The sequence below is a fragment of the Chrysemys picta genome, chromosome 7, assembly GCF_011386835.1.
Source record: "Chrysemys picta bellii isolate R12L10 chromosome 7, ASM1138683v2, whole genome shotgun sequence".
NCBI classification, from domain to species: Eukaryota; Metazoa; Chordata; order Testudines; family Emydidae; genus Chrysemys; species Chrysemys picta.
The window spans coordinates 51,096,908-51,238,278 of record NC_088797.1 but is presented as its reverse complement, the minus strand read 5'-3'; the positions used below and the strand labels follow the sequence as shown (position 1 = coordinate 51,238,278).

The 141,371-nt window shown below is 55.0% G+C and overlaps 3 protein-coding genes across 22 annotated transcripts in view; all 3 read right to left on the bottom strand.

Annotated features, from left to right (window-relative positions):
• Positions 1–39,025: 39,025 nt before the first annotated feature.
• MST1R (macrophage stimulating 1 receptor) lies at positions 39,026–111,800 on the bottom strand. Of its 18 annotated transcripts, none has more exons than XM_065551418.1 (22): positions 110,951–111,017; positions 109,305–109,362; positions 106,949–108,279; positions 92,767–92,955; positions 92,066–92,191; positions 91,476–91,646; positions 87,299–87,477; positions 86,320–86,497; positions 85,103–85,248; positions 73,402–73,557; positions 70,485–70,578; positions 69,219–69,443; positions 68,416–68,562; positions 67,050–67,206; positions 66,514–66,606; positions 65,819–66,022; positions 64,513–64,593; positions 63,843–64,024; positions 61,360–61,469; positions 59,788–59,953; positions 58,703–58,839; positions 57,840–58,318 (listed from the first exon to the last, which is right to left on the bottom strand). In XM_065551418.1, the coding sequence occupies exons 3-22, from the start codon at positions 108,167–108,169 to the stop codon at positions 58,087–58,089; spliced, it is 4,194 nt and encodes a 1,397-aa protein (XP_065407490.1). In that variant the 5' UTR covers positions 108,170–108,279; positions 109,305–109,362; positions 110,951–111,017; the 3' UTR covers positions 57,840–58,086. The 18 variants fall into 18 exon arrangements, with proteins under 18 accessions (XP_065407495.1, XP_065407496.1, XP_065407490.1 ...); XM_042850033.2 differs by having other exon boundaries at positions 110,877–110,967; XM_024111171.3 differs by having other exon boundaries at positions 109,301–109,362; positions 110,877–110,960.
• On the bottom strand, positions 48,226–130,688 carry LOC135972670 (myb/SANT-like DNA-binding domain-containing protein 2). Its single transcript, XM_065551431.1, has 3 exons — positions 128,207–130,688; positions 114,788–127,610; positions 48,226–51,087 (listed from the first exon to the last, which is right to left on the bottom strand). Exons 1-2 carry the CDS (start codon positions 128,742–128,744, stop codon positions 127,291–127,293), a joined length of 858 nt encoding a protein of 285 aa, XP_065407503.1. The 5' UTR covers positions 128,745–130,688; the 3' UTR covers positions 48,226–51,087; positions 114,788–127,290.
• Positions 130,689–135,339: 4,651 nt separating this feature from the next.
• The window catches only part of MON1A (MON1 homolog A, secretory trafficking associated), a 24,340-nt gene continuing 18,308 nt past the window's right edge, over positions 135,340–141,371 (bottom strand). For all 3 annotated transcript variants that reach the window (XM_042850032.2, XM_005289337.5, XM_008174662.4), the window contains 3 exons: positions 140,425–141,190; positions 138,789–138,936; positions 135,340–136,984 (listed from right to left, as the gene is read on the bottom strand). In XM_042850032.2, the coding sequence (XP_042705966.1) occupies positions 136,844–136,984; positions 138,789–138,936; positions 140,425–141,190 (1,055 nt within the window). In that variant the 3' untranslated portion in view covers positions 135,340–136,843. The remainder of the gene's footprint in view (positions 136,985–138,788; positions 138,937–140,424; positions 141,191–141,371) is intronic.

The window sequence follows — 141,371 nt, the reverse complement described above, 5'->3', positions numbered from 1 at the left end:
TGAGCTTCCCCCCGCCGAGGGCCCAGAGGGAGCGACAGACCTACCTAGTGCTTGGGGCCCGGAGGAGCCTATGATCTGCGACCCGGCAGACGGAACTCAGGAGGAGCAGGTACCCATGGAGGAGGAGATGGGAAGTGGCCCGGGGATAGCAGACCCCGAACCCATGTCAGTGTGTTGCGGTCAGGATCCCCACTGACTGCGCGGCAGACGGACTGCTGCGGATAGGGCCCCGGGCTGGAACACAGTGGAGTGGGTGGGCCTGTGATCCCCCTCCTGCCACCCCACGCCGGGTGGCAGTCTCTCCTCCTCCTCCTTGTCCAAGGGGCCTGGGCCCCTGACAGACTATCTGTTGGCTGCCCCGCCCTGACCTAGGGCCTGGACTAACCCAAACTGACCCAGCCCCTGCTACAAGGCCTGGGCCACTGACTGACTATTGGTGTGCTGCCCTGCCCTGACCCAGGGCCGGAGCTGTTAATTGTGTGCTCAGTCCCTGCACAGGGGCCTGAGCTCTGAACTGCTAATTGTGTGCTCAGTCCCTGCACAGGGGCCTGAGCTCTGAACTGCTAATTGTGTGCTCAGTCCCTGCACAGGGGCCTGAGCTCTGAACTGCTAATTGTGTGCTCAGTCCCTGCACAGGGGCCTGAGCTCTGAACTGCTAATTGTGTGCTCAGTCCCTGCACAGGGGCCTGAGCTCTGAACTGCTAATTGTGTGCTTAGCCCCTACCCAAAGGTCGGGGCCCTAACTGTTGTTTGCTTTGTAGCAGGGGCGGCCCGACTTTCAGGCGCCCCAGGAAGGGACGAGCCCCACCCCGGAACTACTACACTGAGCATGTAAAGCCAAGCTGCAAAACAGGGTGGGACGTGGCCTCGCATACACCCCACCCCACCCCCGATGCGTTACCTCTGCCTGTGGGGAGCTAACCAGGATTAACTCTCTCCCTTTGCCCATCACTGGAGCAAGCAAAGAAAATAGAGGCTGGGTATAAGGGGTTGTTTCCTAGCACCAGCCAATCCCTGCATGCCTGAGCAAGGGGACTTTGCCCTGACTGAGGATAGGGCCCAAAATGATCTACCTGGCCCCAAAGGGGCTGGGAGCCCTGGAGGCTGGCCTGCTGGAATCTGAGAGAGCCTCCCAGTGGCCACTCCCAGGACCCTTCTGAACTGTGGGGATGCTATGCTGGCCCATAAACGACACTGCCCCTGCCCTGACACCTGCCCCCCAACTCCCCTGCATTGCAGACTAACATGCTGCCCCTTTGGGAGCTGTCCGGTAACAACTGTGCTGGAAAAACATTCCTGATGGGGGGGCCTCTGGGCCCCCAACACACCAACCACAGGCAGCACTCCTCTCTCAGCTGGCACAGGCTCCACTGTCCCACTACAGGACAGCGATAGACATACCCAAAGCCTTCCGAGCGCCCCCCCTGCAGTGTCCAGCCCTTGATCCACTGGATACATGCAGAGGTCACAGATCCGCTGCTCCCAAAGGATTCAGATACACTTACAGAGAAAGCAAGGAGACATTTATTTAACACAGAACCAAGAGTCAAGTGAGTGCAAGTAGGAGTGATGGAAAGCCAGGATTAACTATGAAATGAAAACATAGCACACAGTCTAGAGCAGGGGTAGGCAACCTATGGCACTCACACTGCCCGGGTCCTGGCCACCGGTCTGGGGGGCTCTGGATTTTAATTTAATTTTAATTTTAAATTAATTTTAAATGAAGCTTCTTAAACATTTTAAAAACCTTATTTACTTTACATACAACAATAGTTTAGTTATATATTATAGACTTATAGAAAGAGACCTTCTAAAAACGTTAAAATGTATTATTGGCATGCAAAACCTTAAATTAGAGTGAATAAATGAAGACTCGGCACACCACTTCTGAAAGGTTGCTGACCCCTGGTCTAGAGCCTCAGCATAACTAACAAGATCCCCCCTTGTCTAATAGGTCCTGCTCCCCCAAAGTCCTTCTCACAGAGTTCTTCCACCAGGAGAGCTGAGACCTTCCTTTCCTGAGACCAAGCCCCCTGATCACTTGGCCGCTCAGATGAAGGATGCCCAGGCAGCTTTCGGCACCTTATATATAGTAGACCAGTCCTTGGTTCTTTACCTATGAACAGGGTTGCTTCCCCCGTGTTCACCTCGTCCTGTTAATTTTTTCTCCTGAAGTTCCCACAATCTCTTCATTAGCATAAGAACATAAGAATGGTCACATTGGGTCAGACCAATGGTCAGTGTCCTGTCTTCTGCCAGTGGCCAGTGCCAGGTGCTTTTCAGGGGGAATGAACAGAACAGGGCAATTATCCAATGATGCACCCTGTCATCCTTTTGCGAATAGGGGCTGCTAACAGGGAGTTTCGCAAGGGAGTTTGGAAGGGAGCAGGAAGGGGGCGAGGGTCCCTTGCCGGTTCTATCTGTTTTCTCTTTATTCCCCTTTGAACCTATAACCAACTACATTCAAAACTTCTTGCTTAAACAACCCTTTCAGCGGACAGGGGGCTGCAGACGGGACTTTGACAGAGGGAGGCTTACGATGGTTAGGAAGACCCGCAACACCTGTGCCAGCACTGCTTCTGTCTCCTCCACCTGTGCCTGTAGCCAGACAGAGTGCCTGAGCATGGATGCTTCTACCCAGATCCTGGTGTGGTTTTGCAGAGACTGTAACTTGCAATTTCCACTTACTGATATCCAGGCTGGGGGAACCATCCAATGTGAGAGGTGCCTGCTGGTGGAATCTCTCAGGCAGCAGGTGGGAGAGCTACAGGAGGAGGTGGCTAGGTTGAGGAGCATCCGAATCCACGAGCAATTCCTTGACAGTGTCCATGTGGAGACAGCTGAGGTAGCTGTCCCAGTACACAGGACTGCTGATACACCACTGGTGGAGGAGGAGATGGCTTAGGGTGGACACTGGCAGCTGGTTACTTCTGGCAGCAGACAGTGCTCCACCCCTGCTCCGAACCCTCCTGCCGTGGTAATAGGTAACCGTTATGCTCTTCTTGATACAGGAAAGAAGGAATCACTCCCTACAGTAAAGGAGGAGAAGCCTCGTACCCCTAAGGCTGGGAGGTCTGCTGCCACCACTGCGAATAGGAAACGTAGGGTAGTGGTGGTCGGAGACTCTCTGCTGAGGGGGACGGAGGCGCTCATCTGTCGCCCTGACATTTCATCTCGGGAGGTATGCTGCCTGCCGGGAGCCCGTATCCGAGACGTTACGGAGGCATTGTCGAGGATTATCCAGCCCTCTGACTACTACCCCATGCTACTCATCCATGTGGGCACAAATGATACTGCGCGGTGTGACACTGAGCGGATCAAGAGTGACTACAGGGCTCTGGGAGTACGGGTGAAGGAGTTTGGAGCGCAGGTGGTATTCTCTTCGATTCTTCCTGTCAAAGGTAGGGGCCTGGGCAGAGACAGATGCATCATAGAGGTGAATGCCTGGCTGCGAAGATGGTGTCGCCAGGAGGGCTTTGCTTCCTAGACCACGGGATGCTATTCGAGGAAGGACTGCTAGGCAGAGATGGCGTTCACCTTTCAAGGAGAGGAAAGACCCTATTTGGACACAGACTGGCTAACCTAGTGAGGAGGGCTTTAAACTAGGTTCGACAGGGACAGGTGAGCAAAGCCCAGAGGTAAGTGGGGAACATGGAGACCGGGGAGATGGGTCGGAAACGAGAGGGAGTGTGGGCTATATTGGCAGAGAGAAAGGAGGGTCAGGACAAAACTGGGAGGAAAGATCAAACCAGTATCTTAGATGCCTATATACAAATGCGAGAAGTATGGGGAATAAGCAGGAAGAACTGGAAGTGCTAATAAATAAATACAACTATGACATTGTTGGCATCACTGAAACTTGGTGGGATAATACACATGATTGGAATGTTGGTGTGGATGGGTACAGCTTGCTCAGGAAGGATAGACAGGGGGAAAAGGGAGGAGGTGTTGCCTTATATATTAAAAATGTACACACTTGGACTGAGGTAGAGATGGACATAGGAGATGGAAGTGTTGAGAGTCTCTGGGTTAGGCTAAAAGGGGTAAAAAACAAGGGAGATGTCATGCTAGGAGTCTACTACAGGCCACCTAACCAGGTGGAAGAGGTGGATGAGGCTTTTTTTAAGCAACTAACAAAATCATCCAAAGCCCAAGATTTGGTGATGATGGGGGACTTCAACTATCCGGATATATGTTGGGAAAATAACACAGCGGGGCACAGACTATCCAACAAATTCTTGGACTGCATTGGAGACAACTTTTTATTTCAGAAGGTTGAAAAAGCTACTAGGGGGGAAGCTGTTCTAGACTTGATTTTAACAAATAGGGAGGAACTCGTTGAGAATTTGAAAGTCGAAGGCAGCCTGGGTGAAAGTGATCATGAAATCATAGAGTTTGCAATTCTAAGGAAGGGTAGAAGGGAGAACAGCAAAATAGAGACAATGGATTTCAGGAAGGCAGATTTTGGTAAGCTCAGAGAGCTGATAGGTAAGGTCCCATGGGAATCAAGACTGAGGGGAAAAACAACTGAGGAGAGTTGGCAGTTTTTCAAAGGGACACTATTAAGGGCCCAAAAGCAAGCTATTCCGCTGGTTAGGAAAGATAGAAAATGTGGCAAAAGACCACCTTGGCTTAACCACGAGATCTTGCATGATCTAAAAAATAAAAAGGAGTCCTATAAAAAATGGAAACTAGGACAGATTACAAAGGATGAATATAGGCAAACAACACAGGAATGCAGGGGCAAGATTAGAAAGGCAAAGGCACAAAATGAGCTCAAACTAGCTACGGGAATAAAGGGAAACAAGAAGACTTTTTATCAATACATTAGAAGCAAGAGGAAGACCAAAGACAGGGTAGGCCCACTGCTTAGTGAAGAAGGAGAAACAGTAACAGGAAACTTGGAAATGGCAGAGATGCTTAATGACTTCTTTGTTTCGGTCTTCACCGAGAAGTCTGAAGGAATGCCTAACATAGTGAACCCTAATGGGAAGGGGGTAGGTTTAGCAGATAAAATAAAAAAAGAACAAGTTAAAAATCACTTAGAAAAGTTAGATGCCTGCAAGTCACTAGGGCCTGATGAAATGCATCCTAGAATACTCAAGGAGCTAATAGAGGAGGTATCTGAGCCTCTAGCTATTATCTTTGGAAAATCATGGGAGACGGGAGAGATTCCAGAAGACTGGAAAAGGGCAAATATAGTGCCCATCTATAAAAAGGGAAATAAAAACAACTCAGGAAACTACAGACCAGTCAGTTTAACTTCTGTGCCAGGGAAGATAATGGAGCAAGTAATTAAGGAAATCATCTGCAAACACTTGGAAGGTGGTAAGGTAATAGGGAACAGCCAGCATGGATTTGTGAAGAACAAATCATGTCAAACCAATCTGATAGCTTTCTTTGATAGGATAACGAGCCTTGTGGATAAGGGTGAAGCTGTGGATGTGGTATACCTAGACTTTAGTAAGGCATTTGATACGGTCTCGCATGATATTCTTATCGCTAAACTAGGCAAATACAATTTAGATGGGGCTACTATAAGGTGGGTGCATAACTGGCTGGATAACCATACTCAGAGAGTTGTTATTAATGGTTCCCAATCCTGCTGGAAAGGCATAATGAGTGGGGTTCCTCAGGGGTCTGTTTTGGGACCGGCGCTGTTCAATATCTTCATCAACGACTTAGATATTGGCATAGAAAGTACGCTTATTAAGTTTGCGGATGATACCAAACTGGGAGGGATTGCAACTGCTTTGGAGGACAGGGTCATAATTCAAAATGATCTGGACAAATTGGAGAAATGGGCTGAGGTAAACAGGATGAAGTTTAACAAAGACAAATGCAAAGTGCTCCACCTAGGAAGGAAAAATCAGTTTCACACATACAGAATGGGAAGAGACTGTCTAGGAAGGAGTACGGCAGAAAGGGATCTAGGGGTTATAGTGGACCACAAGCTAAATATGAGTCAACAGTGTGATGCTGTTGCAAAAAAAGCAAACATGATTCTGGGATGTATTAACAGGTGTGTTGTAAGCAAGACACGAGAAGTCATTCTTCCGCTGTACTCTGCTCTGGTTAGGCCTCAGCTGGAGTATTGTGTCCAGTTCTGGGCACCGCATTTTAAAAAAGATGTGGAGAAATTGGAGCGGGTCCAGAGAAGAGCAACAAGAATGATTAAAGGTCTTGAGAACATGACCTATGAAGGAAGGCTGAAAGAATTGGGTTTGTTTAGTTTGTAAAAGAGAAGACTGAGAGGGGACATGATAGCAGTTTTCAGGTATTTAAAAGGGTGTCATAAGGAGGAGGGAGAAAACTTGTTCACCTTAGCCTCTAAGGATAGAACCAGAAGCAATGGGTTTAAACTGCAGCAAGGGAGGTCTAGGTTGGACATTAGGAAAAAGTTCCTAACTGTCAGGGTGGTTAAACACTGGAATAAATTGCCTAGGGAGGTTGTGGAATCTCCATCTCTGGAGATATTTAAGAGTAGGTTAGATAAATGTCTATCAGGGATGGTCTAGACGGTATTTGGTCCTGCCATGCGGGCAGGGGACTGGACTCGATGACCTCTCGAGGTCCCTTCCAGTCCTAGAATCTATGAATATGAATCTATGAATCCAGCCCCAGCTTCTGGCAGCCAGATTTAGGGACACCCAGAGCATGGGGTTGCTTCCCTGGCCATCTTGGCTAATAGCTACTGATAGACCTATTCTCCCTGAACTTATCTAATGTGTTTTTGAACTCAGTTATACTTTTGGCCTTCAAACTGTCCCATGGCAGTGAGTTCCATAGGTTGGCTGTGTGTTGTGTGAAGGTTTCTAAATTGACTTCCAGTGTAGGACACAAAATACACAATGGTCAGCTAGGGGCAGACGTGTCTCCTAGGTCCTGGCTGGTGGAGGCCAAGGCCTGCTGCCTCTGGATGACCAGGCTTTAACAGCAAGGCCTTAAGAATGTAATTTCCAGTAAAGATACATAACGCCTTCCACGCAAAGTTTGTGATGACCAGCTGAAACCTCACCTGAGACTCTTTGGTGAATTAGGATGTAAATGCCTATTCTGCAGCACAATGTTGAACTTTGTGTTGTTGGGGAAAATATCCCACTCTAGGGACACCCCACTGCAGAGTCCATCTAGTGCTGAGTGAGATGACAGGGGCAGTTCACACTTCCCAGAGCCATTGCTTCAGGCTCTTCGCAGACACAGACAGGCATTGTTAGAGGCTTTTCATGGGTTTGAGGTTCTCTTTCCCACCTTAAGGGCTGAAAAAATAATTTTGTTAAAAACTGAATGCTGAGATTGTGGAGCATGAGTCTTCAGTGTTGAATGAAATTCTGGGGCAAATTACACACCAGGGGCCCTGATTCTAATCAGCCCTCTTGTATTGCATGAGTTCCTGACAGCAGAATCTACCCACCTGCCGCAGAACTATTCTCCAAAAGCTAAACTTTCATCTTGCTGTTTTTGTTTGTTTTTTTTCTGTTAATTCTGTTTCTAACTTGCAAAGAAGCCCTTTCATTCAGGAGCTTAATCTAAAGTGATGATGCAGTGACATCTGTCGGCATCTGCCGCCAGCCTGAAACAACAGCTATGAGAGGCAGAAGCTGCTCCTGTTAACGCAATGAAATGATGACTCCGAAACCTAACAATGAACACTGAAATGTCCAGACTTCACTATTTCACCGCTGATCGTTTTAGTGGCAGGAGAGTGTGGTGTGTCCCAAGTGGGGTTGGGTTTAAGACCCACCCCTAAGTTTAAAGTCCCCTCTGACATGTCCCGGGAGGGGGTTCAAACATTTAAAGGGACAGGACACCACACCAATGCCAAAACCCTACGCTGCTGCCTCGATGCCTACTAGGTGCCAGATACCCCAAAGCCCTCTGCCCTGATAGCCCAAGCTGCCCCATCCCCCAAGACATTCTACAGCACATTGGAGCAAGATCAAACCCCTCAGCGTATGAATCCCACAGCAGCAGGATTCCCGTCTGCGGTTAATTCGAGAGAAGCTCCATTGGTGAGCTGTCCGAGCTCTGTCACAGAAGGTCCGTTTGCCAACCCAGACTGCAACAGAAACAGAGCATGGGGATTGGAACCTTGGTGGCTCTAACATTCCTGAAGCTACAAGTTCTGCCAGCAAAACGCAGGAGGATCCCCAAGGGCTCATAGCAGAAGCTGCGCAGAGCATTTGTTCAGGGCAGCAGTTGCCAGGCACTGAGCCCTGATTTCTATGAAAGGATCTCTCCGGGCTTTTCTACTCGGGGGAAATTGACCTGCATAGCAGGTTGGCTTCGTGAGCGGAGGAATGACTCGGAGATAAAATGTCCATGTGGGGAGTGTGGGCCGGATCCCCTCTCACCTGCAGGGCCAGCTCCAGGCACCAGTGGAGGAAGCACATGCCTGGGGCGGCACCATGCTAAGGGGTGGCATTCCGTCCATTCTGGCACAGTCCGGGCGGCTTTTTTTTTTTTTTTTTGCTTTGGCAGTCCTGGCAGCTTTTTTTTATTTTTATTTTTTTGCTTGGGGTGGCAAAAATGGTAGAGCCGGCCCTGCTCACCTGCCACCCTCACTAGCCAGACCTCCCCAGCCCAGGAGCCCCTCCCCCCACTCCCTTCCAGGAGCTTCAGCCTTCGAGGCAACCCCCCTAGAGTTCCCTGATCCTGATCCTGCCCTGTTGGCAAGCCTGAGGTCTTGCCTTCCCGCTCCCCAGTCCCCAGTGGTGAGGAGAACAGGAGCCTCAGAGTGGGCCCCAGGTGCTGTGCGGTGCCCAGCGGCCATGTGACTTGGCGCCCATCACTGCGTGGCTGCTGGGACCCCCACACCTGCGTGCAGCCTCAGTTGCGGGTTGCAATATGCCAGGGTTTGTTTGTTTCCTACTGTAACTTACAAATAACTTAGAAGTGTCATTTGCACTTTGCCGGGTCCTAAGAAGAGCTCTGGGGAGCTCCAAAATGTGTCTCTTTCACCAGCAGAGGTTGGTCCAGTAAAAGACCCACACACACACACACCTTGTCTCGTGTAACTTATAAATGGCTTGTAAGTTACAAGGGGTGGGGGCACATTGCAACTGATAACTGGCAAACCAGCAGAAAAACTGGCCAGGCCAATAAAAAACGACCAAGTGGCAACCCGATGCCTACACCTGGGACTGAAACTACAGGAGAACATTCTCCCTGCCCTCTCCTGGTCCCAGGCTCCCGCATGGATCCTGAGCCTTCATCTGCATGCCCTAGCTGCTCCTCATCAGACCAAGTTGCAGCATGACTCAGGCCCCCAAAACATGATAGTTGTAAGATTATATTGTGGTTTGGGTCTGTCTTTTGATTGTTGAACACCTCCCTCCTCCCCCAGGAATGGGGGTGACGATTAGTGTCACCGGCACTCCCAACTGTGTTGGGGAGGGGACTTTGGCCCCTGCTGCAGGAGCTCTCATCCCCACATCTGCCCAACAATAAATTCTAGTCCCCAGTCTCCAAATCCATCCTGTCCTCCCAGTCTCCGCATCTGGTCTGCCCCCACCCAGCTGCCCTTCAGTTCAGCCCCTATCAGTTCATCCCTACAGCCTCTCCTCAACTCCTCCTGGGGCTCTTCACTCTCCTTCCCAGGCCTGGGGGGGCTGCAGCAGGGGTCCCCCCCCTTTTCCAGGCTGAGGGGGTGGGGTGACTCCAGGGGCTCTTCACCCCCTCCCCCTTCCCAGGCAAGGTGTTACGGACACAAATTACATTGATCTCACTTACATGGGAAGTGTCATCTCCAGAGGCTGATGTATTTCCTGTAAGGTGTCTCTGAGTTACAAGTTCTTTGGCAAGCAGAGCCAGTCCCCTAAACGGAGCAAACTCACCAGGTGTACCATTCCTATTACTCTTGCAATATTTGGGGGGAGGGTTGGAAAGCCCCAGCTCCTGGAGTCTGGGGATTAATCTCAGCTTTTATTTTTTTTAAAGTGACTGTCTAGTCCTCACCTTGGGGAGAAAAGCTTGAAAACATGAACCCGGAGGCTACCATAGAAGAAGGCAAATAAAACAAGCTCGACATTAATTATTTTTAAAATCTCATGATTTTTATGCCAGTCTCACAATTTTGGGAGCCAGTCACATGATTTTTGAATGCTCAGGTTGGCTGTACCACATGACATTTAAAGAAAAATTCATGTGTGGGCTGGAGCTGCACATGAACCGTTACAGGCAAAGAGGAGCTCATTCAGCAAGCAAGAATGGATCAAACCCAGGTTCAGAGTAGGTTTGGTCACTCAGATGAAGCGACAATCATTCTCTTTTGCTTCTGTGAGGCTGCAGATTGAAGCTGCAACAGTCATATAGACTCTCGTGTACCTCCCAGGTGATCGGAAGCTTCAAGAGCTAAAGGCTTTTGTCTCCCTCCTCGGTAAAAATAGCCCTGTGTGCTAGTTCTCACTGGTAGCTGGTGACTAAAGCAAGTGTGATGCTCCACAGGCAGGCTGGGCTGCAACAATGAATAAGCAGAAGGATGTAAGGGCAATCTTCACAAATGCCAAGATTTTCATGTCTCAGAACTACAAAGCAGCTTGCCTGGATCAATTCAAATGGGGGCAAAAATAACCTCCGTGGAAAAAGATCTGTGCATGGAAAAACTTGGGCAAAAGGAGCTTATTTAAGGTCTAAATTGTGGTCTGGGCAGAAAAGGACCCTTTCCCAGGGATCTCAACACAACGCCACTGCCCAGTGCCCGTAGATCAACTCTGCCTCAAGAATTAACTTGGGCAGAGCAAACTTCCTCACTGCTCCTTCTCCCCAGAGCTTTGTATAGCCCAACTGACATCAAACGTGTCTTCCCAAGCCTGAACATTTGCTCACACACTACAAAAAAAAAAAAAAGAGCTTGGAAGACTCTGTAAGAGCACGACCACCTGGTAATGCCTGCCAAAACAATGCTGGGCTGAAATAAAGAGGTTTAGAAAACAAAGAGTAGGAATAAACAGCCAGGTCTCAACATGGCAAAAGGCTACAGCAGGTGTCTTGAGGAAGGTCCCATCCCAGGATCATTGCTATTTAATATTATCAAGGCTCTGGCGACGACTCCAGAGTTGGGGTTAAAGCAGAATTAAAATCCCTCCCATTCACACTTTAATTTGTGAATTTTGCTTCCAAATTTGGGTGATTAATTGCATTTTCTAGGTCATCTTCCAGATGAAATATGTTCTTACTTTAACAGAATAAACATTTTAAAAATCATCATTTTTTAAAACTTCAGCACTTAGTGCCTCACTTATTTTTTTTTGTCCTGTGTGATCTTAATAATAGAGTATCACAGACTCTGCAAACTCCCCAGAGTCACAACTCAGTGAAATAGCTTGCGTAGGCTACATCTGAAGCAATTAGATTGTAATTAAGTGACGTTATTAACGACTGCTGGGCTGGCCCCTCAAGTGCTATAAATCCCTAGTGAAATCAATGGCGCTCTGGTACTTGAGGACCCAACGTTGGCATGGTCAGAGCCAGGTCAGCAGCTTAAGTCATTGTAAAGTCTGGGGTTCACCCAGTCCAGTAAGGGGTTTGGTCACATCTACCTTGTAACCCTGGCTGTCTTGGAGCTGTGCAGCTTTGAGCCAGGGCTCTTTGTTCAAGATGGTTTCTCTCACTCCAGTCTCCTTTCTGGCCTTTTACCACCCGGCCTGGCCAGGGCCCATCGCAGAGATCAAAATGCTTGGTTTCTTTGTCTCTCAAGGTGAAGGACAGAGATGTGATCTCTCTGTTCCTTATACCCAAAAGGATGTCTTGGTCTTACAAGTCAAGAAGGACTCCTGGGGACTCAGCCTTCTGTGTCTCTCTGGGGTGCAGGAGCCCCATTAATTCTTTGTCTCTTGAGGTCAGGCTCAGGATAACCCAGGAGTCACTCAATAGCTTTGTTTACAGCTAATATAGAAATTGAGGCAAAGCCTCCTTCCTTTGTCTAAGCCAGACCCGTTGATCACCTTCCCCCAGGATAGGCTGTCTGATCTCCAGCATGGTCTGGTAACATCACACAGGGAATTCAGTCCCCCACTAACCCCTGCGTTTGTCAATGACATGATCAGCCAGCGGGTGCTTACCCCAAGTTTGTGTGCATGGTGTGAATACAGGGGCTCACAGTCTTCCTCAATGAGCATCATTGTGACAGGACTCAGCCAATCATCCCTCTTCCTCTCCAGCTAATTTACATACTGCAGTTTGGTTGATTGGAAAAAGGGTGTGGCAAGAGTTCTCATTGGTCCTGTGACCCTTCCCAGGAGTGCCTGGGGTTGTCACTTGCCCTTAGCATGACAGCTAAGGATCAGATCACTGACTCCAACAGCCCCTGGCAGTGCCAGCACGGGCTCCCAGGCCTCGTGTCCTCAGTGCAGGTTAGCAGTAAGCACATACCAACCCCTGAGTGTCCCCTGGAGAGCCCAGCCCCTGGTCCACTGAACAGCCCCAGATCGCTCAGATTCGCCACTCCCAAAGGCATAGCAAACCCCAGCTAGTGTTAACTCAGGGTCCCCACTCCACTCACCACCCTGCTATGTTTACAATGCAAACAAGATTACGTTTATTATCAAGACCAGAGTGGAGGATAGTGAGAAAGAAGACTGAAAACAAATGGCTCCCTATCAAACACAGTTGTAACATGCTTTCTAAAGCCTAAACTCATTCCCCTGCCTGCTACAGGACAGCTTCCATCAATTCCTTGTTCCAGCGTTTTCAACCCGGACGGCTGAGAACCCCCTTTCATAAGATCAATGTGGCTGGCGGCTTGGCCTAATAGACTGAAAAAGGCTAGGGTGTCTCTCCATACCCCCAAATATACCAGACCAGACCCTTGAACTTCATCAGAAAACAGGGTGCCCCCTCCCCGCCCGCTGCTGTTTACCTCTTCCTGTTACTTTCCTTCTGATGCCCCTACAAGCACCTTGTTAGCCTTTGACTCAGGATGCTAATAGACCTGTCTGTGCTGTGAGACACACAACACACAATGGACCACCAGGAGCAGTGTGTTGTATGGGTCCATGGGGACAAGGCTTCAGCAAATTCAGGGTCCGAGGGGCCCAGCCCCACCAACGTTCAGGGCCGCTGCCCCACATGCCTCCCCCGGAGGGTCCCATGGCCCCGCCTGCCAGGACCGGCTTTAGCAAGAGCGGGGCCCGATTCCTGGGGGCGGGGCTTGCCGCAAGCCCCGCCCCCAGGAATCGGGCCGCATTCCGTCCGGAGCTCCAGCCAGGGTCGCGGGGCTTGGGGGCCGGAGCCGAGCCGAGCTGTGGGGGCCGGAGCCGAGCCGCACCGCGGGGGCCGGGCCGGGCCAGAGCCGAGCCACGCCGCGGAGGCCGGACCGGAGCCGAGCCGCGCCATGGGGGCCGGGCCAGGCCAGAGCCGAGCCGGGTCAGAGCCGCTGAGGCCGGGGGTGCTCGGCCGGGGGGCCAGGCCTGGCCGCGGGGGCCGGGCCGAGCTGCGCTGCGCCGCGGGGGCCGGGCCGGAGCCGAGCTGTGGGGGCCGGGCCGGGCCGAGCCGCGCCGGACTGTCCGGAGCCGAGCCGCACCGCGGGGGCCTGGCCGGAGCCGAGCCGCGGTGGCTGGGCCGGAGCCAAGCCGGGTCAGAGCCGCTGAGGCCGGGGGTGCTCGGCCGGGGTCGGGCCAGCGCACTCCGACAGAACCGGGGCCAGAGTGAGCTGCTTGGCCGGGGCTGGACTTGGCCGCGCCGCGCCTCCCCAGAGCCCTTCTCGCGCCCCCCGCCACCCCAGCTTACCTGGTGCTGCCTGCCTGCCCCTGCTTCTTTTCAGACTTCCCCCGAACCTCTGATTCGCGGGAAGCAGGGGAAGGGGAGGAGCAGGGGGCAGAGTGTTCAGGAGAGGGGAGGAGGGAGAAGTAAGCTGGGGGCGGGGTGGAGAGCTGCGGCACGGGGCCCTCTTAGCGCGGGGCCCGATTCAGCCAATTCGGCTGAATCAGCCTAAAGCCAGCCCTGCCGCCTACCCGCCCCCCCTCCCCCCCCCGGCGCAACTCCCCCGAGCGTCCCTGCCTGCCCTGAGCAGTGGGTGGCTGCCCCCTGCAGCTCTGCGCTGCACTCCCTTGCTGGCTGCTGCTGCAGCCGGCTAGACCTCCTGAGCAGCAGCCTGGGGGGACTTGGGTGAATGTCGTGCTGGGGGGGGGGGGCAGAGAGGTACCCCCAGGGCCGGTGCAACCATTTAGGCAAACTAGGCGGCTGCCTAGGGCACCTAGTGGTTGGGGGCGCCTAAAAGGCCGCTCAGGCGAGGAGGTGGAGTGGAGGTGAGCTGGGGCGGGGAGGGTACGGGGAGGTCCGCCGGCAGCAACGGGGGGGGGGTGCAAAGGGGAACCGCTCCCCGCCCCAGATCACCTCCACTCTGCCTCCTCCGCTGAGCACACAGCCCCCGCTTTAAGTCTCCTCCAATCGGCGCCGCAAGCCTGCGGGGGGAGGAGAATTAGAGCGGCGCTGGCGTGCTCAACGGAGGAGGCAGAGCTGAGGTGAGCTGGGGCGGCTCCCTAGGCAGGGTCAGCTGCCGCGGGGGGCAGTCTCCCCAGGCGGGGTTAGCTGCCGCAGGGGGGGGGCTTCCCGGGCGGGGTTAGCTTCTGGGGGGGGGACAGTCTCCCCGGGCGGGGTTAGCTGCCATGAAGGTGGGCTCCCCGGGTGGGGTTAGCTTCTGTGGGGGAGGGTCTCCCTAGGCGGGGTTAGCTGCTACAGAGGGGGGTTAGCTGGGCGGGGGGGCACAAGGTGGAATGCTGAATGCGCCCTAGGCGAAACTTCCTTGCACCGGCCCTGGGTCCCCCCTCCCCCGGAGCTCACTGCTGCCAGCTGGGAGAGCGCTGGGGGGAGTCCTCCTCTCTGGCCCCCCACCCCAGCCCCGGGGCAGCCTTCCTGCTGCACCCCAAACTCCTTATCCCCAGCCCAGCCCCACGCCCCACACCTCCTCCCACACAGAAACCCTCTGTCCCAGCCCAGAGCCCGCACCCAGCACCCAAATCCCCTCCCGCACCCCAAAACCCCTCCTGCACCTCCTCCCCATCCCATCCCAGACCCTGCACCCAGCACCCAAACTCTCTCCCAGAGCCTGCATCCCAACCCCCTCCTGCATCCAAATTCCCTCCCAGAGCCTGCATCCCACACCTCTTCCTGCACCCCAACCCCTGTCCCAGGCCAGAGCCCGCACCCAGCACCCAAACTCCCTCCCAGAGCCCACACCCCTCCCACACCCAACCCCCCTCCCAGAGCCCGCACCCCCTCCAGCACCCCAAGCCCCTGACCCAGCCCAGAGTCCGCACCCCTCCCTCAACTAAACTTCTTCCCAGAACCTGCCCCCCAAACCTCCTTCCACACCCAAACTCACGCCCATAGCCTTAGGCAGGTGTGGGGGGGGGCGGGACTTGGACCCATTCTGGGCACCACCAAAAATTATACAAACCTGCCACCCCTGGATGTGTCTCTTCCAACTCCTGGCTGGAGGAGTTTGTTGCCCAGCCCACTGCCTGGGCATGACCTGCCTGTAACTACAGGGCCTGGAAAAGGTAATGGTCAGTGTCGAGCCATAACGCTGTGTGACAAAGTGAGAATTTTCCTTTGTTATGTTGTATGTGAGCCTATGTGAATCTTACTGTTTTGCATGAGTGCTGTGTGTGTCTCGGTTTCCCCTTGTATTGCACCAATATCTAGGTGGTGGGAGTAAGGGTGTGTGACTTTTGCAGGGATTGCTCCAGCTGCCTGCATAGATGCTATGACCACCCCTTCGTAACCTGAGACCCAGGAGTGGGATTCGACCAGGTGACTCTTGGCCCAGGAAGCGAGACAAAGGCTGGAGGAGGAGCAAGGGGCAGGGCAGGGGCCAGGCAGCTGGAAGCGAGTCAGTCTCGGCTGGCTTGGGGCGCAGGGGGAGGGTCAGAGCCCTGACTCTGGGCTCCCCTCCTCCCAAGATGGAATTGGCTGAAAGACACTGATTTCTGTGCTAACAAGCCCTGTTCTACTCTGTGTTCCTGTTGACTAATAAACCTTCTGTTTTACCGGCTGGTTGAGAGTCACGTCTGACTGTGGAGTTGGAGTGCAGGGCCCTCTAGCTTCCCCAGGAGCCCCGCCCGGGCAGACTTGCTACGGGAAGCGCATGGTGTGGGAGGGGATGCTGAATGCTCCAAGGTCAGATCCAGGAAGGTCAAAGCTGTGTAAGCTTCTTGCCCTGGAGACAGTATGCGCAGAGACAGGAGGCTCCCCCAGAGTCCTGGCTGGCTTCGTATGGAGTAGTTCCAGAGCATCGCCCCGGTGTCTCCATGACACGCTGCACATGTTTTCTACAAACACATCTTGCAATGATTACTCTGAGCGGTGGGATGTAGACTTTCATTAGAGACCTGCCCCAGGCCCCCCTATGCCATCTGCCAGTTGGCATAAGAGGTCTTTGGGGCCCAGGCCGATGACCTGATAGGCTGTGCACAGCCAGCACACCAGATTGACTCTAGTTTCCTGGGATGGAGGTTCCCAGGCCTCCACCTCCTCCCAGACCCAGCCTGGCTCAGTGGAGCCCCCTGCAGGGGCCCCTGATGCTGCTGCAACTCTCCTGGAAGGGGCCGGTGTGGGGGCGAAGCCCCAATATCCTGCATGGGGGAGGCAAATGGCAGTGGAACTTCCCGCCCTCCCATGCAGGGCGGTGGGTAGCAGCATCAACGGGTGCCCTTGCACCCCAGCCTTGGCTAGGTGGCATTGAGCGCCCAGGTTCAGCGGGGAACTGAGCCGAGCGGGGTGTTGTAACGATGCTGCCTTTGGCGGAACACGTCTGAGAGTGCCAATGCAGGACAAATTGCTTAAAGCAGGGCAGTTACAGCCCAAGGCTGAGGTTCCTTTGCAGACCAAGGCTAACCAAACCAGCCAAACAGAGAGGACTTTGGTTTTACCCCACTGGCTAAACACAAGTCACACAAGCAATTCCCTTAGACATTCCAGTTTCCCAGTATCACCACCAGTGCCACTCGTTATGGGGATGAATGGTTATGAAAACCAATACCCCAGTAAAAGAAAAATGGTTCTCACGATACCAGAGGACCAAGCTAGGGCTACCATACGTCCGGATTTCCCCGGACATGTCCGGCTTTTCGATCTATAAATAGCCGTCCGGGGGAGATTTCTAAAAATCTAAAAATGTCTGGGATTTCCCCCGGTCAGCTATTTATAGATTGAAAAGCGGTGGCCAAGCACCGCTCGGCAGCCAAAGCCCCTTCCCGGCTCCCCCCCATCTCCTGCAGCCTTAGCACGCTGTCAGGTCCAGCAGCTGTCTTCCCCCTCCTCCCCTCCCCTGAACGCTCCACCCCCCTGCTCCTCCCCCTCTCCTGCTTCCCGCGAATCAGATGTTCATGGGAAGCCTGAAAAGAAGCAGGGGCAGGCGGGCAGCAGCAGGTAAGCTGGGGCAAGGGGGGGACGAATGCGAGGAGGAGGGCTCTGGGGAGGCGCGGCGCGGCTCCCTCTGGTCCCGGCCGGCCCCAGTGGCTCCGGCTCGGCTCAGCTCGGACCCCAGGGCACCGGCTGAGTGCGCCGGCCCAGCCCCGGGCGAACGGCGCAGGCCGAGCACCCCAGGCCCAGCCCCAGCAGCTCTGGCCCCAGCAGCTCCGGCCCCGGCTCGGGCCACAGGGCGGCAGTCCCGGTTCTGGCCGAGCCCGCCGGTCCCGGCCCCAGCGGCTCCAGCCTGGCTTGGGCCCCAGGGCGGCTGCCCCGGTTTCGGCCAAGCGCGCCGGCCCCGGCCCCAGCCCCAGCCGAGCACCTCCGGCCCGGCCCCAGCCGAGCACCTCCGGCCCGGCCCCAAGCCCCGCGACCCTGGCTGGAGTTCCAGCCAGAGCGCAGCCCGATTCCTGGGCATTTGTTAAAGCTGGCCCTAGTCAGGGGACGGGGGGGGGGTGTTGGATGGATCGGGAGTTCTGGGGATCCTGTCAGGGGGCGGGGAGCAATTGGATAGGGCATGAGAGTCCTGGGGGTCTATCTGGGGGTGTGGATAAGGGTCGAGGCAGTCAGGGAACAGGTAGGGTCCTAGGGGGGCAGTTAGGGTGAGGGGTTCTCAGGAGTGGGCAGTCAGGGGACAAGAAGCAAGGAGGCTTAGATAGGGGGTAAGGTCCTAGGGGGCAGTTAGTGGCAGGGGTCCCAGGAGGGGACAGTCAGTGGACAAGGAGCAGGGGGCGGGGTTCTGAGGGGGGCAGTCAGGGGAAGGGAAGTGGGAGGGAGTGGATGGAGGTGGGGCGGGGCTAGAGCGGGGCTCCTCTCCCCCTCCCCCCCCGTCCTCTTTTTTGATTGTGGAAATATGGTAACCCTAGACCAAGCCGCAGACCCAGGTCAATATACAAGTTAGATCTTCCACACAAATCACACTGTTGACAATCCTTTAGAATCTAACATCTAAAGGTTTATTCATAAAAAGAAAGAAATATAGATGAGAGCTAGAGTTGGTTAAATGGAATCAACCCAAGCAGCCCAAGCCTACAGACCAGATTAGCAGTCGAGGGGCAGAGACCATACAGGAAGGAGGAGAGCACTCCTCACTGGCATCACAGCCGTCTCAGCCAGCCGGGCCCCAGCCAGGCCCTGATCCCCACTGGGCACTGGCCTAACTGGGGCATGGGGCTGCTTGCGTTTGGCAGAGTGGAGCTGCAGAGCTGGTGGTGTTTGTGCCCTGCTGGGCCATTGTCCCACCAACTCCATGTCGATACTGAAGGAGATGGGAGGCTGTAGAACCATTGCCCATAAGAAATGCCAGGGACCTCATGAAACCCACCAGGGGCTGCAGAATGGACAGCCAGACAGCCCTTTGGGGTTTGCCTGCAGGGGGGACAAGCTGACCAGCCAGAAGGGGGCAAATGCCCAGCCTGCGGAGAGGAGGGCAGCTCCTGGGCACCGGCAGCAGAGACTGGGCTGAGGGCTGTTTTTGAATGAGCTGGTCAATTAGCTGCCTTAGACCCGGGAGGCTGGGACCTGGCAGGAGTCGGCGCGGCCCCTGGCACTAAGGGTTGGACTAATGGACTAACGGAAGGTCCATGGCACAGGGTAGGGCTCCTCCCTCACAGCTGGCACTGTGCCCAGCTCGGGAGGGCGAGCATTACCTCAGCGCGGCACTCTGGGAGAAGAAGCTGCGAGCCCCATGACAAAGCCCCTGGGCTGGGGATCCTGCGGGAGGGCATTGCGGCACCTTGGGCAGCAGAGGCTCTGAGAGGCTTTAGGAGGGGGAAAGCAGCAGGACCTGGGGTCACTGTTTTGTGTTCAGTCACTGTGTCCCCAGGAAATGGGTCTGCAACACTGACCCTGGGGGGTGTTGCACTGAGGGCGAATTGGCCCGTTGGCTTATACCAGAGTGGGGAAGCTGAGGCAGAGTCCAGGCGTTGCCCTGGAAGGAGCAGCAAGCAGTTACTCACCAGCCTTCAGCCCAGCACTGAGACCTCAGCCTGCCTTCCACCCTGCTGGCAGCTCCCCTCGTGTGCCCCATGCCCCCTACACTCCCAGTTCCCCTCATTGCTCCCCCCTGTGAGCCCCATGCCCCCTTCTTTCCCTGTGCCCCCTGCTGCTCTCCCCTGTAAATCCCATGCCCCCTGACTCCTTGTGCTCCTCGCTGCTCCCCCCGCACTCCCAGTCTCCCGCCACTCTCTTCTTTGGCAGAGGACAGAAATCCTATTGGACAGACCAAGTGTCTGGCCCCTGCGCCTTTCAGCAACCCAAGGGGTGTGCGCAGGCATAGCCCAATTCAGCTCCACACTCCACAATGCCCCCTTCCTGCCAGCTGATCTCCCCCCCAGCACTATCTGTTGCATTACAGAAAGAGGACTTGAAAGGACTCACTCACTCCCTTCCTCTCACCCACCGCGTCCACAGGATCTCGTCTCGCCCCCTCCCTCCCCCCGTCCCCCAGTCCCTGGCAGGCCCCCTCCTTGAGAGGCGATGGGGCCAATTAGCCGGCAGGGCACCGAGCACACACGCAGCCCATGTGAGTCAGGACCCCGCTGCCGGCATGTATAATAGATGGTGCGGCTGTCTGAAAGCCCAGCTCCCTGCCTCAATAATTGATGCACTGCAGCTCCTACCTTTGACAGGCTCCTGGGTGCCAGCCACAACTGCGGATGCACCACACTCAGAGGAACTGATTCGGCGAGTGGAATTAGAAGGGGGAAAACACACCGAGCAATAAATCCAGCAAGCTGAATTGAGCACCGAGAGTCCAGGCCACAACGCTCCCACAGCCTGGTCCCTGTGCTCTTTGCTGCAGCCGCTCTCCAGCGGCCCAGGAAGCAGAGTCTGGAGGGACATGGCCCAGTGCTTTGCCGGGTGGTTGGCACAAACAGAGCCATGCGAGGGATGGGGGGAATGACTCTGTGGACAAGCAACTCTTGATGGGAACAGGGATGATGCCCAGGTAGGTTTCTGGAGCCTGCAGAGCCCAGTGAGAGTCCCAGTGGGCCTGCACTGAATCACCAAGCTGCAGGGGTCAGGCCAGGCCTGGGAGCCCTGATACCCAGCCCCTGCTCTCAAATGACCCCCTTGGAAAGTCACTTGGGCTGTGTCCACACTAGCAAATGTGGAGCCAGCTCCATCACTGACCATCTCGAGGCAGCTCTGCAGACGCTAGCAATCCACTCACCCAGTTGATGGGCCAGGCTGATATGGGGGGGACAATTGTACTGGGGCCACGAGCTCAGGCCCCCCCCAAAAAAAGTCTGTAATTGTGGTTAAATAGGAGGGGGTGGGCATGATGTACTGGGGCCCTAATGGCTATTGACAGGCCTGCTTGTGGGGAACACATGCTGGCGCACTGTCACCCTAGGGCACCCACAGTGCGACCACCAGCGGTACTGACCCAGGGCCAGCACAGTGCTGGAAGACAGACATAAACTCACCAGCCAATGGGTCACATTCTGAAAGGGCCCTTTAAGTCTGGATCCCTCCTGTTTCCGATGCCCATCATTAGACCCTTGCTGGGGGTCTGACTGCCAAAGCTCCCACAGCAACCCAGTTTAGCGCATTGGAACATGTGGGCTTCCCTCTTCCGTGCCTCAGTTCCCCTTCCTGTACAATGGGGTTAAAGACCCCTGCCCAACTCATGTGGCAGAGGCATCTCTGTAACTATAAGGCCAGGGTAAGTAGCTCCTTTAAGAGAAAAATGTGGCCCTGGGTGCTCATTCAAGATCGCAGCTGCTGGCGTGAGTCACACACACAGCGCTCTCCCTCTGGAGATGCTTGATTGGTTCTTTCTTTGCCGTTCCCATGAATCCAAATTAAAAGTCTGCCCAACAGAAAGCAGTCTTGCTCTTTGCACATAAACACCCCACCTCATGGAGCTTGGATTAATTAGCTAATATTCGTACGTGGCTCCATCAGTGCGAAGTGGTATTGTTAGTCTTCTTCCCAATGCCTGTGCCTTAACACTCAAAATGTTAGGCAGGGAAGCCTTTGAAGGTGACAGTTGGCTGGTATGAATCAGTGTAGCTGCACTGCCTGTGATTTACACTGGCTCCAGCACTGGCCTGAATGTGCTAGAATTCATCCTGCTCATTGCATGCAACTGCCTGTTCTGCATGTGGTTCTAGAACCCATCAGCTGCGTGTTGGAGTTCTGAGTTCTAGAGCCCAAGTGGTGTTCTAGATTCCGAAACCCCCAGGGTGTGCCAGCGATGGGGAGCAGGGAGAGCTGCTCCCTGGCTGTGGGGAGTGCATGCTGATGTGATGGACAGCAGGGGACTTGGCCTTGAGGCTCCTGTGAATCCATAACAGGGGCAGCGCGCTCGGAACGGCCCTGCAGGGTGGAGATGTTTGCTGAGAATGCGGACATGCACACCCAGCACCCCTGGATCGGGAGCCTCCCACGTCCCGGTTCCCATCCCACCTGGGCTCAGCGGCGACTGGCCCCATGGGAAAGGGAGTGAGGGGCTCAGCCAGGTTCCCGGGGGCACATCACAGAACTGTCAGCCAAGCTCCTGCTAGCCTGGGGCTGTTGATACTGGCCATCCCCTCACCTCCCGCTACTCCCTAGAGGTGGGGCCTCTGGGCAGAGTGAGGCATGTGGGTAGGCCGCTGCCCACTGGGTGTGGGAGTTGTTCTTTCCACCCAGCACACAGTGCAGATATCGGTGCTGGCTTCAGAGATCTTGCCCCCTTCCTGCCCCCGCTTTGCACGGGGGAGCCAGCAGCGCCCCCATCTGTCTAACGCTGTCTGTTACAAAGGAGCCTCAGACATTTCTTTGCCAAGCTTTCCCATCTGGAGCCCGCACCCAAACTCCCTGCCCCAGCCTGGAGGCCCCTCCCAAACCCTGAACCCCTAATTTCTGGCCCCACCCCAGAGCCCGCACCCCCAGCCAGAGCCTTCACCCCCCTCCCGCATTCCAACCCCCTGCCCCAGCTGTGACGCTCTGTACCTCGGGGGAACACCCTACACCCCCATGTTCATCTCTATAAAATGATTGTGTGGTATCCAATGCAAAGTGTGTCATGTTGGGTGGCTTCGGAAGGCTCATGATGCACTGAGCATGGCTGTTATAGTGATGTTATATTAATTGTTACAGTAATGTTATAGTAAGGTTATAGGTTATAACTTCATGTATATAGTTATGAGGCTGAAAATGTATCCTCATGGCTTAAAGCAAGCCCAGACAAAAACTCTCCAAGAACAGAGGGGCAGTTCACACCGCATCAGAGCAGGTATGGGACAAATCCAGCCCAGACTCACAGGAACAAAAGACGCTGGCCGAGGCAGCAACAAAAGAATCTGTTAGAATCTCGAGGGAGTCACCCCCCTTCCTTTGGTCAGTTTGGGACTGCGATGAGGTAACACTCATCTGACTCTGAAAGTGGGGGGCAAAGCCAAGAGGGAAGAAAGGACATGATAAAAGGGAGAGACATTTACCATACTCTCTCTCTCTTCCACCCAGGGCCGGCTCCAGGCACCAGCGTAGCAAGCAGGTGCCTGGGGCAGCCAATGAAGAGGGGGGGCGGCACATCCGGCCGTTCGGCGGCAATTCAGCGGCGGGGCTGTCACTCTGTCTCGGAGCGAAGGATCTGCCGCTGAATTGCCACCGTAGAATGAAGCGGTGGTAGAGCTGCTGCCGATCGTGATTGTGAGGTTTTTTTGGTTTTTTTTTTGCTTTTTTGCTTTTTTTTTTGGTGCTTGGGGTGGCAACAATGCTAGAGCCGGCCCTGCTTCCACCTACACCTACAGACACCACACAAAGCGACTGAAGCGCTGATCAAAGGGGAGACAAACAGCCAGCCTGTGGTGAGAAGCATCTAAGTTTCTAAGGGCATTGAAAATGTTAAGATCAGCTTAGAATGCGTTTTGCTTTTATTTCATTTGACCAAATCTGACTCGTTGTGCTTTAACTTATAATCACTTAAAATCCATCTTTGTAGTTAATAAATCTGTTTGTTTAGTCTACCTGAAGCAGTGCGTTTGGTTTGAAGCGTGTCAAAGGCTCCCCTTGGGATAACAAGCCTGGTACATATCAATTTCTTTTTTAAATTGATGAACTTATATAAGCTTGCAGTGTCCAGCAGGCATAACTGGACACTGCAAGACGGAGGTTCCTAGGGTTGTGTCTGGGACTGGAGATATCAGCTAGTGTCATTCGGTTGCACAGTTCTAGGAGCAGCTTACATGCCAGAGGCTGTGCGTGAACAGCCCAGGAGTGGGGGTTCTCACAGCAGAGCAGGATAAGGCTGGTTCCCAGAGTCAAGGATTGGGGTGACCTAGCAGATCACCAGAGGGGAACGTCAGACCAGCCAAGTGAAAGTGAGTGAAGGTGGGGGAGAGCGAGCAATAGAGGGATTGGGATGGAGTGAGCAGGGGGGAAGGGCCTTGGAGAAGGGGGAAAGGCAGGGATGGGGCAAGGGTGTTCGGTTTTGTGTGATTAGAAAGTTGGCAACCCTAATTTTACGAGATCTGGGTTTGATTCTTGGCTCTGTCACTGCTTTGCTGGGTGACTTTGGGCCAGTCATTTCCCCAGTTTCCCCATCTATAAAATGAGTATAACGAGGCTTTAAGCTCTTCTGCAGACAAGTGTTAGGTATTATTAAGTTCTCCAGACCTCCATGAAGCTCTCCAGCTAGGTGCCATTACCAGTCTGGGTTTGTGCTGTGCTTCCCATACATCCCGAGCAGTGATCTTAGCCCCATGTGGTAAGAATGCCCAGGCCTCTGCCTTCACTTGGAATGTGAAGCATAGGGCCGGAGCAAGGAAGTTTCGCGCCCTAGGCGAAACTTCCACCTTGCGTCCTCCCCGCCCCATCCAGCTAACCCCGCCCCCCCCACGGCAGCTAACCCAGCCCCCCACCCGGAGAGCTCGCCACACCCCCTGCCCAGGGAGCCCCCCCCTCGCAGCAGCTAACCCCACCCAGGGAGACACCCCCCCCCCACGGAAGCTAACCCCGCCCGGGGACCCCCCCACTCTGCGGCAGCTAACCCTGCCTGGGGAGACCCCCGACGCGGCAGCTAACCCCGCCTGGGGAGCCCGCCCCAGCTCACCTCGGCTCCGCCTCCTCCGCTGAGCATGCCGGCGCCGCTCTAATTCTCCTCCCCTCGCAGGCTTGCGGCGCCGATTGTAGGAGACTTAGAGCGGGGGCTGTGTGCTCAGTGGAGGAGGCAGAGTGGAGGTGATCTGCAGTGGGGAGCGGTTCCCCTGTGCGCACCCCCCGTTACTGCAGGCAGCTCACCTCCACTCCACCTCCTCGCCTGAGTGGGCTTTTAGGCGCCCCCAACCACTAGGTGCCCTAGGCGGCCGCCTAGTTTGCCTAAATGGTTGCACCGGCCCTGGTGAAGCAGCTACCTTTGTCATTGCCCCAGGTTTGCTCAGCTGGGGCAGAACGTGTCAGCACCTGGAGCTGCAGGATAGCTGGGCGTGTCTTCCCCAGGTTTCTCAGCCCCGGGCTGAGACAGCAGATTCCTGGAGACCTGAGACAGCAGATTCCTGGAGACCTTTATTTGTTCCTCTTTCGCACTCACACCATATTACAAAGACTGCTCTCCTGCAGGGATGGTGCCAGGAGCTCTCCTATTTCCCTACACAAGGACAGGCTGGCACAGCGACTGTGGGTGGGGAAACTGAGGTACGAGGGTGACTCACTCACTGTCACGTAGTGAGCCAGTGCCAAGCTGGGAATGGAACCCAGGACTTGGACCTTCCTGAGGGGCGCGTCCCCCAGGGAGAGTCCAAAGAGCCCTCTATCTGCCTGATGCCACCACGGAGCCAGTATGCCCACCCCAAGGGGCCCAACCCTCATGGGATTCCAACCCCCAAACCCAGGGTCCCTGATCTCCATCTGATCCCAACCCCCCCCCCAACTCTCCCAGCCCCAGAGTCCCTGATCCCCATCAGATCCCAACCCTCCTAGCCATCTTGGGATCAGTACTTGGGTTCAATGCAGGGGTAACTGGAGATGCAGGAGGTCAAACTAGAGGGACCAGTGGTCCTCTCTGGCCTTCAGCTCCACGGTTCCTGAATGCTGACACCACATGCTGGGTCCCAGACAGGCCGGTGCAAGGAAGTTTTGCGTCCTAGGCGAAACTTCCACCTTGCGCCCCCCCCTCACCCAGTTAACCCCGACCCCCCGTGGCAGCTAACCCAGCCCCCCCACCTGGGGAGCCCGCCACCCCCCCCGCCCAGGGAGCCCCCCCCTGCAGCAGCTAACTCCCCTCTGTGGCAGCTAACCCTGCCTGTGGAGACTCCTCCCCTCCCCCCCCGCGGAAGCTAACCCCGCCTGGGGAGCACCCCCTTCTGCGGCAGCTAACCCTGCCTGGGGAGACTCCCCCCCCTCGCGGAAGCTAACCCCGCCCGGGGAGGCCCCCCCGCAGCAGCTAACCCCGCCTGGGGAGCCCGCCCCAGCTCACCTCGGCTCCGCCTCCTCCGCTGAGCACACCGGCGCCACTCTAATTCTCCTCCCCTCGCAGGCTTGCGGCGCCGATTGGAGGAAACTTAGAGTGGGGGCTGTGTGCTCTGGGGTGGGGAGCGGTTCCCCTGTGCGCCCCCCCCCCATTACTGCGGGCGGCCCTCCCCGCACCCCTCCAACCCAGCTCACCTCCACTACACCTCCTCGCCTGAGCGGGCTTTTAGGTGCCTCCAACCACTAGGCGCCCTAGGCAGCTGCCTAGTTTGCCTAAATGGTTGCACCGGCCCTGGTCCCAGAACGTGGCTTGCCCACAGCAGCTGCTCCATAGCGGGAGAGGACACCAAGAGCTCCCCGATCTTTGTGCAGGGGCCAGCCAGGATCCCGGGCCCTGTGCTCCCTGGACACAGCAGCAACAGTAGCTCTTGGCTCCCCACAGGGGTGCATTCGGGGCGTGGCCCCATCTACCCTGGCTGGGGGACTGACACTGGTGTGTGTCACATTAGGAATGGCTGGTAGGGTAGCACAGTGCTCAGATGGAGTGTGGGCCGGGGCAGAAGAACCTGCATGGATGTAAAGATGCAAAGATAGGTGGGGGGAGACCAGGATTGACAGATTATCTAAACACACTTCCCCCAAACCCAGTGCTGTCCTGTGCGTTCCACAGGCAGGTTACTTACAGGATGTGTCGGCACCCTCCCACCTGGCACCCCTGTCCTAGCACAGCCATGGCAGGGGTGGCACAAGAGCCTTGCATGTGCCTGGGGGACATTACAGTTTCTGTGTATCCCACCCTTTTGCAGTCAATAGCCTCACAGCAATTTCCCCCTCCTCCCACAATATCTCAGGGCAGGGCATGCTGGAGGAGCCTGACAACCCACCCAGCCCTGGATCCAGCTGGGGAGTCTCACTCCCGTGGGGTCCACCAGCAGGGCAGGTGCAACCATTTAGGCAAACTAGGCAGCCGCCTAGGGCACCTAGTGGTTGGGGGCGCCTAAAAGCCCGCTCAGGCGAGGAGGTGGAGTGGAGGTGAGCTGGGGCAGAGGGGGGGCGCAGGGAGGGCCGCCCGCAGTAACAGGGGGGAGCGCACAGGGGAACCGCTGCCCGCCCCAGATCACCTCCACTCTGCCTCCTCCGCTGAGCACACAGCCCCACTCTAAGTCCCCTCCAATCGGCGCTGCAAGCCTGTGAAGGGAGGAGAATTAGAGCGGCGCCGGTGTGCTCAGCGGAGGAGGCAGAGCCGAGGTGAGCTGGGGCAGGCTCCCCAGGCAGGGTTAGCTGCCACGGCAGGGGTCTCCCCAGGCGGGGTTAGCTGCCGCAGAGTGGGGGGCTCCCTGGGTGGGGTTAGCTTCTGCGGGGGGGCTCCCCGGGCAGGGAGGGTGGCGAGCTCCCCGGGTGGGGGGCTGGGTTAGCTGGATGGGGGTGTGGGGGCGCAAGGTGGAAGTTTCGCCTAGGGCGTGAAACTTCCTTGCACCGGCCCTGTCCACCAGCTCCACCAAAAGGCCCTCATCGATTCCAACAAGCTTTGAGTCAGGCTCCTTGTGAGCAGCCAGGATCTTCCCCCACTTGCAGATGTTCTAGTGAACCTGGGCGCTGGAGGCTGAGGGGAAGCAGTGTAGATAAATCTCTGATAATTTTCATATGACTTTACATTGTGCCTCTTCATATAACCTTGTGGTGGGTCTACCCATGTGTGACCTCTGTTTTCATGGGACTTTGTATCAAAGCCTCATTTAGAAACTTTGCATTGCCCTTGGTATAATATTATAGCCCCTAAGGATAGAATAAGATAGAAGAAAAATTTCTTTTTGCTAGCAGTAGAACAAGAGCTCTTCCCCCCCCCCCCTCCGCCACTCTTAATCAATTGCCCTGTTGAATGAATGAGGTGTGAATGAGGAAGGCATGGAAGGCAGCACCTCCAGACAGCCTCAACTGTTGGAGAGGGGCTGGGAGCCAGACCCAAGGACAATAAAACGTGTCAAGTGGGCTCATTAAAGACAAACAGACATACCGACGGCCTCGGGGGTTAGAAGCGAGCACCTTCTTTTGGAAACACCCTCTTTGCAGCATTGGGACAACACTCAAAAGAAAGCAGCACAAAGGACCAATGGACACAGACACAGAGTTTGAATCTGGTATAGATTTGCATAAGAGGAAAGCTGCTATAAAAGTGAGGTGTCTTGCAGAGGACCCCAGGTCTCGTCTTGTCAACATGGGAGCATCGATCCGGATCGGCAGAAGCCCGGCTCCACCCCCTCCCCCATCTAACTCACCTGGCCAGTGAAGTTAAGGGGAGCAACTAATTGGTAACAACAAGACAGAGTGTGTTTGTGTGTGTGTGTGTGAGTGTAAGTGTAATATATTATATGCATATAATACAGTGTTAGTGAATACATGTATTACTAATAAATGTGGCGTTTTGTCTTATTCCCCCTGAAAAGATCCTGTGCAGTACTTTAAGTACAACAGCAGCCACAGCTCAGCCCAGGGCAAGGATTGAAACACAGCATGGTGCCCTTGGGACCTACGGTGATCAGGTGGACGGTGGTGGCCAAGGTGCACTGAGCTGGTGGGACTCGGCCCAGCTCCTAGGGTGTGAGGCAGGCCCAGCAGGGAGCCATAGAGGGACACAGCCATAGAGGGACACTCCCTAGGCCAGAGCCAAGGCCCATTGGTATCTGGCGCAGTAGCATAGCTGGGGGGGGAGCAGGGGGAGCAACAGCTCCCCCTGAGCACATTCCCGAAAAAGTGGCGCCTTTTTAACTCACTGACAAAAAAGGTGCCACCCACTGCAGCACTTTTACTCACCCGGCAGCGCTTTTACCAACAGGGCGGCGCTCCGGTTCTTCGGCAGTGGGCCCTTCACTAGCTCCGGGTGTCTTCAGCAGCACTGAAGGACCCGCTACCGAAATGCCATCGAAGCCCCGCGGAGTGAGTGAAGGTCCCGTTGCCGAGGTGTCGCCGAAGACCCAGGTGAGTACAAGCGCCGCAGCAGGTGGCGCCTTTTTTTCTGATCACTCCCCCTATTCCCTCCACTGCTACGCCACTGATCTGGCGGGCCCCGCCCGGCATGCCGGGGGCTCCAGAATGGTGCTCCTCTTTCACGCTAGCCCGGCACTCTCCACTATGCCTGGGTGGGTGGTGGCAGGAGGTTGGAGCTCCCAGCTCTGCTCCCTTGGGAGTTGCTGGGGGTGGGGTCAAGGCTGCGGAGTGGCTGGGACTTCGAGATCCCCTCAAGTAGGAGCAGGAAGCAGCTAAAAAAGGCAGGCATGTGGAAGAGGAATAGCTGCCCCATGGCTGCCATCACGTCACACAGCTGGCCCAGGGAGGATGAACTGGGGGGCTGGCGGCACTGACAGCTCCGTTCTCGCTCCGTGATTACCCTGACGGGAGCCTTCCCTGCCGGGGGATGTGTCTGACTCTGGTGCACTCTCTCCCATCCCTAGGGGTCTGGCTGCATTCCTGGGCACCTTGTGCAGCTGCACCAGGGAATCCAGCACACCAGCATGCACACGTCAGCCTCTCCCACTCAGCTCGCTGGGCATGGCACTCACAAGGGGGCTGCACAAAAGGGCAGCCTGTCGCAGGGCATCAACCTCCGCTGTCCTGCCTGCTCTCGGCTCGGGCTGCCAGGATAGCCTCAGTCACTTTGTGCTGGCTCACCAGCACCAGAGCCTTGGGCAGCCCAGCAGGATGGCCAGCAGGGCATGGCACTGTGATTATTGTGGCTGCACAGGGCAGCAGATCCATCACAGCAGACAGGGCTGGGGGACTGGGGGCCCTTGATCATATGCGGCCTCCTTGGCTCTCCTTACTCAGAGCCCTTTGCAACCGTTAAGTGCCAGCCCCAGCTACAGCTCATGTACCCTGCTTTACAGAGGGCCAGGGAACAGCGGGTAAGCCTCACTATTCCCCTGTTATAGGTGGGGAAACTGAGGCAGGGAGCGGGCCAGTGACCTGACCCAGGAATGAGTCAGTGGCAGATCTGGGAATGGCGCCCTCCCTGCTCCCAGGAGCTGGCAGCCTCCCCTCAATATTCACAGTGGCAATGTGGCCTTTGCCAGCTGCTCTGAAACCGACCAAGCGGCTTTGGCCGCCCCCGTCCTTATTCCCTAGCCTGCCGCTCTGGCGTCTGCCTGCTGCTCTGCTCATCGTGGGTGGCCTACGTGACTCTCTGTGCTGACAGGGTGCTGGGGAGCTGCCATGACCTGCTTTTGCTGGCACAGAGCCACTCACACCCATCTGTGAGACACAGGCAAGTGCCGGTCGTGCCACCGCCCCTCTGGGGCCAAGCTGCAGCCCGGCTCTGAGGCCAGCACTTCCGAGGTGCCCAACTGGGCGCAGCACTGACAGAGGGGCATGGCCATGCATGTGGCCAGCAATCAAGGCACTAACACACACTCCTCTGCTGACGCAGCTGAGGTCCCGTGGGGATTCTCTGCCCATCCTGGGAAGCTTTTTAGACCAATGGTTTTCAACCTGTGCTCCATGGGACCCTGGGGGGAGGCAGACTACAGCTCAGATCTCCAAAGGGCTCTGCACCTCCCTTCAAAATTGTTTAGGGGCCCGCCCATGAAAAAAGGTTGAAACCCACTGGTTTAGCTCATTGTTACCAGAGCTGTTCATCCCATGGGACATGACAACTATCCTCCGGTCCCAAGACAAAAAACAAGTTGAATGAAGAGTTCAAAAAACCAAATGTCTGTTTGGAAATGTCAAAGCAGAGGGCTCAGCCAGGTTTGAGCCCTTAGATTGGAAGTAGCATGGTTCTGTTTGTACAGCGCCTGGCACAATGGGGGCCCAGGCCAGGAGCGGGGCTCCACGGTGCCAGGACACTCAGTACTAATGAAATGAACAAATAATAAAACAAAGCGGCTGGACCTTAAGAAATGACTGTTTCCATGGCAACCACCCCACTGCCATTCAGCGCGATGTTCCATGGGGACCCGGCCATTTGAATCGAAACATTTCAGCAGAACTGTCCCACCAAAACACCAACAATTTTCACCCAACATGTTTTCAGCCAGGAACATTTGTCACTCGAATGATTTTGCCTCGCTCTGATTCTTAGGAATTCTGTGTGTTGTGCTGGCATCTAGATGCCCTCGGCCACATGACACTCAGCCAGCCCCTGCCCCACAGCGATGGCTAGCCAGTGTTTCCAAGGGGTCACGCCTATGATGAGTCACTCTGAATTAAGTACTAGTACTGACCCCTAGCTCTTATCCCACACTGATCGCAAAGTGCTTTACTGAGGAGGTCACCATCGTTATCCCCATTTTACAGATGGGGAAACTGAGGCAGAGCAGTGGCACAGGAGCCTGCAGCTCTGCAACATAAGACTGGCTGTTTGTAACCCAGCTAATCAGCTGAGGGAGGGACTGAGAAGGCAGGGGTTAACGGGGGAGGAGGCATTGTAAAAACACGCACAACTTTGGAGTTGAAATGGCAATGTTCAATTCAAGCCACTTCTTTACCCAGTGCGACGAATGTGGGAATTTTGGGGACTTTTTTTCGATATAGATGCATGCCTCAGTTTCCCTCTGTGCTTTGTACTGCAATGCACTGAGTGTAAAGGAAAGGGACAAGGTGCTTGGCTCCAGTCTGCCTGATGGGAGACCAGAATCAGTGATGAGCCCAACAGAGCCTCTGAATCTGAACAGAGGATCCGGAAGAGACACCGGAAACCCCACTGACTGACAATTCACACCTGGCTGCAGAGGCAACTGAAACACGCTGGACAGAGCTCCCGGGGAAGGAGGGCTGGAGCCCAGAGGTTCAGTCTCAGAGGCGTTGAGGCCACATGGCCTGCCCTGAATGAAGAGGGGGATCCTTGGGGATCTGGGCCCTCCCAAGGGTCTGGTTACAGTAGGGGTCTCAAACTCAAATGACCACGAGGGCCACATGAGGACTAGTGCATTGGCCCGAGGCCTGCATCACTGACACCTCCCACTTGCTGCCCCTGGCCCCGCCCCTGCCCTGCCTCTTCCACGGGCGGGGGGCGACGGGAGCTTGGTGGGCCACAGGAAAGAACTCCGCGGGCCGCATGTGGCCCGCGGGCTTGAGACTCCTGGGTTACAGGTTGGGGCATAGCACAGATCCTGTCAATCGGTGACCATGCTATTTCTGCAGGAATTCAAGCGGCTGACTCAGGCCCCCACCAGGGCCAGATTAACCTTTTGTGGGCCTGGTGCCAAACATACTTGTGGGCCCCCATGGAGGCAGTGGAGCATGGCACGGGGAGGTCGGTTCCCAGAGTGAGAGGCCAGCCAGAGGCAATGGGACATGCATGGTATGGTAGGGGCAGCCCCACTCTGCCCAATGTGAGGGCACTATTTACAAACTGGCAGTTTCCAGACACATAGTGGCCTGCCTGGCCCTATGCTGCCAGCATGCCCCTTCCCCTTAGGGGCGGGCCCATGCCCAACTCCCTATGACCAGAGCCCCTTGGACCCACTATGCTCAGTGCCCCCCCAGGCCCACCCACAAATGCACAGCACCCTGCACAACACCACTCCTGCCCACAGCCCCACTACAACTGCCCAGCACTCCCCACAGAACCCCCACTCCCTAGTGCCCCAACACACACACCTTCCCCATCCCCTCACAGCCCCGCCCCTCCCCCCAGTCCACCAAGAGACCCACTCCCGCCCACCCTGCCTACCAGCCCTGCTGGGAGACGACTGTCGGCCGGGCTGAGCCGGCAGTGCAGCCAGGGCTGCTCCCAGGGCTGGGAATCGCTCCGGCACCTCGGTGCGATCAGCCAGGCCAGGGCCTGCCCCAGCCAGGCTCCCTCAAGATGCATTTGCCTGGATGGACCCAGTCAAGCTCCTCCACATTGTTTTTCTGCCCCCCTCCGCCCCCCCGGCTGAGACGGGCCAGGCTGCTGCACCAGGCCCAGGCAGCTCAGCTCCGGGGAGACAGGTGGGGCGCCACAGGTGGTGGGAAGCAGAGACTGCCCAGAGCCGGAGGTGCACTGGGATCCAACCAGGGGGCAGACAGGAACAGGGGGTGAGGTCAGGGGGCAGAGAGGAATGCTCAACCAGCCGGCAGGCAGGCCGAGAGGACCAAGTTGTGGGTGGGGGGAGTCAGCGGGATCTCGGGTGCAAGTGGAGTAGGCCAGGGCCCCTTCTGAGCATGGGCCCGGCTCCATGGAGCCACTGGAGCCATTGTAAACCCGGCACTTCTCCCACCCCGCCAATGTTTCCCGCAGATGCCGTTTGCTGCTGCAGTTTGAATGTCAACATGGAATTTTGGAAGCACAGAGGAACAAAAAGCAGTGAGCCCCATGGGCTGGGTAGCTGGAGACGGTTCTTGCCAGCCGCGGCGCGCCAATGCACAATTCCTGGCAGGTTCTCCGCGTTCAACAGCCTGCATGTCTGCAAGTTGGCAACATCAGCCCCGTTACTGATACCCCAGGGCGGTTTGCAGACGGAGCCAAAGGCAACATACCAGGGCTCCCCCAGTGCAGAGTGCCCCTGCTGGCATAGTTCTCCCCCACCGCAGACCTGTAGGACACAGGGAAGGGTGTGCCCAGAGCCCCCTGCACTCCAATTCCCAGGTTGCCAAATCTGCTGTGAGTTAGAGCCACGCCTGGGCCATGCCCGGCTCTGGACCAGCCCACAATGTGGGAGGCACAAAGGTGGAATAGGTCCCCCTGGACTGCACTGCTCAGAATTGAAGTGATAAAGCTGAGGTCTTGCTAGGGACATTAACAACACTGTACGAACCACCAGCCCTTGAGCTGTCCAAGGCCCATTATCACAGTGGCTGGGCAAGAAGAGAATGACGAGCAAACAGCTGGGCTGCCCAGAGCAGGGAGCCAACCCAGGTGGCATCGGAGGAGGTTTGGAGAAGGGCGAAGGAGTGTGCCTGACCATCCATTCAGAAATCACATCTCGGGCCTGAAAACTGTAAGAGCTGCTTAAAAGTAGCTAACAACATATGCTAAACGATCTGTTCCGCCTTGCATTTTTCTGGGACGCTGGGAGAGGTTTTTTCCTGCGGCCTGCCAAGCTCCCCTTGCTCCCCCGCCCACAGATCCCCCACCCCTCTGCCTACCCCGTGCCGCCGCGAGCCCTGCACCACTCTCTGAAGCAGCTGGAACTACTGTATGTCCCTGCAGCCCCGGGCAGGGGGCGAGTAGAGGTCTCCGTGCTCGTGCAACTCCCATTGGCCGGGAACGGGGAACCGCGGCCAATGGGAGCTTTGGGGGAGGTACCTGGAGGAGCAGCAAGAGCAGCACATGGCGCTGTTTCCCCACACACACCCCCAGGGACTCCGGCTGCTTCCTGGAGTGGAGCAGAGCGGAGCGGGCCCAGGGGTCAGGGGCCAGGGCAGGCAGGCAGCTAGCCTGCCCTGGCCGCGGTGCGCGGCGCTGCCACCCTGGATTCGCTCTAGGGAAGCTGCGCTGGGCCGGAGCCCACACCCCACACCCCTCCTACACCCCAACCCCCTGCCTGGAGCCCCCCTCCTGCATCCCACACCCCTCCCGCACCCCAACTCCCTGCCCTGAGCCCCCTGCCACATCCTGCACCCCAACCCCTGCCCCTGCTGCATCCCTCACCCCTCCTGTACCCCAACTCCCTGCCCTGAGCCCCCTACCACACCCTGCACCCTCACCCCAACTCCCTGCCCTGAGCCCCCTGCCACACCCCTCACCCTTTCTGCACCCCACACCCCAATTCCCTGTCCTGAGCCCCTGCCATACCCTGCACACCTCCTGCACCTCAACTCCCTGCCCTGAGCCCCCGCCACACCACACACCCCTCCTGCCCCTCTGGGGGCAGGGAGGGGGCAGAGTTGGGGTGAGGACTTTGGGGAAGGGGTTGGAATGGGGGCAGGGAAGGGGCAGGAAGAGGCGGGGCCTCATGGAAGGGGGTGGGGCCTCATGGAAGGGGGCGGGGTCAGGGGCAGCAAGTGGGGGGTGTCAGTGATGCGACCCTCGGGCCAATGCACTAGTCCTCATGCGGCCCTCATGTTCATTTGAGTTTGAGACCCCTGGTGTATGGCATTATTAGATTTTGCTGTGTGGTTGTTATTGAAATATGTTGTGCGTTTAGGAGTCTCACATTGCTAGTAACAACAAAGGAGGTGATCCACACCCAGGCAGGCATTAAACGACCACTAAGCAGCAGGGGAGTTATAAACAAAGGATTTACAGTTCTGTAAGAGAGTTGCCCATGCACCACACAAAGGGGATTGCTCAATTCTGTGAATCAGCAAGCCTGCTAGGGGAGAAGAATTAGAGCAGCGCCGGCGTGCTCAGAGGAGGAGGCAGAGCCGAGGTGAGCTGGGGCAGGCTCCCCAGGCGGGGTTAGCTGCCGTGGGGGGGAGGCTCCCCAGGCGGGGTTAGCTGCCGCAGGGGGACGGGGCTCCCCAGGTGGGGTTAGCTTCCTCGGGGGGGGGGGGGGCAGTCTACCCAGGTGGGGTTAGCTGCTGCGGGGGGGGGGGCTCCCCGGGCAGCATTAGCTGCCACAGAGCGGGGGGCTCCCCGGGCAAGGTTAGCTTCTGTGGGGGGGGTTCTCCCCGGGCAAGGTTAGCTTCTGCGGGGGGGGGGGGGGGGGAGTCTTCCCAGGTGGGGTTAGCTTCCACGGAGGGGGGTAGCTGCTGCGGGGGGAGGGGGGGCTCCCTGGGCAGGGGGCTGGGTTAGCTGCCACAGGGGGGCGGGGTTAGCTGGGGGGGGGCGCAAGGTGGAAGTTTCACCTAGGGTGCGAAACTTCCTTGCACTGGCCCTGAGTGGGGTGAGAAAAACTGCCTGATCCAAATACTTCTTGGTCTAATAAGGTTTAAGATTTAGACTGGGCACTTACCTTTTATGTATTTATTTATTTATTTGTTTACTATAACTTTCTTTTATGCCTATCACTTATAATAATTTAAAATCTATCTTTCTGTACTTAATAAACTTATTTTAATGCTTTATCTTAACCAGTGAGTTTGTCTGATAATGCTTTATCTTAACCAGTGCTTGGGGGAATCTACTCAGGTTACAAAGGCTGGTGCATATCCACTATGCTTTGATGAAGTGGTGAACTAGTTAATAAACTTGTACTGCTGAAGAGAAGGGCTTGAGCAATGCAAGATGGTATATTCCTGGGGTGCAAGGCTGGGGACTTGGGAGATTTGCTGGTGTTTCCCTGTGTATTCATGCAGCTTAGCTGGGTTTCCCTCTGCATGCTGATGACTGAGTGATAACAGCACCTGGAGGGGTTGGCTGCATGTCACCGGCAAAGCCTTGTGAGAGACAGCCAAGGCTGGTGAGTTAAGGGAGCACAGCAGTACCCCAGTTCCAGATTGTACCCCGGGGATCCCATCACAGTGGGCAGACCCTGCCATTGTGGCAACAAGTCAATTTCTGTACAGACTAAAAACTCCACCATCTTCCTCCCCCTGCGCTGACATGCACCAGCAATTGCCTGGTTGTAACTCCCTGTCGGTGCTTTGTTTAGGGGTCCCGTTTCTGAGCAGTGACACCCCACTACACCCACAGCTCCATGGAGCCAGCAGACGGCCCAGGGCCGACTCAAGGCAGGTGATCTGATCTCACTGGTCAGGGCTGGCAGTCACTGTGGGGACGCCAGCCTTTCCCCCAAACAATGGGGCTTTTTGGCCTCCCCCTAACTGCGAGCTCTGGATTCTTGGGGGTGCTCTAGCGGTGTACGGGAGGGAGAGGCTCTGAACTGGCCATGTGGCTCAGCAAAGCTTGCGGGGGGCCAAGGAGCTCTTCTTTAGCCATATCACCAAGGTACTCATCTCAAGGGCTCTGGCCCAGCAGGGCTAAGCAGCCAGCATGGGATGTCCCAAGCAGAGCCAGTGTCCCGCTCTGCTCCCCAGAGAGGTGGCCCATTGGGGGCCTTCTCCAGCTTTTCTGCTACCAGCTCACTACCTAGCTCCATGGCCCGTCCCTGGCTTCCCAAAGACAGGGCTTGCCCTTTCTGGGAGTTTCCACTGCCAAGGGACAAGCTTCTGGGGTCCGCTCTTCTGTCCCCACCGCTCAGCAAGGAAGGGGTTGATGGGAATGGGAGGCCATTTCCTGATCAGCAGCTTCAGCATGCCATGGCCATCCGATTCAGGACCATGTTAAGCCCAGAGTGCGCATGACCGTGTGGGAAACAGCAGCTCGTCACACCCTGTATCTCCGTGGCTGCAGCGCTGCATGTACTCAACCTCCCCGAGAGGAATAGTGTGTGGCTGCCCAATGCGCTGTGACTGGCCTCCAGAAGTATTCGGCAGTATCCCACCATGCCTGTTCTAGCCACTCTGGTCATCAGTTCAAACTCTACTGCCCTGGCCTCAGGCAACCAACCATGTGACCCTCCCTTAAAATTCCCCGGGAATTTTAAAAATCCCCTTCCTGTTTGCTCAGCCAGGCATGGCGTGGAGTGCTATCAGCGAATCTTTCCAGGTGACCATGCCTCCACGCGCCAAGCGAGCCCCAATATGGAGCAATCACAAGTTGCTGGACCTCATCAGTGTTTGGGGGGAGGAAGCTGTCCAGTCCCACCTGCGCTCCAGCCGTAGGAATTACGGTACCTTTGGGAAGGTATCAAAGGACATGATGGAAAAGGGCCATGACCGGGACACCCTGCAGTGCAGGATTAAAGTGAAGGAGCTGCGGAGTGCCTACCGCAAAGCCCGCAACGCAAACAGCCGCTCGGGTGCTCCCCCCACGACCTGCCGATTCTACAAAGAGCTGGATGCGATACTTGGGGTTAACCCCACCTCCACTCCGAGCACCACCATGGACACTTCAGAGCCAGTGTGGGAGGAGGAGGAGGAGGAAAACAGGAGTGAGGGTGGTGGGCTGGATGGAGACACCCCGGAATCCCTGGAGCCATGCAGCCAGGAGCTCTTCTTGAGCCAGGAGGAAAGTAGCCAGTCGCAGCAGCCGGTACTTGGTGGAGGACAAACAGAAGAGCAGGTTCCCGGTAAGCGGGTTTTTTTTTTCGGGAAGGAATTTTTTTGGTGCGGGCTCTTTGGGAGAGGAGGATTAGGCATGCATGCCTAGATGCGGAATATTGCATTGATGTGGTTTATCACATCGCGGTAATCGGCCTCGGTAATCTCTTCGAATGTCTCATCCAGAATATGTGCAATGCGCTTGTGCAGGTTTATCGGGAGAGCCACCGTGGTCCTTGTCCCAGCCAGGCTAACGTGTCTGCACCACTGTGCCGCGAGGGGCGGGGGGACCATTGCTGCACAGAGGCAAGCTGCATATGGACCAGGGCGGAAGCCGCATTGCAGTAGAAGACCCTCCCTTGCTTCCCAGATCACCCTCAGCAGCGAGATATCGTCCAGGACGAACTCCTGTGGAAAATGTTGGGACAGTGTTCAGTGTAGGTGCCCCCTGCAGCTGTTGGCTCTCCCCAAGGCACAGAAATCCAGAGGACAGTACAGCCCTGAAACAATCAGTCCCCCTTACTCACCATTTTGAGGCTCCCATGGATTGTGTGTGCTCTCTTTGAGACAGGAAAATAGTGCTATTGTGTAGACCCTGTGTGTGCCCTCCTTAAGTGCGGGGGAAATCATTACTCTGTCTGCTATAAACAATACTGCCTCTGTTAAATGTTGCATTTTGCCAATACAGCTGCAACAACCTTGAGACCTCAGCCGTCCCTCTTATCACCTGCACAGAGACTGCAAAGACTCAGGAAGAGACCGCGAAAAAGCAAAGAAGACATGCTGCAAGAAGTGATGCGGCAATCTATTAAAGAGAATGAAAAAGCACAGAACTGGAGGGAGAGAGAAAGCAGGATCCGCCAGGAAAACACAGCGCACCGGTGGCAAAGCACGGAGCACCGTCAGCAAAGCACAGATCGGCTCATAAGCATCCTGGAGCGTCAAGCAGATACTATCCAGGAGCTCGTAGCCATGCAGAAGGAGCAGTACCACAAATGCAAACGCCCCCCCCTCCACCTACAGCCCTTGTCCCAAAACTCTTTCCCTTGTGCCCCACTGTTACCTCCAATCCACTTTCCCCAACTTCCGGGTTCTTCACGCCACCAGCTGCCTCCAACACCAGTATCTTCACCACCCAGCCCTGAAAAACCACGACCCTTACCCTCTTCACTCAACCCCCATCACCATGCAGTATAGCTATCCTGAAGTGCAGCACTCACCGCATGGCACACCAGATAGGACATAGGCAAATCTGTGATTGTACCGTTCCCCACTCCACCCCCTTGCCCTTTCTGATTCCCAAGCAGTTGTGTTTCTTTTCAATAAATGGATTTTTTGGCTTTGAAAACATTCTTTATTAATGCATAAAGTAAAAGATTCCTTAGCCCAGGAAATAAACAGGCACTGCAAGTCTGCTTAGCAAACACTGATTCCTAAAGATTGGAACTACTGCACTTCACTCCTGTGCAGGGCACCAGATATCACTGCTGCTTTTCAGCCTCAAATTGCTCCCTCAAGGCATCCCTAATCCTTGCAGCCCCGAGCTGGGCCCCTGTAATAGCCCTGCTCTCTGGCTGTGCAAATTCAGCCTCCAGGTGTTCAACCTCGGAGGTCTATGCCTGAGTGAAGCTTTCACCCTTCCCTTCACAAATATTATGGAGGGTACAGCACGCGGATATAACTGCGGGGATGCTGTGTTCGGCCAAGTCCAGCTTCCCATACAGAGATCGCCAGCGGCCCTTTAAACGGCCAAAGGCACACTCCACAGTCATTTGGCACTGGCTCAGACTGTAGTTGAACCGTTCCTTGCTGCTGTCAAGGCTCCCTGTGTAGGGTTTCATGAGCCACGGCATTAACAGGTAAGCGGGGTCTCCAAGGATCACAATGGGCATTTCAACTTCCCCTACTGTGATCTTACGCTCTGGGAAAAAAGTCCCGGCCTGCAGCTTCCTGAACAGCCAAGTGTTCCGAAAGATGCGTGCGTCATGCACCTTTCCTGGCCAGCCTGCATTAATGTCAATGAAACGCCCACGGTGATCCACAAGCGCCTGGAGAACCATAGAGAAATACCCCTTCCGATTAACGTACTCGGATCCTAGGTGGGGTGGTGCCAGAATAGGAATGTGTGTCCCATCTATCGCTCCTCCACAGTTAGGGAAACCCATTTGTGCAAAGTCATCCACTATGTCCTGCACGTTACCCAGAATCACGGTTCTTCTGAGTAGGATGCGATTAATGGCCCTGCAAACTTGCATCAACACGATTCCAATGGTCGACTTTCCCACTCCAAACTGGTTTGCGACCGACTGGTAGCTGTCTGGAGTTGCCAGCTTCCAGATTGTAATAGCCACCCACTTCTCCACCTGCAGGGCAGCTCGTGTGCTTGTGCCGCAGGGTGGGGGCGAGCTCCTCACAGAGTCCCATGAAAGTGGCTTTTCTCATCTGAAAGTTCTGCAGCCATTGCTCATCATCCCAGACTTCCATGACGATGTGATCCCACCACTCAGTGCTTGTTTCCCGAGCCCAAAAGCGGCATTCCACGGTGCTGAGCATGTCCATGAATGCCACAAGCAATTTCGTGTCGTACACGTTACGTGGCTCCATAGCATCGTCGGACTCCTCACTCTCACTGTCACTTTGGATCTTAAGGAATAGTTCGACAGCCAAACACGACGTGCTGGCGAGACTCGTCAGCTTACGCCTCAGCAGTTTGGACTCCATTTCCCGCAGACCGATCGCGCTGCACAGAAACCGTTGAAAGATGGCGCCAAAGGTGGACGGAAACAAAGTGATTTCTGGGATGCGAAGTGATGCATCACGGGGCGTTGGGACAGGACCCAGAATCCCCCGCACCCACGCCCCCTTCCCACAAACCACGGCACCAGAATGGGAAGAGATGCTCTGTGGGATAGCTGCCCATAATGCACCGCTCCCAATAGCGCTGCAATTGCCGCAAATGTGGCCACGACAGTGCGCTGGCAGCTGTCAATGTGGACAGACTGCAGCGCTTTCCCTACTCAGCTGCACGAAGTCAGGTTTAACTCACAGCGCTGTACAGCTGCAAGTGTAGCCAAGGCCTAAGTAGCATCAGTGAAGCATTTGATCAGCTTCTTGAGAAAGGACTATTCTGAGTAAGTGCCCAATCAAGAAACACTTAACTGACAATGGACCTTGGGAGTCTCCAATCCACATCTAAGGAGCCTTCCTGGAAACGTTCAAGGTAGCATGTGAGCAATAGCTGCCGCCTGCAAACTGAGTCATGCATGGACATGTGACTTACCCATGTGACTCCATCTTGCTGCTGTGATTTTCCACAGTAAGAACAAAGGGGTGTCCTATCACATGGCAGAGGATATAAAAGGGCCTGGAAACCCCTCCATTTTGTCTTCAGTCCTGCTTCTGACCTCTGGAGGAACTGTGCTTAAAACTGAAGCTTTGAACAAAGGACTGAATGACCCATCCAAACTGGGATGTTTGTACTCCAGAGACTTGATTGGTTTAAATCAGCAGTAATCCCATCAAGCCTGAACTAAGAGCTTTGCAATTGTTAAATGTATTTAATTCCATTTAACCAATGTTAACTCTCATCTATATTTCTTTATTTTTATGAATAAACCTTTAGATTTTAAATTCTAAAGGATCGGCAACAGAGTAATTTGTGGGTAAAATCTAACTGGTATATTAACCTGGGTCTGTGGCTTGGTCCTTTGGGATTGGGAGAACCTTTTTTCTTTTACTGGGGTATTGGTTTTCATAACTAGTCATCCCCATCAGGAATGGCGCTGGTGGTGATACTGGGAAACTGGAGTGTCTAAGGGAATTGCTTGTATGACTTCTGGATAGCCAGTGGGGTAAAAACGAAGTCCTCGCAGTTTGGCTGGTTTGGTGTGCCTTAGTAGTAAAGGACCCCCAGCCTTGGGCTCTGACTGCCCTGCTCTAATCAATTTGTCCTGAATTGATACTCTCAGTAGTGTCCCACCAAAGGCCGCTTTGTTACAGGATTCAGAGTAGCAGCCGTGTTAGTCTGTATCCGCAAAAAGAAGAACAGGAGTACTTGTGGCATCTTAGAGACTAACAAATTTATTAGAGCATAAGCTTTCGTGGACTACAGCCCACTTCTTCGGTTCCATTCCATACGGCTAAATGCAGTGCCTTGCATAATGACAGGTTTCAGAGTAGCAGCCGTGTTAGTCTGTATCCGCAAAAAGAAGAACAGGAGTACTTGTGGCACCTTAGAGACTAACAAATTTATTAGAGCATAAGCTTTCGTGGACTACAGCCCACTTCTTCGGTTCCATTCCATACGGCTAAATGCAGTGCCTTGCATAATGACAGGTTTCAGAGTAGCAGCCGTGTTAGTCTGTATCCGCAAAAAGAAGAACAGGAGTACTTGTGGCACCTTAGAGACTAACAAATTTATTAGAGCATAAGGTGTTAGTCTCTAAGGTGCCACAAGTACTCCTGTTCTTCTTTTTGCGGATACAGACTAACACGGCTGCTACTCTGAAACCTGTCATTATGCAAGGCACTGCATTTAGCCGTATGGAATGGAACCGAAGAAGTGGGCTGTAGTCCACGAAAGCTTATGCTCTAATAAATTTGTTAGTCTCTAAGGTGCCACAAGTACTCCTGTTCTTCTTTTTGTTACAGGAGGTGGTGTGTGACACATCACCTCCACATTGGTGCCTGTAACAAAATTCATTCCACACATGGGTGGGAAAAATTAGAGGGAACACTACTCTCTAGCCTCTGGCTTTCCTTCCCCCTCTGACTAGTCCTAACTTCCCCTAACTGCAGGGTTTTCCAAACCTCACCCAGCCTTGCACAGAGGCCACCCTGACTCAGGGCACCCAGAGCAAGAGAAAAGGATTTGCAGGGTGGGAAATAAAGAAATGAAAGACAAACACAGACCCACGCTCTCCCCCTTCCCCCCACCCCCCAATACTGGCAATAGCCCACTTTTCCTGCATCACACAGATTTCCCCGATCGAAGCAGGTCACGCAAAAGTTCAACTGCTTTAACTACATTGGCATAATTAAAGCCATCAAACCCCTGAGTGGGGGTACAGTTATACTGGTGTCACTGCACCCAAAGGTAGGGACTGGACCAGTATATCACTGAGAAATGATGCACAGACTCATAGATTTTCAGCCCAGAAGGAACCACCATGATTAAGGCTACATTTTAGTCACAGGTATTTGTAGTAAAAGTCATGGACAGGTCACAGGCAGTAAACAAAAATTCACGGCCCGTGACCTGTCCATGAGTTGTACTCTATACTCTTGACTAAATCCTGGGTGCCGGGGGGAGGAGGGCAGGGGGCACAGCACGTGCTGGGTGGGAGTGACGTGCGGCCCGGGACCCTGGCCAGTGCTGGGATGAAGGGGCTGGGCAGCAACGTGCGGCCCGGGACCCTGGCCAGTGCTGGGATGGGGGGTGGCGGCAGTGATGGCCTGGGACCTCCGCTGATGATGATGCAAGGGGGGTGAGGGGGCACAGCAGTCCAAGAGCCCAGCTGCTGCTGGAGGGGTATGGTGACCCGAGACCCCCACTGCTGCTGCTGGGGGGGCATGGGGCGTGGCAGCCCGAGACCCCCCACTGCTATTCCTGGGGAGGCGTGGAGCATGGCAACTTGAGACCTCTGCTGCTGCTACTGGAGAGGAGTGTGGGGCATGGCAGCACAAGACCCCCACTGCTGCTGCTGGGTGGGAGCATGGCAGCCCAAGACCCCCGCGGCTGTTGCTGGGTGGGGGTGTGGCAGCCCGAGACCCCAGCTGCTGCTTCTGGAGGGGGGGTGGGGCATGGCATGACATTAGCAAGGCTTGTTTCTGCTTCCTGTCCTGAGCGCATTGCATTAGGCCAGGGGATCAGGACCCCACAGAGGGTTGCGAGGTTATTACATGGGGGTCACGAGCTGTCAGCCTCTATCCTAAACCCCACTTTGCATCCAGCATTTATAATGGTGTTAAATATATAAAAAAGGTGTTCTACATTTATAAGGGGAGGTCGCACTCAGAGGTTTGCTATGTGAAAGGGTCACCAGTACAAAAGTTTGAGAACTACTGCATTAGACCGATGCATTGGCGAAGGGAGCCGGTTACAACCCTGCCCTAGTGGATAGCATGTTTTTTGCGGGGCGTTAAGTGGCTGGAGGGTTTTAGCAGCCCAAAGATCATTAAATCCCAGCAACGTACAGCTGGCTGGTCAGGCCTTCCCACAAGCCATGTGACTGCAGCGCTCGCCCTGCACCCTCCTCCCCTCCCAACCCGCAGGCCCCTGCAGCAATGGCAAACAGGGATGAGAGGTGAAGCAGTCAAGTAGGGGAGTTGGTGTCTTCAGCCGCACACTGCTGTGACGTTACTGACATAACCTGTGACCGTACAGATCATTATTGCAACCACTGTTATATATTTGCAGCAAATATTGTACAAAGGTTGTTGTGTGAGGTGTCCATTAAAAGGTTATGATTTGCTGGTTATGATTATGCTATCTGTATGCATGTATCATTTTTGTATTTAAAGTTGTAAGTATTGGCTTTATACTGTCTGTATTTCAAACTTGTGTTATGCTTCTGGGTGACACCCCAGACAATTTGGTGTCAGCTCTGCCTAGCCTGCTTGATAGCCCATTAAGGACCATCAGCTGTACAACTGACCCATTGATAGAAGACAGATACACCTTGTGACTCAGCAAGGCATGCAGGGACATGCCTATGGACAGAACTCTAAGGTTTTTCCACGCCATGTGCTGGGTGGCTTGTGGTTGGAAGAAAGAAAGCACAAGACACATGGCAAAAGGACTATAAAAAGCATCATCATCATCATCATCTCCATTTTGTCTTCAATCCTGCTTCTTACTTCTGGAGGAACCTTGCTGCAAACTGAAGATCTGAACAAAGGACTGAATGACCCATCCCAGTTGTGGATGTACTCCAGAGGCTTGATATGAACCTGCAGTTTATTCTATCACTGCTACAAACCTGAACCAAGAACTTTACCATTGCTGTATGTAATTGATTCCATTTAACCAATTTTAACTCCCATCTATATTTCTTTCTTTTATGAATAAACCTTTAGATGTTAGATTCTAAAGGATTGGCAACAGTGTGATTTGTGGGTAAGATCTGACTTGTATATTCACCTGGGTCTGGGACTTGGTCCTTTGGGATTGAGAGAAACCTTTCTTTTTACTAGGATATTGGTTTTCATAACCATTCGTCCCCATAATGAGGGGCACTGGTGGTGATACTGGGAAACTAGAGTGTCTAAGGGACTTACTTGTGTGATTTATGGTAGCCAGTGGGGTGAGACTGAAGTACTCTCTGTTTGGCTGGTTCAGTGTGCCTTAATGTTAAAGAAAATCCAGCCTTGGGCTGTAACCAGTAGCGTAGCTAGGGGGGGAGCGGGGCAGCGGCCGCTCTCCCACTGAGCACAAGTGGCGCCTTTTCAATTTCTTGGCTCCTTTTTAATTTTTACTCACCCGGTGGCGCTCCGGGTCTTCGGCAGCAGGCCCTTCACTAGTTCCGGGTGTCTTTGGCGGCACTGAAGGACCCGCCGCTGAAATGCTGCAGAAGACCCGCAGAGCAAGTGAAGGTCCCGCTGCCGAGGTGCCGCCGAAGACCCGGAGCGCCGTCCCGTCAGTAAAAGCGCTGCCGGGTGAGTAAAAGCACCGCAGCGGGTGGCGCCTTTTTTTGAGATCATTCCCCCTGTTCCCTCCACCTGGCTACGCCACTGGCTGTAACTGCCCTGCTCTAAGCAATTTGTCCTGAATTGATACTTTCAGTTGTGTCCCTCCAGAGGCAGCATCCTGCGGCAAGGGCAAACAGGGATGAGGGGTGAAGCAGCCAAATAGGGGAGTTGGCGTCTTCAGCCGCACCCTGCTCTAACCATGGAGGTGGGCAGGTTCCTAGCGAACCAGCCCTGCAGCCTGAGCTTCCTGCCTGGCTGGCTAGGCAGCTAGTGAGAGTCCTGCCACTCAGCAGCACTGGGAGAGGACCCAGATCTGGATTCCTGAGTCCCAGGAATGGATTCTGGATGCAGGCCCAGGGAGGGGAAGGACTGGCCTGGACTCTCAGGAGGTGGGTGCCAGGCTGCTGCCCATGCCCTGCCCCCAAAGCTCCAAGCCCAGCTGTGTGGTTCCAAGACCTCTCCCCAGGCCAGCAGTGACCTTGGTGCCCCTCACTGGAGTGAGCTCTTGTGTGCAGCCAGCTCCGCTGAGCACAGCTCATTTCACAGCCCCCACTTAGCGCTGGCGAGGAGCAGCGCAGCATTGCAGGCCTCCCTTTTCACACCGGGCCCGTTTGACTCCTGCGTATGCTACATTGTTTGTCCTTATTTCCTGTCGCAACACCAGTGCCCAGAACAAAGCCCATTAGCAGGACAAAGCAGGCTCCAGGCCCCTGCATGCTCATGCCTAGTGGTCATCGTCCAAGCAAACTATCAGCGCCTCCCTTTGTTTACAAGATGATTCTAGTAGCCTCAGCTTGCTGGGAGCAACATCCGCAAGGCTCCTGTAGCCATAGGCGTGCGCAGCCCATTTCATTAGGGTGTGCACCCAGGGAGCCCCACCCTGCCCTAGCCCCACCCCCATCCTGCCCCCATCCACTCCCTCCTACTTCCCACCCCCTGACTGCCCCCCTCAGAACCTCCAACCCCCCTGCTCCTTGTCCCCTGACTACCACCTCCTAGGACCCCTGCCCTTAACTGCCCCCCAGAACCCCTCCCCCTATCTAAGCCTCCCTGCTCCTTGTCCCCTGACTGCCCCCCTAGGACCCTACCCCCTACCTGTCTCCTGACTACCCCGAACCTTATGCATATCCCTGCCCCTAGACAGACCCCCAGGACTGCCACACCTATCCAACTGCTCCCCACCCTCTGACAGCCCCCCCAGAACTCCTGACCTATACAACCCCCTCTGCTCCCTGCCTCCCCTCTGCTCCCTGCCTCCCCTAACCCCTCTCCAACCCCTGCCTCCTGACAGACCCCCCCAGAACTCCTGACTCATCCAACCCCCCAGCTCCTTGTCCCCTGACCATCGCCTCCAAAGACCCCCCCAATTGCCCCCCCAGGACCTTCCTTGCTCCCTGTCCCCTGACTGCCCTGACCCCTATCCACCCCCTGACAGACTGTGGGACTCTCATGCCCCATCCAACCCCCCCTGCTCCCTGACTGCCCCTAACCACCCCTCCGGGATCCCACCCCCTATCCAACCCATCCTGCTCCCTGTCCCCTGACTGCCCCCACCCCTTATCCAACCCCCCTGGCCCTGGACCCCTTACCATGATATGAGGGTCCTAGCCTCCCCGCGGAGCCAAACACTGCCCCACAGAAGCATGCAGCCCCAGCTCCACAGGTGGGATGGGAGACAGAGGGGCTCAGGCCAGCTCCACACAGAGTGGGGTCAGGGCTTCAGCTCTGCAACTTTTGCCACTAGGGTGGCTGGGGCTCCCGAGATGGGGACTTCAACCCCACATCTTCTGCCAGGGTCCAGGGCTTCTCCTCCCTGCCCCAGAGTGAATCCTCCGCTTCCCCCCCCCACTCCAGTGCAGCTTCTGCCAGGGTCCGGGCTTCTCTCCCCTCCCCCCAGTGCAGCTCCTGCCGTGGTCCAGGCTTCTCCTCTTCTCGCCCCCTCCCACCGGGCAGCTCCTGCCGGGGTCCGGGCTTCTCCCCCCCGCCAGTGCTGCTCCTGACGGGGTCCGGGCTTCTCCTCCACCCCCACTCTGTCCCCCCACGTGGCTCCAGTCCTGTCTGGGGCTTCTCTTCCCTAGGGTTACCATTCGTCTGGATTCCCCCGGACATGTCCGGCTTTTTGAGCTAAAAATAGCGTCCGGGGCGAATTTGTAAATGTCTGGACTTCCCCCCGCCGCGCCCCCCCCCCCCCCATGCAGAGCGTGCGCGGCTAACAGGGCAGCCGGCCGGATGGTGCCACTTACATGGGGCTCCGACAGCCAGAGAGAGCCCCTCCTCCTCTCCCCTGCAGCAGAGATCACTCCCTCCCTCCCTCCCTCCCTGCATTCGCAGATCGCCTCCGGCAGTCTGGAGCTCCTCCCCCGCTCCTCCTCCCCTGCTGCCCAGCGTGCCGGGACGAACGGCTCAGGCCGTTCCTGAGCAAGTTCACAGAGACATTAGGCGAAGGCCAACAACAAGGGGGCCAGGGGGTAGGAGAAGGGGCAGGGAGGTTCTAGAGGCGGCAGTCAAGAGATGGGGGGGGTCGGGAGTTCGGGGGGGCTTTCTTGGGGGGGTGGATAAGGTTTTGGGCAGTCAGGGTACAGGTGGGGGTAGGGTCCTGGGGGGCAGTTAGGGTGGGGGGGTCTTAGGAGGGGGCAGTTAGGGGACAAGGAACAGGGAGGCTTAATGGCTCTCTTAATGGCTCTCTTAATGGCTCTCCATGCGTCTCTGGACCCTCTCAGCTGTCGGGCTTGGACGGAAACATTGCCTGAGGGTAGTGAGAGAATGGGTTATCGGTGAGGTGGGGGTGGGCGTGAGCCCGGTCAATAGGGGCAACCCCTACCAAGATCTGAGCCTTTTCTCACACGCCCGTTAGAGCTCGACATTATGCTGTTTGGGACCCCTCTTTGAGGAAAGCCTCTGGATTGCAAGTCCAACCGCTACCTCCTCGTGGTGAGAGTCGGTAACTGGCTTGGATAGCCAGGCGGATTGCGGAGGACGAACCCACATCCCACATTCAGTGGGGTGTGGGACGGGGTTGGGCAGCCCCATATGGTGCCACAAGGATGCCCCCCTGGTAAGGGTAGCCTCCCCCAGGTACGGGTTGACTCCCCCTGGTAAGGGTTAGTTTCCCCCTGGAAAGGGTAAGTTTCCCCCAGGTACGGGTTAGTTTCCCCCTGAGAAGGGTAAATCTTTTAGCTATGGAAAAAAGTAATTTATATTTTTATACCGGATTGGCGCTGGACCGCGTTAATAACGCCCCCGCTGTTGGCTTTGATGCCCCGGCCGACAGTGTTAAATATATTAGGGGTGTGATCAGGGTCGCTGGACCAGTGGATAAAATGGTGTGGACTATAATGAAGTCTCATGAGAATGAGAGTGAGAATCAAGTCCTCCCAGTGGAGCATGGAGAGGAGGTAGAGGAGAATGTTTGTGATGATTGTGGTGAGGAGATTTTATCTATCTTACCGATGGTTTTTACAAGGGACACTTTTAATGATTTAACTATGGACAGTTTTAATCCAGATTTTAAGTATTTAAGTACATTTGATGATCCATATGTTAGGGAATCGGGATATCTTAATGCTCATTTAGTTAATGGGTCTAGTTTATTAAATAGTTTTAGACCAAGTACTGATTTTAATAGGGATCGTAATAAGGATCTTAACAGTACTGGTAGTAATATAAATATATTAGAAAGTAGTTCGTGGAAGGATGGGGTTTTTTATTTAGAGTATCCCGTTGATAGTTTTAATTGTCCAATATGTCCCCAGATATTACCAACATTTGGTAAATGGGCCAAACACATTAATGTGGTTCATAAAAGTAAAGCCATACGAGTTGTATGTAGTAAATGTGGAAAATCTTCTCAATATCGTAATATAGCTTGCCACTACCCCAAGTGCATACCCAAGAAGGCGGATACCCCAATGAAGAGCCATACGTGCTCGGTCTGTGGGCTTGGTTTTCATACTAGATCTGGATTGAGCCAACACTGTAGACATAGACACCCTGCTGTGAGGAATGAGCAAAGAAAAGAAGATATGGCTGCTAAAAGTAAGATCAAAGAGGGATCGATTAGATCTCGTATATGGACCAAAGATGAGGTTGCGCAGCTTATACAGTTGGAAAGGAAATATATTGGGAAAAGGAATATAAATAAATGTATTGAGAGCGAGATGAGGACCAAAACGAATAAACAAATATCAGATAAAAGACGAGAATTAGCAAAGAAGAAGTTAGTGGTAACAGGAGATAGGGAGGAAGTGACTGAGGTAGAGGACATTAGAGTAAATATTTTAGAAATTCCGCCCCCAAGAGAGAGGATTTTCCCACTAAAAGGACATCCAGAAGTGGATTTAGTGGAGAAAATATGTAAACGGGGAAAACAAAGTAGGGAGGGAAGAGAAATAATAAATAGTTTAGGGGAAATTGAAGGATTATTAAAGGAGGATTTAACAAAAGCTCTCAGATGGGCAATGTTGGAAAAATTATGTTATTCATTAGTAGAGGGAAAGGACCCTAGAAATGAAAGTCAAATAGAGTTGAGGAATAAAGGAAAAGGGAAGATGAGAAAGGAGGGGAGAAGGAAGCAATTTAATGCAAGTAGGAGATATGCTACAAAGAAAGCTAAGTATAAATTCTATCAACAATTATTTGATAAGGATAGAAGAAGATTGACTCGCATTATAATGGGAGAGCCAGATAAGGCTAAGTGTGCTATCCCTATGAAAGAAATTGAGGAATACTATGTAAATATTTTGGGAACAATTGGACATGGTAATATGATAGGGTGGCCATCATCCACAGAGAATGCGGATAATGATATATTAATGAGTCCGATCTCTGTGGATGAGATTAGAATAGCTTTAAGAGAAATAAGAAAAGATAGTGCTCCTGGCCCAGATAAAGTAAAAGTGAGCAATTTGTGGGATATTTTTAATTTAGACTCCTTAATACTTACAAAAATTTTTAATATATGGTTTCTAAATAGACAGGTACCAGATGAATTTAAGAAAAATAGAACGATTTTAATACCAAAGACACAAGATGAGGAGGAAATGAAGAAGTTAACATCTTGGAGACCATTGACAATTGGGTCAGTTTGGATTAGAATCTATACCAAAATATTAGCAAAAAGACTGGTGGAAACAGTTAAGATATGTAGTAGACAAAAAGGGTTTATATCCGCCCCTGGGTGTGAGGAAAATATTGCTATATTAGATAATTTGATTAAAGGGGCTAAACGAAATGGGAATGAAATTGCAATAGTGTTTGTAGATCTGGCTAAAGCATTTGATTCTGTGGGACACGGACATATAATATCCGGGTTGAGAAGATTTGGTATAGATGAACATTTTATAGATATTATTAGGGACCTTTATGATAATTGCACAACTAGGGTATGGGTGGGTGATGAAGCTACTGAGTCTATTTTAATTAGGAGGGGGGTCAAGCAGGGTGACCCGTTGTCCCCAATTTTGTTTAATATTGCTATGGATCCCCTTTTAACTAGATTAGAAGTAGAAGGAAGTGGTTTTTATGTTAAGGGTAATAGTGTCACGTCATTGGCTTTTGCCGATGATGTGGCAATTTTAAGTAGCTCATATAAAGGAATGATCAAAAATTTGGATATCTTAGAGGAGTTTTGTAAAAATACTAATCTCTCTGTTAATGTGAAGAAAATGAAAGGCTTTCATATTTTAACTAAACATAAAACCTATGTAGTTAATCCTAAGGATAATTGGCAGATAGGGTCAGAGGAGATTGAATATGTTCAACCAGGGGATTTTGAAAAATATTTAGGAGCTAGAATAGATCCCTGGATAGGTGTAGGGGGACCGGTACTTAAAGAAAAATTGAAAGATTGGAGTGAGAATTTAATTAAGGCCCCATTAAAACTGGCCCAAAAATATTAATTTTACAGACATACATCTTACCGAAGCTATTTTATAATCTTCTTTTAATAGAACCCCCTTTTAATCTTTTAGATGATCTTGATGTGTTAGTTAGAAAAATAGTTAAAGAGATTTTACATTTACCTCAGTGTACCACAGATGGGATATTTTATTCTAGAGGTAGGGATGGTGGTTTAGCTCTCACTAAGTTTAGTGTGCAAATCCCAAATATGTTAATTCGTAAATGGAGGAGACATATTGTCTCAAGAGATGATTGGATGGACCTATCTTATCTATATGCAGGAGAAAATCTTGTGGATAAAATATTGTTATTTAGTGCAGTAACATCTCATCCCAAGAAATGGAGGGAAGAGGAATTTTTAAGATGGTCGGAACTGAGATGTCAGGGAATAGGGATAAAATATTTTAAAAATGATTTAATTTGTAATTTGATTTTTAGAAACTCTAGTAAAGTTAAATCGTCAGCGTATATCGCAGCATTGCAGCTTAGGGCAAATATTTATCCTACTAGGGAGACATTAGCAAGAGGAAGAGGAGGTGTGAATGCTCTTTGTAGATGGTGCGGTAAAGTGCGGGAGACTGTTCCCCATATCTCAGGACAATGTTATAAGACTAAGAATGCTAGGATAAAAAGGCATAATAGAGTAGTGTCTGCAGTTGTAGATAAGGTTGGTAAATTAGGGTGGAAGGCAATAATAGAGCCCCATTTGAGAAATAGTAAGGGTGAGTTAAGAAAGCCGGATATTATATTTATAAAAGGAGATACAGCAGTGGTGGTTGATGTTACAGTGCGATGGGAGGATAATGCCGGAAGTTTGGAACAAGCCCACAGTGAGAAGGTGGCTTATTATCTTGAGTTAGAGGAAGAAATTAAAAACTTAACGGGAGGTAAAAATATCCACTTCTTTGGTTTTATGCTTGGGGCGCGTGGCAAGTGGAGTGAAGGGAATAATGATTTGTTACAATTATTGGGAATGAACAGAAGTAAAAATTTTAAGGAGAGTATATGTAGACTTGTTTTATATTCCACTATTGGTATGATGGCTATATTCAGTGACAGGTAAAGATCCCGGAGTTTCTATTCCGTGTATCTTGCCAAAACTAAATTTTAGCTATTTTGGTTTCCATGCTCTAAATTTAATATATTGTTTTGAACATTAACATATTTAGTGTTATTTAATATCTGTCCTTCAATAGAATGGTTTTAACTATATAATAAATACTTATTAATGGATGAAATTCCAATTTAAATTATTAGTTTTTTTTTTTTTTAACTACTGGATGTGGATGCGGACTGGCCGCGTATAGTAACCAGGAAAGGGCAGGTAGTCACGCCTGTACATAAATAGGGGGTGGAGGTTTGGGGGGCAGTTAGGAGCAGGGGTCCCAGGAGGGGGCAGTCAGGGGACAAGGAGCGGGGGGGTGTTGGGAGTTCTGGGGGCAGGGCTGTCAGGGGGCAGGAGTGGGGAGAGGGATCGGAGCAGTCAGGGGACAGGAAGCAGAGGGGTTTAAATGGGTCGGGAGTTCTGGGGTGGGCTGTCAGGGGGTGGGAAGTGGTTGGATTGGGCGTGGGAGTCCCAGGGGTCTGTCTGGGGGTGTGGATAAGGGTTGGGGCAGTCAGGGTACAGGTAGGGGGTAGTGTCCTAGGGGGCCAGTTAGGATGGGGGGAGGGTCTCAGGAGGGGGCAGTCAGGGGACAAGAGGCAGGGAGGCTTAGGTAGGGGGTGGAGTCCTGGGGGGCAGTTAGGGGCAGGGGTCCCAGGAGGGGGCAGTAAGGGGACAAGGAGCGGGGGGAGGGTCGGGTGTTCTGAGGGGGGTGGGAAGTGGGAGGGCCAGGGGCGGGGCTAGGGCAGGACGGGGGCGGGGCTAGGGCAGGGCTCCTCCTGTCCTCTTTTTTGCTTGCTGAAATATGGTAACCCTACTCTTCCCCCACCCCCGCATGGCTCCTGCCGGTATCTGGAGCTTCTCCCACTGCACCCAGCCCAAGCCTAGCTGGGCTCCCTTGGGTCACCTGCTGCCTGCTGTGGCCGGAGTGGAGCCTGGCTGGCAGGGAGAAGCCATACACGTTGACGCCATGGCCACCAGCCCAAGAGGTGCGGGGCAGCCCTAGGCAAACAGGGGCTGGCTGTGCTGCCGCTGCTAGCCCTGCACTCCCGCCCACACCTAACCCTAAGGCTTTTTTTTTTTTTTTTTTGGTGTGAGACTCACTCGGCCCCTGCCGGAGTAGGGAGGCAGGAAGCAGTTGATTTGAGCCTGCCCGGCAAACAGCTGAGGAGTGGAGGGGGGAGGAGCAGCCTTCCCAGCCGGAGCTCAGGGCATTAGGGTGTGCCGGGGCACACACGGCACACCCCGGGTGCACGCCTATGCCGGTAGCATGAACAAGCTTCGCAGCCTTAGCCTAACAGTGCATTCGAAAGCCCACCTATTCCTGCATCTGGGCACCAGATTCTCACCCTCCAGCTGCGTCTTGCCCTCAGTTTGCTCCCCCCACTTAGCACTTCCCAGCAATATTCAGCACCTCTGCAGGGAGCTGTCCAGTGCGGATGGGCCTAGGTGGCTCAGCGAGCCCTTAGGAAATGGGTGCAGCAGGGAGCAGCCAATGCAGGAGAGACAAGCAGCAGCCCAGGGACCTGAGCTACAGGAGAACTCCTTCAGCTGGTAGCAGTGGAAGGGATCTGAGCATCTGTGTAGGGCTGGCCACTAGGTGGTGCCATCCAATACACAAGGCCCATATGGTAGAGTGCAGCACACAGAGACTCTAGCTCCCAGGGTGCCCTGCCCAGCCAGGCTCTGCAGGGCTGGCTGTGGGCATTGGTTGCCCTGCTGCAATCTGTGCCCTCCTCATACCCAGGCAGCCCGTCTGCTCCCTGCCCAGTCAAGGGCTGCCTTCCCTTGCCCCTGCAGACTCACTCACCTGCCCCTCTTTCAATGGCTCAATCCAGTATTGGGTAGCCCTGCCAGCCGCCACCCCACCACGCTGTCACACGGGGCCCGTCCACCCAGCTCACCCCTGCCCGTGCTGATCATGCCCCAGCCCACATAGTGCTCTGGGCACCTGCTCCGGCCTTCAGCCACACAATGTGCCCCCTTGTAACACCACCCATCTACACATTTTAGAGTTTATGAAGGCCAGGAACCCCAGGCAGACCCATGGCCTCCTCATTTAGGCCCCTGGCCTCCCCACTCCAGCCAAACTCCTCCCCCCTCCCCCCGATGGGTCCCTGGCCTCCCCACTCCAGCCAGACCCCCCCACCCCCAGCCAGGCCCCTGGTCTCCCCACTCTAGCCAGGCCCCTCACCCCCCCCAACTCTTGCCAGTCCCCTCCAGTTATGCTGGCACTCCTATGCCAGCCAGCTAGCACCCTAGCCAGACACGTTGGCCCCACACTCTGGACAGGCCCTTCCTCCACCAACCTGAGCCTCCCACGATGGCAATGGATGGCACGGCTCTGACCTCAAGGGGCACCCCCATGCTGCCAACAGCTGGCACACTGCCTGAGCCAAAAGCCAACAGCACCAACGATTGACAGGGCAGCTGGAGCCTCCCAGGAGAGGGCAGGGGGGCAAGAATGGGCACAAACCTGCCTCCGATTCTCCAGCCTACTCTGCCCTGGGCACAGACCCCTGCAGGTGGGGGCCCTGCTGTCCACTCTTCCCATCTACCCCAACAGCGCCCTCTGTAGACCTGAGCCCTGGCCATGGGGGTGAGAGGGACCACGGGCCAGAGACGGAGCAGCAGGCAGAGGCAGCTCAAGATAAAGCTGCCGCCCTAGACAGCACGGCCACGGGCTGCCCCTGCACCACTCAGATTTGGCCCAGCTGGGCAGGTCTGCCACCCTAGGTGCTGCCCGGCGTTCCCAGCGCCAGGGGCTTCTAGCTGCAGGGCCCAGTACTGGGGTGTTGGCTGGGGGCAGCCCCATCGTGCCAGCTCCGAGAGTCGCGGCTGCAGAAAAGTCTGAGAAACAATGGACCGCGTGGCACATGCTGCTTTGCCGCAGGCTCCGTCCCCCAGCATGGCCTGACTCGGAGGGTGGGGCACCGCCTGTGCTGCAGCGGCTGCAGGTGGACCTGGCACTGAGGGTGGAGGGACAGTGGCACCAGCTGAGGGCTCCAGAACACGGGGAATCTGGTCCCTGGCATAGCGCTGGGTAGGAGCCCAGGGGGGTGACTGGTAGCACCTTTGGGCCATGTCCGGCTGGCCCATCTCCTGCACTGAATCCTTCAGTGCCGCTGCCCTCCAGTGGTGCTTCTGAGTTACTGCAGGACCGTTCTCTCTCCCTTACACCTGTAGCAGGCCAATGGGGGGGGGCGCTCTGGGACAGGGCAGGGGGCCCCCCGCACTGTGCTGGGGAGGAGGCTGGGTGCTGAAGAGCGACCCTGCTGGGGCAGGGGCTGCAGGGCACAGCAAGCGGCCTCACTGTCCACCCCCGTGTGCCTGTGGGAATAGAAACACCCCACAACCAGCACGGCCCCACACTTCTGGAGATGGGGCCCCTCCCACCTACCCCACAGGCCAATGCAAACCCAGAGCAGGCCGGGGCTGCCCAGGAGGCTGGGTGCCAGCAGCAGGAGGGCGATGCGACATTGCCATGACATCATTCTGCTGCCGGGTGTGTGGGTAGAGGGGCTGGGCCAGCTGGTTCCCTCGCTAGGGCCTGAGCTCTGCCCTCTGTGAAGCCAGCCCCAACCCAGTGCTGTGGGAAGGTGTGTCCCATGTAGTGGCTGGTGAGGAGCTGAGCAAGGGGTTGTCCCGGGCTGGCACTCCCTAGGGATGTTACCCCTGTCGGCTTGCCCCTGGCTGCAGGGGCAGGTCGGGCGGGAACCTCGAGCTCTGGGACATGGTTTCCCTATTGCGACTCCTCCCTGGGCACCATGGGGATACCACTGGCATTTGAGGGACCTGCCCTAGAAAGCAGAGGGTGTGTGTGGTCCAACGGCACCCTGGCACCCAGCTTTGTTCAGCGCTGTGTTGCCACAGCCCCTGCCCTCACGCTGCCTCCTCGGTGCCATTGTCATGATCTTAGGGCAAGCCCCGGGGCCAGGCCAGCCTGGAAGAACTGGCCATGGATACTGAATTCCTCTCTGCCCTGGAAGGTACCCCCCCTGTGACGAAGTGGGGTATTTTCTTGTTTTTTCTTGTTTTAGGTGGGGTTTCAATGGTTTGCATGCGGAGGGGGTGGGACACAGTTTCCCTGGGTGTTACTGGTTTAAGGAGGTGAGGGGAGAGGGAGTTTGTTGTTACAGAGGACTGGAGAGGGAACGTGGGACCCCAGCCAATGGCCTGGAGGATGGATACCCCAGCGACCGGTGACCTGAGACCCCGACCCGGAGACCCAGCTCAGGAGTTGCAGCCGGTTCTGGCCAGTGGGAGAACAATGGGCTGCAGAGTGAGGACCCAGTGACCTAACCAGCTGGTTCCAGCCAGAGGACAAAAGCGAGGAGAGGAGGCCCCAGTTTACAACCCTATTTACCTGGAGAGAAGACAATGGACAGAGGCGGGGCTTGGGAGCTCAGATGCCCAGCTGGGAAGCAGGGGGGCTCTGGGCTGGAGAGGGGGAGCAGGCAGAGCCCACTTGGATGCAGAGAGACTGGGATGTGCTGGGCTGAGGGAGGCCAGGCCTGAGGCCCTGAGAGTTTCCTTTGCTATGTTCAACTCTCAATAAATCCTCCTGTTTTATGCTGGCTGAGAGTCACTCCGGTCTAGAGAACAGGGTTGCATCAACCCCTTCGGGGGTAGAGGCCCCGGGGGTCCAGAGCGAGTGGACTCCCTGAGGGGGCCCACGGCAGAGACAGACGTGCTAAGGCTCAGAGAGGTGCGGCTCCAGGAGGTGGAGGGGCCTGACCCCGAGAGAGAGTGGACCCCCGAGAAGGGCTGTCGCACTGAAAGGGGCACCCCCCACGGACCGCACGAGGCCAAGAGTGGGCACGATCTGTGAGTCTGTGACACACACACACACCCCTCCCCCCGAGGGCAGAGCTGGGGCAGGGGGTGGGACAGCGGAAGGGACGCCTGGTCCCTGAGCCTGCAGGGCCATGAACCCGGCTGTGCAGGCAGGAAGCTCCTGCCAGGGTTGTGTGTGAGAGGTCATGCCCTGTGCCTCAGGGCCCTACCCCAAACAGCCCTGGCTCCTAGCCCACAGTGTGGGCAGAGAGCTTTCCAGCAGCATGGCGTGCCCCGCTAGTGCCAGCCCCTATGGCTGCACCCCTAGCCACTGGGCCCTCCACTCAGCCCAGAGAGCACCAGCAGCCGTGTGGGGCACTGGGCCAAGAACCAAGACAAACAATTCCTATATCCACAGACTGTCACAGGATGTTCCGAGGCCTTGGCTCCATGCGGCCTCCAGGTGGCACTGGGAGGGAAAGGTTGCCCGCAGTCCTGCGCCCTGCTGAGGACATAGCGTGACAGCCAGGCCCAGCTGTCCCTGCGCCGGGTGGGAGCCAAATTTCCATCCACCACTTTGAACAAGCCCCCATGGAATCAGGACAAAGAGCCCAAATTCCAAAGCTTCCCCCAAACCAAAACATTGTGATTCGAGAACTTGTTGGTTTTGATGTTCCCTTTGTATTAAAATAGTTGCTGTGTCTCTTCGCTACACAATAAATATCAGGTAGAATATCAGGTAGTGGTCAGCATCCCTGTCCAGTGCCAGGCAGTGCCAATGGTAGCCCAGCTGGGCGCTGGCGCCTCCTCACATCATGTCGCCACAGCCCCCTGGTGTGCTGCCCAGCCCAGGTCTCCCTGGCCAGCTCTGACTGCGTTCCTGGTGCCATGCGGGTGGAGAGCACCCCCTAGCACGCAGCAGCTGCTTCACCCTCCTCCCCGCTAGAGGCCAGCTCGTCCTCGGAGCCCGGCACTGACGGGCTGGACAGGCCAGGCTCCAGGTTGACATAGGTGACGCTCAGGTTAATGTAGTGCTCGCCCTTCAGGGAGGCCATGATACACTCCACCTCCCCAATCAGGGCAGAGAAGGTGGGGCGCTCCTCGGGGCTCGGAGCCCAGCAGCTCAGCATCACTGCGTACCTGCCCCGACGAGAGATCCCGTTAGAGTCAGGACAGGCCCAGGAGCAGGGAGCTCAGCCAGACACCAGCACCTCCCTCTCCCACACCTGATCCCCGCATGCCAAACCATCCCAAATTCCCCTGCTGGGCCCCCTGCACTCCACAACCCCATGCACCAGGAAAGGGAAGCCCAAAGGGGGTGTCCTGAGTGAGGGGATGAGGAGGCTCTTGGGGGCGCCGGGCCGGGCACTGCTCACTGGGGGGCTGGCCGGCAGAAGTTTGGGAGCTGGGATATGTGGGGTTGATGTGGGGGACACAGGACGGAGCGCGGTTGTGGGGGCAGAAGGTCCCCAGGGGCCCTGGGCCACCCTCTGCTCCCCGCGAGGAAGAGTGCACAGTACTCACAGCGAGTCCGGGCAGTACTCAGGCTGTGGCAGACGCCGGCCACTCAGCAGGTAGTGCGTTATGTCGTAGGGATCCACCTCGGGGTACGGTGGGGCCCCACGTGTCAGCAGCTCCCACAGGAGGACTCCGAAGGACCACTGTGCCGGAGAGAACAGGGGTCATTCCAGCGGCACCATGCGTGCGGCCCCCTGGAGTCTCCCACTGCATATGTGGGCACCGCCTGAAGGGACCCTGATCTGGGGCCTGGCCTGGGCAGTGCCCACAGCAGCAGGCATGGGAGAATCTGCCCCATCAGGTCTCTGGTCTTCACCAGCGAGGGGACAGCTACATTCCCACTCCTCCCCCAACTCTTTACCTCTGGCTACCTGACCTGCCCACCCGCCAGAGAGCCATATTTTGAGGCTCCACGTAGGCCCAGCATGGGCCAGCAAGGACACGGACCTCCCTGGGTCAGCGACGTCAGGAGTGGTGTCCGCTGGCACTGAGCTCTGACCCTCGGGCTGCGTTCTGACCCCTGGGCCATGCTCTCCCCACGCTGGTCTCTGACCCCTGGGGACGGGCTCTGCCTGGGCCGCACTCTCCCCTCCCTTGCACAGCGATGGGAATGCCAAGTGGTAGGAGATGCCAAGACCCCCGTTGTGCAGCAAAGGAAGCTCAGCTGGAGGCCAAGTGCTCAGCGAGTGCTGCTCTGTGTCAGTCACGCTGGCTGGCAGGGCTCTGCCCACTGCCACCTGACACAGCACAGCCAGCGCAGGTGGCAGGCTGCTGGGAAAGGGCAAGCCACAGGTAATGGGTCTAAACTTCCAAAGCCCCATGTGCCATGGGGGGCATGTAACACTGGCCACTAACCCTGGCTCCGTCAGCCATGCGCCCAGGGTGCCCGGTGGGAGGCAGGGTCCAGCCGGGGCGGGAGCTGGCATGAAGAGGAGAGCAGAGCTCTTTCCTGGACTTGGAGCAGCTGGGAGTCATATAGGGCCATTCTGCGGTCACTTGCCATAGCCACCCAGCTCCTGGGCGCCCCCCAGTGGGCGTGGCATGGGCACAGGCAATGCACTAGCCCCACACACAGCCCACCCCACACTCACTACGTCCGACTTGGTGGTGAATTTCTGGATCTGCAGGCTCTCGAGTGCCATCCACTTGACGGGCAGCTTGGCCTGGCGGTGCTGCCGGATACTGTAATACTCCCTATCAAAGACGTCCCGGGCCAGGCCGAAATCCGCCACCTTCACCATGAACGTCTGGTCCAACCTGCAAGGAACAGATGGAGCTGGAGGGAGCGTGGGAGGAGGACCAGCCTGGTCCCCACCGCCCCGGGGAATGCCAGCTGAGCTGGTGGCACTGCTCCGGGAGCCTGGCATTCGGAGCTGCTTATCTCCAGCCCCCAGACATCTGGACCCAAAGCCATGGGCGGGCACTCAGGGACCACTGGCACACAGGCTGGCAGGTCTCAGTGCAGCTCCCAGGGCCATGCGTCCACCCTCCCAGCTGGCAGAGTAACTGTTCCTGGGCCATGAACCCCATCCTCATAATAGCAGGGTTCCTTCTGAGGCGGTTTGACTAACACACGCCCTGCTGCTGCCCAGGCTCAGCCAGCACCGAGCGGGCATGCCAGGTCCAGTACCCACCAGCCCCAGGCTGAGCTGGCACTGAAGGGACATGCCAGGCCCTGGTACCCACCAGCCCCAGGCTCAGCCGGCACTGAGGGGGCAGTGTCAGGCCCTGTTACCCACCAGCCCCAGGCTCCACTGGCACAGAAGGGGCAGTGCCAGGCCCTGGTACTCACCAGCTCTGGGCTCAGCTGGCACAGACAGGGCTTGCCAGGCCCTGGTACCCACCAGACCCAGGCTCAGCCAGAACAGAGGGGGCACTGCCAGACCCAAGTACCCACCAGAACAAGGCTAAGCGAGCACAGAGGGAGCAGTGCCAGGCCCTGGTACCCTACAGCCCCAGGCTCAGCTGGCACAGAGGGTGTGTTCCAGGCCCAGTTACCCATCAGCCCTAGGCTCAGTTGGCATAGAGGGGAGTGCCAGGCCCTGGTACCCACCAGCCCTGGTCTGAGCTGACACAGAGGGGACAGTGCCAGGCCCCAGTACCACCAGCCCCAGGCTCAGCCAGCACAGAGGGGACAGTGCCAGGCTCCGGTACCCACCAGCCCCAGGCTCAGCTGGCATAGAGGGGGCAGTGCCAGGCTATTATACCCACCAGCCCCTGGTACCCACCAGCTGTGGTCTGAGCTGGCACAGAGGGGACAGTGCCAGGCCCCGGGTACCCACCACCCTGGGCTCAGCCAGCACAGAGGGGGCAGTGCCAGGCCCCAGTACCACCAGCCCCAGGCTCAGCCAGCACAGAAGGGACAATGCCAGGCCCCAGTACCCACCAGTCCCAGGTTCAGCTGACACAGGGGGGGCATGCCAGTCCCCATAGCCCTCCATTCCTATCAGCCAGCCCTGGGCTTGCCAGCGGCACTCAGAGGAATGGGTGCCATGGCCTGGGCTCCCGAGGCCAGTGTGCCTGGACAGAGCGTCCCGTTGGGAAGCGAGTTGCAGTAAAAAGGATGCTGAGGAGTGTGCCCGTGAGTGCTCCAGGCTAGCGAGGCATCCCCAGCATACCGCAGCTGGGCACGCAGGCCCCAGACACCCACCCACCACACTCACATGCAGTTCCTGGCAGCCAGGTCCCTGTGCACAAATTTCATGTGGGCCAGATAGTCCATGCCCTGCGCCACCTGCAGCCCGAAGCCTATCAGGTCCTTCACCGTCGGGTTCTGGGGAGACAGGAGCAGGGAGACATGCAGCCCCATCCCTCGTGCCTGGGCACAGCCCAGCCCCTACCTGGCACTGCAATGGCTGGAGGGCAGCGCAAAGGGGCAGTGGCAGAGCTGGGGGAGGAGAATGCATGGCACCTTCTGCTAGCCAGGTGAGCCCCTCACCTTCCCAGCACAAAGCAGCCCTGCTGGCCAGCGAGCCTGGAGAGAACAGCATCAGGACAGGGGCGGGGCTCCTGGGAGCCAGGGGGACTTGGTGGCTGGCGGGTGGGAGGAGCAGATGGGCTCTGCTGGGTGTCCATCAGCCCCCATCTCACCCTCCTGCCCATTTGGCAGGCAGCACAACCCCCTGCCCCAGACCCAGGCACCCCCTGCCCCACTGGGACCCTGTGATCCAGAACGTCCCCTGTCCCCTGCAGCAGCTTCAGCCTAGCTGACAGGTCTGGCAGCTCCTGGAAACCCAATGGCCGTGGTGCTGCCTGGCCGCATCTGCTGGCCCCCGCGCCCAGGGCAGGGCCGGGCCGGAGAACACAGGCTGGCTAGGCAGGTAGCTGCATGGGGCCTGGCTCTGCGGGCAGGGGGTGTGATGTTATTAATATGAACTGGGACCGTATAGATCATTGTTGCCACCACTGTTATATATTTGCAGCAAATATTGTACAAAGGTTGTCGTGTGAGGTGTCTATGAAGAGGTTATAATTTGCTGGTTATCTGTATATGTGTATCATTTTTGTATCTGAAGTTATGAATATGGGCTATGTACTTGTATCTCAAATGTATTTGATTCCAAGTAGACTCAGTGAAGCATTTGGTCAGCTTCTCGAGAAGGGACTATTCTCAGTAAGTGCCCAATCAAGAAACACTTAACTGACAATGGACTTTGAGAGATGCCAATTTCAAACTAACACGTAAACAATGGCGTCGGCCTGCAAACTGAATCATGCATGGACATGTGACTTGCCCATGTAACTCCAGATTCCCTCTTGCTGCTGTGATTTTCCACAGTAAAAACCAAGGAGTGTCCTTCCATGGGCAGAGAATATAAAAGGCCCTGAAAACTCCTCCATCTGGTCTTCAATCCTGCTTCTTGCCTATGGAGGAACCTTGCTGCAAACTGAAGCTCTGAACAAAGGACTGAATGACCCATCCCAGCTGTGGATGTACGCCAGAGACTTGATTTGAACCTGCAGTTTATTCCATCACTGCTGCAAGCCTGAACCAAGAACTTTGCCATTAGTGTATGTAATTAATTCCATTTAACCAATTTTAGCTCTCATCTATATCTTTTTCCTTTTATGAATAAACCTTTAGATTTTAGATTCTAAAGGATTGGCAACAGCATGATTTGTAGGTAAGATCCGATTTGTATATTCACCTAGGTCTGGGGCTTGGTCCTTTGGGATTGGGAGAACCTTTTTTCTTTTACTGGGGTATTGATTGTCATAACCATTCGTCCCCTTAACAAGTGGCACTGGTGGTGATACAGGGAAACTGGAGTGTCTAGGGGTATTGCTTGTATGACTTATGGTTAGCCAGTGGGGTAAAACCAAAGTCCTCTCTGTCTGTCTGGTTTGGTGTGTCTTAAAGGTGGAAAAACCCAGAGGTGAAAGTAACTTAAAGGACTTACCGGTACACCGGAGTCCTGAGCGGGGCAGAGCCTCAGCTGGAAGAGGCATGGCCTCAATGGGAAGAGGTGGGGCCTTTCAAGATTTAAAGGCCCTGGGGCTCTGGCTGTGGCTGGGAGCCCCAGGGCCTTTAAATCACCCCGGAGCTACCAGCTGCAAAGGCGGCTAGGAGCCCCGGGGCTCAGGGGCAAATTAAAGGGCCCGGGGCTCCGGCTACCGCAGAGCTCCGGGACCTTTAAATCACCGTGGGAGCCCTGCCACTGCTACCCTGGGCGACAGGGCTCGGGCTAGGGCTGGGGTAGCGGCAGCAGGGTTCCGGTGGTGATTTAAAGGGCCCGGGGGCTCAGGCCGCTGTGGGGAGCCCCAGGCCCTTTAAATCTCAGCCGAAGCCCAGTTCCCGGGGGCCCAGGGCTCCGGCAGCCGGGCTCGGGCAGGGATTTAAAGGGCCCAGTGCTCCTGCCACCCAAGCCCAGCAGTGATTTTAAAAAGCCCGGGGCTCTCCGCAGTGGCTGGAGCCCTGGGCCCTTTAAATCACCCATGGGGAAAATGGTCCAGTCCGGACTGTACCGGCTTACTTTCACCTCTGGAAAAACCCCAGCCTTGGGCTGTAACTGCCCTGCTCTAAGCAATTTGTCCTGAATTGGTACTCTCAGAAGTGTCCCACCAAGGGCAGCATTGTTACAGGAGGTTACCCGTTCTCCTCTGCCCCCAGCCAGGGTGACCCTGCCTTTGCCTGGCCCATGCTTACCCGTTCCTTGGAGCGGATGAAGTGCCGGAGGTCTCCGTGCTTCATGTAGGGCAGCACGACCAGGGGCAATCCCTGGCGTGGCAGGCAGACACCCACCAGTGACAGGACGTGGGGGTGATGGAAGCTCTTCATGAGAATCCCCTCCTTCAGGAACTCCTCCACCTCCTCCACATCGGTGATCCCTGGGACCAAGCACAGCCATGAGGCTGGGGCACCAACCAACCAGGAAGCTGCATCGCAGGGACAGGCCCCAGGGGATGGGGCGACTTGGGCTGTCCGGAGCACAGCAAGGAGCAGCAGAGGGCACGGGAGAGCGGTGGCTAAATCACAGAGGGGTTACGCCCATGCCATGGGACACCACACCCAGCCACCAGCCAGGCACAGCAGGGGCCGGGCACACACACGCTTCCTGGCCCCCAGCATTGGCAGCTGCACAGTGGAAAGGCCTGAAAATGCCCAGGAGTCAGGCATTGCCCAGATAGGTGGGGTTCCTGCTCTATTCACCTCCTGGTCCTTGGCCCACAACCTGGCACGAGTGAAGGGCCAGCACAGGAAGCAGGCGGAGCTCGGAGGGACCCCAGGGGGGGATAGGGATTTGGGACCCCCTAGAGCACGGCAGAGGCAACCCCTGTGGGAGAGCAGGCCAGGAGCCAGAGGGAGGGGCACTCACGGTTCAGGGATTTGACGGCGCAGTGGATCTCCCTCTCTGACAGATCTCTGTACATGCCGTGGTACACGCTCCCGAAATGCCCTGGCCGGGAAAACACAGGCACCCTGGACAGAGCCGCCATGCAGCAAGGAATGCCCCGAGCTGCCCTTTGCTCCAGCCCCCAGCCAGCCTGCCACAGGCAGGGCAAACACCTAGAGTCCAAGAGGATGGGCTGGAAGATGGCAGGGGGGCTGGGAGGGTGTCAATGCTGCAGGGCCCAGATGGGCACCAGATACAGCAGGAGGGCTGGGGCTGCATTACTGCGGAGAGGCACCCCCACATACTGGATATGGCCAAGGGGACGTGGCCCTGTTGGCGCCAGAGGGCCCAGATGGGCACCAGATACAGCCAAGGGAACGGGGCCATGTCGGTGCCGCAGGGCCCAGATGTGCACCAGATACGGCCAAGGGGACAGGGCCATGTCAGCGTCGCAAGGCCCAGACCGGCACCAGATACGGCTAAGGGGCCGGGGCCATGTCGGCACCATTGGGCCTGGTCGGGAACCGGATATGGCTGAGGGGATGGGGCCATGTTGGCATTGCAGGGCCCAGACAGGCACCAGATATGCCTTGCCCTGCTGTGGGGCCTCCAGGCCAACCTGACAGGCTCCCCCACAGGACTGTTCTGCGCTGGGCCGGGTACTGCCCCTCATCGGGTTCAGAGAGGTGACCTAGCTGGGCAACAGCCACCAGCCGCAGGCATGCACCTGGCACTCCGGGGAACGGGCTGATCTTGGCGCAGCCAAACTATGCCATGCTGCTCAGCCCGAGCCCTCAAGCCGTGGGCAGGGACCAGTCCCTCCGACCAGGGGAGCAGCCAGGGCCAGGCAGCGAGGCTGTGGCGGGTGTGAACTCTCCCCTGCCCCGTGCCCAACCCCGCATGCGATGCCACAGATGAACACCATCCGTGCTGGATCAGCACCACATGGGGGCTCTTGTTAGTACTGAGCTTCTCTGGGGTGGGACCTTGACACAGAGGGAATGCCAGCGCTCACTGTGCAAAGCTGCATGTGCCACACGGGCCCAGCCCAACCCAGCTATGGCTCAGTGCTCCTTGTGCCAGTCGGTATGTGCCACACAGGTCCAGCTTAACCCAACTACAGCTCGGCACTCACAGTGCCAGGCTGCGGGTGCCACACAGGCCCAGCCCAACCCAACTACGGCTCAGCGCTCCTGTGCCAGGCTGCGGATGCCATGAGGGCTCGACCCAGCCGCAGTTCAGCACTCACTGTGCCACGCTGCCGTGCCAGGCGGGCCCTAACGCTAACCTTTGCCGATGACCCGGTCCCAGTGTGTTAGCAGCCGCTCCTCTGGGATCAGGATGTCCTTCACCTCCTCCAGCAGCTCGGGACGGAGGTTTTCGATGCAACAGGACGGCATCCTCACAAGTGGCATGGCAGAGCTGTTGCTACTGCCCACGTAGGAGGCATCTCGGAAGCGCCTGCTAGCAAAACCACCGCTGGGAGTGGCTGCTGGGGGCAGCACCGCCAGGAACCGGGCAGAGAGAGAAAAGTCAAAGCGAGACCCTGGCAAAACCCTTCCCCTCCACTGGATCAGCCTGTGTGCCCTGCTGCCTGCCCCCCACTGGGGCAGAGAGAGGAACTGCCCCTCAGAACATCCCCAGAGTCTCCCGATCAATGCACACCAGCCCCGCGAGGGCCCCCAGGCATTGCAGTGCTGGGAGCTTGTGGGCGGGGGTCCCACGGCCGGCGAGCACCAGTTGACAGGAGCTGCACACAGCCACGGCCGAGACCCGTCCACTGGGGCAGAATAGAAGGGAGCCGACTGACATGCTGGTGCGGCTCTAACACGGGCAGGGCTGCCCCAAGCTGGGCAGGCCTTTCCCAGCTGGTGCTGGGGGGGAGGGAGGGGAGGGGTGTCTGCTGCAAGGATGGTGACTTGGCCCTGCCCCCACAGGCTGCAGGCACAGTGAGCAGTGCCCCCTGGCATGACAGTTCCTTACCCTGCACATCCCGGTAGTCCATGAAGGAGGGGAGCAGGGCAAAGCTGGGGGCATTCCCATTGGGATTCATCAGCATCTCCAAATTCTCGGTCCCTGAGGACATGAAACAAGAAGCCGTTCAGAGTCTCAAGAGCCAACGCTGGCCTAGTGGCCTGGCCCACTTCTGCCGGGTACCAGATATCCCATTGGCCACAGGCATCGCTCAGCCCCCCTGCCACACTGAGAGGATGGGAGGCCCAGCCCACCCTAAGGACTGGTGCAGCATCAGTAACGATGTGTGTGGGGGGAGGGCAATTTCTTGGTGCCTAGATAGCAGGATGATGTGCACATTGCCTGTAATGCCAGAAGACACTCCCCCATGGTCATGGGGCACAGTCCAATTCACCCAGGTAAGGCATATGACACCCAGCTGGGGGCCCAGAACAAGAACGGACGCTGCCAGTGCAGAAAGCGTGTGACACAACATTCAGGGCCTGTGGGAATGGGGCCATAGCAGGTTCAGGGGTGCGACACCCCGTGTGTGGGAAGGGAATTACCCATCTCCTTCCTGCGTCTGCATTTCACCACCAGGAACGCCAGGAGGCAGCCGAACACGAAGATGGTGATAATGCCCAGGAGGATGCCCGTCAGGGGGTCTGGGGAGACAGTGGCCACCACCAAGCCCAGGTGCTGGCACGCGCCATTCACACAGATCTGGGGAAGGACAGGGCAGGCAGTCAGTGCCTGGGCAGCCAGCAGGCAGAGAATGGGTCCCTAAGCCATCTGCAGGATTAGGGGGACTTGCCCACCCCCAGCACTGATCACCACCCCAGCTCTTATCTAGCACTTTCACCCAGCAATCTCAGTGTGCTGTCAAGGTCAGTGGAAACCGAGGCACGGGGCACGGCCGCGACTTGCCCAGGTCTCCTGAGTCCCAGCCCAGTGCTCTATGCGCCGTGCCACTCTGCCTCTCTGAAGCATTAACACACTGTACTCCTGCAGCTGGTGCTCCTGCCCAGGTTCTCCAGAGGGGGTGGGGCTGGCATGAAGGGAGCTCCACTCCACACAGGTCTCCTGGGTACTGAGGGATTCAGCGCCCATGGCTGGTGGGACGACAGAGGGCCCAGAAGCAGGCAGCACATGTGGCACATGGCCAGCCCCAACCCACACTCCCCTGGCAGGATGGGCATCGTTGCCTAATGGACCAGAGGACATTTCCCATCATTGGGCCCATGGGGCTACACCCTTCTGTTACTGGGCTGCTCTGAGCATGCATCCCAGGTACCCCAGCCCCCGCGCTCTGCCCCGTCCCAGCCCTGCCTGGCAGCACTCCTGCAAAGCCTGGCACCTACTCGTCTCAGCAGTGAGCACTGGGTGAGGCAGTTGGGCAAGACATGGGCATCAAAGATGCCACCCCAGCACGTGCCATGTTGTAGAGACGCCAGAGGAAGGAGACTGACAGGGTCACCATGTGGCCTCAGCCGGCAGGGACACCCCAGCCACCCCTTTGCACCCAGTACAGACAACAAGCAGCTGGCACAGCCTGTGGCTGCATGCTGGGCTGAATACTGCTTCCCCTGCCCTCCTCACTGTGTGCCAGGCAGCAGAACCAGAAGCAAAGCCCAGCAGCTGGCTGGCAGTGGGGAAGCCGTTCCCCACAGGCCTGGTGCCCTCCAGAGGTTGGGAAAGCCTTCCCCAGGCAGCTGCACTCAGGACATGTTCAGTCCCGAGCGCTGTCCAAAGAGGAAGGGCAGGGAGAGGGGATGGAAAGCTCCAGGGCAGAGGGCCAGTCTAGGCAGTGCTGCCACAGCCCTGAGCCAGCCTGGTTCTCCCTGGGCTCCGTGCCAGCCAGGGGGAAGGGGGGGCGAAGCCCTGGGAGCCCAGCTCAGGGCGAGCGCTGTCCTCCCTCCAGCTCGGCTCTACCTGCACAGGGACTCCATCCAGGGGGAGGCTAAGGTTCCTGGGAATCCGGCAGGTCACCTCATTCTTCAGCACGCTGGGGTGGCAGTCCTGGCCCGCCACAGTCACGGTGATGCTCATGCAGCCCACCAGCGCATCCAACCCGATTTGCTGCACACACAGCCACCGTCACGGGGATCCCCCGACCCTAGCTAGAGAACACCCCCGCCTGAGCCGCCCCCCCTCCCCCAGGATCTCCCTGACCTGAGCTGCCCCACCTCCCCCAGGAACGCCCTGGCCTCTCCCTGGAACCGCGCCCCCGCCTGAGCCACCTCTCCAAGATTGCCCGCCCCCCGGCCTCAGCTGCCCCCCTTATCCCAGGAACTGCCCCACCTCCCTGGGGAACCCCCCAGCCTCTCTCAGGAACCGTCCTGCCTGAGCCCTCCGGGAACCCCCAGGCCCACCCCTCCCCAGGGGACCGCACCACCCCAGCCTCAGCTCAGCTGCCAAGCCTCTCGCCTGGGCTCCCATCCCTTCACCCTAACCAGTGCACCGTCCTTCAGGGCCAGACATTCATTCCCCTGCAGGCCCCCAGCCCGCTGGCCATGGCCCCAGGCCCTCCCCCGCCAGCCATCAGCCCGGCCCCGGATCCTCCCCCTCCCTCCCACTGGCTATCCCTCCATGCCCTGGGCCCTCCCCTATCCCATCCCCAACAGCCATCATCCCATGGCACTCTTCTGGCCCCCAGCCCACCAGTGCAGGCCTGGCCTAGCCCCCTCAGTCCCACTCCTGCCCGGGCCCCCTGCCTCCCCCAGCCCCCTCCGTACGTGGATCTCGATCTCGTCGTCACCAGACTTGAGGTGGTACGTGTTGTCGCGCTCAAAGGGCAGGATCTGAGGCGTGGGGTAGTAGCGCAGGTGGAAAGCCCTGTGCCCGGGGGAGCCGTCCAGCAGCACGGTCAGATTGCCATGGGCGCTCTCCACCCTGTTAGCGAAGGGGTAGGCTGGGCTCTGGCACACCAGCTGCTCGGGAGAGCGCGGCCCCGCACACACCTGAGGGGACAGGGTGCGTTGGAAGGAGTGTACCCGGGAGCAGAGCTCACAGTGGGGAAGGGACCCGGTGCTCCCTGGACATGGCCTGGAACCGGTTCCCAGGCACCCCATCAGGCCCAGACCCGCGCCGTCCTTCGCTCTGCTGGCTGCATGCTACAGACCCGGCCCAGGCCTCTCGCCCAGGGCTGGCTCCAGGCACCAGCCTGGCAAGCAGGTGCTTGGGGCGGGCGCTCTGGAGAGGGGCGGCACATCCAGGTATTTGGCGGCAATTCGGCGGATGGTCCCTCACTCCCGCTGGGACCAAAGGACCTCCCGCCAAATTGCCGCCGCAGATCGCAATTGCGATCGTGGCTTTTTTTTTTTTTTTTGGCTGGTGGGGGGGCCCAAAACCCTGGAGCCGGCCCTGCTCTCGCCACCCCCAATACCTTGCCACAGGCACACTACGTCTGCAGGGAGCCCGAGGCTGCAGCACCAACTTAATGCGCCCGCCTTGGATAACTGGAGACCAGAGCCACCAGTGACACGAGTGTGTGAGCTCTCAGCTGCCTCCTGGCAAACGCACAACCTCCTATTACTGGCACGGCCTGGGCCCAAGACCTCAGACTGGGACAGCAGGTCCTGTGGGCTGGCACTGCAGAGAGCCCAGGGCTGGGCTAGCATGGCTTGCATGTTGGGATTGGGGGGCACTGGCAGAGCTGGGCGGACACAGGGCAGGACTAGCAGGGGCTGCGCGGCACGATTGAGGGGAACTGGCAGAGCTCGGGAGGAGCCCAGGGCTGGGCTAGCAGGGCTTGTGGGGGAAATGGCAGAGCTCAGGGTGGCCCAGGGCTGGGCTAGCAGGGGCTATGGGGCAGGATTGGGGGGCACTGGCAGACCGGGTGGAATCTCCTACAGCGCCTGCCTGCACCAAGCCCGACCAGCGTTTCAAGCCTGTTTTTCTCTCCCCCTTCAGCACATCATGTCCAGCTCCCTGACTGTGATCCCCTTGCCTCAGCCGGCCCTGGCCCGTGATGCCGGCCCTGCCCCGCCCCTCACACTCACCTTGGCCTCCGTCGCCATGCTGGCGTCCACAAATTGGATTCTGGGGTAATATACGGAGTCCAGGCTGGTGCCATGGATGGTGAGGGCCGAACCCCTGCAGAAGGTCACAGATCACTGCCATATGGAACGTGAAGCACAGCCCTGAGCCTGGGACCTCAGGGCCAGGGGAGACCCGGCCAGGGCACCCTGGGGGCCTACAAGCTGGGGGAGCCCCTCGCCAGAGCATGCTGGGGACCCCGGGGCTGGCAGAACCCTGGACGGATGCACAAGGGACCTACGGGCCGGACCAGCTTCCAGTGTTGGGCATGCTGGGGACCATGGGGCTGGGGGAACCCCGTATGGGATGCCCTGGGGACCCAGGAGAACCCCATCTGGGGTATGCTGGCTAGATACGCTACCTGGGCCTCTGGTGCCCACAAGGGGAGCTGTGCCCCCTGTTCCTAACCCCCCATGCTGTGAACTCCCACCTGTCATGGGCTTGCAGGAGGAGGCAGGGGCTGCCCATGGAATCAGGGGGCTGCCCCATCCCCAGCCTGGAGGGGGAACACCTGGGCTCTCAGGAGGGGGCCCTCAGCTGGGTGAAATGGGCCAGGCTGCTGGGCACAGAGTGCTAGGCTCTTCACCGTCCCCTGCAGGGAGGAGGCCATGCAAGCTGGGGGTGGGGGAGGGAGACTGTGATCCGGGGAGGCTGGAGAGTAGGGTTGGAGTGTGTGTGGGGGTGACATTATTGACATGAACTGTGACCATATAGATCATTGTTGCAATCACAGTTACATATTTGCAGTAAATATTGTACAAAGGTTGCCAAGTGAGGTGTCTATGAAAAGGTTATGATTTGCTGGTTATGATTATGCTATCTGTATGCATATATCATTTTTGTATTTAAAGTTATAAGTATTGGCTCTATACTGTCTGTATTTCAAACTTGTGCTATGCTTCTAGGTGACACCCCACACAATTTGGCGTCAGCACTGTCTAGCCTGCTTGATGGCCATTAAGGACCATCAGCTATACAAATGACCCATTGAGAGAAGGCAGATACACCTTGTGACTCAGCAAGGCATGCAGGGACATGCCTATGAACAGAACTCTCAGATTTTTCCATGCCATGTGCTGGGTAGCTTGTTTTTGGAACAAAGGAGGCGGAGATCACATGGCAAGAGACTATAAAAGGCAGCTGCATCTCCTCCATCTTGTCTTCAATCCTGCTTCTTACCTCTGGAGGAACTTTGCTACAAACTGAAACTCTGAATGACCCACCCAAGCTGTGGATTTACTCCAGAGACTTAATTTAAACCTGCAGTTTATTCCATCACTGCTACAAGCCTGAACCAAGAACTTTGCCATTACTGTATGCAATTGATTCCATTTAACCAATTTTTGCTTTCATCTATATTTCTTTCTTTTTATGAATAAACCTTTAGATTCTAAAGGACTGGCAACAGTGTGATTTGTGGGTAAGATCTGACTTGTAGATTGACCTGGGTCTGGGGCTTGGTCCTTTGGGATCGGGAGAACTTTTTTTCTTTTAGTGGGGTATTGGTTTTCATAACCATTCATCCCCATAAGGAGCAATGCTGGTGATGATACAAGGGAACTGGAGTATCTGAGGGAATTACTTGTATGACTTTTGGTTAGCCAGTGAGGTAAAACTGAAGTCCTCTCTGTTTGGCCGGTTTGGCGTGCCTTAATAGTAAAGGAACTCCATCTTTGGGCTGTAACTGCCCTGCTCTAAGAGCATGGCTACACTTGCAGATGTAGAGCAATTTGAGTTAAACTAGCCTTCGTAAAGCAGGGCCGGCTCCAGGCACCAGCCTGGCAAGCAGGTGCTTGGGGCGGCCACTCCGGAGAGGGGCAGCATGTCCAGCTATTCGGCGGCAATTCGGCGGACGGTCCCTCACTCCCGCTGGGAGTGAAGGACCTCCCGCCGAATTGCCGCCACAGATCGCGATCGGGGCTTTTTTTTTTTTTTGGCTGCTTGGGGCGGCCAAAACCCTGGAGCCAGCCCTGTCGTAGAGTGCAGTAGGGAAAGCGCTGTAGTCTGTCCACACTGACAGCTGCAAGCACACTGGCGTGGCCACATTAGCAGCTCTTGCAACGGCCACAGAGAGCAGTGCATTGTGGTAGCTATCCCAGCATGCAAGTGGCTGCAACGTGCTTTTCAAATGAGGGGGGTGGGGTGGGGTGTGACAGGGAGTGTGTTGTGTGTATGTAGGGGGAGAGAGAGTGGGTTTTGGGGGGGGCTGAGAGCATGTCAGTATGCTGTCTTGTAAGTTCAGACAGCAACAGACCCTTCCCCCCCTCCACCTCTCTCTCTCACACGCAGCATTCCACAGTAATGGTTGCTTTGTCTCCGGCTGTCAAACGGAGCTTTCAAAGGGCATATTGGCATGCCTGCAGTGATTCCAAAACAATGACAAGAGTGTCCACTTGACTTAAGGGGATTATGGAACGTTTCCGGAGGTTGATCAGAGCGCAGTAATGCAACACCTCGTTCACACTGATGCCTGGGCGATTCAGCCAATGCACACCAAGTGTTAATCTTCTCGCTGAGGTGGAGTACCAGGAGTACTCTAGCCCTGGAGTCAGAGCGCTCTACGCGCCTTGCCAGTGTGGATGGGTAGTGAGCTAGGGTGCCTGGGGCTGCTTTAATGCGCTCTAAATCACAAGCGTCGCCAAGCTCTAAGTAATTTGTCCTGAATTGATACTCAGTTGTGTCCCGCCAGAGGCCACATCATTACAGGGGGACTGTGATCTGCGCGGTTGGAGTGGGAGGGCTGTGACCAGAGGGACTGTGATCCGGAGGGGGTGGAGTGGGGGTGATGTGACCTGTGGGGTTGCAGTGGCTGTGACCGGGGGGATGGAGTGGGGGGCTGGGACCGGGGGAGCTCCAGGGGACCCCCCTCTGGGCACTCACTCGTAGGTGCAGTTGGGGGAGATGTCGCGGAGGACGGGGTCTGGGCGGTACTGGAATGGCTCCGGGGCGGGGAACTGCTCCCCATCTATCCACAGGGCCACGGGGACAGCATGCAGGTTGCTGGCTGCAGGGCTGGTGCAGCGAATCTCGGTGGGGCTGGGAACAGAGGATAGCACAACATGGAGACAAACAGACACCCGGCTGGGCTGCAGACTGCCCCTCAACCTGCTCTGGCCCACATGCCCCCCAGTGACCTGCCCGGACCAGCATAGCCGACACCCTCACGCTGGCCATCCTATAGCTGGGAGCGCGCCTGGCCCCATCCGTGCCCCAACAGGCCCTGGCAGTCCTGGGGCAGGAGCTCCCCCGAGGGCTCTGCCCCCCAGATGGGCCCCGGGCACTGCAGACAGACGTGGGCTCTAACACACTGCAGAGCATCTGTGGCACCAGACACCATCCAAAGGACCCCACATGGGTGTTTATGTATAAACATGACCTCAGTGGAGCACATACAGAGCTGGCTGCACCCAGCCACGCCCATCCAGCCGCTCAGCTACACCGACCCAGACGCACCGACCCAGCCATGCTGACTCGGCCACACCACACCACACCCAGCCACGCCAACCCAGCCATGCTGACCCAGCTGTTTGTCTGTGAATGAAATTTCTGAATGTCTGTCTAATGGCTCAGAAGTGAATCTGTAATTAGATCAAGCACAGAAAGAACTCATTGGTCAGGAAAATGTTTCTCAGGAACAAATTAAAGTGGATGGTCAGGTTAAAGTCCTAACTGAGGAAGGCAAGGAAAGTTTGAATGAGCCTAGGCAGCCTTGTGAGCTAATGGCTTTGTCTAATCAGCAGTTTGGGAAGGTGAGGATAGTGGAAAATGAGTGTCCCTATACCTTACCTGTTACTTGTGTGGAGAATTGTAACAGTAAAGGGAATGTACCTGTATAGAGGGAGCTACCCCGGTCTCCAAGCAGTTGTCTGTGACCAGCCCTGTGTGCTGGAACAAGGGAAATGAGATCCCAAGCTGTGTGTCTGTTAAAGGAAAATTTCAGCCTGTAATGGTTGAGTGTAGTGCAGTTGTCTCAGAGTTGGTTCTGGATTCAACTAGAGCCCAGGAAGAAAATGGTCCTAAGTTTGTGTCTGCTAGGGAGAATGACACTGTAACTAGGTTGCATCCAGTTAGTGTCATGGCAAAATCCCCAGAGACCAGACAATTCTGGTGCTTGTATTTTGCCTGTTGCTAATGTGTGGTTGGAAAAGGGTGTAGCATCTTTGCCTGATCAGAGTAATATCCAAGCCAGGGCACGAGGAGAGCATAAAGGTGATTCAATTGTGTTGCCCACTGACAGTTTGGAAACTTGCAACAAGGAGGAAATAATTCCTAAGTTTGTGTGTGCAGAGCCTGGTAACCTGCATGTTGCCAGTGACTGTGACAAAAGTTGCAGAGGGAAAGAGAGTACCTCTAACCTTTTATCTAGTAAGTCTACGAGTTTGCCTGAAAGGGGATTGTGTAGAAATCCGCCTGATGAGCCAAAGGTGATCCTGGATGTAAGTGAAACTCAGGCCTTGGCTATACTTGCGGATTCACAGCGCTGCCGAGTGTAGTCGCTCCGCCAGTGCTGCGAGAGCTCTCGTGGCTGCAAGTACTCCATCCTCTCCGAGGGGAATAGCTTGCAGCGGTGCGAGCGAGCATGCAGCGCTACAGGCGCTGATTACACTGGCGCTTTACAGCGCTGCACTCGCTGCGCTCAGGGGGGTGTTTTTTCACACCCCTGAGCGCAGCAAGTGCAGCGCTGTGAATTGCCAGTGTAGCCAAGGCCCCAGAAAGAGTCTGTTGTTGCTCAGGAAAGTGTTCCTTTAGAGCAAGCCCTAGGTGAAGAGGGTAAGGGCAGAATTTCTGTGAGGGGTGAATTGTTGCTTAGAGAACCTCCTAGGGAAAGGAATCCTCATGGTAATCTGTGCAAGCAGTTTGCCACAACTGAAGAGTGTGGATGCAATTTAATCAAAAAGGTTTCAGTTCCTAGCAGCCAGAAATTTTCTGTTGTGAATGGATCCATTGACTTTCCTTTTGAAAGATCCAGTGTGGATCGCTTAGAAAAGGTCTCAGATGAAATGAAAATTGTCAGGGAATTTAAACAGCCCTATGACCAAGTGGCTGTGTTTGGCCAGCTTGTTGGGAAGACGATGGTGTTGGAACAAGAATGTCTCCACGCTAATTCTTTAGGTGAGCAGTCTGTGCTTCAGGGTCTAAGGACAGATTTAGTTACTGGTATTTCAAGGCAGAAAAGTTTTATGGCTGAAGGTTTAAGGATGCAGGGAAGAGCAAGCAAATTCTCTCCCTCAGGCCTTGGCTACACTTCCAGATGTACAGCGCTGTGAGTTAAACCTGACTTCGTGCAGCTGAGTAGGGAAAGCGCTGCAGTCTGTCCACACTGACAGCTGCCCAGCGCACTGTCGTGGCCACATTTGCGGCAATTGCAGCGTTATTGGGAGCGGTGCATTATGGGCAGCTATCCCACAGAGCACCTCTTCCCATTCTGGTGCAGTGGGTTGTGGGAAGGGGGCGTGGGTGCGGGGGATTCTGGGTCCTGTCCCAATGCCCCGTGATGCATCGCTTCACATCCCAGAAATCCCTTTGTTTCCGTCCACCTTTGGTGCCATCTTTCAGTGGTTTCTGTGCAGCGCGATCTGTCTGCGGGAAATGGAGTCCGAACTCTGAGGCGGATGCTGACGAGTCTCGCCAGCACGTCACGTTTGGCTGTCGAACTATTCCTTAAGATCCAAAGTGACAGTGAGAGTGAGGGTGAGGAGTCCGACGATGCTATCGAGCCGCGTAACGCGTACGACACGAAATTGCTTGTGGCATTCACGGACATGCTCAGCACCATGGAATGCCACTTTTCGGCTCAGGAAACAAGCACCGAGTGGTGGGATCACATCGTCATGGAAGTCTGGGATGACGAGCAGTGGCTGCAGAACTTTCGGATGAGAAAAGCCACTTTCAAGGGTCTGCGTGAGGAGCTCACCCCAACCCTGCGGCGCAAGGACACGAGATTGCAAGCTGCCTTGCCAGTGGAGAATCAGGAAGCTGGCAACTCCAGACAGCTACCGGTCAGTCGCAAACCTGTTTGGAGTGGGAAAGTCGACCATTGGAATCGTGTTGATGCAAGTTTGCAAGGCCATTAATCGCATCCTACTCAGAAGAACCGTGACTCTGGGTAACGTGCAGGAAATAGTGGATGGCTTTGCACAAATGGGGTTCCCTAACTGTGGAGGGGCGATAGATGGGACGCACATTCCTATTCTGGCACCACCCCACCTAGGATCCGAGTACGTTAATAGGAAGGGGTATTTCTCTATGGTTCTCCAGGCGCTTGTGGATCACCGTGGGCGTTTCATTGACATTAACACAGGCTGGCCCGGAAAGGTGCATGACACACGCATCTTTCAGAACACTTGGCTGTTCGGGAAGATGCAGGCCGGGACTTTTTTCCCAGAGCGGAAGATCAGGGTAGGGGAAGTTGAAATGCCCATTGTGATCCTTGGAGATCCCGCTTACCCGTTAATGTTGTGGCTCATGAAACCCCACACAGGGAGCCTTGACAGCAGCAAGGAATGGTTCAACTACAGGCTGAGTGGGTGCCAAATATCTGTGGAGTGTGCCTTTAGCCGTTTAAAGGGCCGCTGGCGATCTCTGTATGGGAAGCTGGACTTGGCCGAAAACAGCATCCCCCCGGTTATATCCACGTGCTGTGCCCTCCATAATTTGTGAAGGGAAGGGTGAAAGCTTCACTCAGGCATGGACCTCCGAGGTTGAACACCTGGAGGCTGAATTTGCACAGCCAGAGAGCAGGGCTATTACAGGGGCCCAGCACAGGGCTGCAAGGATTAGGGATGCCTTGAGGGAGCAATTTGAGGCTGAAAACCAGCAGTGATATCTGGTGCCCTGCACGGGAGTGAAGTGCAGTAGTTCCAATCTTTAGGAATCAGTGTCTGCTTAGCAGACAAGCAGACTTGCAGTGCCTGTTTATTTCCTGGGCTAAGGAGTCTTTTTCTTTATTATTGCATAAAGTATGTTTTCAAAGCCATAGAATCCATTTATTGAAAAGAAAAAAAATTATTTATTGAAAAGAAACAAGGGGCTGGAGTGTGGAACAGTACAATCACAAATTCGCGTATGTCCTGTCTGGTGTGCTGTGCAGTGAGTGCTGCACTTCAGGACTGCTTTACTGCATGGTGATGGGGGTTGAGGCTTTCAGGGCTGGGTGGTGAAGATACTGGTGTTGGAGGCAGCAGGTGGCGTGAAGAACACGGAAGTGGGGAAAGTGGGTTGGAGGTGACAGTGGGATACAACGGAAAGAGTTTTGGGATAAGGGCTGTAGGGGGGGTGGCGTTTGCGTTTGCGGTACTGCTCCTCTTTCTGCATGGCTACCAGCTCCTGGATAGTGTCTGCTTGGTGCTCCAGGATGCTTATGAGCCCATCAGTGCTTTGCTGCCGGTGCGCGGTGCATTGCCGCTGGTGCGCTGCGTTTTCCTGGCGGATCCTGCTTTCTCTCTCCCTCCAGTTCTGTGCTTTCTCATTCTCTTTAATAGATTGCCGCATCACTTCTTGCAGCATGTCTTCTTTGCTTTTTCGCGGTCTCTTCCTGAGTCTTTGCAGTCTCTGAGCAGGCGATAAGAGGGATGGCTGAGGTCTCAAGGTTGGTGCAGCTGTATAGGCAAAATGCAACATTTAACAGAGGCAGCATTGTTTATAGCAGACAGAGTAATGATTCCCCCCACACTTAAGGAGTAGAAAACACACAGGGTCTACACAATAGCATAATTTTCCCGTCCGAAACAGAGCGCACACATCCCACCGGAGCCTCAAAAGGGTGAGTAAGGGGGACTGATTGTTTCAGGGCTGCACTGTCTTCTGGGTTTCTCTGCCTTGGGGACAGCCAACAGCTTCAGGGGGCACCTACACTGAACACTGTCCCAACGTTTTCCACAGGAGTTCGTCCTGGACGATATCTCGCTGCTGAGGGTGACCTGGGAAGCAAGGGAGGGTCTTCTACTGCAATGCGGCTTCCGCCCTGGCCCATATGCAGCTTGTCTGTGTGCAGCAATGGTCCCCCCACCCCTCGTGGCACAGTGGCGCGGACATGTTAGCCTGGCTGGGACAAGGACACGGTGGCTCTCCCGATAAACCTACGCAAGCGGCTTTGCACACATTCTGGATGAGACATTCGAGGAGATTACCGAGGCCGATTACCGCGATGTGATAAACCACATCAATGCACTATTCCGCATCTAGGCATGCATGCCTAACCCTCCTCTCCCAAACAGCCCGCACCAAAAAAATTCCTTCCCGAAAAAAAAAAATGCTTACCAGGAACCTGCTCTTCTATTTGTCCTCCACCAAGAACCAGCCACTGCAACTGGCTACCTTCCTCCTGGCTCGAGAAGAGCTTCTGGCTGCATGGCTCCAGGGATTCCGGGGTGTCTCCATCCGGCCCACCACCATCACTCCCGTTTTCCTCCTCCTCCTTCTCCTTTTCCTCCTCCCCTTCCCCCCCCCACCACTGTCTCTGAAATGTCCATGGTGGGGCTCAGAGTGGAGGTGGGGTTAACCCCAAGTATTGCATCCAGCTCTTTGTAGAATCGGCAGGTCGCGGGGGGAGCACCCGAGCGGCCGTTTGCGTCGCGGGCTTTGCGGTAGGCACTCCACAGCTCCTTCACTTTAATCCTGCACTGCACTGTGGCAGCCCAATGCGCTGTGAATGGCCTCCAGAATTATTCGGCAGTATCCCACAATGCCTGTTCTAGCCACTCTGGTCATCAGTTCAAACTCTACTGCCCTGGCCTCAGGTAACCAACCATGTGACCGACCCTTTACATTCCCTGGGAATTTTAAAAATCTCCTTCCTGTTTGCTCAGCCCGGCGTGGCGTGGAGTGCTATCAGCGAATCTTTCCAGGTGACCATGCCTCCACGCGCCAAGCGAGCCGCAGCATGGAGCAATGGCGAGTTGCTGGACCTCATCAGTGTTTGGGGGGAGGAAGCTGTCCAGTCCCAGCTGCACTCCAGCTGTAGGAATTACGATACCTTCAGGAAGGTATCAAAGGACATGATGGAAAGGGGCCATGACCGGGACGCCCTGCAGTGCAGGATTAAAGTGAAGGAGCTGTGGAGTGCCTATCGCAAAGCCCGTGACGCAAACAGCCACTCGGGTGCTCCCCCCGCGACCTGCCGATTCTACAAAGAGCTGGATGCGATACTTGGAGTTAACCCCACCTCCACTCCGAGCACCACCATGGACACTTCAGAGCCGGGGGGGGGAGGAGGAAGAGGAGAAGGAGGAGGAGGAAAACGGGAGTGATGGTGGTGGGCCGGATGGAGACACCCCGGAATCCCTGGAGCCATGCAGCCAGGAGCTCTTCTCAAGCCAGGAGGAAGGTAGCCAGTCACAGTGGCTGGTTCTTGGTGGAGGACAAACAGAAGAGCAGGTTCCTGGTAAGCGTTTTTTTTTTTTCGGGAAGGAATTTTTTTGGTGCGGGCTCTTTGGGAGAGGAGAGTTAGGCATGCATGCCTAGATGCGGAATAGTGCATTGATGTGGTTTATCACATCGCGGTAATCAGCCTCGGTAATCTCCTCGAATGTCTCATCCAGAACGTGTGCAATGCCGCTTGCGCAGGTTTATCGGGAGAGCCACCGTGGTCCTTGTCCCAGCCAGGCTAACATGTCCGCGCCACTGTGCCACGAGGGATGGGGGGACCATTGCTGCACACAGGCAAGCTGCATATGGGTCAGGGCGGAAGCCGCATTGCAGTAGAAGACCCTCCCTTGCTTCCCAGGTCACCCTCAGCAGCGAGATATCGTCCAGGACGAACTCCTGTGGAAAATGTTGTGACAGTGTTCAGTGATGGTCCCCCTGAAGCTGTTGGCTGTCCCCAAGGCAGAGAAACCCAGAGGACAGTGCAGCCCTGAAACAATCAGTCCCCCTTACTCACCATTTTGAGGCTCCCGTGGGATATGTTTGCTCTGTTTCGGACGGGAAAATTATGCTATTGTGTAAACCCTGTGTGTTTTCTACTCCTTAAGTGTGGGGGGAATCATTACTCTGTCTGCTATAAACAATGCTGCCTCTGTTAAATGTTGCATTTTGCCAATACAGCTGCACCAACCTTGAGACCTCAGCCATCCCTCTTATCGCCTGCTCAGAGACTGCAAAGACTCAGGAAGAGACCGCGAAAAAGCAAAGAAGACATGCTGCAAGAAGTGATGCGGCAATCTATTAAAGAGAATGAGAAAGCACAGAACTGGAGGGAGAGAGAAAGCAGGATCCGCCAGGAAAACGCAGCGCACCAGCGGCAATGCACCGCGCACCGGCAGCAAAGCACTGATGGGCTCATAAGCATCCTGGAGCACCAAGCAGACGCTATCCAGGAGCTGGTAGCCATGCAGAAAGAGGAGCAGTACTGCAAACGCAAACGCCACCCCCCCCCTACAGCCCTTGTCCCAAAACTCTTTCCGTTGTATCCCACAGTCACCTCCAACCCACTTTCCCCACTTCCGTGTTCTTCACGCCACCCGCTGCCTCCAACACCAATATCTTCACCACCCAGCCCTGAAAACCATGACCCTTACCCTCTGCACTCAACCCCCACCATCATGCAGTATAGCTGTCATGAAGTGCAGCACTCACTGCACACCAGACAGGACATACGTGAATCTGTGATTGTACTGTTCCCCACTCCACCCCCTTGTTTCTTTTCAATAAATAATTTTTTTTTCTTTTCAATAAATGGATTCTTTGGCTTTGAAAACATTCTTTATTATTGCAAAATGTAAAAGACTCCTTAGCCCAGAAAATAAACAGGCACTGCAAGTCTGCTTAGCAAACACTGACTCCTAAAGATTGGAACTACTGCACTTCACTCCCGTGCAGGGCACCAGATATCACTGCAATTTCAGCCTCAAATTGCTCCCTCAAGGCATCCCTAATCCTTGCAGCCCTGCGCTGGGCCCCTGTAATAGCCCTGCTCTCTGGCTGTGCAAATTCAGCCTCCAGGTGTTCAACCTCGGAGGTCCATGCCTGAGTGAAGCTTTCACCCTTCCCTTCACAAATTATGGAGGGCACAGCACGTGGATATAACCGGGGGGGATGCTGTTTTCGGCCAAGTCCAGCTTCCCATACAGAGATCGCCAGCGGCCCTTTAAACGGCCAAAGGCACACGCCACAGTCATTCGGCACCGGCTCAGCCTGTAGTTGAACCGGTCCTTGCTGCTGTCAAGGCTCCCTGTGTAGGGTTTCATGAGCCACAGCATTAACGGGTAAGCGGGATCTCCAAGGATCACAATGGGCATTTCAACTTCCCCTACCCTGATCTTCCGCTCTGGGAAAAAAGTCCCGGCCTGCATCTTCCCGAACAGCCAAGTGTTCTGAAAGATGCGTGTGTCATGCACCTTTCCGGGCCAGCCTGTGTTAATGTCAATGAAACGCCCACGGTGATCCACAAGCGCCTGGAGAACCATAGAGAAATACCCCTTCCTATTAACGTACTCGGATCCTAGGTGGGGTGGTGCCAGAATAGGAATGTGCGTCCCATCTATCGCCCCTCCACAGTTAGGGAACCCCATTTGTGCAAAGCCATCCACTATTTCCTGCACGTTACCCAGAGTCACGGTTCTTCTGAGTAGGATGCGATTAATGGCCTTGCAAACTTGCATCAACACGATTCCAATGGTCGACTTTCCCACTCCAAACAGGTTTGCGACTGACCGGTAGCTGTCTGGAGTTGCCAGCTTCCAGATTGCAATAGCCACCCGCTTCTCCACTGGCAAGGCAGCTTGCAATCTCGTGTCCTTGCGCCGCAGGGTGGGGGCGAACTCCTCACACAGTCCCATGAAAGTGGCTTTTCTCATCCGAAAGTTCTGCAGCCACTGCTCGTCATCCCAGACTTCCATGATGATGTGATCCCACCACTCGGTGCTCGTTTCCCGAGCCGAAAAGCCGCGTTCCACGGTGCTGAGCATGTCCATGAATGCCACAAGCAATTTCATGTCGTACGCGTTACGCGGCTCGATAGCATCGTCGGACTCCTAACCCTCACTCTCACTGTGACTTTGGATCTTAAGGAATTGTTCGACAGCCAAACGTGACGTGCTGGCGAGACTCGTCAGCATACGCCTCAGCAGTTCGGACTCCATTTCCCGCAGACAGATCGCGCTTCACAGAAACCGTTGAAAGATGGCGCCAAAAGGTGGACGGAAACAAAGGGATTTCTGGGATGTGAAGCGATGCATCACGGGGCATTGGGACAGGACCCAGAATCCCCTGCACCCACGCCCCCTTCCCACAACCCACGGCGCGAGAATGGGAAAAGGTGCTCTGTGGGATAGCTGCCCATAATGCACCGCTCCCAGTAGTGCTGCAATTGCCATAAATGTGGCCACGACAGTACGCTGGGCAGCTGTCAGTGTGGACAGACTGCAGCGCTTTCCCTACTCAGCTGCACGAAGTCAGGTTTAACTCACAGCACTGTTCATCTGCAAATGTAGCCAAGGCATATGTTCTTTAGCTCTTGGCAAGATCACATGAGACATACAGGAAAAGCAAGGATCCACAAGACCAGATCCAATCCACTATTGTTCTAGCCACGTTTTACCTTAAGTTTGTAAAGAGATTCAATCATGTTATTGAACATGACTTTGAGAAACCATTTCTGTTATACACTGATACAGCTAATAATTAGCTGTAGTAAGACAGAACCAAGGATGGGGAGCTCTTGGGATGCAGTCAGTGATGTTTGTGTCATCCCTTCCTGCATCAATTTTGCGTTGGGGGTGTGACATTATTGACATAAACTGTGACCGTATAGATCATTATTGCAACCACTATTACATATTTGCAGTAAATATTGTACAAATATTGTCGAGTGTGGTGTCTATGACAAGGTTATGATTTGCTGGTTATGATTATGCTGTCTGTATGTAGAAGCTTTTCTGGGAATGTTCAAACTAACATGTAAACAATGGCGTCCGCTTGCAAACTCAGTCATGCATGGACATGTGACTTGCGCATGTGACTCCAAGCCCCATCTTGCTGCTGTGATTTTCCACAGTAAGAACAAAGGGGTGTCCTTCCACGGGGAAGAGAATATAAAAGGCCTTGAAAACCCCTCCATTTTGTCTTCAATCCTGCTTCTGACCTCTGGAGGAACTTTGCTACAAACTGAAACTCTGAACAACGGACTAAAGGACCCATCCCAGCTGTGGATGTACTCCAGAGACTTGATTTGAACCAGAGGGGTAGCCGTGTTAGTCTGGATCTGTAAAAAGCAACAGAGAGTCCTGTGGCACCTTTAAGACTAACAGATGTATTGGAGCATAAGCTTTCGTGGGTGAATACCCACTTTGTCAGACGTCATGCGTCAGATGTGGGTATTCACCCACAAAAGCTTATACTCCAATACATCTGTTAGACTTAAAGGTGCCACAGGACTCTCTGTTGCTTTTTATTGATTTGAACCTGCAGTTTATTCCATCACTGCTACAAACCTGAACCAAGAACTTTGCCACTGCTGTATGTAATTGATTCCATTTAACCAATTTTAGCTCTCATCTATAATTTCTTTCTTTTTCTAAATAAACCTTTAGATTTTGGATTCTAAAGGATTGGCAACAGCGTGATTTGTGAGTAAGATCTGACTTGTATATTGACCTGGGCCTGGGGTTTGGTCCTTTCAGATAAGGAGAACCTTTTTTCTTTTACTGGGATATTGGTTTTCATAACCATTCATCCCCATAAGGAGCAGTGCTGGTGGGATACAAGGGAACTGGAGTATCTAAGGGAATTGCTTGTATGACTTCTGGTTAGCCAGTAGGGTAAAACCGAAGTCCTCTCTGAATGACCCATCCCAGCTGTGGATGTACTCCAGATACTTGATTTGAACCTGCAGTTTATTCCATCACTGCTACAAACCTGAACCAAGAACTTTACCATTGCTGTAAGTAATTGATTCCATTTAACCAATTTTAACTCTCATCTATATTTTTTTCTTTTATGAATAAACCTTTATATCTTAGATTCTAAAGGATTGGCAACAGCGTGATTTGTAAGTAAGATCTGACTTGTATATTGACCTGGGCCCAGGGCTTGGTCCTTTGGGATTGGGAGAACCTTTTTTTCTTTTACTGGGATATTGGTTTTCATAACCATTTGTCCCCATAACGAGTGGCACTGGTGGTGTTACTGGAAACTGGAGTGTCTAAGGGAATTGCTTGTATGACTTATGGTTAGCCAGTGTGGTAAAACCAAAGTCCTCTCTGTTTGGCTGGTTTGCTGTGCCTTAGAGGTGGAGAGCCACCAACCTTGGGCCATAACTGCCCTGCTCTAAGCAATTTGTCCTGAATTGATGCTCTCAGTGGTGTCCCACCAGAGGGAGCATCGTTACAGCCACACCCAGCCATGCTGACCCGTGATGACCAGAGAAACTCCAGCTGAGAGGCCAATTCAGGCAAGGTAGCCCCCAGGCTGCTCTGACCTATCCTTTCTCAGCTGGGCCGCTCACCGAATATGAAGTTTTTAGCTACACTGACCTAGAGCCGATGGCCCAAGCCCAGCCCCCCAAGCCCAGCCCCCCAAGCCCAGCCCCCCAAGCCCAGCCCCCCAAGCCAACGCAGCAATGAGAGCTCCATGCTTTCTGTACCTCTGCTGCCCCGCCACGGGGCACTCTGCCCCTCCGAGCATCACCCTCCAGCTGCTGCCCACGGTCAGGTTTCGGCCCCAGATGGAGAGCTGGGTCCCGCCAGCCAGCGGGCCGTACACAGGGCGGATGGCAGTGACGTTCGGCACCTGCGGAGCCACAGAGGGCATGGGGCCTTTACCAAGGGAAGTGGGGGGCAGGTCATCCCCAGAGGGGAACCTCTCCAGCATGCTGCCCACTGGCCGCCTCCCTGCCAGACACAAAGCACGGCCCAGGGAGAGGGTGAGCCCCTGGGGAGGGCCCTACTCCTCTGGCACAAGACGGGAGGCCAGGCCAGGGCTGCTGCAGTGGAGCTGTCTCCATTGCACATGCTAGGGCTGCCCAGTGGCTGCCATAGGAACACCATCAGGGAGGGAGCTAGCCACAGGCTCAGCCCAACCTCCAATGAGGGAGGGGTGGTGATGGGACAGTGTGGGGCGAGGGAGCAGGGCCGGCTTTAGGAAGTGCGGGGCCCGATTCAAACAGGTTCGACGGGGCCCCGGCAGGAATGACTAAAAAAAAAAAAAAAAAAAAAAAACACGTAAAAAAACATGTGGGGCTTGTACTCACCGGGCGGCGCTCCTAGTCTTCGGCGGTGGGTCCTTCACGCGTTCCGGGTCTTCGGCGGCACTGAAGGACCTGCTGCCGAAGTGCTCCCGAAGTCCCGGCGCGAGTGAAGGACCCACTGCCGAAGTGCCGCCAAAGACCCGGAGCGCCACCGGGTGAGTAAAAATTAAAAAGGAGCCTCTAGCCAGGGAAGGGATTCTCGGCCACTTCTTTCTCCCCTCCCCCTCCGGTGGCCCTGCCACTGGGCGCGGGGCCCTCTTAGGCGCGGGGCCCGATTCGGGGGAATTGGTGTAATTGGCCTAAAGCCGGCCCTACGAGGGAGGGGTGTGCTGGGTGCGCCGGGGTGTGTGTGTGTGTGTGTCCCAACTGGGCACCAGGCCCTGCTTACAGAGGGGCTGGGCCTGACACATGATAGAGACAAGCCGCTGGCTGGAGAGCAGGCGGGGCACTCTGCCAACCCTGCTCCGGGGGCTGCCGTCCCCAGGATCCCAGCTGGCACTGGGGGGCGGCACTCCCAGACAAGCCTCATTGCCGACCCCTGGCTCCGGCCAGGGGGGCGACTCTCCTGGGGGGCTGTCCCTGCAGCTGGGAGGCGGGCAGGGGAAAGGACGTACCACAAAGATGAAGCCACCGAGGGATGAGGAGCCACTGACGTGGAAGGGCGGGTCCCTCGTCTGCTCCTCAATGGTGAGCTGAACTGTGACAGGCCCCGCCACCACCTGGTCGCTGCTCAGCTCCAGCTTGCACACCAACACGTCTACAGCGGCCTTGGTGGGGGGCAGCACGGGGGGCCTGCGGGACACAGCAGGAAGCACTGAGACGGGGGGCAGGCCCAACCCCCAACCCCAGCCAGAGAGGACAACAGTGGGGCCCACATCCCTGCCGTCACCATCCGCAGAGCAGGGGCACCAGCCGGGAAGTGGCTCTCAGAGGGAAAGTCACTGGACTCTATCACCAAAACCATCCTGGCAATCGCTGAACGCCCCTGGTACAAACCCCAGTGGGTGCCACCAGCTGCCCGTGCTCCGGGTCTGACGACAAACCTGCTGGTGCCCCTCAGTCCTGACCCACAGCCCCTCTTGCCCATACTACTCCAGCCCCCTCCTAAAAGGCCTGGTTGCTTGGGGCAGTGGCTGCATGACATAGGGCAGAACTCACTGGGGTGCCAGCACTGGTGACTCGGGCCGTTTCCACTCGGGAAAGCTGCCAGCTCCTGGCACCGGGATGTGGAGGGGCCCCACCTGGGGAGATGCTGCAGCTCAAATGCGGACAGAGCAGGGGCCAGGGTCATACTGCAGAGAGAGAGGCCCACCGGGGTGGGGGGAGGGATGAGAGAGGGCGCTGACTCAAGAACCACCCACTCTGCCTTCTCTCTGCTACCTAAACTGGGGGAGGTCGGGCAGGGGAGGGGTGCTCCAAGCACCCCGCAAGCTGAATAGGGAAGGTGCCTCTTCCCCCTCCCCACCCATGTTCTGAGCTGCCGCTGGCCAGGAAGGAAGGCCCCACCCCCAGGTGAGTCAGCTGGAGAAACCTCTATCCCCAGGTCAGTGGCAGCCCCGACAGCAGCCCCGGAGCCCCACCACCACCCCCTACCTCCTGTCCAGGCTCTCCTCAGGCAGCACGGTGCAGTCCCTCTGCCCCACCTTCACCCGGTAGGTGCTGCCGGCCACGGGGGACCCAACGGTGGCGGTGAAGTGCCGGCGTGACTGGAAGCCCATCCCACAGAGCGTCACCCGGGTGCGGCCATGCAAGGGGGCGCTTCGGGGGTGGAACTGAGGGGAAACAAGGCAGAGTCACATCCCCGGCCCACCCCAGCATCCCGGCTCTCCACTCTCGGACCCCCAACAGCAGCACAGGGCTCATCCACCCAGCTCATGGGCAGCAGGTGGGCAGCCCTGGTGGGGAAGGGAGGGTGCAGGCCAGAGGCTGGCCCTTTGGCAAAACCATTGGTGAGCCCTGGGCCATGGCGGGAGGCATGTCCAATGGCAGGCTGAGGGGGCCCCCCCAGCGCACTGACAGGGCACGACTCCCTCGCGGGGGGGGGGGGGGGGGGGAAGCAGCAGATGGCGTTGGGAGCCGTGTCCACCCTCCCCTTGTCCAAACCCACCTGTTGTCCCTGCGGCCACCACAGCCTGCGCTGATGTGATGGACCCAGCGTGGCTCACACTCCGGGGACCGAACCAGTAGCCTCCAGAGTCCAGGGCAGGAGCTATGACAATGCAACCTGAAGAGCTCCCCAGTGCCAAGGGGGCTTGTGATGGCCCCCAAGCAGCAGGCTGTCCCTAGGGGGCCTCTAACAGCTCCCCGCCCGGAAGGCTGCCCTGAATGGGCCTGTGACAGCTCCCCGCCCAGCAGGCCGCCCCAAGGGGGCCTGTGACAGCTCCCCACCTGGCAGGACACCCGAGGGAGCCCATGACAGCTCCTCACCCCACAGGACACCAAGGGGGCCCATGTCAGCACCCCACCTGGCAGCACACCCCAAGGGGCCTGGGAAAGCTCCCCGCCTAGCAGGACACCCGAGGGGGCCTGTGACAACTCCCTGTCCGGCAGGACACCCTGAGGGGGCCCATGGCAGCTCCCCGCCTTGCAGGACCCCCTGAGAGGAACCATGACAGCTCCCTGGCAGGCAGCAGTCCTGTGGAAGGGCAATGCTGGGAAAATGACCTCTTCCAGTACTGGAGTTTATAACTTCTTCTAATGCAACTTAGTAGCTGGGCATGAGAAGGAGATGCCCGCAAGTGCTGCATGGATGCCGGCCAAGGTGCCCTCGGGGAAGCGTCTGACCAGCCATCCAGGGACTCAGATGAGGGGGAAAGGAGGCATTTCCCCATTGTGATGCTCTGTACCTTAGGGGAACACCCTACACCCCCATGTTCATCTCTATAAAATGATTGTGTGGCATCCAATGCAAAGTTTGTCATGTTGGGTGGCTTCGGAAGGCTCATGATGCACTGAGCATGGTTGTTACAGTGATGTTATACAATTGTTACAGTAATGTTATAGTAAGGTTATAACTTCATGTATATAGTTATGAGGCTGAAAATGTATCCTCATGGCTTAGAACAAGCCCATGCAAAAACTCTCCAAGAGCAGAGAGGCAGTTCACACCTCGTCAGGGCATGGATGGGACAAACCCAGCCCAGCCTCACAGGAACAATGGACACTGGCTTAGGCAGGAACAAAAGAATCTGTTGGACCCTTGAGGGAGTCACCCCCTTCCTTTGGGCAGTTTGGGACTGCGATGAGGTAATGCTCACCTGACTGAAGGGGGAGGGGGGAGCCAAGAGGAAAGAAAGGACATGATAAAAGGGGTAGACATTTTGCCATGCTTCCTCTCTCTCACACCTACATCTACAGACACCACCACCACCACGCGACTGAAACGCTGATCAAAGGGGAGAGCCTGACAGAAAAGTAACCAGCCAGCCTCTGGTGAGAAGCATCTATGTTTTTAAGGACATTGAAAGTGTTAGGATCACCTTAGAATGCATTTTGCTTTTATTTCATTTGACCAAATCTGACTTGTTATGCTTTGATTTATAATCACTTAATCTACCTTTATAGTTAATAAATCTGTTTATTTATTCTACCTGAAGCAGTGCATTTGGTTTGCAGCTTGTCAGAGGCTCCCCTTGGGATAACAAGCCTGGTACATATCAATTTCTTTGTTAAATTGATGAACTTATATAAGCTTGCAGTGTCCAGCAGGCATAACTGGACACTGCAAGACGGAGGTTCCTAGGGTTGTTTCTGGGACCAGAGATATTGGCTCGTGTCATTCGTTTGCAAGTAGCTAGGAGCAGCTTACATGCCAGAGGCTGTGCGTGAATAGCCCAGGAGTGGGGGTTCTCACAGCAGAGCAGGGTAAGGATGGCTGCCAAAGTCAAGGATTGGAGTGACCTAGGAGATCACCGGTCCAGATAACACCAGAGGAGAACGTCACACCCATCTTAACAGAGATGTTTTTAAACCGCTTGCTTCCATCCCATGGGTCACTCTGTTGGTGAGTTCAAGGCCTTCCCCTGCCCTGTGTCTGTCTGATCAGGACAGCTATCTGTTACCCTGGGTGTGTACAGCGCCCAGCACAGCAGAGCCCTTATCCTCACGTACTGCAGCAATACGGAGCCCTTGGTGTAACCAGTCCTTGCCGGGGAGCTGGCCTTTGGCAAGGTTGGGGGGGAAGCTCAACTAACAAGCACGCTCAGGAGCAGCTGCTAACCAGCCCCTCTGCCCTGTTTGAGTCTCTGCAGGAGGGAGGTGGTGGGAGAGGGAGTTTGTTTTTGCAGAGGACCACGTGTAACCTCGCCTAGCAGAAAACTGCCTGAAGATGACCCTAGCAACCGGTGACCCTGGCCAGTGAGAGGACAAAGGGCTGAGGAGAAAGGACCCCGCTGACCTGACCAGCCAGTTCCAACCAGTGGGGAACAAAGGATGGAAGAGAGGAGCCCCAGGCAGCCTGTTTAGCTGGGACCAAAGACAAAGGACAGGGGAGGAGCTGTTGCGGGAGATGATATAGGATGATCGGCTGGAAGGAGGGGGCTTCTGGACTAGGGAGAGAGAGCAGCCAGAGCCCACCTGGATGCAGGAGAGACCTAGATGTACGGTACTGAGAGCTGCTAGGCCTGAGGGCCTGGAGAGTTTCCTGTGCTGGGTTCAGATGCTCAATAAACCCTCATGTTTTACGCTGGCTGAGAGTCACTCCAGTCTAGAGATCAGGGCTGCATCATTCCCTCTGGGGGTGGAGGCCCTGGGGGTCCAGAGTGAGTGGACTCCCTGAGGGGACCCACGACAAGAGACAGGCATGCTGAAGGCTCAGAGAGGTGCGGTTCCAGGGGCCTACGGCTTAACCCTCGAGACAGAGCAGACTCCAGAGAAGGGTTGTCGCACTGAAGGCAGTTCCTCCCAGGGACTGTACGGAGCCAAGAAAGAGCACGAGTCCTGGGGGTCTGTGATATAGGGCAGTTACCTTAGACCCAAATGAGAGGGCACATGAGAAACGGCAATAAAATATTGCCTGATCTAGGGAAGGGAGGATGGGGCAGAGGACAAACAATGACATTAAAAGATGGGACATTCAAGCCAATAAAAGGCAATACTTCTGCACACAACACGTGAGCAGACTGTGGAACTCACTGCCACCAGAAGCTACAGAGGCCAGGAACTTGACAGAATGCAAAAAGGGATTGGACATGGGCACGGACAATGAGAATAGCCAGAGCTGTCATAATTAATAACAAATCTGGCAGGGATATTGAACCTCCTGCCTCAGGGCTTAAGCCAACCTATTAGAGACCAGGAGGGGACCTGTGTGCGGAGGGCTGACACCTCTGAAACCTCAGCGCTGGTCCCTGGGCGGCTGGGCCGGACGGATCTCTGCTCTGACCCAGTCTGGCAATGCCCATGCTCCTCTGATAGGCGACAAACCCCACCCTCTCCCCCCAGCCTGGCACAAAGCAAGTCCCAGCCAAGAGCAGCATGTCCCCTGCCAGCCCCCCTTGGGGGAGGGAAATGCCCAGGTTACTGCAGAGCTAGGAAAGGGGATCGGGGGTGAGCACGAAAGAAAGGCTGGGTCCGTGCAGCAGCCAGCACCACTCCCTCCAGGGCAGGATCGGCAGCGGGTGTGTTTTGGGTCCAGGCCCTAGGGGCTGCATGTATCAAGGTGCACCGGAGAAAGTGGAGTGCAAAGCGTGGGCCCGTGGCAAGGCAAGAGCCAGTGCAGCGTACGAGGAGGAACAGGAGGGACAGCGCAGGGGACGGTGCAGGGGCCTACGTCAGTGAGGATGGGAGGGCAGCTCTTCTCGGTCCATAGTGCCGCACAGTCCTCCTGCCGAGTGCACACGCCCCCACACCAGCCGCACCGCATGAAGCGCTCCGCCCGCAGGCAGCGCTGGCATGTCAGGAAGTGGCGGCAGCCTGGGCCGGTGATGGCGACTTGAGACACCTTCAGGGGAAAGGGAGAATGTCAGCATGCAGGGCCAAGGCTCGCAGAGATCTCGGGGCAACCGCAAAGCACTCGCTGAACGGGGACCTCCACACACCGCTCAGCACCAGGAGGGAAGGAAACGGCCTTCCTGCAGCTGGCATGCCCCTGGGCACAGCCACTGCTGTCTCCCAGCCATGAGTGAGGGGCTGCGATGAACCCCGCGGCCCAGCCAGCACATCTCCCCAGGACTGACCAGTTGGCGGGATGGCCGGGTCAGCAGCCCAACATGCAGACCACCTGCCTACACCCCACAGCACTCGGAGGTGGTCCAGGGTTCCAATCCCATTTGGGGCGAGGGCACAGAGTTGGTTCCCGACCCGGGCGAAGTGGGAGCCCCCAGCCCAGCAAGGTTGGGGGCGAACGCTCGCCTGTCTCACCTTGTTTCCGGTGGCAAAGAGCAGAGAGTCCTGCAGCAGGCCAACCTCCCGCAGCACCGGCAGCTCCTTGCCCAGGGAGAAATTGGCCAACGTGACGGTGTAGGAACTGGATCGCTGAAGCACCACCTGAGGGGGGCCAGTTGGCCGTGTTCAGAGAGCAAGCAACCCCAAGGAAAGCCGGGGGACACGGCCCAGCTGACCCCCGCGGGAGGAGAGCAGCACTGCCCTGGGCGGGGCACCGTGCCCCGGCTCACTGCAATCCCAGGGAAGGGGCGGTCTACAGTGTCCGCATGGCCCCCCAGTGCTGCTCAGGCCCAGCCAGTGGCCTGCCCACATGGCTGGATGGAGGCAGCTGACTCCTCCAGGCCCAGCCAGCGGCACGGAGAGGGGCAGAGCCTACAGTAGTGGCAACACAGCAACAGCGCCAGGGAAAGGGATGGAGGTACTTTGGATTGGGCACAGTCCAGTCAGCCTCACAAGTCATTGTGACTGGCAGCCAGCCACAGAGCCCCAAGTCCAGGCACGATTTGCCCCATTTCACCCGGCCCGTGCCAGTTCCACGGGACGGACACCCCACGTGAGCTTTGGAAACCGTTGGAGCATCCCAGGGCGTGTCGCCCCCTGCTGGAGGGACTGGCATTGCAGCCCCCCCTGGAGTGGATACGGGGCACAGCCATGGAGCCTGGCACCGCAGAGCCTACCTGCATGATGCGCCCCTCCGCCGTGCCCAGGTGGGCAACCGTCACATTGCCCTGGGCCATCACAAAGATGGAGGTGAGCAGGACTCCGGCCATGTGCCCATTGAACAGATCCACCTTGTAGGGGGCCGTGGTGACCAGGGTGGGCTTGTTCCAGCAGCTGGTATCCACCACCGGAGACGAGAGGTTCACCTGGGACATCGCACAGCGTTAGCTCCCTGTGGCACCTCCACCGCCCCCCTGTCTTCCTCCTCCTCCCCACCCCCCCGGCTGCCCGGTGTCACACATGGACCTGCCTGTGCTCCTGCTGCATCTGTGGCCGCTGCCCCCGCCCTGCCACTCACTGCTCCCTCTGCCGGCCACCCGTGGGGAGGGAGCAGCTGGGGGGAAAGGGGACAAAGGGGACAGGGAATCCACTGCTGGCCCCAGCCACTTCCAGCTACCCCCTGCCCGGCTTCCTCCCACCACCACCAGCAGTTAGCTCCACATTTCCACCTATACACCCCAACCTCCCAGTACCACCCAGCCCCCCAGCACCCACCCATACATCCCAACCCCCCAGCATCCCAGTATCGCCCATATACTGCAAACTCCCAACCCTCCATACACTCCAACCCCCCAGGATCCCAGTACCACCCATACACCTCCAACTCCCCAATACAACCCAATCTCCCAATGCTCCATACACTCCAACCCCCCAGCATCCCAGTACCACCCATACACCCCCAACTCCCCAGTGTCACCCAACCCCCATACACCCCAACCCCCCAGCATCCACCCATACGCCAACTCCCCAGTACCATCCAGCCCCCCAGCACCCACCCATACGCCCCCAACTCCCCAGTACCATCCAGCCCCCCACCATACACCCCCCAACCCCAAGTACCACCCAGCATCCCAGCCCCCACCCATACACCCCCCAACCCCAAGTACCACCCAGCATCCCAGCACCCACCCATACACCCCAACCCCCCAGCACCACCCATATACCAACTCCCCAGTACCACCTGCACCCGCATTCACCCGCTGCACCCCAGTACCACCCAGCCTTCCAGCACCCATCTATACATCCCCCAACTCCATAGCACCCACCCATACACCCCCTAACCTCCCTCCCCACCCCCATACATCCCACCTTCCACTACTGGGTGCATTGCCCAGAAGCTGAAGTTGATGCAATCGACAAATATGAAATGAACTCAGTAACTGATTGGCCCAGAACATCCCCCATGGTGCTATACAGAACTTGGCACCTGCGGGTGTGGGTAGCCTTTGGGCTTGACGCTGTCTGGGCGAGGAGAAGGGGACTCCCCTGATCTCCAGCTCCCCTTTCTGCAGAAGCCCGGGCCAGCTGGGAATCACCAGCAGCGAGGGAGGACTGGCCATTAAGCCGCAGAAAAGAGATGCTGCAAGGGAACAGATACTGCTGGCAGCTGCCAGGAAATTTTAGAGCTGTTTCCCTCGCAGGGAAGTCTCTCTTGGGATAATGGGCAAACTCCCTGCCTTGATCCCAGAGTTTCCCAGCCCCGGGGCGGGGGAGGAGGTTGGACTGCCCGGGGAGGGGCAGGCAGGACAGATGGAAGAAGGGCAGAGGAGTGGAGATGGCACAGCCACAGGGCAGCTTCTTGAAAACAGCTTCCCCTGCCCCTGCGGCACATGGCCCTGATCCAGCTGGCCAGAGACACAGCTCAGCCGCCCATGCTCCGTATGGCTGCTCAGAGAGATAATGCCTGGCCTGACCACCCAAGTCCATCCACAGAGCAGGTGACTTCCCAGCCAGGGCAGGACAGGCAAGGACGGAAGCTGGAACAGTGCCAGAAGTGGGTGGGGAAAACGATAGAGAGGGGGTGATGCCTGTGCCAAGGCATGGAAGGAGAGGCCAGCCACCCACCCGGTGCAGGGGGTGGCACAGAGGTGAGTCACTGTCCAGCCACGTGCTCTGCACTGTACAGGATCCAGCCCCTGCCCTGGAGGAGCTGAGCGCTGTACAGGGGCGGCACTGAGGTGCAACTCTCCCCCAACTCCTCCAGCAGAGAGCCAGAAGACCAAAGCCATGCACCACTCTGGAGGCGTGATGTGCAAGCCGCTCTTGTGACACACACACTGCCGGATGGAGACCTCCTGCCCTGGGACCAGCAGCCAGTGAACCGAACCTGAGCTGCCAGAGCCAGGGACTCCCAAAGGAAGCTGATGATCAGGGCGTAGGATGGACAGGGAGAAGGACAAATGTCCTCAGTGTTCCGGGCCACACAGCAGCGCCCTTGGAAACCCTTCTCCATCGCCTGGCCCAGAGCCACATCCGTGGGCCTGGCATGGACAGCCCCACAGGGAGGCTCCATGGGATCTGATGCAGACCATCCCTGGGAGTGAGGCCGCTACCGCTAGGGCCCTGCTAACTAGTCACCTGAGGGGCAGGAGGGACCGCTGGCACCAGCACTACCTCAGCAGGTGGGTCAGAACACACTGGTGCAGATTACAACTGGAGCAGGGTGGCACATTAAGCCTGTGATGGGACTTTCAGGACAGGGGTCATCCCGGAGATGAAGACACAGGGCTTCTGTCCTGCCTCGCGTTGGCTGCGTATCATTTGCTATCCCGCTGTTGAATCCACAGGCAGCTCGTAACTTAAGGCCTGTTTGCCTCTCGCTTGCGCGGCTTAGCTGTCTCGCCTGGAGTCATAACACCAATCCCTTCCTCCACGCGCACCAGCACCCGACCCAGCTGGAGCAGGCAGCCCAATTTCCCTGCCTTTAGGACTTGCACAGCTCCAGGCAGCTGCTGCAGAAGAGGAGGGCAGCCAACTGTAAACAGAGCATGAGTTCATGCCAGGCACTCTTGGGAAACGGACAAGACATCTGGCAAGAGTTCAGACTCAGGGCCCTCCCACTCCCGAAGCAAGGGCTTGAGGCAAAGGGCTTGGCCTGACCCCATGACACACAATAGTGGAAGGAAGGAGACGAAGCTGGACCAAAAGGCCACAGCAGCCTCCATGGAGGGAGGATTTTCCATCACACTCCCAGGAAACATGGTGGGTTCCCATCCCTCCAGGGCAGAACTCCCAGGAGATGAAACCGGGGAGGGGCGAGGGATCCAGCCGAGATCAGGGCTTGATACACAGCCTCAGGCTGGGCTACACTTAAAAATCCAATTGTCCCAGCGACGTCACTCGGCTGGGAAAATGTCACCCCAAGCACCGTAGTTATGCTGGCCTAACCCCTAATGCAGGCACAGCTAGGCTGACAGAATTCTCCCTTTACCTAGCTACCACCTCTCAGAGAGCTGGATTCACTCTAGCCATGGGAAAACCCCTTAGCTGGCACAGGAAGTGTCTAGGCTGCAGCTCTACCGGGGCACAGCTGCAGCGCTGTAGCTGTGCGGCCACAGACACCCTCTGGCCCACCCCTCTCCTCTACCCAGAATGGAGCTACAGGCTAGGCACAAGCATAGCCAGTCATGGGGCAAAGGGCTGCCCTGCTGCGCCCTATCCCAGACAGCCTCCGCCTCGCCTCACCGCCCCCCCTCCACGCCCCTGCCACCCACAGCATTTCACAGCCTCCAGGGGCTGAAGTTCACAGCCTCTGGTTCTTCCCACACAGGGATCAGGTGACAGGGCGCTTCCCCCTGCACATCTGCATCTGCTTAGACAAAATCCAGTTGTGCTCTGCTACTGGCAGACAGAGTCTCACTGGGGAGGAGCACTAAGAGCAAGGCTGCAGGAGGGGTTCCCAACGGGTGTCCAGTCGCCAGCACTTCCCATCTTCGCAGTGCGGCACACGACAAACCATGGCACAGGAACACCAGGGAGGTTACACAGCCCGGCCCTCAGACATTAGGAAACAGGAGATCAAAGGGCGCCCGTGCTGTTTGAATTCAGCCCCTGGGGTGACTGCATTATGGTGCAGCCTTTAATTACAGGATCACCATCCGACTTCCCCACGGGCTAGCGTGTCATGGCTGTGCCCTAACACAGACACACAAGGGGCCAAAGGCTTTCAAAAAGCAAACTGCAAATCCAGAAATGCCATCTTGGGGCATCATACTGAGCCCCAGTCGGGTCACCAGCAGGGTTGGGACTGTTAGATGCACTGCACAGACCTCTGCCCCTGGAGCAATCCACATCAGTAGTAGGTTGTCATCCTCTCATGGGCCAAGGGGATGAGACGCACGCTTTGCTGGGGGCTCCCAGTTAGCTGCTGGTGGTAGAGGAACAGTGAGATGCAGGGATCTCTGCTTCTATTCCCGGACCTGGAGGGGAGCCCAGACTCTTCTGCAATTTTTCCCAAGCTGTCCCATCCCCTCCAACCTGTCCCAGTCCTGTCTCTTCCCCACCCGGGCTCCTTGCCTACCCAGGCTGTCTCCAGTCCTCAGGCTTCTCATACCAGTCCCTGTCTCCTTGCCCAGCCTGTCCCCAGTCCCTCCTCCAGCTAATTGTCCAATCTGTCTCTCTCCCTAGACCAGTGGTCCCCAACATTTTGCATCTGGCAGATGCCAGATGATGAGCCACAGAGGACCGTGGCAGTGGACGAGCATCCGCCAAAATGCCGCCGACAAGCAGCAATGTCAATTGGCATTGCCGCCGAAACGCCGCCGACAAGCAGCAGCATCCAGAGGTGGTGCCGCCGAAATGGCGCCGAAAATTGGCGGCATTTTAGCGGCGACACCTCTGGATGACACTGCTTGTCGGCGGCATTTCAGCAGATGCTCGTCCGCCAGCCAGTACGCGGGTGCACCTAGATGCCCCAGTGGGCGCCATGGCGCCCGCGGGCACTGCGTTGGGGACCCCTGCCCTAGACTCCCTTTCCACGCTCCTCAGCTAGCCTGTCTCTACTGAATCCCCCTGCCAGCCCTATGGCCCAGTCTCTTGGCCTACCCAGTCGCAATTCTCCCCCTGTACCTAGCTCCTCGTCAGATCTGTCTCTATCCGCCCACATTCTCCTTGTCCAACCAGCCCCAATCCGCAGCCCCTTGTCCGACCTGAATGCCTCCCTCAGTGGCTCTCAGTCCTCATTTCCTTGCCCAAGCAGTCTCAGCCTCCCCCACACACACATTCCAGGCCCAGTCACCCCACCCCAGTCTCAGACTCCTGGTCCCAGGTTACTCCTTCCCCTGCCTCCCAGGACTGGCTCTTGCCCCTCTGCATTCAACTCAGCTTCCTGCTCCCCAAGGCCTGGCTGCCAGCAGGGGAGCTCTGAGAGCGCACAAGAGCCCGGCTCCTGCCCTCAGTCCCCGTGCCCAGCTGGGGCCAGAAACAGCTCTGCTCTGCCCACCCCCTCTAGCCTGGGCTGGAGCATCAGATGCTCAGTAGGAAGGTGGCTGCGCAGACTGGTCAGCACTGGGAGCTCTGGGGCAATGGAGCATGCTCAGTGAGGGAGAATCTCCAGAGTCTTCACTGAGCATGTGTGAACTGTAACGTTAAAATTCTTTGAACTTAGCTAAGTGTGGAAGGATTTTTCTGGGGACAACAAAAGGTACCTTTCTGACACTGGGGTGACCCCATGTCACGTCCCTGCTCCAAAGTATGGGGCCACTAGAGCTGGCCATGCAAAAGGTCACATGCAAAACCTCGATCCGACCACATGGAAACAGGGGCTGCTGCACCTACAGGCAAACAAGCCAGCTGCATAGGGTGGCGGATTTCTGGGAGACACACCACAGACCCATCTACTGGGGGAGGGAGAGGGGGAGGTGAGCTGCAGAGCACTAACTGCCCCATGGAGACCCTGATGTGTTAATACACAATTCACAACCCCCACTAACTGCTCCATGGCGGAGTGCAGACAAGCCCTATGGGGAGAAGGCCGAGGGGAGAGGCCTGGTCCCTCCAGTGGGAGGGGAGGCCCTGGATAATCCAAATTCTCCCATGGGGGGCGGGGGGGGGGGGGAGTCCTGACCCGCTTTAAATGCCACTCCACTGCCACTGGGCAACACAACATATATTTCCCCAGCCTCATTCTTGGAAACAGCTTGACCATTTTGGCTAGAAATTCCCAACAAAATTCAGGCTGCGGAAGACACGGGGCATGGAAAATTTAAGCCCAAATGGTTAGAATTTGGCAAAGTTATAAGTAACTGACAATGGAGTCTTATAACAGGAAATGCTGAGCAGCCTTCCCAATAGGCCAGATTGCCAGCCCCGGCTCTGAGCACTGGGATCACAGAGCCATATCCCTCCCCTGCTGCCAACCCTGGCTCTGAACACCGGGGTCACAGAGCCACATCCCTCCCCTGCTGCCAGCCCCGGCTCTGAGCACTGGGGTCGCAGAACCATGTCCCTCCCCTGCTGCCAGCCCTGGCTCTGAGCACTGGTTGCAGAGCCATGTCCGTCCTGTGCTGCCTGCCCCCAGACAAGCTCCCAAGAGTGACAAGGATCAGTCCCAGGAACGTGCATGGAAACCACAGCAACCCCTCAGATCAGCCATGCCACACAACCCCTGCGGCTGGCACCATACCAGCTTCCACGGAGACACCGCCCAGCCCTGAGCTAAAGACCAACTAAGGCGACCCGTCTCGGGCTGCTCGGAGCGTGGGACCGAAAGCACCACACAGCTGAGAACAGGACCCTGTGCCTTTAAATCTGGTGCAGTCAGCTGTGGCAGTCAACCTGCCAACCTTAAGCATATTCTCACCAGCAACCACGCACCGCACCATAACAACTCTAACTCAGGAACCAACCCATGCAACAAACCTCGATGCCAACTCTGCCCACATATCTACACCAGCAACACCATCACTGGACCTAACCAGATCAGCTACAACATCACCGGCTCATTCACCTGCACGTCCACCAATGTTATATATGCCATCATATGCCAGCAATGCCCCTCTGCTATGTACATTGGCCAAACTGGACAGTCACTACGCAAGAGGATAAATGGACACAAGTCAGATATCAGGAATGGCAATATACAAAAACCTGTAGGAGAACACTTCAACCTCCCTGGCCACACAATAGCAGATGTAAAGGTAGCCATCTTACAGCAAAAAAACTTCAGGACCAGACTCCAAAGAGAAACTGCTGAGCTCCAGTTCATTTGCAAATTTGACACCATCAGATCAGGATTAAACAAAGACTGTGAATGGCTATCCAACTACAGAAACAGTTTCTCCTCCCTTGGTGTTCACACCTCAACTGCTAGCAGAGCACCTCACCCTCCCTGATTGAACTAACCTCGTTATCTCCACACTGATATATACCTGCCTCTGGAGATTTCCATTACTTGCATCTGAAGAAGTGAGGTTCTTACCCACGAAAGCTTATGCTCCCAGTACTTCTGTTAGTCTCTAAGGTGCCACAGGACCCTCTGTTGCTTTTTGCAGATTCAGACTAACACGGCTACCCCTCTGATACTCAGCTGTGGGGTGACTCAGGCCTCACCTTTCTTCTCTGACAGGCCTGGGGAATGTGCACAAACCCCCTGGCAGCGTCCCACACCCACATGGAAGCCTCTCCACTGCCTCAGGCCCTGGAAGCAAATCAGTGATGGGGCTTGGCCTAGAATCCAGCAGACTAGCTCGCACATACCCCCTCCTCCCAAGCCCGGAGACTGACCGGTCACCTGACACCACTGAACATTTCCTCCTGGGGCTCCAAGGAGGAAATGCATCCGAAGAAGTGAGCTGTAGTCCACGAAAGCTTATGCTCTAATAAATTTGTTAGTCTCTAAGGTGCCACAAGTACTCCTGTTCTTTTTAAGGAGAACAAAGTCATTCACACTGCCATAGCCCCGTGGCTCCAAAAGGGCCTCCTGTCACTTAGCCCCTGTGCAAGCCGGAGCGCTACTGGATAGACTGATCTCCCCAAGCCGCCCTGGCACCATGCCAGACATGGGTATCAGCTCCAGGTGGGGGAGCAGAGCAGCATTGTGCCTAGGGAGGAACCTGGAGAGGGTTAGGAAGTCTGCGGAGGTGAGAAAGGGTGCCAAGAAGCGCCTAGCACCAGGGAACAGGAAAGGGGGAGCTGGCCTGGATCCTGCCAGAGCAGAGTGCCCGCTGTGTGTGCACACGTGAGATCAGAACTGGCCTACATTGTCTCTCTATCAGCAAGCAGGTGTCACCCCAGGAGAACCATCATACTGGACATGGTCAGAGGCGATGCTGGAGCAGCCTCCTCTGGGGGGGCACTCGCTCCCCGGAATCTGACTCCTTGCTTTCCCCTCCTGGTGGGTCAGAAACAAGCTATGCACCGGCTCTGCAATCAGGAAGCATAGTGCCAGCTGCTCACCACCAGCCCTGGCGTCTGGTCGAGCAAAGCATGCTAAAAACAGCAGCATTGTCACAGCAGTGTGAGCATTGGGCCAGGCACCCCGGTACGATCTCATCTGAGACCCTAGGTACACACTCGAGAGGGTGGCCTGTCCCACTGCCCATGCTGCAGCAACTACACTGCTGTTTTTAGCCCGCCAGCTCAGAGCCAGCATGGGTCTGTCTCCTGGGGCTGGAAATCCCACCTCCAGCATCAGCGTAGAGACACCCTCAGTGTGAGAGTTAATCAGGTTTCAGTGGATGGCACACTTTGTTTCTGTCAGACTGCCAAGAAAGTCAGATGGGCTGAAAGCCCATTGAATTGGGCCCTGGACTTGTGCAAGGCACTTGCTGCCTGGTGTGCTCAGCAGACAACATGCTGCCCTCTGGAGAAGATCCCAGGGTTTCAGAGGGTTGCAGCTCAGCTGCATTTGTGCCACACAAGTTCCGCTATCATAGCTCAATCACAGCAGCCCTCAGGAGGTCTCCCCATACAGCAGTGCCACAGGATAGCCACAGAATGCTGAATGCACATGGCATGGTCCCAGGACAAGCTCCAAGTCAAGACCCCTGCATGGCACCATCACTGCAGTCAGGGGATGTGTTCCCATGCTCTCAGCCCTTCCCCGTCAGCAGCCCCGGGCTTCCCAGATTTGCAGCACAGATATGGGATTGCTGCAACATGCTACCCAGAGAGGGTAGCAGCTACTGAGGGAGAAGAACACAGCCACGAGGCTCCTTCGCCCTGGGGTCCTGCACTCAGCCACTCTCAGAAGGAGGGGCCTGTGGGTTCCACTCCACACACTACTCCCAGTTCCAAAGCCAGGGTCAGTCAGTACCCGGGCAAGGAGGCAGCAGGACACCACTGTACCATTCCTGAGACAGAGCTGGGAAGGGCCAGAGGCAACAGGGGTAAAGAGGTTGTGACACTGGCAAACCACAGGGTGGAGCATCCCGGATCCAACACAAAATCCATACCTGCCAACGCAACCCAAAACATGGAAGCTTTTTACTGCCAATGAAAAAGACTGAAAATAGCTTCCCAGACCACCAAGGCGAGCCCAGAGACTTCCCATCCCCAGGCCTCACCCCAATCAGGCTCTGGGGTTGCATCCACAGGAGACCAGCACTAGGCAGGTCTCTCAGCTCTCCTATTAAATATTAACATTAACCAGCCCCTGGGGAGTTGTTCCTTCCATTGCTTAGGAGCAGCTGGGCAGGGAATGGAGCATGGGACACACCCACCCAACTGGAGCTGCAGCCAGTTAGCTGAATGCTAGCACAGGTCAGATACTTAAGCATAGCTCCAGGAGAGCACAGGTGGGGACTAGCTGAGACACGCTCACAGGGCTGAGGCACAGCAGGGTGAAACTCAGGGCTCACCCTCCCTGGCTGTATCTCCCTAGAAAAGCTGGCACTAATTCCCCTCGTATTTCTGTACCAACAAACACAGTCTCCAGGGCCACCTGTGACTGCTCCCCTCCCCAGATCTCTTTGCAGCCCCAATTCCCCTGCTGCCCGAGACCCCAGGCACAGACAAAAGGTCTCTGATTGCAGAATGTGGTTATGCCGCACCCAGCAGAGGTTTGGCCTTGCGGTGGGCAGGACACCAGAGTATTTGAACCCCATCTCCAGGAGACCGAGTTCTGTTGAAAACAAGCTCTCTGAGGATCCAGAGGAGTGGGTCAGATTACAGGGCAATTAGCAGCCACGAGTGGAACCCTAAATCAGAAGCACCTCTCACATCTGTGTGCACTCAGCTTACAGCTAGGAGAGCCCCAGACCTGGCACTGTTACCCCTGACTTAACAAGGCCAACATACCAAACATGAGGTTACAAATCCCCCATGATTAACTGTGCCAAATGTGCCCAGTGCACCTGCTGAGAGGCCTGCAATAGGAACATCCAGATTAGGCAGTTCCCAGGTGCAGAGGTGAGAGCTAATCAGAGACAGCAAACATGCAGCAGGCTACACACCCTGTCTGTGTCTGCACCGGGTGAGTCACAGGCACCTGGCCTCCCCCCATGCCTGCTCTGTCCCTGCTCTTTGGAGCTCGGTATTGGCTTGATTCTGGGTTTTCGTACCCCCCAACTCGCTGTCCAAGCAGCTTAGGACACTGCCACCAGTCTGCAAGGACGGTGCCGATGCCCCCAGTGCTGCAGCAACAGAGCATGGCAATGCCAGGCGGTACCACCAGGAAGTGCAAGTGCAGCCAGGCCAGAGAGGGATTGCATGAGTAGGGAGCCGCTACAGCTGGATGACTTGCTGCCTCTCTTCAGTCATCTGTTTGTTTCCAAACAGGGAGAGGGAGGAGATTTAGGGATCAGGATGATGATGAGCTGATGATGTGAGCTACCTGCCTCCTGCACTCAGTGCTACTCAGTCCTGACCTGCAACCCCCTTGCTACTCCAACCAAGGTCAGATCAGAGACACGGTGATGCTGATGGTGCCCTGCCCACTCTTTGACCTGGGACAGGACTTGGGTTGGGTTTGAGACCCAGGCAGCCCACTGAAGCATGGCTGGATCTGAGAGAGTGCTGGGGCTCCAAAGATCAGCCCAAGGGCTGGAGTCACTATTCCATCTGGGATGGCACTCCCAGGAGAGAAGGGGTAGGAAAGCTGGGTGTAGGCCTGAGATTTAACTCACCCCATACTAAACCAGCCTTGGGTGAAACTCAGGGATGTCACCACTAAAATTAAGGGGGAAAAGTGCTCCACTGCTGCTAAGGTGCCCCCACCTCAGGAATGCCCCTAACAAGAGTTATAACACCAAGGGTTGTAAAGTAGAGACACCCAGGCACTGGGAAGTTTAGGGAGGAAACAGAAAGACCCCAAGAATTGGTAAAATAGATACGATAAGCTCTGACCAGTGAATTTATGCTGACCATCTGCACAAACACAAAAGATCATAAGTTACAATTTGGGCATGAGAGAGAAAATATTGAACAGGGAGGAAAAAACAGAGGTGCCAGTGCATGATTGGTTAAATTTTGTTACCTAGTGGTACTGAGTTAAAGGAGGTAGCTTGTTTTACTTAAACAATGTAACAAAAAACAATGCTCTTTGGACAGGAATTTAATATCAAGCTGCTGGAACTCTGACCCCTCTGCACCACTGTGACGTGCAGACGCATCACCAGAACCCCCAGATGAGAGGATCCTGACTGGCCATCGGGTGAATTTTGTCTGTATATTGGGAGTGTTGAGCATAAGAGATTTGCTTGGTATATGTATTCTGTGTGTGTTGTTAATAAATAGATGTTTAGAGCTCAGCTGTGTAAGGCTCTCTCACTGGGAAAAAGTCCCGCAGACCTATAAGGCCCTGAGCCCCAAGGGAAAGGGCAGGTACTTAAATTGACCAGGTTTCTTCCTGAGCCCCATGGGTAAGGATAGGTGCCTTACACCCTGAGCCCTTGGAAGGAAAAGGGTGGGGATGCCTAAATTGATTGGGTCACCCCTTGAACCCTTGGTAGGATATAAGCGAGGTGCCCTGGATTTTTGGTGGGTAACATGGGGAACAGTGCCATAGGCACCCCCCTACAGCACTGTGCTAGGAACAAGCCCTTACCTTGAACCCCAGGGAATAGCACCCCCACCAGGGCTCTGCTGGGTTTGAGCAGGGATGCAGACATAGAGGAGGAGAGACAACACGGCCACCCCAGTCCTCCATAGCCACAGGATGGGGCTGTTCCCCCAGACCCCTGGACATACAGCTCTCTGGCCTGGCTGCCAGTGCACAGGACATGCAGGTGAGCCCATCTGGCCAGAGCCCAGGTGCCCAGGCTGACTCCTCATTCGAATAACACAGTGCAGACGAGCACCAGCCTCCTCTTTACAGCAGGTGATGTCCACTGAGGCAGCGCCGTCTAGATCCAAGGGCGGGTGGGGGGGAGGGGGGCAGGCAAAGCTGCTGGATCTGGAAGGAGGGTCCCATCACAGGTCAAGGACAGAACTGGTCACCTGCATGCCCTGGGGCGGCATGTTCCCAAGGAACGCCTGTAACACCCTTTAGCTGGCTCCCCACTGCAGATGGAGAACTCACCCCGCCCAGCCTGACAGAGCAAGCCTAGAGCCAGTCCATGCTGTGCCTGCTCCCCAAGCCCAGGCCTGAGTCTCTCCCAGCATGTCCCATCCCATTATTTAAAAGTGGATCGGGCTGGGCTTGAATGAGAGAGATAAACCTAGCCTCTGCGTTCCCCCCCACCCCCACCCCCACCCACTGCTCCTCAGCACAGCACCTGGCTTCAAATGGTAGCTAAGTCCACGTTCAGAAGTGACATACACTACTTCCCTAGAGCTGCCTCCAGGGCTTAACACATGCTCAGGACACAACCAAGCTCCCACTGGATGGAAGGACAAGACAGAAACAGAGCTGCTACTGAGGCCTCGCCCTTTACTCTTCCTAACGGCCAGGCATGCATGGGTTTCCTGTGTGCTGGAGTGAGGGGCTTTCCTGGGTGGATCGCTCAGCCAGAACCCGTTCCAGCCGCTGTAGAAACCCGCCCGCAGCCAGAAATCATGTAGCGACAGAGAGGGGAAATGAGTCAGGATTATTGCACAATCCGGTAGAGCAGGCAGCCTTCGGATTCCAGAGGCAGCAACACCCCTTCAGCTGCCAACGCGCTGTTTGTTTTGCTTGTGCAAACTAAGTCGGCCAGCCTGCACAGCCCGCGCTATCAGTTCCCAACTGGCCTATGGGCCCATTTCACACCAGAAACCTCCCACGCTTCCAAACCCCCTCGCTGCAAGGTGCCAGGCTCTCCTGCCGTTTACCAGCATGACACAGCCCAGTGTTAAACTGCAAGTCACCCCAGAACTGGGACCCTGGCCCCCCATCTCCCCAAAGTAAGCCTGCTCCTCATCTCGCATGACGCTGCCCAGAAACGTATCCACATGGAGGGGCTGGCCACCTTGGGTGAGCGCTGCCCAGGCTCTGAGCCTGGGACACCACAGTAGTCAGGTTGTAAACACCTCCCTGCAGCACTCTGCAAACAAAACAGGCAGCATGTTCCCAATTCCTGGAGCTGGGAGCCCCAGGGAAGGGGGCACCAACTTGTTCTGCTCCAGGAAGAACACAAAGCTCTGGACCAGCCCCGTCCCCTCCCTCTGCCTCACTTTCCCCATCTGGCAAACGCAGGGGAAGCAAATGTTTCCTCAGGACTTTGTGAGGCTCCTTTCATATTTGCACAGCACTTTGAGCAGGGGAAGTGCTATTTGCTAACCCCCTGGGCCACACCCTCTTGAAGGAACGGAAACAGAAGACAGAGCAGGGTACTTGGATCAACTCAGTGCTGCCAAGCAGTAATGAGGCTGCTATTAAATGTGTGTCATCGGGGCTTATATATAATTCATGGGGTAGAAAAGCAATTAAACCAAACCTCACTGGCTGAGGGGAGAGGCAGCGGCAAGAGAAGCTTTTAGGGTTTGGGGGACAGAAAACAAGGCCGCTATAACTGATCGTGAACTAGCCCTGCTAGTCCCACCCTCAAGGTGACATGAGACACAACCGGCTCTGCTCGGAGCAAGGTCAGCAATACGTGATCTGCAAAGAGCCTGGAGCCGCAGCTGGGGCAGCGACCCCCTGGCCCTAACCACGCTGACAAGTGCGACTCCTCACCCGGCAGGGCACTCCACAAGGACAGGACTCCCCTCGGACAGATCTCAGTTACCGTAGCTGCTAAAGGTCATCTCAACACCCCCCGAACCAGGAAGCACAAAGGCCCCGCTAGCATAGGTAAGCGTGAGGAACAGGAAGACACTAACCAAACTTTGAGCCTTAATAGTTGAGATTCAATGTGGAATGAGAGGACTGGGGGCAACTGGGCCACCTTTCCTTTTATCCCAACCAACTGGCCCACCCCAGAGAAACCGTTCTGGGCAGAAAGCGCTGCATGCCCCCTGCTCCTCTAGCAAGGGGGAAGGTAGCGTTCGCAGGGGACTCACGTTGTGGGGGCAGTACTCAACGGCCTGGAAGAAGCTGAGCCCTCGCAGCAGCTCACGCTGGGCAACGCCACAGCACTTGGACATCCCATCCTCGATGGCCTGGTTGATCTGGTGCACGGGGAAGGCGCACACCGCCGAGTACCAGCGAGGCATGGAGCTCTCTGCCTCACTCTCAGCGAACGCACCGAACAGGACCAGGTCGGTTTCGTTGACGCTGATTTCCTGGGCCAGCTTTGGGCCTGGCCGGGCCACATGGGCTGCCTGCAGCACGTTGAAAGCCACATCGTGCTTGTGCTCCCCGTCCGAGCTCCGCCTCCGTCTGCGCTTGGACTCAAAGCGGCAATCCAGGACCAGCTCGCGGTACCGATCCATGTTGTGCTCCTTGGCTGTCAGCCGCACCAGCCGCGTGTGGTATGATCTGGATGTGGGGCTCTCCTTTTGGACAGTCAGGAAGTACACAAAGTCCTGGGCACTGAAGGAATACACGTAATCAATGGGGTAGGAGTCCTGGAACTCTGGAAGCACGTTGAGGGAATCGGAAACACAGGAGAACCCATCCAAAGTGGCCTTCGGTCTCCGGATAGACACAGATTTCGGGCTGTACCTTGCAGCTATGCTACTATTGATGGTAGAGACAATGTAGAAGTAAGAAACACGGCTGGTTTCAGTCACCAGGACCCTCGTCCCCAGGGGGCTGGCCACGCAGTCTGGGCACTCATCAGGACTGTTCTGAGCTGCATACAAACAGTAGGTGGCACTAACCACCACCAGGCTATCTTGGATTTCCAATTCGTGCTGGAAGCACCGGCCATGCTGGGAAGTGCCACAGCTGTATAACCATGGCTCAGATGGGTCCATCACCAGAACCACATTATCTGTGTCTTCAAGCTTCCGGCCGTCTCCCGGCTCCTGGCACTGGGCACAGATCTCGCACTGGGCACTGCCCACGGGGCCAGTCACGATGACTGATGAGTTTGCCAGTGCCGGGCTCACCACGTAGATCTTGTTCCGCACCGCCACAAAGAGGGCGGCTGCTCCGCTCGGATCCTTGTAGGTGACAATGTTCTGGATGGGGCCATCCGCGGTGAAGCTAGGCAGCTCATACTTGACAGTGAAGTCCCTGGTAGTGCTATAGGGAATCCGCGGGCACTGCCAAGTGCTGAAAGAAACTCCGGTGAGCATGAACCCCAGAGAGAGGCAAACCAGGAATGAAAGCCCCATGCTATGGGAGGAAACGCCACTCCAAGATCCTTGACTTCAAAGGTCACCTGAGCGCCTCAGTTCTGAGCGGGTCTGGGATCCATCGAGTGTGAGCTACCATTCCACTTCAGCTGAAATACCAGCAGGAGAGAGTATGTTAGTCGCAACATTGAAGAGGTGTCATGCCGCACTCGAGTACCAACTGGGAGCACATCGCCTCCCCATCCCCCAGAGCAGGCACCGGGTCTCCCCCCAGAGTGCAGAGGGGATCAGGCCCCCCATGCTGGCTGGATCTCTCCAGCATGTCCACAGCACCTACCAGCAGGACAGACCCAGAAAACCGCTGGTCCATCTCATTCACTGGAGGAAAGAAGTGGATTTGTATTGATGGGTAATGAAGCATGCTGCCCTGACGCTGCATTGCCGTGTCAGCCAGCCACTTGCACAGTCAAGCATCTGATAACCTCAGTGAGGGTTCACCCAAACGAGGCAAGCCAATACACCCTGTGTGCACTGCCCTGGATACACACTGGGGCTGAGGCACATCGAATTTTGCACAGAACAAAGAAGCCTGGCTAGGTTTTATAACCAGCTACGACGTTTGGATCTCTAAAGACTGGTGGCTGTATAGCTCTGGGGCCCACTCCAGTTGGGATCTTCAAGTAGACGACACTTCTTTCCCCCAGAATCCCCTCATCTCTCACGGGTAGCCCAAGCTGTTTGGAAGAGGTAGCACCGGGCAGCCCCTCCTCCATCTGGCCTCCACATTGCCATGAGATGGAGACAGTAAGGGCTGGGGAGGGGAGAGGGCGAAGATTCCTCTCCCTCACTCAGGCACCTGCTGCAGATCCAGGGACTGAGCATCAAAGGTCATCCTGCATCTAGCTAGGATGGGAATGAGGGACCTTATTGACGGCCCGCCTCCCACTATTCCCAAAACCATCTGGGCAGGAGCCTTTGTCAGGAAGGTTGAAAGGAGCACTGAAGTGCAGAATAGGGCCCCAGTCAGGTTGTGTGATAACAAGGGAGGCCTCAGGACTGCGCTCACTTCCCTCAAGAGCAAAAACTGCAACCGATCAAGAGGTAAAACTCCCGGCCCCAAATCATCTCCATACATAGCGAGCCCAAGTCTGTTCCAGCTTTATAGAACACCTGCCTCGATGGATCCGCCCGACTCTAGAGACGAGTTCCACTGGATTTCAGACTCCGGGTCCCTAGAGTAAGGGAAGTTGACAGGATTTGGCTTCTGTTTGGTTTATTATTATACACGGCTATAGCCTCAGGGGCACATTTTCCTAACCTTCATAAGCGCACATGAAGGTGCCCTCAAGCGCAGGATGTGCATCCGCAACTGGCTGGTTATGTAGCTAAACTACCACTGTTGCATGGGCACTTACTTAGGCCTTGTCTACATGGGAAAGTTTTATCAATTATACCACTATAGTTACACCAGTATAACCCCACCACCACCACCACCACCACCACCCATCCATCCTCCACCATGGACAAGCCTTATTCCACTATAAGAGACCATTTTTCTGGGTTAGTTTAAACCTTTTCCCAAGCAACATATGGTAAGCCAAACAAGCCACCCTTCTGCTGGTGAATATCCCCAAGGTGCATGGCAGCACCTCTAGATTAGTTTAATTACACACTCCAGCTTACAGATAAGGAAAATTTGCTTTTTAAACAAGGCGGCTTTGGAGTGAGGAACTTCCTCCTCTCATTCCATCTAGGGCTGGGCTGCTAGCAGCATCCACACACCTAGAACACTGCAGTGATTCCGGAAACTCGCCTGCACTGTCTCACACCTCCTCTGCTCTGTCACCACATGCCAGAGGAAGGCAGAGACAGGGGGAATATGGATAAGGAGAGCCAGCTGCTCCCTCTACCCCACACCCACCCACCTGCTGGGCATGCTCACTGGGGGCGGGGGGGGGGGGGAAGGAAAGTGGGGAAAGACACCGAGAAGCCAGGAGAATAGTAGGGTTTCTACAGAGGCAGAAAGCATGGTAGGTGGAGATGCCCTCCCCATGCCACAAAAACCACGGTACAGGAATGGTTATGACTGACCAGGGCAGATTTGAAGCAGTGACCTGGTAGTGGCAGGTCCTGTGCCCCATGCCTCATCCTGGAGGCGATGGACCCTGCACCCCACTCCCCATCAGATCAGATGCCCGGTTCCCCCATGCCAGGTGGCACTCTGTCCTGAGCACCCCCGTTGAGTCTCATTAACACGCTCCCAACGGTTAGAAACTGACCTTAGAAAACCATGCCAGGCACAGGCAGAGATCTGTCCCTGGGACCGGCATACAGGCACCCGCTGAGAGGCAATCCTATGGCCTCAGAGCGTCTGCCTGCCCCTGCTCTTCCCCCGTGGGCAGGGATCCCAACACCAGCCTGGGCCCCTCTCCACACTACCCCCCGGGGAATCTGCCCTGGGAACACGGAAACCTGGCACCAGTGGGTATAAAATGGGTATTCACCCCCCCCACGACCCCCCATCCCAGAGTCACCCTCTGCCCGGCCCTGCTGCCCCAGACACACCACACACCCTGCCCACCCCAGAGACACCTCCTGCCTGGCTCCTGCTGGCTCAGACACCTCCTGCCCAGCCCTGCTGCCCCAGACACCCCCACCGCCCACCCCAGAGACACCACCTCCCTGGCCCCCGCCGCCCCCTCTCCCCCCACCCTCACCCTTTCCCCTCTCCCCCGCCGGAACCCACCGCAGACGCCGGCCGCTCCCCGCTGCGCCGGGCCGGGCCAGCCCGTGGGTGCTTGGCCGGGGCGCTCCGCTCACCTGGTCGGGTAGCTCCTGGGCGGGGAGAGTTGAGCTGGAGGAGGGACCCGCCAGCTCCCGCCCTGGGGCCGGCACGACGGGCGGGCTCCTGGCAGCGGCTCCGCCCGCAGTCTGACCGGAGCCCCGCGGCAGCGCGGGGTGTGATCGAGAGCCTGGAAGCTGCAAGTGCCCAACGAGCCGGGTTGTCATCCCCGGCCCGGACAGACACACACCCTGGACACACACACACACACACACATACCCCCGACTGACGCACAAGCGCACCCTGGACACATACACACACCAGACAGACACACACACACACACACTCACACACACTGGACAGACAGACACACACACATACATTCATGCACACCCTGGACAGACACATACACTCATACACACCCTGGACAGTCACACACCCCGGACACACACACACCCCGGACACACACACACATTCACACACACCCCAGATAGCCAAACACACACACACACACACCGGACTGACACACACACCAGACACACAAACACACTCCAGACACCCACACACATACCCTGAACAGACACACACACACACACTGGACAGACAGACATCCCAAACACACACACCAGACAGACAGACATACACCCCAGACAGACACACACACATACCTGACAGACACACACATACACCCCTACACACACACCGGACTGACAGACATACACCCCAGACACACACACTGGACAGACAGGCATACACCCTGGACACAAAAACACATTGTACACACACCCACACCTTGTACAAACACACACACCCTGTACAAGTACACATACTCCCGTACATACACCCTGTATAAACACACACACATACTTTGCAGACACACACATCTTGTACTGACACACACATACACATTGCTAACATAGTTCCTATCTTTAAGAAAAGGGGAAAAAAGTGATCTGGGCAACTACAGGCCTGTCAGTTTGACATCTGTAGTATGCAAGGTCTTGGAAAAAAATTTGAAAGAAAAAGTAGTCAAGGACATTGAGGTCAATGGTAATTGGGACAAAATACAACATGGTTTTACAAAAGGTAGATCGTGCCAAACCAACCTGATCTCCTTCTTTGAGAAGGTAACAGATTTTTTTAGACAAAGGAAATGCAGTGGATCAAATTTACCTCAATTTCAGTAAGGCGTTTGATATGGTTCCACATGGGGAATTATTAGCTAAATTGGAAATGATGGGGATCAATATGAAAATTGAAAGGTGGATAAGGAACTGGTTAAAGGAGAGACTACAACAGGTCGTACTGACAGGTGAATTGTCAGGCTGGAGGGAGGTTACTAGTGGAGTTCCTCAGGGATTGGTTTTGGGACCAATCTTATTTAATCTTTTTATTACTGACCTTGGCACAAAAAGTGGGAATGTCCTAATAAAGTTTGCAGATGACACAAAGCTGGGAGGTATTGCCAATACAGAGAAGGAGTGGGATATCATACAGGAAGATATGGATGACCTCGTAAACTGGAATAAGAGTAACAGGATGAAATTTAATAGTGAAAAGTGCAAGGTCATGCATTTAGGGATTAATAACAAGAACTATTGTTATAAGCTGGGGAGGCATCAGTTGGAAGTAACAGAGGAGGAGAAGGATCTCGGAGTATTGGTTGATCACAGGATGACTATGAGCCGCCAATGTGATATGGCCATGAAAAAAGCTAATGTGGTCTTGGGATGCATCAGGCAAGGTATTTCCAGTAGAGATAAGGAGGTATTAGTACCGTTATACAAGGCACTGGTGAGACCTCATCTGGAATACTGTGTGCAGTTCTGGTCTCCCATGTTTAAGAAGGATGAATTCAAACTGAATCAGGTTCAGAGAAAGGCTACTAGGATGATCCAAGGAATGGAAAACCTGTCTTATGAAAGGAGACTCAAAGAGCTTGGCTTATTTAGCCTAACCAAAAGAAGGCTGAGGGGAGATATGATTGCTCTCTATAAATATATCAGAGGAATAAATACCAGGGAAGGAGAGGAGTTATTTTAAGCTCAGTACCAATTAGGGTGACCAGACAGCAAGTGTGAAAAATCGGGACAGGGAGTGGGGGGTAATAGGAGCCTATATAAGAAAAAGACCCAAAAATCGGGACTGTCCCTATAAAATCGGGACATCTGGTCACCCTAGTACCAATGTGAACACAAGAACAAATGGATATAAACTGGCTATCAGGAAGTTTAGACTTTAAATTAGACGAAGGTTTCTAACCATCAGAGGAGTGAAGTTCTGGAACAGCCTTCCAAGGAGAGTAGTGGGGGCAAAAGACATATCCGGCTTCAAGACTAAGCTTGATAAGTTTATGGAGGGGATGGTATAATGGGATAGCCTAATTTTGGCAATTAATTCGTCTTTGACTACTAGCGGTAAATAAGCCCAATGGCCTGTGATGGGATGTTAGATGGGGTTGGATCTGAGTTACTACAGAGAATTCTTTCCTGGGTGTCTGGCTGGTGAGTCTTGCCCACATGCTCAGGGTTTAGCTGATCGCCATATTTGGTTTCAGGAAGGAATTTTCCTCCAGGGCAGATTGGCAGAAGCCCTGGGAGTTTTTCACCTTCCTCTGCAGCGTGGGGAACAGGTCACTTGCTGGAAGATTCCCTGCACCTTGAACTCTTTAAACCATGATTTAAAGACTTCAATGGCTCAGACATAGGTTTGATACAGGAGTGGGTGGGTGAGATTCTGTGGCCTGCATTGTGCAGGAGGTCAGACTAGGTGATCATAATGGTCCCTTCTGACCTTAAAGTCTATGATTCTATGATTCTATACACCAGTACACTCACACACACATACACTCATACCCAATACAGACATACATACATTCACACCCCAATACAGACAGACACATGCATTTACACATACACACACACCATACAGTCACACATATGTACACTCATACACACACGCACCATAAACTCACCCCATACACACACCCTATACAGACACACACACATATACATTCACACACACACATATATTCACAGTTCATGCAGACATGCACACCCATACACTGACACACACACACACCCTGTACATACACACACACCTTCATACACTCACACCCCATACAAACATATACATACCTGTGCACTCTGTCACACACTCCCATGCCCTCACACCCCATACACACACACACACACACAACCCCGTACACTCATTCATACACAATCACACATGCTCCTGTACACTCACACACATAAATACACACACCCCTGTACACTCACACATAGATACACACAGATACACATATACTCACTCAAACATGGACACACACACATCCATGTACGCTCACACATACAAACACACAGAGATAGGCACATACACCCTGTACACTCACATGTGCATACACTCAAAAATACACACATACAGATACATGCACTCCGTGCACTCACATGTGCATACACAGAGATACACACTCACCCCTATACACTCACACTTGCATACACACGCAGATACACATAATTGTGTGCATGCACACATATATATACCTGTACGCCATAGACACACACATATTTGCAGATACATACATGTGCACAAACACACATACATGCACACATACATAGATGCATGCAGCTACCCACAAACATACATATATACCGATTAGGTGCCTTGGCAATCTTTTCGAAATACAGTAAATAAACACCCAGATCCGCCTGCAGTGCCGCGAGGCCTGTGCTAATAATGGAGGCCGGTGCGGCCTGCTCTCATTGTGCGGTCAGCGTGGGAAAGTGGCTCACAGCTGTGACATGCTCCAAGCAGGTGTACCACGGAATGGGGATGTGGAAAGGTGCGAACAGGAGACAGACTCGATTAGTCCAAACAATCATAGAATCATAGAATATCAGAGTTGGAAGGGACCTCAAGAGGTCATCTAGTCCAACCCCCTGCTCAAAGCAGGACCAATTCCCAGCTAAATCATCCCAGCCAGGGCTTTGTCAAGCCGGGCCTTAAAAACCTCCAAGGAAGGAGACTCCACCACCTCCCTAGGTAACGCATTCCAGTGTTTCACCACCCTCCTAGTGAAATAAACAAAGAGGCTGTTGATGAGTCATGGACTCAGTTCAAATCAGGTTTGATAAACCAAAGATGTGGGGGCCCGAAAATGAATGGCCCACAATTGGAGTGTAGGAAATGAAGCCTAATTGGCGATCACAATGATGAGGGGCTGGGCTACCCCATCCCCCTGTTTTGGGGGGTTCTTAACAAAAAAAAGACTTTGGGGAGAAATGAACAACTCCTGGCTGGAAGACAGGTAAAGCAAAGAGAGCAAGCGCCTCCAGCCTGGCTCCCGCCCCCACCATCTCCGGAGAACCCAGGATCCGCCGGAACACAACTGGGCTTCCATCAGCCTGAGAAATGTCCTGAGAAGGCCAGGCCAGAGCAAGGGGACCCCACCAGCTCTGGCTGACTCATGAGCAGCACCTGGGATGTGAGACTTTGTCATACAGCCCCTCTTGTGCATCCTGCCACGGGATAAGAGGGAAGGTGCTCTCATGGACTGGCAACTAGTTAAAAGATAGGAAACAATGGGTAGGTATAAATGGTCAGTTTTCAGAATGGAGAGAGGTAAATAGTAGTGTCCCCCAGGGGTCTGTTCTGGGACCAGTCCTATTCAACATATTCATAAATAATCTGGAAAAAGAGATAAACAGTGAGGTGGCAAAATTTGCAGATGATACAAAATTACTAAAGATAGTTAAGATCCAGGCAGACTGCAAAGAGGTACAAAAGGATCTCTCAAAACTGGGTGACAAAATGGTAGATGAAATTTAATGTTGATAAATGCAAAGTAATGCACATTGGAAAGCATAATCCCAACTATACAGATAAAATGATGGGGTCTAAATTAGCTGTTACCACTCAAGAAAGAGATCTTGGAGTCATTGTGGATAATTCTCTGAAAACATCCACTCAATGTGCAGCGGCAGTCAGAAAAGCAAACAGAATGCTGGGAATAATTAAGAAAGGGATAGATAATAGGACAGAAAATATCATGCTGCCTCTATATAAATCCATGGTACACCCACATCTTGAATACTGTGTGCAGATGTAGTCACTCCATCTCAAAAAAGATAAATTGGAACTAGAAAAGGTTCAGAAAAGGGCAACAAAAATGATTAGGGGTATGGAATGGCTTCCGTATTAGGAGCGATTAATAAGACTGGGACTTTTCAGCTTGGAAAAGAGACAGCTTAGGGGAGATATGATTGATATATATAAAATCATGACTGTTGTAGAGAAAGTAGATAAGGAAGTGTTGTTTACTACTTCTCATAACACAAGAACTAGGGATCACCAAATGAAATTACTAGGCAGCAGGTTTAAAACAAATAAAAGGAAGTATTTCTTCACACAATGCAGAGTCAACCTGTGAAACTCCTTGCCAGAGGATGTTGTGAAGGCCAAGACCATAACAGGGTTCAAAAAAGAACTAGATAAATTCATGAAGGATAGGTCCATCAATGGCTATTAGCCAGGATGGGCAGGAATGGTGTCCCTAGCCTCTGTGTGCCGGAAGCTGAGAATGAGCGACGGGATGGATCACTTGATGATTACCTGTTCTGTTCATTCCCTCTGGGGCACCTGGCACTGTGACTGGCCACTGTTGGAAGACAGGATAATGGACTAGATGGACCTTTGGTCTGACCCAGTAGGGCCATTCTTATGTTCCTTTTCCTTCCCTACCTTCTTACTTCTCCTTCCTATTGCTCTCCTTTCCCCTTCTTTCTACTAAGACCTGGCTGAACTGGCCAAGACTGTGTTTTGCAACACTCCTGGGACCCAGGAGGCAGCTAAAAGCAATGCACTAAACCGCCCAGCCTATTTATTCCATCTAATTTAGCAAACCTGGTACAGGTTTGCCGGGTCTCTCAGGGGCTGCTCGGAGCATGTGCCAGGTCTGTCTCTCCATCAGTGCCAGAGACAGAAGCTGTATTTTCCTTTTTTCTCTCCCCAGTTTGTGTGCGTTTGGCTTGTTTTGTCTGGCAGGAAATGGGATTGGGCTCACAACAGCTCCAACCCATCTCAACTCACTGCTTCTCTTTCCCCAAAAAAGGACACTTACTGCCGCCTATGACACCATCCAATCAACTGTCAGATGGGGAATTTAACTGAGCCTTGGTTAGCTGTTCAGCATTGGACAGTGATGGGGTCGGGTAACACCTTTAGCTCTCTAGGCCTATTTATTACATCTGATTTAGCACAATGGCCCCAGTCATGGAGCAGCAGGGCCCATTGTGCTGCACATCTGATCCTTCCTCTTCTCCCTGCTTTGGCGAGGAGGGATGTAGTTAGCAAGGTTGACATGTAAAGTATCCTTGGAGTCAGCACTCATTGAAATGAATGGAACCGTCCCCCCACAGCTATTGTCTCAGGCTCTCTGCAGACTCCGGCACAGCTCACTATATCAGCTTCACTCACTCCAGGCTTTGAAAGGTGGCCTTGAAGCCATAACAGCTAGAAACGCATGGTAAAACCTCCAAAGAAAACTCTGAAACCAGAGAACAATGGAGAAGTCTGTCTGTGCCCTCGTTAGTCTGGGGGTGAGGGTCACACTAGGATACTCAGTGCCTCCCAGCTGCCCAAACCAGTCTTTACATCATTCCCTTTGGCTACCCCCAAACACGCACCTCCCGCTCTCCCATTCACCTCCAGGGCTGTGGGGTTTAAAACTGGATTGCTATTTAGGGAAGCAGCATGACCTAGTGGCTAGAGCGCAGAACTGGGACTCAGAAGAATGGGGAGGGCCTGCTGGGTGACCTTGAGTCACTTTTCCTCTCTGTGCCTCAGTTTCCCTATCTGTGAGATGCGGATAACAATCCTGACCCTCTTTTGTAGAGGGCCTTGAGGTTTGCTGATGAAAAGTGCTGATTGTCTACTCCAACCTAGGGGCTGACCCAGTTTTTCTACAGGACCCAGCACCGTGGTATATTGGCACCTTACACAATGATTACTATAGCAACATCCCCTACACCCACTCCTGCTTGTCCACTTCTCTCCCGTGGTCCAGAGGTGCATAGGAGTAGTTTCCTCTCTCCTTGTCCTCTGGTTCTGCTTCACCTGGCCATTCTGCAAGCAGGCAGTGCTGTGAGATTGGACTGGTGCTGCATTAGGCTGTGCCATCAGCCTTTGAGTGTGTGACTTTGGAGCTCATAAATTTCTGATCACCTGTTGGCAGTGGAAAGTTTTCCACTCCGGGTGCCCCCAGAGGAAGCTCTGTCAAGAAGCACTGCTAATATTTATATTGGGATAGTGTCTAACAGCCCCACTCAGATTTGGGGCTCCATTGTTCTAGGCAATGTACAAACACAGAGGAAGATGTGGTCTCCCCTTGGGTGTTCTTAGGACAGTAAACTAATAGATAGATCCCTAATACTCGCAGGCACCCCCTCTGCAAACCTTGATCGGGGAGGCAGCCCCACATGTGCAGACAGGCGCAAGTGGCTGCAACATGCTTTTCAAATGTGGGGGGTGGGGTGGAGTGTGACAGGCAGGGCCGGCTCCAGGCACCAGCTTGCCAAGCAGGTGCTTGGGGCAGCCACTCCGGAGAGGGGCGACACGTCCAGCTATTCGGCAGCTATTTGGCGGACGGTCCCTCACGCCCGCTCGGAGCAAAGGACCTCCTGCCGAATTGCCGCCGCAGATCATGATCGCGGCTTTTTTTATTTATTTTTTGCGCCGCTTGGGGCGGCAAAAACCCTGGAGCCGGCCCTGGTGACAGGGAGTGTGTTGTGTGTATGTGGGGGGAGAGAGAGTGGGTTTTTGGGGTGCTGAGAGTGTGTCAGCATGCTGTTTTATAAGTTCAGACCCCCCCCCACACACACACACACTCACAGCAAGCAATATTCCACACTAATGGTTTGCTTTGTCCCGGAGCAGATGAGCAGATAAGCATGGCGGCTGTCAGAAACGGAGCTTTGAAAGGGGATATCCGCATTCCTACAGCCGATTCCAAAACAATGAGAAGAGTGGCCACTTGACTTAAGGGGATTATGGGATGTTTCCGGAGGCCGATCAAACCGCAGTAATGCAACACCTCGTCCACACTGACGCCCCGGTGTTTCAGCCAAGGCGCAACAAGCATTATGCTTCTCGTGGAGCTGGATTACCAGGAGTGCTCCAGCTGCAGAGTCCAGGTGCTCTAAGTGCCTTGCCAGTGTGGATGGGTTGGGAGTTAGGGTGCCTGGGGCTGCTTTAATGCGCTCTAACTTGCAAGTGTAGCCAAGCCCTAAGGGCATGGCTACACTTGCAAATGTAGAGCGTTTTGAGTTAAACCAGTCTTTGTAGAGCGCAGTAGGGAAAGCGCTGTAGTCTGTCCACACTGACAGCTGACAGCACACTGGCATGGCCACATTAGCAGCTCTTGCAAGGGCCACAGAGAGAAATGCATTGTGGTAGCTATCCCAGCATGCAAGTGGCTGCAACGTGCTTTTCAAATGAGGGGGGTGGGGTGGAGTGTGACAGGGAGTGTGTTGTGTGTATGTGGGGGGAGAGAGAGTGGGTTTTGGGGGGGCTGAGAGCATGTCAGCATGTTGTCTTGTAAGTTCAGACAGCAGCAGACCTCCCCCTCCCGCCCCCACAGCATTCTACAGTAATGGTTGCTTTGTCTCGGAGCAGATAAGCAGTCGGCTGTCAAACGGAGCTTTCAAAGGGCATATCCAAAACAATGACAAGACTGGCCTCTTGACTTAAGGGGATTATGGGACGTTTCCAGAGGCTGATCAGAGCGCAGTAATGCAACACCTCGTTCACACTGTCGCTGGGGCACTCCAGCTGGGGTGCATCAATTGTTATTCTACTCACTGAGGTGGAATACCAGGAGCGCTCTAGCCGTGGAGTCAGAGCACTCTACGTGCCTTGCCAGTGTGGACAGGTAGTGAGCTAGTGCACCCGGGGCTCCTTTAATGCTCTGTAACTCGCAAGTGTAGCCAAGCTTGAGCAATTGTGGGTATGCTGTAGGGTGGGGGGTGGGGGGAGGCAGTAACTGGCAGCCATAACAGTGTGTTATTATACACCCTTCGCTGTTGTCTGTGAGGAACAGTTAGCAAAGCCAGTGAGTTTGCCAACACCTAGCATGCATGAGTTAAACACTTTACCTGATTTAAATGACCTTTGTCTTTGAAATTGCATTTCCATCTGAAAATTCTTATACCAATGATTGTAACAAGTCCCCCCTAGGATTGCTAGAGCTGAGAGGTAGATAGAGACTTTCCTTTGTGCATTTGAGGGCACTTTGTCAGTTACATTGTGCTGATGATGATGACACAAACCCTGCTCCCCCAGCCCAGGCAAGTGTGTTAACAGCTAGAGCAGAACCGAAAGCAGCAGAGAGTTGTACAGTGAATGGAGGGAGGGGCACATCTGAGGAGGATGGGTGTGGTTTTGCTTCCAGAACTGCCCAAAACAGCTGCAGGGAGCCCAGAGACCCACACACAGGAGTGGTCTAGGAGATGCTGAATTGTAAAAAATTAAAAAGTTTAGCAATAAAATAAAATAAAATTCCAGTTGGCAGCATCGCTTTAATAGCACAGCCGACCCTGAGTACTCACAAATCAGAAATCCAGCTGTTCCCAGCCCTGAGACTATCTTAAAAATAATGAGATTTTACAAATCATCAATTCATTGGGGTTCTGTGTATTGCCTTCTGGGTTTTGAACCTTGGCTTACATTTTCCAGCTTTTCTTCACACCCACAAGGGCCAGAAACTTGTGGGATAGTTTTAAACGCAAACTGCGATTCTCCCACAATCACCTGACTTCAGCAGCTGGGACTTTCCAAAACACCAAATATCATGAGCCTTGTGATGAAATCACAAGAGTTGGTGACACTGCTTTACATACAGAGATAAGACACGTGGGTTAAAATGCAGTTATCGCTCTCTTCCAGGAGTGCCGAGGCCAGACCAGGCTTCCAGCAGGATCTGCCTGGGGACACTCCACCCAGTGTCCACACTCCTTTCTAATCAACAGAGCGCCTACCCACTTCCTCTCTGCTCGTGGTTCCAGGCCAGTTCCGTAACTTTGGGCTCAGCTACTTGCAAACTGGAATAAATCCATAGAACTCCACCAGTGTGAATTCACGCTTTTCATTATTTCAGCACCTGTTTATGAGGGGGCAGTCCTCCATATTAAAATGTCCTCTTTCAATATAACGGGAGCCAGTTTTTAATCAGTTTAATGTCAGTAGAAACTGAACCCTCTTAATCCCAAATCAGAGTGCACACACAGACAGGCACGGAGATGACAGCCTGAATTCAAATGGACGGAGTTGGCTGGGTTCTAATTTTCATGGTGACACATAGCACGAAACCCTGGGTGTTCCCATTATGTCTCTTAACATTTTAGAAGAGTTTGAAGTTTTCCTCCACCGTCTGAAATTGCTGTCTTTCACACCAATGTTGAGTTAACAGAAATATTTCAGAGCAAAGGAATTAAACAAGGGAGAGGGGAAGGAAATCTCCTCAAAACTATTTTTTCCTTCCACTCCCCCACTCCTGTTTCCCCCCAATTCTTGATGTACATGACTGGTCACCAAGCCTGATCAATTCTGAAGAGAGCATGGTGAGAAGGAAGACATCCCCAGAGCTGGGGATCTGTTTGCAGATGGTTTTCCAAGAGGAAGTGAAGCCTCAAATGTATTGAATATAGGCCTCACAAGGAGTACCGGCTCTCAAAGCCATCAGCTTTTTCCAGTAACGTACCGGACTCTGCCCCCCTCCAACAACACCAGGTCATTTAACCCTATGGTGCAATCGTAGCAGCCACCGTGACTTCCTGTTAATTAAGAGGATCCGCTGAGTTGCACAGCGGCGGTGACCTGTAATGCTGTTACTCGGGGACAGTGTACGCAGAGCAGCAGGGAGGCCTCAGTGCATGGCACATCCAGCAGATGGAGCTTTTCCTTGCACAGGCTTTGGTAATACAGGACGGTGATTGGGGGCATGACTGGTGCAAGGCACTGGCCCAGCTGGAGGCAATGCTAGCGCTGCTGAAGCATGCTGTTCTCCAGTGGCTGCAGCCCACACAGGATACAGGGAGAGGTTTTCAGAGGCACAAAGTTAAGCTAGGCCTCTAAGTCCCAGAAAGAGCCAATGGGAGTTGGGCACCTACCCAGGCCTTAAGGCATGCATACTCAAAAAGGGTCCCAACCCCAGCAATACAGTGTCCACAGCTGAAGCTTCCAGGGCTCCCCTCCCTGGCAGCAGGCTCATCAGTTAATAAAAGCCCAATACAGCCCCCCGTTACCTAGTGGTGACTCCCAGTGCTCTCCCTGGAGACAGGCTCCCTTCCTGCACTCAGGTTCACCTGCCTTCCCCAGCCCTGGGCCCCTTCCTCAAGGCCCCCCACTGACACTTCCTGTTTTCCTCCCTACTTCTCTGACTTATGGCCCCACACGCCCCCTGTGACCCCTCCTAGGTTGTACTTAGCTAGCCACAGGTGCACTGAGCCTGCTCTGCCCCCTGTGAGCAGCAGGAAGCCTCTCCTGGGGAGAGTCTCCCCACCCCAGCTCTTTTTACAGACCTTTTTTAAGCCCTGTGCCGACCTCCCATTTGTGCCTTTCACATTTCCCCTGAGCCCTAGTATCACTGCAGCTGCTGGAGATTCTCTTTCCACGCCAGTGACCGAGGGCTGTGAAGTCCTGGGCAGCCACGTTCATAGAACATAAGGTCAGAGGTGACCACTAGCCTATCTAGCCCGAGCTGCTGGATAGCACAAGCCAGAGAATGCCACGCAGCTACCCCTGCATTGAGCCCAGTGACTTGTGTTTGGCTAACGCGTCCCTCAGCAAGGCAGCCCGGCTGGATCTGCAGATCCCAATGAACAGAGAATCCAGCACTTCCTGGGAGAGTTTGTGCAGCACTTTTTGTCGAAAGCGTGTCCCTCCCGTATTTCTAATGTGAACATGTCTGGCTGTGACTCCAGCCAGTGGTTCTGGTTCTGCCTTTCTTGGTGAGTTCAGTACCTGGGATATGCTCCCTGGGGAGATCCTTATGTGCTGTGGTTGAGTCGAGCTCTCGAAGTCTCTCTCAGGCACTTTCTCCAGCCTTCAAGTCATTGTCACGGCTCCTTTGGGCACTGTCTGTAATTTTTCAACATCCGTTTTCAAATGAGGGTCCCAGAACTGGGCCCAGTGTCCAGCACCAGTCCAGCCAGGCTGGGGAAGCAGCAAGGACCGGGAGGGCTGGGTGGACCACAGATCTGGTGATTGGATCTGAATGTCTATGGCTAGGGGCAGGCGGAGGTTTTTCGCCCCCTGCTGTTCGCAGAATGACTTTCAGTGGCCATGTAATGGGGTCTACAGACCACATACTGAGCTTTGGCAGGAGGGGAAGGGGAGTTTCTCCTGTCTGTGGGCAAGCAGCCCAGCCACACCCATGCACAGCAGCCAGAGCTGCCAGTCATGGAGGTAGGCACCCAGCTGCGCCCATTGAAGGAAACAAAGCCTACTACAAAGCGGAGAGTGCAGAGAGGGGAGGGGAGGCAGAAGGACCTGGGCACGGCCGGCTCCAGGCACCAGCTTACCAAGCAGGTGCTTGGGGCGGCCACTTCGGAGAGGGGCGGCACGTCCAGCTGTTCAGCGGCAATTCGGGGGATGGTCCCTCACTCCTGCTCGGAGCAAAGGACCTCCCGCCAAATTGCCGCTGCAGATCGCGGCTGCAATCGCGGCTTTTTTTGGGGGGGGAGGTTGTTTGGCTGCTTGGGGCGGCCAAAACCCTGGAGCCGGCCCTGGACCTGGGACAGCGGAAGGGCAGCACCCCTGCTCCAGGCTGCCTCCCTGAGCACAACTCAGAGACTGAAGCACACTTCTGGACTCAGGAAAGTGCAGAGTCAAACAACTGCCTTGACCAGCGGTGAACTAGGGGGTCCTGGCAAGGGCATCTGCGACTTAGAGTGGGTGAGAGCATGGTACCAGAAGTGGGGTCTGTGTGCAGAGGCCCCTCCCTGCAGAGATGGGAAGCCAAAAACAAAACAGAACCTCCTCTCCTTTTTCCCCCCTTCTACCTAGACATGAGAACTATGGAGGTGACTCAGCTCCTGCAATGGCTGGCAGACTCCACAGCCCAACAACAGCTGACAGAACAGATGGCAGCTCACCAGCAACAGCTGTTACAACAGGTGGCCACTAGTACCAGCTGCTACTCCCCAGCATCCCACTTCTGTGGGAAACACATACCTCCCCAATACAGGGGATCACTCTGGCCCCAACACTCCCCACGATGACAGCGGATGATGATCCCAGAGCATTCCTGATAACCTTTGAAAGGGTAGCCATGGCTCCGAACTGGCCCTTGACTCAGTGGGCAATCCGACTCACCCCACTCCTCATGGGGTAAGCCCAGGCAGCGTATCGAGGTCAGGACGACACGGCAGCCCAAGACTACGAGCAAGTGAAGGCAGCCATATTGGATATGGATATGGCTACTGGCGATGGTTAAAACCAGAATCTCGAATGGGGCCGCAAGTAGCCGACCTCATAGTCCTAGAACAGTTCGTACAGATTCTTCCGCTTGCTGGTCGAGACTGGGTTTGCAAACACCTGCCGCTAACCCTAGCTGAGGCCTCCCCCATCTTGGAAGGATATCTTAGGTTGGATATTAGGAAAAACTTTTTCACTAGGAGGGTGGTGAAGCACTGGAATGGGTTACCTAGGGAGGTGGTGGAATCTCCTTCCTTGGAGATTTTTAAGGTCAGGCTTGACAAAGCCCTGGCTGGGGTGATTTAGTTGGGGATTGGTCCTGCTTTGAGTAGGGGGTTGGACTAGATGACCTCCTGAGGTCCCTTCCAACCCTGATATTCTATGATTCTATGGCTCCCAATATACCAGAGAAGGAAATGAGCCAGGGACCCAAAAGTGGTGATCCCTCTTGGGTGAACTCCAGGAAGACGCAGACTGCTATCCAACCGACTGGCAGCTTAAGGGGCAGGAAAATACCTCAAGGTCCATGGGTCAGATTTCCCCACAACAGTAGGCCCATGCCCTTTACTCCCCTACCAACTCCTCATCCCATATCTACACAGGAACAGGGGCTCGCTGCAACTCAGCAAGAAGGTAACGCAGCTGCCAGAAGACAAGGGACAGGCATAATGATCTGTTACTCCTGCAGACAATAGGGGCACAGATTCTGCAACTGTCTCTACATCGAGTATAACTTTGGACTGGTCTGGACCAGAGAGAATAGGGCATGATGAAAAAGCCCGAGGAAATTCACAATCCCAGTTGAAGTGGAGGGTGAAAAGACACTGGCCCTCGGAGACTCGATGTGTGATCAGACATTTATCCGGGAACGAATAGCCAAGGTGGCAGGGAAACTCAAGAAGGGGAAAATCCCAATCAGAGGTATCCATGGAGATATATTACCATACCTCATCACGACAATAAGACTAACCATTGATGGGCACCAAGGGCAGATGAGAGAATGAGTGTCTACAGACCTCTGCTACCCTGAGATATTAGGCTGGGACTGGCTGTAGTTCTCCGAGCTCTTACAGAAGCTTCTCCTAGCACCAGGACCCAAAGAAAACACCCCAGAGGAGGTCCTGGGGGGTCTTGTTCCCTTTTAAGGATCCTGACCTCCTGACCCAAGGAAAGAAAATCTCAGAAATGGATAGTGAGGAGAGAGTGAAGGGAAGTGACAGAGGCAGTCCCTTCCATAGGCGTAATGGAGGCCACAAATGCTGGAACTTGTGCCTGTGAGGCAGATGAGCCTGGAGAAGAAACATCCAGGGGCCCTAATACACCACTCCCTCTGCAACTGAACCTGGAGAATCTAACCAGGTTCTCTGATTTCTGTATGCAACAAAGAAATTATGAGACCTTGAGTCGAGCCTTCAAACAAGTAGTCACGATAGATGATGAAGACGTGGATCCCCTGAAGGCCCAGCAGTACCCACATTTTGCCCTGAGGGCAGACTGCTTATATCACGATGACTAAGGCAAGCAGATACAAGAGATAAGGACACAACCGCTAGTTCGACACATATACCGCTGTGGGTTAGTGCATTTGGCCCACACAACACCATGTGCGGTACAACTGGGGAAAGACAAGACATAATCGAGAATCCTAGCCCAATACTTTTGGTCAGGAATCTTTAAGGAAGTTAAGGATTTCTGCACCTCATGTCCCAAATGTCAATTGACGGCCCCTAAGGAAAGCCCGCAAGCCCCACTATTGCCTCTCCCCTTGGTGGATGCCCCCATTGAAAGGATAGGGATTGACTTTATAGGCCCCCTAGAGAAGAACACCTCGGGACATCAGCATATACTTGTCATTGAGGATTATGTAACCAGATACACAGAAGCTATACCACTACAGTCTACGAATGCTAAGACAATAGCCAAGGAGCTACTGAAAGTCCTCGCGAGGGTTGGGTTTCCCAAAGAAGTCCTGGTGGTCCAGGGGACAAATTTTACATCCCAGATGATGAGAGAACTATTAGAAATCAAACCCTGACACACATCCATGTACCACCACCCCGACAGATGGCCTAGGGGAAAGGGTCAATCAGACACTCAAGGGGATGCTCAAGAAGTTCATTGCCCAGGATCCCCGACACTGGGACCAACTACTCTCAGCAGAGAGGTGCCCCATGCTTCAACAGGGTTTTTGCCATTCGTATTGCTATATGGACGACAGCTGAGGGGCATACTCGACCTGGTACAGGGCATCTGGGAAGGCCAAGAACCAAGAGCTGAGAACATAGCACAGTGTGGTTTAAAGTTACTTGAAAGGCTGGAGGCCATGCATGTCTTTCAAACGAGTCCTGTTGCTTCTTCCAAGCTCTGAGGCAAAGTTAATGGCCCTTAGGAGGTATCAAAGAAAGTGGTGACCGTAGACTACGTGATTAGACAGCCAGGGAAGAGAAAGGAACAGCAGGTATACCATGTAAACTTACCGAAACCCTGGAAAGCCCGGGGAAAACCTTTTTATCACACTGTTTCTGGAGAAACTGGAACTAGGACCCCAAGGTGATGACTGCCTAAAGAAAGGCTCCGTACCTTGAGACAGGACTTGAGCCAGCCAGGAGCAAAAGGAGCAGGGGCTCCAACTGGTGGCAACTTTCCCACGGATATTCTCAGATCTACCTGGGAAGATGTTCCTAGCACAACATCACATTAGTACAGAACCTGGTAAAGTAAAATGGGAAGGGCTCCTACCAATCCCCAACAGGTTGAGGGGGGCTGCCAAGAGAGAGATCAGGACCATGTTGATAGAAGAGTCCCAGAGAGACTGGAGGAGCCCCATCGTGCTGGTCCCAAAGCCAGATGGTTCACTACGTTTCTGCATAGACTTCAGGAAAGCAAATGTGATTTCCAGATTTGATGCCTACCCCATGCCATGAGTGGATGAACTCTCACTTTGATGCTCCAGCAGACGGAGCATTGACTCTTGCCGTCTGTCTGCAAGCTGACGCCACCTATTGTCTTCAGCCCGCCACTTGCTCTTTTCATCCCGCCATTGAGCCCGCCACCTCTCCTCTCGTTCATATTGGGCTTTTCTCATCTCCGACATTGACTGCCTCCACGCATTCTGCTGTGCTCTATCAGCGTGGGAGGACATCTGCAGCTCCGTGAACATATCGTCCCTCGTCCTACGTTTTCTCTTTCTAATGTTCACGAGCCTCTGCGAAGGAGAAACATTTGCAGCTGGTGGAGGAGAAGGGAGAGGTGGTTAAAAAAGACACATTTTAGAGAACAATGGGTACACTCTTTCATTACAAGGTCGCATATTTCGGCTTGCAGGCAGCCATGGTAGGCCACAGTGTTTTGGCTTTTTTAACCTTCTTAACATGCGGGAAAGGTTGCAAACAGCAGCGCATTTCCCATATCAAGGATGAATTGGGTTGTCCATTTAAAATGGGTTTTCAATGTAAAAGGAGGGGCTGCGGTTTCCCGGTTAACATGCGGCACAAACACAAGTAAACCACCCCCCACACACACACACACGATTCTCTGGGATGATCACTTCACCCCTCCCCTCCACCGCGTGGTTAACAGCGGGGAACATTTCTGGTCAGAAGAGCAGGAACGGGCGCCTCTGAATGTCCTCTTAATAAAATCACCCCATTTCAACCAGGAGAGCTTTCTGGAGATGTCCCTGGAGGATTTCCGCTCCATCCCCATACACGTTAACAGACTTTTCCAGTAGATGTACTGGCTGCGATTGCCAGGGCAAATTAATCATTAAACACGCTTGCTTTTTTTTTTGTAATGTTTACAAATATTTACAAAGTTACACTCACCAGAGGTCTCCTGTGTGCCCTGAGGGTCTTGGGTGAGTTCGGGGATTACTGGTTCCAGGTCCAGGGTCACAAACATATCCTGGCTGTTGGGGAAACCGGTTTCTCCGCTTCCTTGCTGCTGTGAGCTACCTACAGTACCTCCATCCTCATCTTCCTCGTTCCCCGAACCGTCTTCCCTGTGTGTTTCTCCAGTGAGAGAGTCATAGCACATGGTTGGGGTAGTGGTGGCTGCACCCCCTAGGATCGCATGCAGCTCCGCGTAGTAGCGGCAAGTTTGCGGCTCTGCCCCTGACCTTCCGTTTGCTTCTCTGGCTTTGTGGTAAGCTTGCCGTAGCTCCTTAATTTTCACGCGGCACTGCTGTGTGTCCCTGTTATGGCCTCGGTCCTTCATGGCCTTGGAGATCTTTTCTAATACTTTTCCATTTCTTTTACTGCTATGGAGTTCAGCTATCACTGCTTCATCTCCCCATATGGCGAGCAGATCTCGTACCTCCCGTTCGGTCCATGCTGGAGCTCTTTTGCGATCCTGGGACTCCATCACGGTTACCTGTGCTGATGAGCTCTGCGTGGTCACCTGTGCTCTCCACGCTGAGCAAACAGGAAATGAAATTCAAACATTCGCGGGTCTTTTCCTGTCTACCTGGTCAGTGCATCTGAGTTGAGAGTGCTGTCCAGAGCGGTCACAATGAAGCACTGTGGGATAGCTCCCGGAGGCCAATAACGTCGAATTCCGTCCACACTACCCCAATTCCGACCCGCAAAGGCCGATTTTATCGCTAATCCCCTCGTCGGAGGTGGTGTAAAGAAACCGGTTTAAAGGACCCTTTAAGTCGAAAGAAAGGGCTTCGTTGTGTGGACGTGTCCAGGCTTAATTCGGTTTAACGCTGCTAAAGTCGACCTAAACCCGTAGTGTAGATCAGGCCTTAGAGTGACTGGAGAAGCCCAATACATCACCACTTTGGATTTAACAAAGGGGTATTGGCAGATTCCCTTAACACCGGATGCCCAGAGAAGACAGCCCTTTCTACACCGCTCGGCCTATTCCATTTTAGGACCATGCCTTTCGGGTTACACAAGCCAGCAGCTACATTTCAACATTTGATGGACCAAATACTCCAACAGCACAGTCAATATGCGGTAACATACTTAGATGACGTAGTGATCTGTAGTAAGGATTGGGACTCCCATCTAGATAAAGTCACCGCTATTCTCCGATCCCTAATAAAAGCAGGGGTAATGTCAAATCCCACTAAACATGCAATAGGAAAGGAAGAGGCCCGTTACCAGGGCCATAGAGTCAGTGGAGGACACGTTCGATCCTTAGTCAACAAGGTTCATGCCTCACAAGCCTACAAGATGCCCTTCACCAGTGGGGGGAGGGATAGCTCAGTGGTTTGAGCATTAGCCTGCTAAACCCAGGGTTGTGAGTTCAATCCTTGAGGGTTCCATTTAAGGAACTGGGGTAAAAATCTGTCTGGGGATTGGTCCTGCTTTGAGCAGGGGGTTGGACTAGATGACCTCCTGAGGTCCCTTCCAACCCTGATATTCTATGAGTGCTGTATAGCCTGGACTTCAAAAAGGAATTCATAGTACAAACAGATGCATCAGAATCAGGACTGGGGCTGTCATTTCAGATGGAGAGGAACACCTGATAGTCTATATCAGCCAGAAACTCTTCCCTGTGAGAAAGCATACTCAGTGATAAAGCAGGAGTGCTTGGCTGCCAAATGGGCAAGAGAGAGCCTGCGATACTATCTCCTAGGAAACAAGCTCACACTAGTTACCAATCACACCCTTGCCTCTGCGCTGACTAAATGTGATGGATGAGTCAAACCAAGGATCATGAGATGGTACCCGTCGCTACACCCATACGCCTTCCAGATACAACACTGGGCAAGAGGTTTGCATCATAACACAGATTTTCCATCTACAGAAGTAGCCTATGACAGTCAAGGCCGGGTCTTGGTCTAGCAGGGGAGGAGATGTAATGGGGTCTACAGACCACATACTGAGCTTGGGCAGGAAGAAGGGGAATCTCTCCTGTCTGCTGGTAAGCAGCCCACCCACGCCCAGCTGCCAGAGCAGGCAGGCACCCTAGGGTGACCAGGTGTCTGGAACACCTGGTTGAAAAGGGACCCTAGTGACTCTGGTCAGCACCGCTGACCAGGCCATTAAAAGTCCAGTTGGCATCGCTAAGGCAGACTAGTCCCTCCCTGTCCTGGCTGGCACCACGCTGCACCCCAGAAGCAGCCAGCAGGTCTGGCTCCTAGGCGGCGGTGGGGCACAGGGCTGCGCGCGCTGCCCCCACCCTGAGCACCGAGAACGTACAGGTGAGAGCGGCACATAGAACCTCCTGGCCCCCTCCCCCCCTAGGATCCAGACCTGCTGGCAACTTCTGGGGCACGCACAGCACAGTGCCAGGACAGGCAGGCAGCCTGCCTTAGCCCACCCCCGCTGCGCTACTGACTGGGAGCCATCCGAGGTAAGCCCAACCCCTAAGCCCAGAGCCCTCCCCCCCCCTGCTCGCCAACCCCCTACCTCAACCCACAACCCCCTTCCACATTCCAAATCCCTCGGCTCCACCCCCTAGCCTGGAGCCCCCTCCTGCACCCTGAACCCCTGTGATAAATGAAGGGGGGGGGTAGCTCCCTTTTATGGACCCAACAGCCAGTTAGCTATAAAATCCCTCTTAGTAGCTATTCTCTACTTGCCTTACCTGTAAAGGGTTAAAAGTCACTGTGATGCATAGGTAAAAGGAAGTGAGTGGGCACCTGGCCAAAAGAGCCAATGGGAAGGCTAGAACTTCTTAAAATTGAAACAAGACTCCCCTTTTGTTGTTCTTTGGAGAGAGGGAACAGAACAGCGATGCTGTAAAAAGCTGTGGGCCAGGTATGAAAAATCACCAGATCATACCTAGAAACTACTCATTTAAAACCCCAGATATGTAAGTAGATCAGGGAATGTCTAGGAAGATGCAGTTAGGTTTATCTCTTTTTTATTTCTATATGGCTTGTGGACTCCTCTGTGCTAACCCCAAATGCTTTTGTTTTGCTTGTAACCTTTAAGCTTGACCACAAGAAACTATTGTTGATACTTAATCCTTGTATTTGCTCTTTTTAAATGTAGCAATAGCCTGAGTTTCCAGATGTATTTTCTTTCTTTTTGTTTTTAATAAAATTTACCTTTTTAAAGAACAGAATTGGATTTTTGTGTCCTAAGAGGCCTGTGCACATGTTGTTTAATTAGCTGGTGGCAACAGCTGATTTCCTTTGTTTTTCTTTCTCAGCTCTTCCCCGGAGTGGGTGGTGAAAGGGCCTGAGGATACTGCACAGGAAGGAATTTCCAAGTGCACCTTCCTGGGTTCTCAAAGGGGTTTTTGCACTTGGGTGGTGGCAGTATCTACCCATCCAAGGTCAGAGAAAAGCTATAATACAAATTTAATACAAGTTTAAATAAAAGTTTAATACAAGCCTGGAGTGGCCAGTATTGTTAGAATCCTTGTGGGCCCCCACCTTCTGTACTCAAAGTGCCAGAGTGGGGAATCAGCCTTGACAACCCCACATTTCTGGCCCCACCCCGGAGCCCACACTCCAGTTAGAGCCCTCACCCCCTCCTGCACCCCAACCCTCTACCCCAGCCCAGTGAAAGTGAGTGAGGATGGGGGAGAGCGAGCCACTGAGGGAGGGGGAATGTAGTGAGTAGGGGTAGGGCCTCAGGGAAAGGGCAGGATAGGGGCAGGGCCTCAGGAAGTGGGGGGCCTATGATGTTTGGTTTTGAGCAACTAGAAAGTTGGCAACCCTAGGGCACCCAGCTGTGCCCAGTGAAGGAAACAAGGCCTGCTACAAAGGGGACAGAGCAGCGGAGAGACAGAAAGGCCTGGGACAGTGGAGGGACCGCACCCCTGCTCCAGGCTGCCTCCCTGATCACAGCTCAGAGACTGAGGCATGCTTCCGGACGCAGTCAGAGTCAAAGAACTGCCCTGCTGGGGCAAACTAAGGGGACCCAGCAAGGGCAGCAGCGACCCCCCCAGGACCACACCTCGAGCCGGTGACAACTGGTCACTGGAATTCCTGCCTCTGGGTGGCAGCCCTGGCAGCCGGCTGCTCTGGCCCTGGTGGCCCAAGCAGGGCTTTCTGACACACCCGGGGAGGGGGTCCTGCCTCCCACTGTGCCAGGCCCAGCAGGAGACCTGGGAGTACCTGTGGCCCATGCCAGGACAGGCTGGTGAGTGTGCAGACAGCCAGGCCTGGCTGGTGTCGGTGGAGCTAGCTCACCCGTGGGGTCTGCCAACTGCCCCACACACAGGCTGTCACCTGTCAGAAAACTCGGTTGCTGATCCTGCCTTCTCTCCCCCCACTCTGGAGAAGAGCCAGCTGCCACCTCACTGCCATCCCCAAGTCTTGGCGTGTGCTAGTTACCCCACAAGCCTCTACCACCGCTAGGTCCCACCTGTTGAGCCAGCCCTCCCCAGAGTAACTAGCCCCCCTCGCTGAGCCAAGGGGTCTCCTTGCCACCCACTTGCCCTTCATCCCTCTTCTGTCCTGGGCCTCAGGATTATCCCTCCCCCCTCAAGATTCCCTTCTCCTGCCCCCTCCTCCCAGGCTTCTGCCCTCTCCTACTTCCCGACCTCCCTGTATCTCTTGGATCCTCTCCCAGCGGGCCCCTCCTTCCCCAGGAGCTGCTGGCGCTTGCTCCCATTCTAAACCTGCCCCCACCCCAGACAAGTGTGTCTGCCCCCAGGGTGCTGCTGCCCCCTTGGTGCCCATGACTCAGATCTGCCTCTGCCACAGCTCCCCTCCCCTGCTGCCAAACCCCATTGTTCTTCCCCGTCCCCTTGGGATCAGCTCTCTTCCACCCTGGGTGCCTCATGCCTCGCCTGAGGGTTGCAGCCTTCTCTTCCTCCCCTCTCCCGTCCAGCCCATTCTGCCCACTGCAGCCAAACTCTCCTCCCTTGGCCCACCATGGGGGTCCTGTCTGCTCCCTGCTCAGATCCACCCACCAGCCTCCGCCCACAGCGAGCCCATGTGCCTCATCCTCTTCCTGAAGGCTCTGCCTGGTGCTGCCTTGGCGTAACCCCCAGCACGCCCATTCCACCAGCTCCATCCACCTCTCCGAGCCCATGTCTGCTCTGGGTCGTGTCACTGAGTCATCTTCCCCAGGGATCATCCTGCAGGACCAGCCTCTCTGACCCAGGACCCATCCATAGCCTCGTCCTCACACTGCACTTCTTGCTGCCAGCTGTCCGCTCCTGCTGGCCTCATCCATCCCCTGCTAGCTGCCTCTGAGCAGACACCACCACTCTTGGGATTTGCCTGCAAAACGCTGTGTGCATCGATGCACTGGAGCAATAACACTGTCGGCATTTTAGAGCCGCTACCGTTCTTCCCAAAGGGCCCAACCCTGCAGACCCATACGCACAGGAGCAGCCCTCGCCCTACGCTCCAGTGGGACTGCTCCCCAAATGAGGGTCACGATGCCAGACCGGGCCTGGTAGTGCGTCATGCGCAGTGGAAGGAAGGGGAAGGTGTTGGAGGTTCAGGAATTGGACTGTGGAGGTTGAGCATGGAGTGGAAGGCTGGCCCCTACCCTGAGAGCCAGATGACCAGGATTCAGTTCCCAGCTTTGGTTCGCTCCCTGTGTGAGCTTTGGTCTGTCACTGTGCCTCTGTTCCCATCTGTAGAACAATAATTATACCTCATAGAGAGCATCAGTGGCTCTCAACACATGGCATAATTGTGCATTTCCCTTGCACCGCCGTGAGGCAGGGCAGGACTAGCATCCCCACTGCACAGAGGCTAAGTGACTTGTCCAGGGTCACACTGGAAGCCTGTGACAGCCCAGGAAGTTCACCATGGGTGAACCTACCCTAGTACAACTCTTATGCATGGGAGGGTGGGGCATGAGGATCAGTCTCTTCTGGATTGGGGGCTCAGATATGCTGGTCATGGGGGCCAGATACCCAAGATAGCAACAGAGCCTTGAAAGGCAGAGGGAAGGCTGCCCTTCTCAAACCAGGTCACTGACACTCCAAAACTCAACCCCCTGGAGACTCACTTAGCTGGTTGTGGCAAAGGGGGGCCCAGGTTTGCATGGAATGGGAGCCCTGGCTGCTGAGCTCTTGTAGGCCAAGGATCAGGGCAGATGAGGCAATGACTGGTAGGGTTGTGAAATCTGCCAGGGAGGACGTGGTTTATAGCTGCACTGTGCAGATCCTGGAGTCCAGATTTCCCCACTAGGCAGCAGACACTGACTGCTACCAACCATCTCCCCACTCCCCAGCCCTGCGCGGTGTTTATGGAGAGCTCCCTGTGTGCCCTAGGTGCCTTTCACACTCATAGGCCCGCAGTGAGCAAGGGAAGGAAAGATCCTCCAAGTCCCAGACAAATCCTTCTTCTCCACCCTTAGAACTGGGGGCCCGATTTCCCCCTCCCTGTGGTCTCTTGAGCCAGGTCAGTGACTGCTACCTGCTAGTCACACTCCCTGTTCCCCAGGGACATGTCTCTCAGCAGGCCGAGAGGACAGCCAGGGCTGCTCTACCCTTTTCTCTTCGCCCAGGCTGCCTGGCGGTTCAGGGGGGTGAGAGCTTACTGCTGCAGCTACACCGAGGGGATAGGATCAAGGTGTCTCATACCACTATAGCTTATTCCCCTTATCTGTGCTGGGGCAGGGCCCAGGAGCCAACTGTGGCCACGGACAAGCACGTGGTGCTGGCTCGGCCTAGGCCCACCACTGGCACCATCCGGGTGCAATTCCAAAGTCTGCTTGGGTCAGTGGTACATTGCAGGGCTGCTGGCGGCCCCTGCCCCGCTGGGCCATAGCACCCACTTTATTAACCCCACACGGGACATTTGTTCTGGGCTGTAGTATTGCAAATTCCTGAAAATAAGAACAACTGATAATCATTGTAAAGCACCGCAGGACAGCTGCACATCCAGCTGTGCCAAGCACGTTCAGGCTGCAACAGAGACAGTTTGGGCTACAACGAAGATCATTTGGCATTTCAGAGACAGTTAACAGAAGTCCTGGTGCGGTTCACAATGGAAACTGGCTTTAACCTCAGACTCCGGACCATGTCCCGCTCTCATCCTCTGCTGCCACCACGTGGCCATCTCCCCGCAATAAAACTACCATAGTTTCTTTGCAGCCTTTATTCAATGGTGTTGGTTTCCTCCTCCAGCCCCATCCCAGGATCCGGTGCCATGGCCATGAACACAGATCAGTTGCTGAGCTGGCTCCGAAAACCCAGCCACAAAGGACAGGCAAACTGCCTGTGATCCGGGCTTGGGTGAGATCCAGGGAATACCTGGGGGTGGGAGAGGCTGGCACTGACTAATGGAGACCTGGGGGTGAATCCTTCTGGGGTTGGGGACCCAGCCACCCTGCCCTCCCCAGGGTGACCAGGCCAACATAAGGCGATGTGAGGGCCTCCTCACTTTGGCGCCCAAAGGGCCTGTTCTTCCTGTCCGGGTGCTCCCTGTCCCCCAGACCCCCAACAGGCCTGTGAAGGACCTGGCTGGGAGATGCTGGCGTGGAGACGCCAGGAGCAGGGGAAAGCTGGAAGACAGCAGGGAGAGGGACCACACCAAGGGGCCAAGCTGCTGGGCAGTATGGCCCTTCCTGCTCATGGCAGATTGCCCTGTGTGCCCTGCCCACCAATGCCTCTGAGAACCTGTCCCTTGGGGAGCCAGGCAGAATGCCTGGGCCTGGCAGATGGCTGGGGCAGAGGTGGAGCCAGCAGGTTTTGTGGTGCACAGGCAGTGACCCCTGGCTCAGAGACCTGGAGGCCAGGGATAGGGGGGTGGATGTGGAGTGGTGGAGATGCCACCTCAGCGCTCTGGGAATAGTCTAGTGATGGAGAAAAGAGGGGAAGTGCTGCAGGAGGAACCAGGGGTCCTAGGAGCCCAGTGCATACTGAGCGCCTACCCCTCCCCTGCCCCACCATAGAGGCAGCTCAGTGGTTTGAGCATTGGCCAGCTAAACCCAGGGTTGTGAGTTCAATCCTTGAGGGGGCCACTTAGGGATCTGGGGCAAAAATCAGTACTTGGTCTTGCTAGTGAAGGCAGCGGGCTGGACTACATTGGGGATTGGTCTTGCTTTGACCAGGGGGTTGGACTAGATGATCTCCTGAGGTCCCTTCCAACCCTGATATTCTATGATTCTATGACTCGATGACCTTTCAAGATCCCTTCCAGCTCTATGAGATAGGTATATCTCCATATATATTCCCCCCACCCAAACTGAGGGATATACCCCAGGAATGAAGAGGAGTGTCCCAACAGAGGAGGGAAGCAGGATGGTGTGGGGAGGCTGAGAAGTGGCAGGTGAGGTAAAAGCGCTGGCTGGAGGCTGTAGTGAGGAATGCGTGTCCAGGTGGGGTGGCCCCTCAGTAGCAGGGGTCTCCATTGGGTCCTAGTCACAGCACCAGGCATCTCGGGAAGCTTTAGGTTCTCTAAAATCTGCTATTTAACAACCCCATTAATGTGCTTTCCCTGCGTTTGGGGGCAGAGGGCTCTGCTTCCCAAGGGTGTCCCTTTCCTGCCATCCTCCACGCACATCAGGAGGGCGGGGCCTGCCACGGGGGGTGTTCTGATCGGAGCCGGGAATGCTCTGGGCATGGCTGGCATGGCACAGCACCCATCAGTAGGTCTGCGGTGTCAGGATGAAGAGTTGGTCCTCTTCCCTGCGGATCCACTTCATCAGCTTGTTGACAGCGCTGACGGCGGCTGCCTTGGTCCCCAGGGGGCTGTAGCACACGTAGAGCTCGAAGGCACTGGTCACCTGGGGGAGAGATGGGAGCCAATCCCAGTCAGTGCCTGGGCACAGAGCCTGCCTCCAGATGCCAGGAGGGGTCCAGGAGGATGGCCCAGCGATGAGGTCACTAACCTAGGAGATGGGGGTTCAATTCCTTGCCCTGTTACAGATCTTGGCCCAGATCACGTAGTCTCTCTGGCCTCAGTTTCCCCATCTCAACAATGGGGAGGGCAGCACTGCTGCATGGGGGGGTTATGAAGACATGTACATTAGAGACTGCAAGCGGACAGGGTTTTCCACCTCCTAACTGGGGAGCAAAGGTGGTTGGCACATTTCAGTAATTAACATTGTCCATTCTGCTTATGAAAGTTTAAACCCTGTAAGGGCCATCCCTTCCCCCCGGAGCTCCCTGGATTTGTACAAAAAACTGATGGATTTAACCTTTCCATCCCAGGGAGATGCCCAAGTTATGCCCACTCATGCCCTAGACCAGCAGCTACTTTTCCTAGAATGCAGCAACCCTCATCTCTAACATGGAGATGAGGCCTGTGGAAAGGCCTTGCTGCACTGCATACTGGAAACTATCTCAGCTCAACATGGAGCATTGCATGCTGCAATGGGTGCACGCTGCAATGGGTACATGCTGGCACATCAAGGACTCCGACAAGGCTAGGACTCTCCCACAAAAGCCAGAGCAGGGGGCAACCCCCAGCTTGCAGAACAACACTAGAAGTCTTCTGCCGTGTATTCACATTGTATCACCCTGGTGTCCCGCAGCATCACTGCTACAACCTAAAGGTCTCACAGCTGTTTGTGTGAGGATGCACGCTAGAGATGGGCTCTCAGAGGAGCAGCAAGAGAGTACGGCAGCAAAGAAGGGCGTTGACAAATTGGAGCGGGTTCGGAGAAGAGCCAGGAGGCTGATTAAAGAATTATGGTGAGACACGAAAGGAGCTCAATCAATTTAGCTTAACAACAAAAAGGTGAAGGGGTGACTAGAATCACAGTCTGTAAGTACCCAAAAGGGGAACAGATATTTAACAATGGGCTCTTCAGGCCAGCAAGTCTAACACAGACCAATGGGTGGAAGCTGAAGGTAGGCAAATCTAGACTGGAAATAAGGCGTACATTTTTAACAGTGAGGGGAATTAACCACGGGAACAACTTACCCAGGGTTGTGGTGGGTTCTCCATCACTGACCATTTTTAAATCCAGATGGGATGTTTTTCTATAATATCTGCCCTAGTTCAAACAGCAATAATTGTGGGGCAGTCTCTACAGAGGGGGGCAGATTAGATGGAATCATCTATGCAACCCCTGGTTACCGTGTACATCATGGTTGTCATTGTGCTGCAAAACCATGGCCATTTGGAACTCCGTGATGGGGACAGGGCTGGAACTCAGCTTGGCCTGCCAAAAGCCCAGGACTCTGCCACTTGAACTAAAGGAGATTCCCCTGAGCAGCAAACAGTATAAGGCTTATGACACACACTGAGCAGTTCTTATTTTCTCTCTCTCCCCCATGTATTTCCCAGGCACTTATCCTGACTGTGTGTTGGTATCCAGGTTCCATGCAGAGGAAATTCCATGCAGAGGACAGTGGAACATACACGCTAGCCAGACCACTTCAGTGTACTCTAGCTCTCCTATCTCAGCTTGTTATCCCCATCATGGCATGTGGGTCTTTGCCCCCTCTAGTGGCTGGTCCTAATAAGAGGAGAAAAGTCTACTACTGTTGCCAGCATTAATCCTGTAGCTCAAATGACAGAGGCTTGGCTGGTTCACACTCTTTAGATGTGGGACAGCTGATGGAAGGATGAGTGGTTCTTACCCAAGCCAGGAGATTTTCGCTGGGTCCTGTGAAGTAGATGTTTTTCAGGGGGCGGGAGGAGTTGTGGGCACGGCTGTGCAGGTACTGGTATAGCTCCAGCAGCCTCTGCTTCTCCTCCTCGCTGACATAGGGAGCCTCAATCTCAGGGCTGGAAAAAACAAATTGCCCTTTGATTAACCCCCTAGAACGTTAACCTGACCAGGGTAAGCTCTACGCAACAGAGCAATGGAACTCCTTGTCCCAGGACAACTGCAATGGGTCACACAAAGCTACTGAACCCAGTGGGCAGCACATGCAACCGACCTGCATACCTTGCAGGGTGATGGAGATCACCGGTAGCCAGCACCCACCCATGTCTGCCAGCTTGTTGCAGGTGACTCTGATGGAAATTGCACACTTGCTGGCACCTGCCTGTCACTGCCAGCTCCTCTCAAGGAAACTCTTGGACCCAATGAAGGACCCAGCATGGGGCGCTGTGAAGAGCAGCTAGCCTGCAAGGTGAGGAGGAGCATGTCCTTCACCACTCCCTGTCTCTGGTGCAAAGAGGTCTGGGTAATATAATATGCAAATGAACACACAGGCCTTGCTAGACCACTGCAGTGGAGATCTTCCCGGTGTTTGTTTTTTTCCAGGATTTGCCATGGAGGCCTCTCTACACCCCCCAGCCCACACCAGTCTTCAAGCCATGCACAAGGGGACCTTCTGGATGGCATTGCCCTGGAATCCTGGCAGCTGTTCCTAGACCAACCACAGGAGTCCCTGCGGATCAGTGCCACCCCCAGTGGGGGACAGTCCAGGACCCAAGGAGTACGGGTCTGGGAGATGGGTGTAAGTGAGCCCTCCAGAGCAATCCATTAGGAAGCCAGCTGCAGTTGGAGTCACACACTGCAGCCTGGCTGGATGTTCCCCCTCCCATCTTGCCACCAGTGATGCAGCTCCCCGAGCCGGAACAGTGCTGGGAGCACTAGTGCAGACAGGGTCTAGACCCATCCGGCACCAGCTGCCTGGAGCCTGGCCTACCTTGGCCAGCAGCGGGAAGCTGCCCTGTTGGGAGCAGCACTGGGAACATGAGGCATTCAGGCTGGTGTGGCGGGTGTCTTCTCCCAAGCACCAATCACTGTCAGGGTGGGGAAGCTGCTTCGTGAGCTCCTTGACTCTGGCTGCAGGGCACCCCCTTGGAGCTGCCACCCTCGAGCCCTGTGCCAGGCCTGCAAGGATCCCCTCTGCACTGAATGCCCCCCACAGTCCACTGCTCAGGGCACACCTGGGAGAGACCCACCCTGCCCCCCAATGACACACCCCAGGGCTTCGTGTGTACCTGACTTGCACTGTGGTGCATGAGGTGCCATGTGTGGCTCTAATGCAATGCCAGCTGTAAGCACAAGTGGTGGCTCTGGGGCACCGTGAGACTCACAGGCTGACCCAGGCACCATCAGTCCCTGGCACCAGCTTAGTGGCAGTCCAGGATCTGGCAGGCAGGGAAGCAGCCCTGGCTGGCACTGATTGTCATGGCCACAGTTGGGAGCTACCCCTGTGCTCTGATGGCACAGAGCAGCCCCAAGGACTCATCCCAGCCATGCGCGCTCCCCTTGGCTCTGCGTCTGGCGATGGAGACCATGCCCACCTCGACTCTCACCTGGTGAAGAGCCCCGAGCTCTTGGATTTGTAGATGAAGTGTCTTAGGTCCGGGATCCCCACTTGGGAGACGCTGTAGAAGGGGGTACGTAGGGCCTCCTGCAGGGCATGGGACACGCCACGCTTCCGCAGGCGCTCCTGGAAGCGGCGCTTGCAGTCGGAGACAGTGAAGAAGTCCTCACGGTCGGTGGAGACCAGGAGCAGGCACAGGTCCATGTCCTGCTCCAGGTATGAGATGTGGGCATGGAAGAAGCCACTGGAGTTGAACTTGGGCAGGCAGATAGGAGTCCAGGCCTCGCCTTCACGAAAGGAGGAGGAGGAGCTGATGAGGTTGAAGAGTAAATGCAGGTCAATGGGATGCAGGAACTGGTCCTTTCTCCTCACCAGAGACACCAGCTGGTTCCTGGACAGCAGGATGGAGAACACCAGGCTTTTTGCCTTGGCCTGCTGGAGGCAGGTGCTCACGGTGTCCCTGAGCCCCGCTGCCATTGGCAGGCAGCGCGCGGCACCCATCAGGAAGCTGGGGTCCCGAGCCATCAGGTCCAGCAAGTTGTCAGTGATGCGCTCTGAGCCCGCCAGCAGCCTGCGTAGGTCATAGTTCTGCTTCTGCTGGAAGATGTGGTTGAGCTGGGTCCAGGTGAGCAGGCTGAGGATCTGGTAGTAGATGTAGAGGAGCTCATGGGCGATCTCCTGCTCCGACTGCCGCGTCCGGGCCATGGCCACCAGCACTAGGGGGCTCCGGCGCACAAAGACCACCTTGTAGCCATCTGCCCGGCGTGGGAGGAGAGAGAGGGACACGTCAGCCCAGGGCAGCGCACCGCTGGGAAACACCAGGGAGCTCTTGTGGCTTGGGAGGGTCAGCGAATGAGGCCACGTCTACGCTACAGGCACTACTATGCTGGCGCAACTCCGTACCACAGACACAGCCTACACGAACCGATGGGTTTA

What these genes read in the sequence shown, in the direction of transcription:
- MST1R (XM_024111172.3), bottom strand. Translation starts at nt 108,169, where the DNA reads ATGGGGCTTTCATTCCTGGTTTGCCTCTCTCTGGGGTTCATGCTCACC. An exon ending in TCGGTGGCTTCATCTTTGTG is followed by an intron (nt 85,249 to 86,319) that starts GTACGTCCTTTC and finishes GTGGCTCCGCAG; the next exon opens with GTGCCGAACGTCACTGCCAT. An exon ending in ACGACGAGATCGAGATCCAC is followed by an intron (nt 68,563 to 69,218) that starts GTACGGAGGGGG and finishes CTGTGTGTGCAG; the next exon opens with CAAATCGGGTTGGATGCGCT.
- LOC135972670 (XM_065551431.1), bottom strand. Translation starts at nt 128,744, where the DNA reads ATGGAGTCCCAGGATCGCAAAAGAGCTCCAGCATGGACCGAACGGGAG. An exon ending in GGGCACACAGGAGACCTCTG is followed by an intron (nt 127,611 to 128,206) that starts GTGAGTGTAACT and finishes CTCCTCCACCAG; the next exon opens with CTGCAAATGTTTCTCCTTCG.